This window comes from Ambystoma mexicanum, chromosome 11, assembly GCF_040938575.1.
Source record: "Ambystoma mexicanum isolate Mex_15411 chromosome 11, UKY_AmexF1_1, whole genome shotgun sequence".
NCBI lineage: Eukaryota > Metazoa > Chordata > Amphibia > Caudata > Ambystomatidae > Ambystoma > Ambystoma mexicanum.
The window spans coordinates 672,673,423-672,817,601 of record NC_090934.1 but is presented as its reverse complement, the minus strand read 5'-3'; the positions used below and the strand labels follow the sequence as shown (position 1 = coordinate 672,817,601).

Sequence of the window (144,179 nt, the reverse complement as noted above, 5' to 3'; positions counted from 1 at the left end):
AGCCTATTCTTCATGCATTTCCCTGTGCATTTTCTGGGAAGCTCTGGCCGTCATGATGTTTTCAATGCCAGTACTGCACAGTTTTTTTTTTTTAATAAAACATTTTTTATTGTTTTACTTCTCATCAATACAACAACAACATGTGTGGACTAGCATGTCCTTTCAAAATTCGATCATGAACAGATCAGTTATCAATCACCCATGACATTACCCCGGGTTTTAATGCGGTTAAACCGTATCCCCTTCGCTGCCCTCAGCAGGATCCAGGAGGATCTAAGGTCCATCTTCTTCCCACCTCCGCCATATCTTATCCGCCTTGGCAGGGCAGCCTCTGGCAGTGTATACTCTATGTTCTATGACTGCACAAATGTTCATGTCCGATGCCCATTGCTCCATCGTTGGGGACTCCGGGGCTCCCCATTTTTGCGCTATGTTGCGCTTCATCAGTCCCGCTGCCGTGTTCAAGAGCAGTCTGTCCCATTTGTTAAGTGCAGTCTCGCCCGGGACACCCAGAATGAGAATCTTTGGGTCCAGTGGTATTCGGCACGCCAAGGCATTGCTAAGCGCAGTACAGCATTCATCCCAGAAGGTACGGATTCGGGGGCATGCCCAAAGGATGTGAAAGAAAGTCCCCTCTTCTTCCCCGCATCGGAGACAGTTCGGGTTCGAGGCTCTCTCCCACCTATATAGTATTGTCCTGGGGTAGTAGACCCTGTGGAGGATCTTTAATTGGACCAGCCGAAGCCTGGAAGAGATGGCCACCTCCCTTGGGTGCATTAGCACTTGGATCCAGTCTTCTGGATCTATTACCCCTACATCCACCTCCCATTTGGCTTTAAGGGTCCTGAGTTCAGGCGTAGCAAAGGATGTAATAGCATTATATAGGATAGAGGTGCATTTGGTGGGGATGAAGGCTGGCAGTATATTGCGCTCTATCGGTGTATAGTCCGGGACGTTAGTGCCTACGGGTATGTGGTTTCTTAGGGCATGGGCCATCTGTACATAGTGGTATCGCTCAGCGTCCGGGAGTTGGAATTGTTGCTGGATGACTTCAAACGAGGCTATATCCCCTTCCCCAAGAATATCCCCGACTCTCAGAATCCCGGCCCTTACCCATCGGGGCCATGGATGAAGTTTCTTTATTTCGGGCAGGTTGCGGTTTCTCCACAGGGGTTGTGCGGTAGTTACGTTGTGTTCCCACCCTACGAATCTATGCGCCTGCTTCCAAACAGCAGTAATATGAGTCGTGGTCGTTGGCGGGAGGGGTCTCGGGAGAGTTTGGTATAGCAGTTGCCATGGGTCGGTACCGTGCATGGCCGCAACCTCGGCCTTGATGTGGCGGAGTTCCCCATCTCCGTGGAGCAGGTCGTTGACCACTGCTAACTGTGCAGCCCAATAATAAGTTTGGAGGCGTGGGGCCCCTATCCCACCCTCCCAGATCGATCTTTGGAGCGTGGTCAGCGCTATCCTCGACTGGCCTCCCCCCCATATTAGTTCCCGAAAGAGGGATTCGACCCGTTTAAAGTCAGAGTCTGGGATCTTTAATGGGGCATTCTGTAAGACGTAGAGAAACCTTGGGAGAGTCATCATCTTAAAGAGTGCGGCTCTTCCCATGGGCGTAAGAGGGAGAAGCCTCCAATGGTGGACGTTGTTGACGAAGCGATCAAGGACCGGTTGGAAATTGTGTGTTATGTATTCAGTCAGGTTTGTAGTCACCCAGATCCCTAAATATCGAAAGCCTTGCGGTTCCATCTGGTACGGGCATTCCTGGGGGTCAACCCGCACATTGCCTTTCACCGGGAAGAGGACTGATTTTCCCCAATTAATTTTAAGCCCACTAAATTCTCCAAACCGGGTAAGCATCTGTGTCACCCTGGGGCAGGATCGAGCTGGGTCTCCCAGGTAAATCAGGAGATCGTCTGCATACAGGGAGATGCGGTCCTCATGTCCTTCGGGCCATCTGAACCCTGTCCATGCAGCATTTTGGCGGAGCCAAAGGGCAAGAGGTTCAATCGCCAGGGCAAAGAGAAGGGGAGAAAGGGGGCAACCCTGTCTCGTGCCTTTTCCCAGTGGGAAGGACCGGGACGACCAACCATTCACCCTGACCTCCGCTTGAATATTAGTGTAGAGTAATTTCACCCATCCCAAGAAGCCGTCTCCGAATCCCATACGCCTCATGATCTCCCAGAGGCAGTCCCACCTGACCGAGTCGAAGGCCTTCTCGAAATCTATTGCCAATAGAGCGAGGGGGGTATCAATGACCGGGGCCCGCTCTAGCGCCAGGTGGAGCCGACGTATGTTCATACGGGTTGATTTGTGTGGCATAAAGCCACATTGATCCGGGTGGATCAAGGTGTGGACTACTGACTGCAGTCGGTTGGTGAGGAGCTTGGCAAGAACCTTGGCTTCACTGTTAATTAACGAGATAGGCCGATAAGAGGCGCACAGTTCCGGGGGTTTATCGGGTTTGGGAATGACCACAATGGTGGCTTTACATAGGTCCGGTGGGAGGGTGCCTTGGTTGCGGGCGCCAAGGAGCATCCTGTAGAGGGGGGTTGCTATTTTATTCCCTCCAAGCTTTTGCCAGGTCTCGGCTGGGAATCCATTAGGGCCTGGTGTTTTTCTTGCTTGAAGCTGCGCCAGGGCTTCGGCTATTTCAGATTCAGAGAGATCTGAGTCCAGCTCCTCACGTTGTTGTGCCGTCAGTGCTGGGAGTATTACTTCGTCTAGTAGGGTCGGGTCAAATGGTGTTATCGGGGCTCGGTAGAGTTCCGCATAGAACTGGGCGAAGGCCTCTGCTATTTCAGCATCCGTCTGATACCCGACCCCATTCGGGGCAACAATTTCACAGACATGACGTCTCCCCTCCTCCCTCCTCTCAAGCCAGGCCAGCATCCTGCCCGCCTTGTCCCCCAGATCGTATATCCTCGCTTTGGTGTCCCAATGGGCTTGCTTGGCATTATCCAGCATAATATTTCTGAGGGTTTCCGTGGTTAATTTGAGGGACCTTTGAGTCTGCGGGGTTGGGTCAAGAACATGTGTGTTTTCAGCCCTGATCACCTCAGCCTCCGCCTCCACCATTTTTTTGAGTCTCTCTCTCTTTTTGTTCGCTACCCAGGAGATTATTTCCCCACGCAGCACCGTTTTATAAGCCTCCCACACCACTACTGGGTCATCCACTGCTAGTTCGTTTATATCGAAATATTCATCGGACACCTCCGCGAGGTGGTCCACTAATTCTGGGAATCCAAGGTGGTAGTTATTTAGTCTCCATGTTCTAGGGGGGGTCGTGGCGTGGGTTCGTATTTCTATTATTAAGGGGGAGTGGTCCGAGATTCCACGAGGGAGGAATTCTGCGGACATCGCCCTATGTAGGTCTGTATGCGGGACGAGGAGGTAGTCGAGTCTAGAGAGGGAGCCATGGGCCCCAGAGTGGAACAAATAGCCCCTGCTTTGAGGGTGCAACTCCCTCCACACATCTCGGAGGCCCAGGGCGGACACAAAGCTGGAGAGTTTTGTGGGAGTATCCGGGTTACGCCCTCTAAGGTGGGTACGGTCCATGGTGTTGCACATAACGTCATTAAAGTCTCCCCCTAGGATCCATCGATCCGGGTGGTGTTTCCCTAGGAGAGTGGTAATATCGTCCAATAAGCCTCTGCCCAATCCAGGTGGGGAATATATTGACACAATGGCCAGTGTTTCTCCCCAGAGCGAGCCTAGGATGAGTACGTAGCGACCCCGTGGGTCCAATTCCACGATCTGTGGGGAGAACGGGAGCCTCTTGTGTATAAGGATAAGGGTGCCCCTGGATCCCATTGTGTACCCCGCATGGAATGCGGCCCGATAGTTTGTTCTCTGGAAAAGGGTGCAGTGTGTTCCCGCTAGATGCGTTTCTGATAGAAGGGCCAGGTCGGGAGAGTGTCTATTCAACAATTGCTTAACAAGACGTCTCTTAATCCCAGAGCCCATTCCGTTCACGTTCCAAGCGAGCAGCTTAAGGGACCTGGGTCGGTCAGGCGGTGGTAGATGTGCTTGTAAGTGTGTCATCTGAAATTTCCTGTTGGAGGGCCTGTAGGATGCTTTGGTCGGGAGAGCTGCCTCCCCTTTGTGTGTCTGTCAGGGATAGGGTCCCGATATCTGGTACAGCAGGGTATAATGTGCAAAGGGTTGGGTTTGGGTCGGTGTTTGGACATGCTATAGATCCGAACTAACAAAACAACATAAAAACTTTCCCTTTCTTCCCCCTCCCTATACTCCACCCCAACTTGAAGTACCTGTCGCCCGAACATACCAATACAACACACTAACAAAGGACAGTCAATTCGTTAACTAATAACTATTCCTCAAGTAGTACCGTTATACTTAGTCTTGGGTTGTCTTGTTCCAGCATTGGGGGTTGCGCAGTCCGGGCCGCCAGTTGTACAAGCAGCGGATTCACAGTTAGCTTGTTGTTAACGTAATATACAGCGTGGTGCCGGCTCTTAATGCGTAATTTGTGAGTGGATACCTTATTCTTCTTTTCAGTCATTGCCCCTCTTTGGCTGTGCTTGAGGTTGTTGTTGTGGGCGCTTCGGAGGAGCTCTCTTTTAGTAGTGGTCTGGGTGTCTGAGATACTGTCGATGCTTTTCAAGCCTCAGCATGTTGTGGGATTTCGACCTGTTGTTGCTGTTGCGGATCCAGATCAGGTGGGCGCTCAGGGTGTGGTCTGTTCCGTTCTCCTCTCCTTCTTCCCTCAGCGCTCCAGTCGCCGTCTATGTGCCTTTCAGCCCAGCTCCACGCCTCCCTAGGATCAGTGAAATGCACCGATGCGTTCTTGTGGAATATTTTGAGTTGGGCGGGGAATATTAGCCCATACTTAACTCCCATTGCTTGCAAGCGTTTCTTGAGGGGATCAAATGATTGGCGCGCTTTCTGTACTTCTCTGGTGAAGTCAGGGAAGAAAGCAATTCTTGATCCGTTGTACGTAACATTTCCTTTGGACCTCGCCAACTGCAGTACTGTGTCTCTGTCTCTATAATTTAGGAACCGTGCGATGACTGTACGTGGCAGTGCACCTGGCGTGATCTTGCCGGTCGGGATGCGGTGGGCTCGCTCAATGGAAAAGAATTTGGAGAAGGACTGTGCATCGTATATGTCCGCGAGCCATCCCTCAAGGAATAGCTCCATGCAATCTCCTTCTGCCTTTTCTGGGAGACCCAGTATACGGACGTTGTTGCGTCTTGATCTGCCCTCACTATCATCTGCTCTTGATTCCAGGAGCTTTATGCGTGCCAACATGCCGGACATCTGGCGGTTCACTCCGCGGAGACTATCCTCGGTTTCGGAGATTCGCGTCTCCGCCTCCCCAGTGCGTGAGGTCAGCTTCTGGAGGTCGTGTCGTAGCAAGGATACATCCGCACCAATACTGTCCATCTTTTTCTCCATGGAGGTTCTAGAGCTGGTAATGGCACTCATGATGTCTTTGAGGGAGATATTCTCCTCCATACAGTCTGTGTCGTGTTGTAGTGGCCTCTCTGGGGAACGAGACAGTGGTGTAGTTGCGTACTGTTCAATCCTGCTTTGTGTGGAGGTCTTCCTGGGTTTAGCTTTCCCCATTTCAGGCACCTGGAGGGCAAAGCCTGCTGGAGGCAGAGAAGCAAGGGATATTGAGAGGGGGGAGATTTCGAGTGTGGTGACTCCGCACTTTCAGGGCTGTGGGCGTGCTGGTCGACGGGAGCTGTGTCAGTTAACACTTTAGTGTGTCAGTGTCACTTTGCAGGAGGAGTGTCTACAGGCCGTGGGGGAAGAGCACACAGTTGGATCCCAGCTGGACGTGGGTCCGATTTTCCGCGCCTGTATGGGTGCCCCACCCAGTACAGCACATGTTGATTTGCAAATGTGCGGTTTTAGATCATTGGCAGTGGGGGTAATTGCATCAGAGGTTCATCCTGCCTGCTAATCTGTTTTCTTTCCCCTCCACTTAGGAAATTTGTACAGGGCAGTTGCTGCCTGAGGGCACACCAGAGCGTCTTTGTTCTCCCCTCCCAATGCAGTAGCCGGGTCTGACCAACTACACTTTAGGTCAGTGTGGGTAGTAGGCCAGTTGGACGGCGGAAGCTCACAGCCTTCCACAGTATGGTGCCCACAATTTACGTTCGGCCGCTGGGTCCCTCCTTCCCACATGACCCGGATCCTCCGCGAGTGTCTCTGAAGGATGTTAAGGGCCCAAGCAGGTCCCGGAGTCAGGATCCGCTTGCCCACGCCATCCCGCTTCACAACTGGGGACGGGGGGTCACACGCAGGAGGAGTGTCTACAGGCCGTGTCCCCTCCACTTAGGAAATTTGTACAGGGCAGTTGCTGCCTGAGGGCACACCAGAGCGTCTTTGTTCTCCCTTCCCAATGCAGTAGCCGGGTCTGACCAACTGCACTTTAGGTCAGTGTGAGTAGTAGGCCAGTCGGACGGCGGAAGCTCACAGCCTTCCACAGTATGGTGCCCACAATTTACGTTCGGCCGCTGGGTCCCTCCTTCCCCTCTCCTTACCGGTTCCTTGTGGTGGGTGCCAACGTGCGCACAACGTGACACGGAGCCTCCGCGAGTGTCTCTGAAGGATGTTAAGGGCCCAAGCAGGTCCGGGAGTCAGGATCTGCTCGCCCGCGCCATCCCGCTTCACAACTGGGGACGGGGGGTCACACGCAGCGGGATCTCTGCGGGTCCGGGAGAGCGGAGTGTCCGTGTTTATGGAGCGCTGCGTATCATACGCTCCTCCAGGCGTACCATCCAGCCGGGCGTCGCGTCCTCGCCCAGAAAGGTTTCGGTCCTGCGCCTCACCCCCAAAGCCTGCAACAGCTAGGATGCAGGTCGCACCTCAGTGGTCGGAGCGTCTGATATGGATGATTAGCACCAAGGATCACCCGTAGCAAGGATCTCTCTGCCTCTGCCCTCACACCGGCCGGGCCTGCGCCTTCAGAGCCGTCCCCTCTGCTCCGGGCCGGCGTGTCCTGTGCTCAGGCGCCGCTCGTCCGGGGCTCCGTCTCCGTCTCTCGCAACGCCCAAGTTTCAGGCGGGACGGCTCTCTCCTCCTCACCGGGCCCCGGGGGTCGATTCTTCCTCCGACGCCGGACCGGGTAGGTCGCAGTCCCGTGGTTCCCACGCACGGCCGCGGGGCCGATCCAAACAGCCGACAGTAGCCGGCAGGCCAGCCTCGGGGTTCCTCAGCAGTGCAGTTTTGGCTGTACGCAGCAACGGGGGAGGAGGGGGTTACGCAGTCCCTTCTCCGATGGGCCGCGACGATTCCTATCACTCTTCGCGCCCGGCGGCCATTTTGATGTAGATTTGGCGCCAGGCACAGACAGCTACACTCGGCAATATCTTTCGTTCCTTTCTCCAATTCCACTTCTCATCTCCACCCCGTGCGGCCACCGGCGTCCGCCACTGGGAAAGCTGCTTTTCTTTTCAATCCGGTGCGATTATTGCAGGATTTGTCCAGGATTTAGCTGGCGGCCACGGAGCACCGAGGAATCACGTCCTCATCGTGTGCCTGTTGGCCACGCCCCCAGTACTGCACAGTTTTTGAGGTAGGGCTCGGATGCATGGGTAAGAACATCCCACAAGCCCCCCTCTTGCGATGGCCATTCTGTTTCACTGATGGGACTCGCAAGACCTGGGATGTTTCCTCATCTTCTTCCAATAGATGGCACAGTTCAGCATCTTTTCCTCCATCCGGTACTGTTCTCCTCGCCGGTCCGGATGGGAATATTGGGCGGTACCCTGGGCCCCTTGCGTCTCTGCTCCCGGTCTCTGGATCGTCCTCCTTGGCCCGTCTCCAGGTTTTCTTTCTCCTAGGACGACAAAGGAAGAGCGGCAATACCTATTCATAGACATTTTTCCCCCACCATTGATATAGTGGGGTGGCATATAAATTTATAGGCAAAACATATGAACATGCACATTTCTTTTTGCATTCAAAAACGAAAACACCCACATTGAGAAACTCAGAATTTGATAGGCGATATGTAGGATATTTTAAGTTAGAACTGAATTAATCTGAGACAGTACCCTCTAGGATTCCAGCGGATTCCTCCAGTTGTTGCAGAGTGTGCCTGGGATGGCAACACTTCAACTGGTTAATGTGGACCCACTTGTCTTCCCCCTCTGCCAAACCGCCTTTGGGGATGCAGATCTTGTAGGCCACAGGGGAGATTTTGTCTATAATCTCAAAGGGTCCCTTCCATGTAGGCAAAAATGTTCGCTGTTTTGCCTGGTTTCTTTGGAAATTGTATAGATAGACCCAGTCCCCCACCTGATATTCCTTCCTGGAAGTTTTCAGGTCATAGTGGGTCTTCATACTCTCAGCTGATCTTTCTAGATTCCGCTGAGCATAGGCAAAAGCATGTTGAAGGTGTTTCCTTAAATACTCCACATACTCATGAGTTGTGGAGGCATTTATCAGTGTCTGCTCTTGGGTCCTGTAGAGCAAATGCTGAGGAAGCACCATCTTGCGTCCAGTCATCAACTCAAATGGTGACATTTTGGTTGCAGATGAAGGGGTAGATCTGATGGCCATTAGGACCAGAGGTAATCGGATATCCCAACTTGGCCCAGAATCTGCCACAAACTTCTTTAATATGTTCACAATGGTTCGGTTACATCTCTCTACTGCCCCAGAAGAAGCTGGCCTGTAAGCAATATGTAACTTCCTTTTGACCCCCAGTATCTCCCACATCTTTGTCATTACTTCACCGGTGAAGTGGCTACTCCTGTCTGACTCAATCCTTTGAGGTAGACCAAAACGGGAAAAGATGTGGTTAATCATCAGGGCAGCTGCGGTTTCTGCCTTGCAATTTGGGGCTGGGAGACATTCCACCCACTTGGTAAACAAGCATGTCACAGTCAACATGTACTTATTCCCCCTAGCAGAGCGAATCACGGGGCCTTCAAAGTCAATTTGTAAATCTGACCATGGCAGTGTCATCCCCCTCTTTTGGAGAGGCGCACGGTGCATGAGGGATGATGGCTGAAATTGTGCACACACAAGACACCCCTTCAAGTATTGGTCGAGGTCCTGCCCCATGTGTGGCCAGTATGCAACCTCTCTTAAGATTTCCAATGTTGTGTGAAACCCCCTATGACCGGCGGTGGCCGCATCATGGGCGTGACTTAACATCAGGCTTCGGAATGAGGTAGGAACCACCCACTGATCGTGGCCAGCTTTGGATTTCCTTACCAGCAAACCGTCTTGGATTCGTAACATTTTTGGACATTTCATCAACACTCTTAGGTCCTCTTTCCCAATATAATCGGTATCCGTCAGGGGAAAGTTCTCAGGGTCCTCAAGGTGTTGGTAAAACTTACCAATAATTGGATCCCCCTTCTGAGCGGTAATCAAATCAGCATCAGGGGTCTCCTTACTCCATTGTGCAATTGAAAGGTCGTTGTGAGCATTTGTCTGGGACCTAGTGATAGCAGTGACCTGGATCTCCCCCAACAGAGACTCAATCTCAATTAGATCCCCTTGGATGGCCCCGGTTTTGGCCAGCTGATCAGCTAAGTCATTTCCAGTTTTGTCTGGTCCCTCTACTTTGGAATGACCCTTGATCTTTTTCCAATAGATGGTCATCTCATTCGAGGTGACCAGATCATCAATGTTTTGGATCAACTTTCCATGTTTCAAGGGTTTGTTGTTAGCACATAACATGCCTCTGGTTTTCCAATTAACCACGTGCTCCACGAACCCGTTCCGTACATAATCCGAATCTGTGATTATGACCAGTTCGTGGAGTTAATGCTGGACAGCAGTGAGGATGGCCTGATGCACAGCCATCAATTCTGCCACCTGACTACTTCGGGGACCAATTTTGTATCCAGCGGAGGGTTCTGGGGACTCATTCACCCATGCATTCCCTACGCCGGCCACCAGTTCTTTCTCCCCGTCGTTGTCAACATGGTAAGAGCATCCATCCACATACACAGTGGGCATTCCCTCACACGTGTCCTCTTCAAAGACTTTGTGTGGGGAATTAAGGTATGCCTCCGTGTTGTCCTTGATTTTTAGACTTTCGTCCTCGAGACAGTTTTCTTTGGCACAATCATGCAAGTCAGCCAGACCTTGCGCGAGGGGACTCTTCTTGTTTTGGCCATATCTGACCTCCACAGGAAAGCCTTGCATTGACAGAATCCAGGAAGTAATTCGGGAATTACTCACATTTCCGGCCCGGATTCTATCACTTTGGAGATATTGCAGAGGCTGGTGTGGAGTCTCCACTATGATGTGTTCCCCATGGATAAACGGGCGATAATTCTTCAATGCCCACACCGTCGCCAGGAGTGCCTTCTCACAATCATTGAATTTTTCCTCCACAGAGGATAAAGTTTTGCTCGCATAGGAGATTACTTTATTGACCTTGTCATGCTTTTGGTATAATACTGCCGTCAAGCACGTATTAGAGAACCCCGTCTCCAGGAAGAACTCCTTGTTTCTGACAGGGTAAGCTAGGCAAGGCGCTTGTGAGAGGCTTCTTTTGAGTTGTTTTACTGCCTCGGCTTGTTCTGGACCCCATTCCCACTTGACCCCCCCCTTCAGGAGATGAATCAGGGGTCTGGTGATCTCTGCGTAGCCCTCAATGAACTTTCTGCTGTAATTAGTCAGTCCAAGGAGGCTCCTTAGTTCCCGCAGAGTTGTGGGGTCTTTCAGTTTCTGAAGTGCTTCCACTTTCTTTTCCTGGGGACAGAGACCCTGAGGAGTAATCTCATGCCCCAAGAAATTAACACGGGTTCTACACCACTGTGCTTTCTGAAAGGAAAGTTTTGCTCCGGCGGCCCTCAACTGGGTCAGAACATAACGGATCTCCGCTATGTGTTCCTCCACAGATGAACTTTTGATGAGGACATCATCTACATAAGCCAGGTTACCCCTTGCACCCAGGTCGGGCATGGCCTTGTGTAGAAAAATGTTGAATTCATTGCCGGAGTTGAGGTATCCGAAGGGAGTCCGGGTCCATGTGTACTGCTGGCCTCCAAAGGTAAAAGCCAGCTTGTATTGGTCCTCCCTGGTGACAGGCACGGTCCAGTATCCATTGGTCAGGTCTATTGCAGTGAATACCTGTGACCCCTGAATCTGGGCCAGCCCTTGGTCAATGTAGGGAAGAGGCCATCGGGAAGTATGGACCCGTTTGTTGAGCTCCCTGAGGTCGGCGCAGAGTCTCCACTGGCCGTTTGGCTTCAATATTCCCAGCACCGGATTATTGAAGGTGCTGTGGACTGGACAGATTATTCCCCGGGACTCAAGGTTCTTAATTATTTCAGTAAGGGACTCCATTGATGCGAGAGGCAAGCGATATTGCTTCACAAACACAGGAGTCATGCCAGGGTCCGTGGGGATTGTTGTTGTGTGGATGTCGGTGCGGCCACAGTCATATGAGTCTACCGCAAAGAGATCTTGGAAATCCAAGAAAACTTGTTTCAACTTTTGCTTTTGTTCCAGAGTCACACAGGCATCAGCTAGGTTGACTCTCTCTTCCACCATCTGCCTGAAGCCTGGAAAGACTTCTGGTTTGGCTATTTCAGCGGCCTCCTCCAGCTGGGTGGAGAAGTCCCTGGTCAGAGTGCTGATTTGGACTGGAGGCTTCAGGTGGGAAAGGCAGCCCTCATGGACCTGGAAAATCACCTCATCCCTCCTGAAGTCACAAGTCACATCTTCCTTACCATAGGGGCAGGAAGTGTACACCAGGAAGTTCCCCCCGTGCCGGGTAAAAATCCTGTCTGGTGTTGTATTGTCATCACTGTCAAAGCAGTCCTTGGGGATTGGCCCTAACAGTTCATTACCTAAATCTATGGAAAAATGTCGGTGATCAACCGCCATTCCAATAATGGTGCCTGCGGCTAGAGTAATACTCTTTAAGTCGCTGTTACCCACCTCTATTGGAATGGTGTCATGTTCTATGTTGACTAATGGAGTTGGGTTTACCCCCAACCCTTGCTGTTGGAGAGAAGCATTTAGATGTATGTAAGCATCAGGGTTTTGCAAATATTGTCCTCTTTTAACTTTCACTTCCAGGGAGAATTGTCGGGTCCTTTCTGGGATGGTGACTTCCTCTTTAATCTGAATTTCAACTGCATAAGGTAGCAATTGAGCTGACCTAAATGCTTTTTCCGGATCATCAAAGCCCATGGGATTATCCGCTAATCGGGACCAAGCTTTGAAGTTTATTAGGTCCAAACTATTGGCAAAGCGATTGAGAATGTCACTGCCTAATTAAAAGGCGGCAGTGACGTCTCGCACGACCCAACAATTATGGACTATGCTCTTGTTGCCAATGGAGATTTTGAGCATACACCTGCTTGGCAGGAGATGTTTGGAATTAGGCGCTTCCAGGTCCATTTCCCATTTGTCTATCAGTTTGAATGTGGGAATGGCTGGATCTTTTGGGAGTTGGCGGAACATGGCTTCGCTGATGAAGCTCTTACCATTGTTCACACACACTCGAGCGAGAACAGAGTCCTTCCCATCATTTAATTGGACAGGGATGAACAACTGCTCTCCAATTTGCTGAATATCAGCCAGGCTCTGAGCTGATTTCACATCTTTCTGGACTATAGGAGTGGGAGTTTCTGATTGTGGATTAGTATAGAATCTCAGAGTGTTTCCTTCCAGCGTGGAGTACCACTTTAGACTGGAAGGAAGGTTGATTTTCAGAAATAGAGAGGACCCTCCATCACCCGTCTGTTGTCCTACTGCTATTACTGTCACGTCTGGAATTTGGCTATTCTGGAAGTGAAATTCTACTTGGTCAGATTTTTGTTCAACCATGTGGCATGTGCCGTTTAAACTAACATGGTTGACACTCTGTTTTAATTTTATTGGTCGGCTAGTCTGGGTCCAGAGGACCTTGTTTACACAATATATTAGGGGTGACAACCTTCTCAGGAGGTCATTCCCTAGTAAACAAGGGGTGCCCTCTGGAGTCACAACTATGACCGGGTGTTTCAACTTGTGTCGCCCAATTTTAATGTCCAAATCTGCCATCCCCTCGACGGGAATTTCCTTCCCGTCAAAGTTCTGGAGTTGTCCAGGAAGTGAGGTGAGAGGAATTTGGTAATTCTCTCCCCTTCCTGCATTCACTTCGTCAAAGGCCCTTCTGGACAGAAGGGTAGCTTGAGATCCCGTGTCCACCAGCGCTGAAATCGTACCCTGCCCCTGTACTTGTACCGGGGCATAATATCTTCCCTCCTTCTCCTCAAGGGGGCACAGATAATGCACATTTTTGGACAACTGGTGGGCTAACTTTCTGGTTTTGGACATTGCAAGAGAAGAAATTTGGGCAGACTTCTGTGGAGAGCCTTGGGAATCTGAAAGAAAAAGTTGGCAACTGGAGATCAGAGCCATTGTGGGTTCCCCTGGGTCCGGTTCCGGGCCGCCCTCCCCTTTTTGGAGGCAGTCACCAGGATGGGTTTGAACCAGGGGATTTTCTTGCTGTTGGTTCTGGGATGAGATGGTGGGCGGCGGTAGCTCAGTCTCCACATCTCCCCAGTCTGGATTTGCATCCCTAGGGACCCATTTTTCTTTGGGAGGAGTTCCCCCCTCTCTTAAGGAGAAGATCCTTTTCCCAGGATCCTCTGAGGATCCCTCTCCCTCAAATTGGAAGATCTGTACCTCCTCCTCAAACTGAGTCTGTTTGGGTCTTTTGTTTCTCCTACCCCCCTCTGCTCCTTAGGAGGCAGACTTTCAGGGGCAAGAGATTTTGTTTCCGGTTCCTGGTTTTCCAGGGGCTGTTTACAAGTGAGGAAGGAAGCTTCCTCCAAGGCTTTATACCCCCCTTCCCTTTGTGCCTCGTCCCTGGGAACCGGTGAGTTATCGGGGTGCTGCCCCCGTCATTGTTCTGGAGCACCAGGTCCAGAGTTGGGTGCGTTCTGCGCCGGCATGCCGATCTGAGGGTTCTGCTGAGCCCTCAGTATGTGACCCAGATCCCGCGCCATGTTTTGAACCTGGCGCTCTAACTGGGAAACCCGCTCAGGCTGATACGGGGCCCTGTTTTCTTCCCTGGGCTGATCCCGGGAAGGGTAGCTATCCCTTCTTTGGTAGTACCCCTGGTTGGGAAGATTTGGGTACCCCTCCACCCTTGGCCTCCCCTCTCCCGGATTCGGTTGTCTGGGCTCAGGGAATTGGGGAAAGAAGGGTGGAGGATTTTGGGGCTGGAAGTTGGGTGGATACCTGGGGAAGAAGTTCTGCCCAGGGTTTGGTGAGTTTCTGCCCGCCTGTGAGAAGTTGGGAGGGAAGTTCTCTGGGTTAGGTGCTTGGCTGGATCCCCCCCTTGGGCTGGAGGAGTCCACACATAACCCAGGATGGGTCTGTTTCCCTTGTAATGGGGGCTTACATAATCAGGAGAGCGAGGGACCCCATTTGTGGGGCTGCCTCCCTGGCTCCCTGTCTGTGACTGGCCCGAGGACCTTCTGGGCCTAGCATTATTAGCTGCAGGTAGGTTTTTAGGCCCCCCCATCTCCAACTCTAAAACGGGGGTGACCTTTACCTCTGCCACCTTGGCAGCAGCAGGGGTGCTGTTAGTTTTGGGGTTTTTGGGCTGGTTTTTGTTTTCCGCCGGTTTCTGCACCTCGTAGATGCGGGTGGCTTGTTCAATGACCCATTCTAAAGATCTTTTCTCATGAAAATCTCTCACGAGCTGGGTCATTATATATTTGGGCAAGGCATGGAAAAACGTATTAATATATTCTCTGCTATCCGTGCGCACCCTTCTTGTGGTCTGTGCAAAAGCACGCTTTAACTCCTGCACAAATTCTTGTGGGGCCTGATCCTCCCCACATTGTAAATTGTAGGCTGCCTTGCGAGCCTCTTGAGGATTTCTATGAGTAGAAAAATGTTTCAAGATGGCCGCCTTATAGGTGGACCATCTTAAATGATTTTGGTCCTCCAGCCCTGCAAAGAAACTGGAGTACTCTGGGGAGAATGTCCACTTTACATATTGGATACAGCTTTGGCTGTCCTTCAAATGAAAAGTCTCCATCATTTGCTCATAGAGCTCCAAGTGTTCCCAAACAGAGTACTTGGCGTTCTTATGATAAGGCGTGATGACACTCCTGATTGCCTTAATCTGTTTCAATGGGTCCTTAATCAAGGCCCTTTTTGCCTTATTGGCCTTTTTGGTTCGGGTAACCCTTGTCCATTCGTCCTCTGACTCAGAGGCACTGCTCCCAGAGGTTCCTGTCTGATCTTCCAGGTTTTCCCGGATTCTGCGAGCCTGGGAATGGCTGGCAGAATGTGGGGACCTGGTCTCCTGTGTCCTGTACCGTTCAGAGGAGTCTTCAGATTCCTCTTTGCTGCCAGGATTTGATGGGTGCCCCCCCCCACTGACCTAACTGGGCAGAGGTTTTCAGGATGCCCTTAATGGGCCTATTCTCTTGGGGTTCCCCACTAAATTGCACTGTGCTTGGGTGCCCATACCCGGATGCCCGCCCCTCCATTCCTGGGTGGTACTGGCCTATGAGCCCCCTGCTTCTGGCTGGATAGTAATCTGCCATCCCTGTGGCCCGGTGCTCATGTGCGCCAGGGGACATGGGGGTGGCAGAGTCCAGGGACTGAGAGAGATAAAGGCCTCTGGTACTAGGGCTCCTGGGGTTATGCTCAGGAGTTTCTCTTTCCCAGCGAACCTCATCTCTATCCGCCCCTGCTCCCTGTTGCAATGCAAGAGCCTGCGCCTTCAGTTCCTCAGTTAAGGCCTTACTAGACTCCATCAGTCTCTCCTGCATCGCTACCTGATGTTGGAGCCTATCATTGTGCTGGCAGAGAGCCTCATTCTCTCTCTGCGTTTCCTGATTGGTCCTGGAGCACTGGGCCAGTCTTTGCTGCAGGAGGGTTACCTCCTGAGCTGTGTCCCTATTGGCCTGCTCCTTTCTCGCCAGAGCATCCTCCACCTTCCTGGTGTGCTCTAACAAGTTATGGTGTTCTTTTTGGAGGTCACCCAGTCCCTGGAGGGCGAGGTGATTTTCTTCCATTTTCCTTTTTAAGTGGCAGACTTCCTGGCCTAAGGTATCCCTTTCCTGACTAAGAGCCTGCATCTGTGCCGCCAGGTCGTCCCTTTGCCTTTGGAAGGCACCCGCTTTCTGGCGCTCCTGGTCAAACTCTGCCTGGGTATCCAGGTCTTTCAAAATCAGTTTATTGCTCTCTGCCTTCTCCCTATCTAGGTGGCTTTGCAGGGTGACTACCTGCTCAGCACATGCCCTATTGAAGTCTAACTGTTGCTCCAGCTTTTTCTGGCTCTGCAGTAGGGAGTCCAAACCTTCTTGGTACTCCTTCTGCAAGGCCAGAAATCTGGTATCCTGGTCAGCCTTTTCCTGTTGCAGGATGTCCATATCCTTCTTTATTTTAATGATGTGCTGTCTACTCTCATTTTCTGACTCCTGGCTCCCCTGCAGCCTCTGCTCAGAAGAGACCAGGTCAGATTGGACCTTCTCTAACGCCATCTGTCGCTTATTCGCCAGATCTTGGCTTTCAGTACATTTATCCTGCATGTCTCCCATATATAGGTACAGGTATGCGGCTATCCTAACCATCTTGTCTTGTTCATCCTTAGCTTTAGGAGCCATGTATAGTTCACTCAGGGCCACATGTAAGGGACCCTGATCTCTCCATGTATCTGACCCTGTTTCCGTGACCTGTTGCGTGATGGCCTGCAACCAGACCATGCGGTCCTGGTGAGTCCACTCACCTCTCACAAATAACTTATGTAAGAAGTGCTCTCTGGCTATTTTCATGTCTACCAAGGTCGTCATTCTGGAATTTGAGTTCCTTCCTGACTTACAGAAGTTTATATTATATTTTTGCAAAACAGACCTTTTCCTTAGAGCGTTCCTTTGAGGAGTGCTTTACAGCGTAACACAGCGTGGTGATCCGACCGGATATGTGTATCTGGTCAGCTGGCACACTGTATTAATCTGCACAAGTGATAGATCTAACCCAAACGTCCCGCTCGAGCCCCCAATTTGTAAGAGTATTCAATTCAACACTACAGCTAAGTCAATGCCTAGTCTGGGATACTGAATGGAAACCCTTATTGATATATCTTTATGTCCAGTTCATGCGTTCTGGATGACTACCCCTATATAACACCCCTCTCTTGGAATCCCCCTGACCCCACTGAGCCAAGAAGTAGTTCTGTTTTGCAAGTTTAAAAGGTTTATTTGATAATTTAAACAATAGATATATATATATCACGCTTTATAATAAATTAATAATTGAATATCACACTTAATCTGAGCAGTAATCAATAATGGATAGTCTGGCACTAGCACACTTGTGAATAGGAACAGAAGAATAAGGTGGTAGAGAATGCTTTATATAAGTTCAGATGGATGTAATGTTGAATGAAAAATGCAATACAGAAAATACTCAATATGATTTCAACAAAACAATGTAATCACTTTTCTCTGGCAATTCACCCCCCTTTTATGCAATGCAAGGAAATGGAAGGGAAGCACATAGTTCTCAGAAATGCAATCAAATGTAATTCAGTTCACCCCAGCAAGCTTAGACTACAGAAGTTTGAAACACAGGCCCCAAAATGCTTTTATTTGTGATAGCAATATATTGGAAAATGTGCTAAAATGATTTTAATTCCCTCTGGAGATTCAGGGTGAGTGGTATCTAGTTAATATTAGTCCAGGCTCACTCTAGCAATGATTCAGGGATGGTTCTTAAGAGGCAAACAAATTTTTAGCAAGGAAAGCAAGAACTGCTGTTTTCACACGTGAAGAAATTTGCAAATCGCAGTAAATTCGCGAGTGCGTTTTTCCCGATTGCGGCAAAAGTGTATGGAATAGGAATGCGGTTCTAGGTTCGTAGAATAGCTGAGATTCTGGGCTTTCAGAGGAAAGTTAAACCAAGTTCCTAGCCCAAACGGTTACGGAGTTATGAACGATTAAATAAAGGTAGTTTTTTAGATTTGAAATTTTAAAGTTCAAAGTGACAAGTGACAGCTAGCAACTAGAAAATGACAGGTGACAGTTTTGCAAATGACAGGTGACAGTTAGCAGGCAGTTCTACTTAGATTAAAATAGCTTGGATTATATTATTTTAACTAAGAGATTGGTTCTGCACAGTTCTGCTATGTACTCACAATATATTTAGAAATAGAATGGGCCTCGCCACGGATCTGGTCAGGTTTTCTTCACTCGCCACAGACGGTCTCTACGCACAGCGTCGGGGTCAGCTCTACTCTGCTGGTCTGGTCTGGGTCTCTGGTTCTGATCAGGTCTGTGGGTCCGGATACAGCTGGTCTCTCTCTGGATACAACACTGCTCTCTGGCAAATGGCAAGAGTTCTTGCAAAGAATTCAAACAGCTCGCCTGGCTGTGATAATGGCAATGATTCGAGGCCTGCTAAAGAGGGATTTAGCTTGTAGTTGACCTCTCTGCTACAAATTCTGAAGTAAAGTCTTGGTCTCTGAAGGTGGATAGATTGAAGTCTCTATGTTGGCTCTCTGGAGGTTGATGGAGGTAAAGTATGGATTTTCCCGGCAGAGCGTCCCGCAGCAGATGGAATAGAATGTCCCTATCTGTCCTGACTGTCTGCTTTTATGTGTTTGAAAATGGGTGGAGAGGCTAGCTTCCTAGGCCCTACCCCTCTCCACTTGTCATTGCCCACTTCCTCCTCTTCCCCTTGATTGGAGGAATGAAATGAAGTGTCATCATGATGAGGTCTGTTTATGGTACAGAGAACCCACCCCTGTCAATTTACACACAATCTATATTTTGACCCAAAAGACATATTTGCACAGGTACACATTTGTTTAAAATTACATGCACCCATCACATATCACAGGAGGTATCCCCTGTTCAAAATCTGCTCTTCCTGGGAGCTTGCATTCAGAAATGGCAACATATTTCACTTTTTGGTCAAGTTACCAATATCAGATTCTTACTCAAATTTACCCAAATGTGTGCAAGGCATGCAGGCATTAATTGATGAAGTATCAGACTTTTCACATGCAGACATTTTAAGTAATACCCTCTTAACTGCTAGTTTGCCCCCAGATCATGCCACCGGTTCTAAAAACCTCTTAAAATGTGGGCAGAAAAATCACAAGAATTATGGTATCATTTAAATCATTATGACAAGTCCGTACTATGAGTTATTCATCTTTTTCTAAAACCATATTCTGGCTACAGGGGTGTGTCTTTTCAGGTCACATGGTACAGAAACCAGTCTTTCCACTTTCTTCAAGCTCAGCCTCTGTCTCCAGTTTCTCCCCCTCCCAGTTTCTGCCAAGAGGAAGCCATTTTTATTACCCCTGCAATAAACCATCTGCTTGGGCCCTGGAAGGCCCTTTGTTCAAGAGGAAGCCATTTTTACAGCCCCCATAATAAAACATTTGCCTGAGTCAGGACAGGGCTTTGTTCAATTTCCTGCAGAGCCCAGGTAATTCAATCAGAGAAGTGTCATATCCCTTTTGGTGGGAGCAGCAAAAAGGCAGCTAGGCCTGGGAACACAGCTGTTGTGCAAGTCTCAACTCCTGTCGGGGGTAGCTGGTGGCAGAATTCAGTTCCTTAAGCCAGCCCCAGCTAATGTCACTTTTAGTTACCCAGTTTTCTGCATTCAAATAAAACTACCAATTTTTACATATGCAGCTAAAATGCTGATTCTAAGTTTAAACTATGACATTTAAACAATTGCAACCTATGTGACACTCAAAAGTAGGTCACTCATTTCTTTTAAACATTTAGATTTTTAGTGTTTTTCAGTCCAAATTTACTTAAACTGTTGAAATCCACAGCTCAGCCAGTCTTGTTATAAACCTTCAAGTCACTTCAGAATATAACTTTAGATTGTACCCACCTCTCAGTAAGTCTTTCTTTGGCCTGCTTTGGGTTCATTTATTCAGTTCTACACAAAAAAAAAAAAGTCTGGTGTTGTTTTAAAACGCCGGCTTTCTGATAGTGGTGAGTACTGGTAATGCAACCATTTTTGGGATTTAAGAAAATGAATTCCCCAAAATTCTAGGTTGCTTTTGGCAATCAGCATTGCCATTCCCAATGGTTTCAGACTACTGTGTGGGTAGTCCAATGGTGGTTTTAGGCAGTGCCCTTCTGTGCCCATAACATCATCAAAAATGAGTGGCAGCCTATTCTTCATGCATTTCCCTGTGCATTTTCTGGGAAGCTCTGGCCGTCATGATGTTTTCAATGCCAGTACTGCACAGTTTTTGAGGAAGGGCTCGGATGCATGGGTAAGAACATCCCACAAAGGGTAAGGGCAATGCTGCACTTGTGCCAAGATGGATAAAAAGGTGGCAAAGGCATTCACCATTCAGCTGCATTAAAAATACTCCTTTGGCATCAGCCATTTGAAGGACAGAAACCCCTAATATCATGAAGAAATCCTCCATGTATGCATGATGATTATCCCATTTTAAAAATAAAATGCTGTACTGTTGAATGAGGCCTGTATACACAACAAACACTTCCATTATTAAACACAGGTCTTACAGGGTGACTTAGGCTCTCCACTGTTGCCATGGCTGATGACACCCATAAGCAGCCCTACAACACAACAGGAGGTGGCATACATTGAGGTACATAAACAGACCAGGGTGTGCCTATAACTCACAGTTCGACTGCTCAAGGCAATATTAAGTTGCCTACACTGGACTGGTGGGGCACGCATGAACAGCCCTGAGAAGGTGGGTAGATGGTAATGGCCTGCGCAATGCTGCACAAGATGTGCATTCAGAGGAATGTCCCTATACCTCCAGAGGATGTCAATGGCCACCCTGACTCAGACTCAGATGATGTGGGTAATCAGAGGTCTCCTCGAGGTTCATGTGAGGATACAAGGAAGGATGCATCATCCGGCATGAGCTAATTTATAACTTGTTTTGGAATACATTTAAATACACCTTCAACTGTAACACTGAATCACTTCTAGAAGATAGATTCAATGGGCCTCATTACAAGTATGGCGGTAAGGCAACAACGGTGCCGGTATCGCAACCGGCACTGTTGCTACTGTACCACCATACTACGAGTTCTGCTTGCGGGTCTCGTTCTGCCCGCCAGGTCCAACCTGACGGGCAGTGCGGCACCCGCGAGCACAATTCATGGATGCACCGGCACCGTTATAAATGGTGCCGGTGTATCCGAGGTCCCCATTCCAATTCAGCCCACTGGGCCGAATGGGGATGAGGAGTCCCTTATTGATGGCACCCGCGAATGGGCAATTACCGGGTCCGCTGACCTCAGCATGACCCGTTAATTGCCCATTTGCGGGTGTTGGTAAAATCACGGCTCCAGCAGAAGCCATGCCTTTGTTACAGGCATGGCTACCGCCAGACCCGTAATGAGGCCCAATGACTACTTTGCTGAATTGCTGTTTTTTTATTGAATGTTAACAGACGCAAGCCCACCCAGGTCCCACATTCCCAACAATCATGTCCAGCCACCGCCCACATCCCCAACAATCATGCCCACCCACCTCCCACATCCAAAACAATCATGCCTGCCCACCCACCTCCCCTAAACAGTTACTGGATCATGCCCCCCTACTTCCTTTGGGTCTTGCCATGTCCATGCATAGCCGGTGGTGTGGAGGGCTGTAGCTGTCGTGAGAACCTCACTCGGGTGCTGGGCAGAGATTTCTTTGTGGGCTTTGCCGGGATGGAGCTGGATGTCTCACCCCACCTGAATGTGCTGCAGAGTGAGTGTGGTGGCCCTCAGCATTGGCTCTTTACTGGAGGATATCTACTCTGCTAACCCTGCACCCTGTGGGCCTCTACTGTGACAGCCACAGTGGCATTCTCATACTCTGCCTCTCAACATCTGAGGCCACTCTCCGTGATGCCCCCTGAATGACATCCCACATGGCCTGAGAATGCCCCAGTTGCTCCTGTGCCATGGCCTCCATGCGCTCCTGCCTCTGATCATCACTGCAATATCAGTTCCAGTGTGTGTTGTTGGACTGGTGATGGTGGTTTATGGGGAATTTCCCCCCCGATTCACGAGGCCTGCCATCTGTAGTGCATCATCACCAGGAGTGAAATCCCTATCCTGGTTATGATGTCACTGCAGAGCCTGCCCAGTGGATAAGGGTGATGATGTGGTGTTGGGAGGAAAGTGGAGGAAAGTCCAGCTGATGAGGGGCACCCCTTGTGATGACAGAATGGTGTGGGATGGTGTCCTGGGATTCCACAGGCACCCTTATTCCAGAGGTTGCTGTTTGCGCAGTGGTGATCAGAGCCTCATGGACACATGTTGCTGTGGTAATGGTCGCTACAGTGGCTGTTGTGGTGGAACCTATTTCAGAGGTGGTGGTGATGGTGGTGGTGGCCACTGTGTCACAGCTGCCGGCATTGGGGATAGCACTGGTGATGGCCGTGTTGACGGCCATGCCTGATGGAGCAGTGGTGGCCTCTGGCACAGTGGTGGCTGATGCAGACTTGCATTTGTGTTTATTCCCACTGCCTGCACTCTGGTCTGTCTCCTTAGAGGTGTGGCCGGAGAATGGCACTGTGATTGATACTGAGGTGCCAGAAGTGCCTTCTGCACAGGTGCTTTCTTGTTCTTCCTGGCTGCGATGGCTACCTGTAATGAGATGGGTGAAATGCTATTACATGCTATGTGCAAAAGTGGTTGGTTGTGCATTCCATTACAGCGTTTTTAGGCTGCCCAATACAGTTCCTGTTAGCAAGGGTGTGGATAATTCACATGGGACCACTGGGACTTTATAGCTTGGTTTCATGCAACTGGTGAATGTGTCTTGACTACCGGCAGGCAGCGGGTGCTGTGGGTTAGTGGCTAGAGGGGGTGATCAGAGCGGTGAGGTTTGGTGCGACATGTCATGTAGTGCGCATTCATTGATAGCTGAGGCATCTACAAAGGCCTTTATAGTAGTTGTTGGTGCATGGGTAGGTGACATACATCCCACATTTGTCTGTGTGGGACATTGCATTTCATGTATGAGGATGCCTCTGTGTGAGTGGGTGATGGGTGATGCTGCATGTCTGTCGACTGGAGAGTGGGTGAGCAATTCAGGATTAATGAGACATCTTTTAAATTACACTAATGGCACTTTATAAAGTGTCCTCTCACTGCACATCAAGTGTTCCATGGTGTGATCTGCCAGGTGTCATGCTCATTGTTTTATACCATTGTGCTTGTATTTATCCCAGACCCATAGCCAACAGGTTGACGAGCAGTGGCAGCCTTGCAATTCTGTAGTGTTCTCATTTTACACAATGCACTCTCATGCACACACCACGGTCAGGTTGGCTGCTATCTCCGCATTTGGCAGACCCTACACCCTGGAGCCTTGCCAGGTGGAGGATGGTGCCAGCTGTCTTCTCCCAGGGGGTCAGGGTCAGTGGATCCCCAGTACCTTCTCCTGTAACAGCTGTTCATCTGCGATGCTGTTCCTAGGAGACTGCGCACCCTGGCCTTCAGGTCATTTCAGCATTTGTTCACCTCATCAATGTCCCTGGATACTGTCCTCACTGTCCCGACCTGTCGTGAACCTATGTCCAGATGGCAGACTTGGGCTGTAGTGTAGTATGGTGATTACTGGCCCCATACAGCTGGTCTGTATGTGCCACAACCTCTTCTGTCAGTATGGTGAGCTCTGTTTCCGTGAATGTGTGCTTCCACAGCCTCATTTCTGGGATTTGCCTCTGGACTTGTCCTACGACATGTTTAGGCTTTTATTTGGCCTTTGATGGCTGCAAGAGGAGCTGATTTTCAATGGATTCAAAGGTTCAAAATGGCCACCTTTTAGCTTTCTGTTTTCACAGTAATTCTTTCAATTTTTGACAGAATTACTGTCTGATAATTCCTCCAAATCCAACTGGCAGTAATGACTCATAATATGGTGGTAATTCCCCTGACTACATTGACAGAAATGTTAATTCCACAAGGAGCAATTACCGCCATATTTCCCATCAAACTCGTAATGAGCACCATTGATTTGTGCAGTTATGTTCCAGTGGGAAATTCTCTGGGGAACATCTCATGTGACTGAAAGAGAGGAAAACAGAAAAGGGGGATAACTGGCAAGCAGCCACAGCCGACTGACTCGGCCAGTGGGCCACAATATTTTAACCGAAGGATGCAAAGTGGTAAGTGCAAAGCCCATGCTCACTGCCCATGCTCCGTGATGCATGGTTATTTACAACTAAAGGGGATATGGGACCTGTCCATAGGCCTGGGCCAATGTCTTTGGTAAGTGAGACACAGCCTTTTATCCTTATTGGTGCAAAGTAGCCAGTGGGCAAAGCTGATGGCCCTGGGCAGTGGTCTATGGTTATATACAACTACAGGTGTGGTAGGATATAGAATAAGAAAACCCCTGAAATACAGTGAAACCACTTTAGTAAAGAGACAGTTCATGTGGAGCAATTCAACTCAACAAAACCCAATAAATTTGGCAGGTTGTAGAAGTGACAACAACACTAACTTGGAGAACCCTTGTTTTTCAAACAGTGAGAGCATACATGATACCACATTTGCCATCACCAATGACCTCAGAAATCACGTCATGGATGACATCAACGGAGGTGGGGGGACTGCCTTTTAAGGTTGTTGACAATTCCAACAGCTTTCGAACGTTATGGATTTTGTTGTGTTGAATTGTTTCACTGTCTCTTAACTAAAACATGTTTCACTATACATATACATAACCCTGACTCTAAAATTACCCAGTTTGCACCTTGCCAGCAGGTACAGTCCTCCTCTATATAGGTCAGCACTATCACTGTGCTCCTTATAAATGTCAATCTTGGGCAAGGCAAGATAATGTTTATGTAATTTAGGAAATTGTCCTGATTGGGCCAACTACCCCTTTTTGGTCCATGCAACTATATATGACTCTCCCATATAAGGCAGCTTTTAAAACGCCATTCTTCTCCTGCTCGGCATTTTGTGAACACCAGTTTCTCACAACACAGTGTCTGGCCACAACCATCAGCCATTTTTTTTCTCTTGTGCTTTGACATGTTATAGTGTCCTGAAAGTTCCTGTCGGGTGCACACCATGGGTAATAATAGTATCTTAGTGTCTATCGCTTTTCCAAATCTATCTAAGAGACTGTTAGCTCCAGGTATTCACTTAGGATATTGACTATGCTACAGTTCCCAACCCTGCTTACTAGTATAGGGTGCTCTCTCAGAGCATGGGCTGCATGGGTTGTCCCACGAATCACCTCCTATGGTCCATGGGACTGGCGACTTCCATGGCACACACCCAGTTTGAAGCCCATGCCACTGTACTTAGAACTCAGGGGACTGCATGTCCCGCCAACCCTCCTCCTCCATATACCTGCACAGGATTTCTGGTTAACAATTCATGAGAAAGACATGGTCGTGAGATTCAAAACTGTAAAACCTGGAAGCATAGTATGAACCACATTGCTCAATGAGTGTTTCTTCCTCATTGCCACATTGGTTCATGTTGTGCTCTGCTTGCTGTTTTTGTCTCAGGCCCTAACCATGGTCCTTTTATTACATTTCCTCTTCCTACTCCTAAGTTTTATCTTGATTTTCTAACATCCTTGGCCAGTTTTTTGGATTGCCTCTATCTACTCGCCCGGATTGCCCTGTTTACCTGAGGCATGACCTTGGCTTGTGTGTAGGATTGATCCTATCAACCCCTCTGGATTCTCTTGTTTTGTTTGGCAATGGACCTTGGCCTGTTTAGGGACTGAATCTGTGTATCCCTCTTGATTTATTGAAATTATTCAGTCTAATTCTTACTTGGTGGCTCTTTCTCCATTGCCATCTTATCCTTTGGTGTTCCCGTTATCTTGTTACTCCTAGAACCCTTTTGTTATTTGTTTACTGCTAATTAGCTCTGGTACCTGACCTGTAGTCTTTCCAACTTGTGCACTTGCCCTCACTCAATGCTTTCCTGCTGGTTGCTGAATGCTTCCTGCATTAGCATGTTATCGTGCTACTGGACTTAATTTTGTCGCCTAGTTGTGTGGATCTAAAGTTGTGTGATCTAAAACCCTACAAACCTAAACGTTCCCATTAGATTGCAAGTGATAGCATACAACTGGCAACTTTTGTAGCTTGATGCAGTATTCTGACATATTCCTTGTACAACTCTAATTATACACAACATGTATCTTGTGGTGATACTCTGCAAACCACAGCATACCACCCAGGCCATACCTCCCTCAGGGAGAAAGGGACCAAGTGGAGCAAGCCCCACTCTCCCAGGGGTCCACCAAAAACACTGAACCCATCCTAAAACCCCTTCTTAGTCCCATTAACTCAGGTGTGTTTTACTTTGCATTCTGGTACCTGCAGTAGCCATTACATTGATGAGGAGTATGATACTGTCTGCCTCAATTTGTTATATGAAAATTTCTATTTAATGCCTTGCCTGTGATATTTCCATATCAATTAGGTATAAAGTGGTTACATCCTTCAGTTTTATGCCAAACCATGTATCACTGATTTTTAATACATTTTAAATGTTTTGTATTACACTCTTGTCAATGGAAAAGTCTTGCCACTATGTCACACTGTGATTACTCTGGTATCTTTGCAATTCAAGCAAGTGTTTTCTGACATTTGGTGTCCTTAGGTCCTGAGATCAAAATCATTCCTCTAGGTGCTTTATTTAGTGTTGTCACAGATGGCCTTAAGATTTAGCAGAATCTCCTGGAGAGTTTAGGGGTTTTGCCCTTCATTCACTCCTTTTATATACTGTGTGTCCCCTGCTTCTAAACTCCCACCCACACCCTGGATTCATTGGCTTCAGTGCTGACCTGTAGAAACTATTAGTCTGGCAGAACACAGGGGAATCTGGACAGGCTTCTGAGTTATGAAAAGCTGCTCACCCTTGTGAATTCCTTTCAAGTGAGTATTTCTGAGAACTACTACATTCCACAAAGGCTAAATCCACTGTGTGCTGACCTGATGAGAATCCAAACTGTTCACATGACCCTACAGCCTGTGTAAATGCAGTGCCAATTTCAAAGGCTGGAATACACTTAAGGTGTCACCTTTGACATCAAGTTAGGCAGTAAACATGAAAATGTGTCCAGCCTAATGGAAACTCAAACAAAAGCCCCTGTCTGTCAGCAGACCCAGGTTAATTATTAACTAAGAGGCCTAGCATCAGGGTTTCACAATCCAAAGAAATTAAGCTTAAAGATGCTCAAAAATATAATGGGCCATTGAATTGATATGATATGGCATTTATAACGCGCCTATACACAAGTGTTTCAAGGTGCAACGAGGCAAGGGAGGGGGAACAGAGGGAAGACAGACAACGATCCTACTAGGCCAGGTGTCATTCAGATCGTGCAAGTGCATGGGAAGGGGAAGGAGAAGTGCGGGAGGCTGGGGGAGAGGACAGTGCGGTACATGGGATAAGAAAATAAATAACAATAGGTAAAAGTACGGCCAGCAGGTGGCAAGTGCAAGGGTAAGTGCAGACGTCGGGTGTCAAGTGCTGGTAGTGGGACTGTAGGGTTACAGAAAACATTCCCCCAGAGCGGGGTTTGCCGGGAAGGCAGAGCAGGAGTGCGACTGGCGGGGGAGGGGACCTGAGCCCGAGGTCAGAGGGTGGCCAGGTAACCAGTGTAGTTTCAGTGTCAGCAAGGGAGAGGAGGAAAAAAGCAGACACAAAGAGAAAGGTTTTGAGGTGCTTCCAGAACCGAAGATGATTCTCCTCAAGTTTCAGGGAGGCTATTCCAGAGGTAGGCCCCAGCCGAGGAAAGAGATCTACCACCAACTCGTTGCTTGGAGAAGCAACTGATCCTGAGGGAGTTTGAGGCAGATGAGAGGAGAGCTCGATAAGGAAGGTATTTAGGAAAAGAGAGTTGAAGGTATTGAGGCCTCAGGCCCCAGGAGGCCTTGTGGATGATACAGAGGGTATTGAACTTAATCCTCGCAGCCACTCGGAGCCAGTGCAGAGATTTCAGTCCTGGAGAGATACGATCCCTCGGCTTGAGGCCAAGGACAAGTCTCGAAGTCCTGTTCTGAATAAATTGCAGAGGGGGGAGAGTAGAAGCGAGCAGATTTAGAAAGAGGCTGTTGCAATAGTCCAGCCTAGTAAGGAACAGAGCTCTGGAGACAGTGAGCTACTGGGGGGAGGAGAGGAAAGGAAGAATACCTCTGAGGAGGTGCTGCTGGTAGTGTGACTTCTTAGAGATGTCCGAGATGTGAGGAGAGAAGGAGAGTGTAGAGTCGAAGATGACTCCAAGGTTTTTAGCCTTGCAGGTGGGAACATGAAGAGGGCCAGGAGAGGCTGGCCAGAGAGCTACAGGAAAGGAGGGAGCGGGTGTGCCGATGAGGAGAATCTCAGTCTTACTAGCATTAAGGCAGAGGTCATTGGCGGCACACCACTCCTGGATAGCAGACAGACTATTAACATTACTCGTGCATCGTAAACTATTGTTTTGTTTAGAACCACAGCCATATCACTTATAATCAAATGGAAAAATGTGCTACAACCATGAGGATTTCCTCTATTTTTTTAATCAATGTTTTGTAATTAATTTGTTAAATTATGAATATTAACATCCATGCCACAATTTCATACCATAAAGCCAAATGTTGGCCGGGATCCCACAAATCCACAGTGCATCAAAGTAACATGTTTCTATCATGAAATATGGAATAAAAACAATTTTGCATTCAAAGTCTTGAGAGCAGATTAGTACCCCCACCTTTTTCTTTTCACATGTATAGAAATTATGATCACGCTGTGGAGATTGGGGAGTGTATTCTATTGGGGTGTTTGACTATTAGGCAATCCAATGGAACATTTGACCAATCAAAAAGTGTGACACAATCAGTAACAAAGCATTAGAATAATTAAATGTTTTAAAGAAAAGTACACAGGGAATTGGAATCTCACTCTGGAATCAAAATCTGCACAGAAGAGATACCACCTGTTCCAAATGGATGAGTGCTGATTTCAGCTTTTACCTGGAATACTGGGCCCTACCCATGAGTAGACTCCTAGCTGGAGCAGACTTGGCTTTACAAGAGGGAGGAGCAATTGACTGGGATTGCTGTGAAAACTCATGCAGCCCCATTCTGACTCAGCGCCTTAAAGAATATTTCAAAGTGAGTAAAGTGATTTCCCCAAATTCCCTGCTAAATCCCAGGAGTTGGAAGTATTGGTGAGGTGATTTGCACTAGGGGGCATTCATTCTAAATAATATTTTAGAATTTGTCTTTGAAATGCAACAGTGCTTTCTCACTGTATTTTAGGCCAATTTAGATTTGACTATAGAAATATAGCATTTTTTTTACGCAGACATCAGAGGAGCTGAGCAATTATTATGGACATAATGATAATAGGATATTAAAGTGAGCTAGTATCAGTTATAGCCTGCTTTAAATAAGAACACAACTACTTTCTCTCTGTCATTGCTGTGTGTACTGAGAAAAACTGGTAACACTTCCCAGCGCTGACGGTGCAACATTTTTATAAATGATACGTAAAATAAACTGAATCCTGCGGTATTCACAGGTATAGTATAGTGTAACATTTTGGGCTGTGAATCAGTTGCCACGTTTCACTACCTAAATCCGGAATTGCTTGATAGTTTTTGACCTGTCACAGCCAGAGATATTTAAAAAGTGAATGGGGAGCTGAAAGGAAGTTTAGCCATCCGAATTCCACTTCCGTGGACAAATATACCAATATATATATATATATATATATATATACACACATCCTCTTGACGTTGAGCAGAAGGGGAAGGGGTCTGCACCCGTGAGCCCCAATTTTCAAAGTGAGGTGGGAACAGTACTCATCCTTTTATTAGTAAATCAAATAAATATGTTCCTACATTAGGTGATAGAGCCAAGATCCTGTGTGTTCTAAATTGATAGCATTGTTTTTATGACCCAAACCTACAGAATTAGATGAGACACATTATAGTCTAAATTCAAATTGCATGAACATGCTAGAATCCACAAAACCACGAGCAGACAGAGTGGGGAATTGATGTAAATATGTATACATACATTTAATTTGTCTTTGCAACTTTACTCTAGTGGCAATACTCATTTTGACATTGGAGAAAAGAAAAGTTCAATCTGCTTTTGACCAACATAAAGTTACTTTGTACAAATAATAATTGAAGAGAGCTTTAACATACTGACCGATAAGCAGCATGGTTGATTTAGAATTGAGAGTGCTGCTTAGAGTTGGCCTTGCATTAATTAGGATTAGAAATGTTAGAAATATATTCACTTGACATTATGGTGATTGAATGGGTGTGCCACCTCCCTGTGAGATTGTCACAGGCAGGCCAATTCTAATTGTGTAAACACTTCATCCTAGTTTACCACATTGTGGGGTGTTAGAGAATTTCTTGTGAAATACTGTGTCTGCACCACAGTGCAATAACATGGAATTAGAATTAGTGCAAGAGTTTAGTAGACTTAGATTACATAGGCCAGGCAAGTGATAACAGGGCTGTAGGTACATGAGCATAGCAGGGTTTGTGCAATTCAAGTAAAAATGTAATGTGAACAGAAAAAGGGAAGGGAAAAGACAGCCCTTCAAATGAAACAATGATGTGGCTTATTGGATTGGGGGTTTATGGTCTGCTCGAGGTAAACCTTGAGAAGTACAAACTGTTTCAGTTCCAAGAGAGATCTTAATTGTTCGAATATTTAGAACTGAAGGGAAACAAGGGGAAATGTATTGAAGAATTCCACAGACAGTGAGAGGGTGTTGTCAATTGAAATTCCTTTCAAATGTCAGCATAGACTGATGAAAACATGGAAAGCTACCAAATATTTCCATGTGATGTGGAATTAAGTGACATCATATAGAAGGGGTTGGACTAAGGTTGGACTAAGGCAAAGATTAATGCACAGATGGGGCGGATAGAGGGTAGAGAAAAAAGGTAATGGATAGAGAGGAGAGATGAGTTTGAGGTGGAGAGGGAGAAGGGTTTTGGGCCATCTGACTGCTGTATCTTGAAATTCAAAGGCTGGCTCTTGGGGAATGGATTTTGGTGACTGTCTGGAAACAAATAATAAAATGATGGTTTGATGCCTATCCTGAGCAGAGCACATTTTGAAAAGGCCCGTACTGGGGAGGATGAATCCAGTGGGGAATAACCAAGGTGGAGAGAAAGCTATCCCAGACAAGTTCAAGGAGAAGAAATCACAGGGAGACAAAGAACCATTTCCAAAGGTAAGGCGTAGCAATATAAAGTGCCTCGGATAGCTGATTGGCAAAGCGTCAGATTGGACATCAAACGGCGTTTCCGCTGTCCTTCTGGTACCAAGTGCTGATGATAGTCTCATCCAAATTTAATTTGAAGATTTTTCTTCTAATACAGAGGTTTCAAAATATAACTAGTCATCCGATAAGAGGTGGAGGTGTCGGTGAAGAGATTAAGGACACAGAGCTTTGAGAGCAGAATTTATTTTTCATTTTTTTCTCTAATTTAGCACATTAATTCATGAGCGCAGTAACCATAATAGGTTGTTCACATTGGAATTTATTTTTTATTTTTTAAACCTTTATTTATTACTGGCAACAGGTACAAGACAGTAGGGGGACATTCTGCATTGCAAGGACTGGCACAATAGGTTTAGCTGTCTGCATATACAAGTCAGCACAGGGAGCACACATGCAACGCTTGATCAAACATTATAAAACATTAAGACATATCAGGTAGGTTTAGGCAGGTCAGGGTCACAAAGATAAGAGCAGGAAGCTGCCCAGGCATCTCGGGGTCTGTATTGGAGGGGAAGAGAGGAAACATACAGATCTTCACATTCTTGGGCCCAAGTCAGCGTTGCCAGCCATTCTTTTGAGCTGGGGTGGGGGGTGGGTTTCTGTCCTTCCACTTCAGTAGAATAGATCTCTTTGCAATCATGCACGCCATATATACAAATGCGCAGTGTATTTTGCTAGTGATGGTTGGCCAAATGCCAAACGGAGTGCCTAAGGGTTCTCGATCAAGAGGGCTGGATAGTACCTGTGAGATTGTGCTCAAGATCGGGCTCCAATATTCCACCAATCCCGAGCACGACCAAAATATATGTAGGCGGTCTGCGGGAGAGTGCTGGCATCTTGGGCAGGACTAGGGTTGTGTATGAGCCATCTTAGCCATTCTGGAAGTGGTCTAATATAATCTGCTCACGCGTTTGAACTGCATACATTTAAATCAAAAATTCAGTGAGACTTTCTGGGCGTGAATACACATGCAAGTCCATTGTTCATCCAAAATCTTGATATCTAGTTCAGGGGATGAAGCCTGACGTGCTCAGGTTGTATGGGGGGGGATAATGTCTATTAGCATTTTGTATAATGTGGAAAGAATATGCTTACAATCCCCCGAGTTTGCAATATAGGCTAGCGAGGGAGTTTCAGGGGGTTCCACCGGGTAAGAGGGCGATCTAGCAGATACAACAGCCCGCAACCTATAATATTGAAGGAGTTTCAACCCTGAGTTCCCATGGTCCAGTTTCCAGGTGGCAGGTGTGATGAATAGGCGCTCTGGGAAGAGGTCTGCCAGGGCTTTGTAACTGAGGCTGATTGGATCATCTTATCCCATGTGGGTTTTATGTCAGGGAACTTCCACAGGGGGAGCCAGCGATAGTAAAGTTTCTCTGTACCCACGTGGGCCAACAGTAAGTGCCATGATCTTAGTGTGGATGCGACCGGATCATAGAAACAATTGTCGCTATATTGCTGATTAAGAATCAGAGACATTAGGTCAGAGTCGGTTGCGGCCAGTGCTACCAATTTAATATGTGGGGGAGGGGTTGACACAGGGTACCAGACAGGGATGTCATTTAGGGGTCACCATGGGTCACAACTGTGACACCTGTGTTCTCCCCTACTACCCCTCAAAAGAAAAAAAAAGTATTTAAAAAAAAAAAAATGTAATGCAAGCTCCTGGGCTGTGTCCAGTGCCATGTGAAAACTTTAGCATCCATGAAACCATCGTCTTGTGCAGAAAACAAGCTCTCCCCCGAGATAATTCTCGAACACCCGGACATCTTTGCCCCACTATTCACTAAAATTGTAAACTCATCTTTCCGTGATAAAATGGTTCCGGAAAACATAAAAAAAAGTCACCGTTACTCCGCTTGTAAAAAAAAACAATTTAGACCAACGTGACCCTAACAACCTGAGGCCAATCACGAATTGCAACGTCACATTTAAAGTCATGGATAAGATAGCAACGGCACAACTCCAGGAATACGTAGAAAAACATGAGATTCTACATACACAACAATATGGGTTTAGAGCTGTACATAGTACAGAGACAGCAATGCTAGACTTACAAACGAAAATGTTGGAAATCATGAACAAGGGCAAAACTGGCCTAACAGTGCTTCTAGATCTAAGTGCTGCCTTCGACTTGTTAGATTACCAGCTACTACAACAAGCACTCGCCAAAATTGCAAATTGCTCCAAGGAAGCAATAAGCTGGCTATCCTCCTTCCTCGAAAATAGAATCTCTCGAGTCCACTGGGGAGACAAATTCTCCTCCGAACACAATCTCTTATGTGGGGTTCCACAAGGAGCTAGCTTGTCACCCCTGCTCTTTAACTTATACATATGCTTCCTGTGTGAGATATTAGAACAACTCCGAGTGTTTTTTACCAACTATGCTGATGACACCCAGCTGGCCCTGGAACTGAGCGGGGACTACGCAAAAGATAGTATGACATTGAACATCCTCTACAAGAACATTGAACAGTGGATGAACAACAATTGGATGTGTCTTAACAGCAATGAAACTAAGCTAATGGCCTTCGGATCGACTCAGGTGCGTGCCAAACTCTCCGCCAACTATCAGACATTTCAAATCAACAAATCCCATATCGAAGTAGTGGGTAAGGTCAAAACACTCGGTATTACCCTGGAAGCATCTCTTAATGCAGATGCTCAAGCCATGTATGTTAGTCAAAATTGTAATTACTACATTAGACTTCTTAAAGCAATCAGACCCCTACCTAGTGAAGAGAATTGAGCCATTAATGATAGAGCCACCATTTTATCGCGTCTAGATTATGGAAAGGCACTCCTTGCAGGTGCTAGCAAGCAAAACATGCACAATTTCCAACTGATCCAAAATAATGCGATCAGGGTAATTCAACAAAAATCAAGGAAAGATCATATTGGTGAAGCCAGACGTGACTGCCACTGGTTGAAAATGGTGGACCGCGTACAATTCAAGTCCTCATGCCTAACACATAAGTGTCTATATGGCAAAGCACCCGCATATCTAAAGGCTAACCTCACACCATACAATCCCACCAGGACATTAAGATCAGAAGCTAAGGGCTTGATAGCAACACTGAAACATAAAAAAGAACTCGGACTGGGGAGAGACTTCCCAAATCGCGCAGCAGCTAGCTGGAACAAACTACTGCCCTGAAACAAACCTCTACTCCTTTCGCAAAAAACTTAAAACTATGCTCTTTAAATAAGCACTGGTAATATTCCTGACCACCGCTTGTCCCCAATCCCTCTGCAATTGTCACATCCTGTTGCTTGCTTCGTCATTTTTCATCTGTCTTTGTCTCTACATATGCGCCCCGATGCTTGCGAGCGGTCGGCGCTATACAAATAAATAAATAAAATAAATAAATGTGGCTCTTTGCTTCTGGAGTGGCTGGCTTTCTTGTTCAGGCCTCTTAAAAAATGAACAGGCGTTCCACAAGTATAACACTTTCAGAAGTGACCCTAAATAAGAAAGAATAGGAATACTAAATAATGTGTCTTTCTGCAATTATATAAATAATTGCTAGACTCATTAAAGGTTTATTTCATGCACACTTCAGGGCATAAGTCACTGATTTAGTCTGTTCTTAAACACCTCAACTCAGCCTTTCATCCTTCTGAGGTCGATAAATGAGTACCAACACAGGTTGGGTGATATCGTATGTATATTTTTTCTATATAATGCGCAAGCGCTATATAATAACACATCATTATCATTTGGCAATGGACGTCTGCTTGCATTCACAGTAATTTGGGAATATGGGCCTATACACACTGATCTTAATGATACATATGGCAAACCATTCTTGTATGAAATGTGTATCATATTATAGTGATTTCATAACCATATTTTTCGTAGTATACTTAGGAACAATGCTATCTGATGTCACTTCCTGTTTTGTCAAAGGGTGAAAGGTCATGTTCCATCGCTTCCCGCAATATCACCTTGGGGTGGGGTCAAATGACATCACTTCCTGTGATGTCATCAGAGGCCAAGGGGCATGTGATGTCACTTCCGCTAACCCTGGCATTTCGGTGAAATGACGTCCCTGATACCAGAACGTGGCAAATTGAGCTTGAGCAGCTATCCGGTAGAGTTCTAGATTAGGGGCAGTAAATCCACCCTTGTCATATGGGTATGTAATTTCCACCCAATTCCTGCAGACCGCCCCGAATGCCACAGAAACTGTGCAAATAAACTGTGTATCTTGGTGAAAAATTGCTTACCCGGGCCAAACTGGGACGCTGGTGAAGGTGTATAGCAGCTTGGAGAGTATTATCATCTTGGTCAGTGAGAGTTTAGCGGCTGGTGAGAGGGGAAGGGCTTTCCATTTGTATATCTTGGATTCCGCAATGTGATGAGTGCAGTGTAGTTGCGTTGTAACACGGAAGAGTATGAGTGGAAGATTACCAACCCCAAATAGTTGATGTAGTCTGGTGACCATCGCAACAAGGAGATGCTGCAGCAATCAGCCATGGCATCAGTAAGGGGGTATATTTCAGATTTTGAGAAGTTAATCGTGAATCTCGAGAGACGCTGTATGTGTATGATATCTTCCAGGATTGGGGGCAAGTTAGCTATAGGATTTCGGATATACAATATCATGTCAACAGCATAGAGGGAGACTATCTTGGGGGGAATCGCAAAGCCGAATCCTGCGGTGACCGTGATGTATCCTAATATGTTCCACCATGGGATCGATGGCTAGAGCCAACAGAATGGGAGAGAAGTGGCAGCCATGTCCAGTTCCCCTTTCCAGTTCGAATGGGTTGGACATGTAAGCATTAACAAGGACCCTGGCCATTGGTTGTGTGTATAGGAGTTTAATATAGTTTATCATATTGAGGCCATATCCCATCATTTCCAGCGTTACAAATAGGTAATCCCAGGCCACCATGTTGAATGCCCTTTGGGCGACTATCGTTATTTCTACTGCTTGTGTTGTGCAGGGGGGTCAATTCTGGCCATTATATTGATTAGCCTCCTGATGTTTAAAGCAGTGGACCTTCTGGGGTTGAAGCCCGCTTCGTCGGAGTGGTCCAGTTGTGGCATTAATGGGAAAAGGCATTTGGTTAGCACTTTTGCATACATTTTAGTATCGCAGTGACTGAGGGACAGGGCACTGTATGATCCGCAGTCATTGCTGGGCTTGTCAGGTTTCAACATTACAGTGATTAGACATTCTATCAGGGACTCTGGAAGAATCTGGAGTTGTAGGGATTCTTCCAAGACCAAAAGGAGAATGGGGGCAAGGGCCGTGGGGTACTCTTGATGGAATTTGGCAGTAAGGCCGTCCGGGCCTCAGGCCTTGCCCTTAGGGAGGGCCGAGATGACCACAACAATCTCCTCGAGGGAGATCGGTAGTTTGAGGTCCCGTCTGACCTGAGCATTAGGAGTGGGTAGTGGGGTATTCAGAAGAAAGGTCTGAATGGCTTGGGTATTGCTAGGTCTTTGAGCGGTATGTAGGGTATGGTAAAATGTACACTTCAACCACCTCGACATCTGACTATTTGTTATTCCCATGCAGGTCAAGAATGCAATCCACGTGATCACTGGAGTGTTCATATCAAACCACTCTTGCCAGTGTCTTCCCCTCACCCTTTCCATATTTCCTAGCCCCCGCTGGGCGAGCAAAGTATTGGGTTTCTCTTACAGCAAGGGCCTCAAACCTCTCAAGTTCGGAGCGGATTTGCACGAGTAGAGTGGGGTTGGACATTCTGGAGTGCTCCTGTTCGAGATCTTTGAGTTTTCTCTCAGAATTCTCGAGCTCCCTCCTGATACATTTAAGTACCCCGCCTCCCTCGATATCGCCATACCTCTGATGTAGACTTTGAATGCTTGCTATCTGGTGCTGTGGGAGGTATCGTCTGGTGTATTAGTCTTGAGGAATGTGTCGATATCGGATTTGATGTCCGCTTTGAAAACCAAATCCTGCAATGCTGAGGATTTAAACCTCCAGGCGTAACCTGGCGGGAGTGTTTTGAACTTCAAAGTGAATGGGATCAGGGAATGACCGGGGTCCTATATACACACCCAAAACCTTCCTTCACAATGAGTGAGAGATGAGGAAGAGATCAATTTGGGATGACCTATCATGTACCGTGGAATAAAAGGTGTATTCTCTCGTTTTTGGATGTGTGGTGCGCCAGGCATCCTTCAGTTCAAGTGTTTGTATGATAGATAATAATTGGCGAGACGTTCGCGATTGGGGGCAGTGGCATTGTTGGTCCTGTCAAGCGTAAGGTCTGGAATAAGATTGATGTCACAGCCCCATATCAAAGGGAGGCCTAAGTGTAACGCTTACCTGGTATCCACGGGGACGCCACTCAGCCTGTTTGGACCTCCTACGACCTCCAACCCTTCCCTGGAATCTGTTTGACTGGAGAGTGGGCCTGAAACACAGGATTGCCAGCGTTTAACTCTATTGTCTCTGCTTGCTTGACCCCCTTTTCCCTGGGGATCAAACCTTCTCCCTTGTCCACTCCTCACCTTGCTTTCTTGTGTAGCGCGCTGTCCGACCTGCCCTTCGGTGCAGGGGTGCGTCGACTGATGCAGGCTCTATGCTGCCTATTTGCTTCACTGGCGCGGCCCAACGGACTGAGCTTGCTGTAACTTCAGCCCGACCGGTAAGTTGAATTATTCTTATGAACTGTCCTTTTGACTCTTGTCCCTTTTATAACATGTCTCTCCTCCCTAAGGTGTTGGAGAGGGTCGGAGATGGCGTCATGCTGCTGAGGGGAGCCAAGCACTAACGGTGAGTGAGAGTGCGATGCGCGATGCTTCCCGCTATTCCTTATATTGACCAATGTTTGTCTCTGTGTCCCTTTCATGTGCTGCAATATTCCAGCGTTGCTGCCGGCTGAGAGGATAAGGTATGGTGAGTAACCATGATGTGCAGCACCTCCTTCTGCTTTCCGTGCTAACCTAGAATGTCTTTTCCCCTTGCAGGTCGATGGGATGTTCCGGAGCTGAAGTTACCCGAGCGGCTTAAGTTCAGGTAAGCCTTTGACTCTTCTTCCAGTTTTAGAGTAAGCTAAGATATGAAGAATGCTTACTAATGTCTTTTCTTCCGTTCGTTTATCTTCCCCTAGGATGCGGCGTGCCGAGATGGAGATGACACCGCCGTAGCTGCCCACAGGACCGGAGGAGCAATGGATGGAAGCTGGATGCTCTTCAAGGTAAGTATAATATTAATGCTGTTCTTGTTCTTGCAGGAGCGTGGGATGCGGAGGAAAGGCAAAGGCCTTCAGGAGACCGATCCGAGCACTGTGAGTGTCACGCTGCAGGTGCAGAGAAATGCAAAGCGTGTTTCTCGGCCTGGGCATGGTTTAAATAGCTTTTAGGTATCCCAGGTATCCCTGGGTTGAACCACACCCAAAAGGCTAGACCACTTACTCAGTTCAAGGAACTGGGTTATGTGGGGGCATCCATCTTGCCCACAATACATTACAAGTCCAATGCCAAGTGATTCTTAGAGCTATGTGTGAGCCTGGCATCACAGGCGCCAGGTCTGGCTCCAAGTGGGTCTCTGGTAGGATGGAGAGGCCCTTAGGGGCCATATAGGGGATCGTGGCCTGGCTCCAGCCTGATGTCTCAGGGGCCTGGGGGCAGGAATCATGACACTAAGTATGGGGCTAGTATGTTGTTAAGGTGAATAAAGAACTCTGGTGAATCTGTGTTGGGACAGTAAGTATTTATCTGCATGAGTTCAACGCCTTCTAAGACCCTGTGCATAATGAGGAATCTACCATCTGGGTCTACGTGGGTAAGTTTCATAACGATTTTCAGGGTTTTGTGAATTAGCACCATGACGCCTTTGGATTGAGTAGAAAATGAAGTGAAGAACCTGTTACCTCCCCATAAGGTAGCTATGTTGTGGCAAAAGTTGTCTTTGGCGTGCGTTTCTTGTAGGAATACTCTGCTGGCTTGGTGTCTGTGTTCATAGGAAAATATTTTGTTGGACTTGGTGTAGTTCTTGTGGCACCTAACGTTCCATCTAAATATTTTCATCTGTTGTGACATTGTTCCCTTCCAGCAATCATGGCAGTCCCTGACAGTGCTTGTGATAGCAGTGCCAAGAGAGTAGATGTTCCTTATGTCTATGAGCTCCGTCGCCAGCTTTTTAGTAATTTCCACCCATTGTATTGGTGGGTAGGCACAACAAGCGCACTGGTTAAGACTCACGCAACAGGCATATTGGGTAAGTCTGGGGTTGTGGTGCCTTCCCCCCTCCCTCACTGCCTCCCCCAACCCAGCAGTGTGGTACCCTCCCTTCCCCATTCCCCCAACTATTCCTCTCAGCCAACAGGACATACGGGGTAAGACTAACATAGTTTCAATAAGTAACTGCTATTGGGAGCGCCATTGGCGCACAGTGAGGATCAGTCAAAAGGACATATGGCCAGTTTGCAGCAAGGCTTCTGGTGGTGAACTTAAGGTATGTTTCAAGCAACACATAACATTAAAAGAGAGATGGGTAATGGTATCATATTGAGGCGATCAGTGGGGTGATTAGTCTTCTTCTGGTTGCTCCTCTAAGGGACCGGGTAACGGAATTTGCTCCTCAATAAACTTTACCGCCTCGCTGGGCACTGTGAAGAAGTACAACCTGCCCCGGAACTGCAGTTTAAGGCGGGCCGGGAATAGCATTTCATACTGAACATTCTGTTCCCGCAGCATTTTTTTGACTCCAATAAATTGGCGCCATTCTAGCTGCACTGGTATAGAAAAAGTCGGGGAATATACGGAGGATTTGGGATCCAAGTTTTAATTCTTTCTTCTCTCAATCTAGGCGTAGAAAAGCATCTCTGTCCCGGTAGCTTAAGATTTTTGCGATAATGGTTCTCGGGTAGTCACCTGGCTTCAGTTTGGGTGATAGGGCGCAGTGTGCTTGCTCGACCACACAGAACGGAGAGAGGGCAGGTTGGTCTAGTAAGTGCTTGAGGAGGTTCTTGACAGCCAGTTCCATATTGCCGGTTAGGGCATTTTCCGGGATCCCCACTATACCGACATTATTCCGGCAGGATCGTGATTCAAGGTCATCACACTTGCCTTTCACCTGTTTCATGTCTCTTGAGAGTGTGGCCACCATATCCTGAAGTGCACAGATGTTATATACATTGGTGTCAATCCTTTCTTCTGCTTCGGTTATCCGGATTCCTTCTTGTGCCAACTGGGACTGTATTGAGGCAACGCTGGCGTTGTCGTCTAATTTTTCGTGCACGGCAGCAAAGCCTTTTGCCAAGGCCTTCCTCATGCTTGTGCGGTCTGGGGCGGTGCGGGCGGTGGAGATATAACAGATGGGTCTGAAGCTGACTGTTGTGGATGGTTCAGGTCTTCTCAGAGTGTTGCCTTGATAAACTTGTCCATTGCACCTGTTCTCTTACCCCCTCCGGCTCGTTGGTCATGGCTGGCTCCCGCAAGGGTGAAGAGTGCTGGCGGTATAGGATGGCAGCGGTGGGAGCTGGGGCAACTGCTGGGGCCTTGAAAGGTTCATAGCTCAGCTGGAGTTAAGGAGCAGATTCTGGTGGCGGGCGTGGGCTCACTCCTTGGGGGGATAATGAATAAAGTATATGCCTCAGGCCAGAGGTGATGCACTGTATATGCAGATTTCAGAGGTTCCCATCATTTGAGCGATTTGCACAGTGGGGAAGGGCCAGCAAAAGTGCTTGGCAGGGCTCTTCACTTCAACTGGAATGCGGCTAGCATGGCGATTGGGTCCAGGTGCCTATGGGCAGGGTGACCTGAGACTATGTCGCACCACAGGCAAGTATGAGGGATCCGGCCCACTAGGGGTGACATGGGTGCACCTCGTTAATGGGCTGTGAGGTGGTTTTTTGGGGCGGTCTGGTTCCAGTTGATCCGGGGGAGAGAGGATCCCCGAGCAGGGAGGGTCTCCTGTGGGGTAGTGGGAAAGGCGACCGGGCTTCTTATGATAAGGGCGCCCTTTTATTGCCAAGTCACTGATGCGTTTAGCTTGCCTCCCACTGCTTGAGCAAATATAGATCACGTAGCTCCGGGTAGGGGATCGCCTGACTTAGTGCCTGGTGGGGAATGACAGTTCCAACTGGTACAGAGGTGTACCGAGGGTCTGATGGGGTGCAGCAAGGGAAGGAGGGGGAAAGGTGGAGTGTCTCATCTTCTGTGTTTCTGTAATATGGAGAGTCCAGGTTCCACCTGCCATTGGAAGCTGTAAGTGGTTGTTGTCACTGTGTCATATTGCACCGAGGGTTGTGCAGTGTGGCGAGATGCAGGAAGTGGCATTGCAGCTTGTGGTCGTGAGTGCGGGCAGGCCGATGGGTGAAATGAGGATGCACCCATAGTGCAATCATGTATTTGGCTGAGAGCGGGTGCGGTCCACGTCCTGTGGTTCAACCCCACCCCTCCGCTTGAGGTGGATGCAGGGTTTACGCTTGCAGAGACTGGGGGAGTCGAGTTGGCCCAGTCAGAGCCCCATTCAAGGATTGTTTGGCCGCGTGAGGCAGCAGGCAGGCCACCGGAGTAGCAGCGAGGCCGGGATACAATGGTGCTGCAGGGAAGGTCTGCTGTTAGGCGGTAGAGGGGGGCCCAGGCGTGTGGCATCAGTAGGGAAGCATCTGTAGTGTTGTCGGGGCATTCAGCTCCGTACCCAAGGTCTGTCACCCTCCAGGACCAGCCGACTCTAGGAGCATAGGATCAGAGGGTGCAGGGGCCTCAACTCGCACCTCGGCAAGATGCACACAATGGTGGATGGCAGGGTGGGCAGGATGGGTGACGTGGGGATAATCCAGCGCAATGACCCGGCCGCAGGTCAGTAAGCCCGGTGTCTTCCGTTCCTCCGGATCACTCAGCGGTCCTGCAACGTCCCTAAAGGGGAAGGGTGGTAAGGAGCGGGTGCCCACTGCGAGTGCACCACTCTTTTCCTAGGGCCAGGCACTCCTGTTAGGGACAGGGTGTTCTTCCTCTAGGGATAGTCAGGACATTGTCTTTCAATTGTTTCACAATAACCAGATGACATTTTTGTGCATATCAAAAATGTTCCTCCCAAAGAACCGTTTTGTTGTGATATAAGAAATTGAACTGTCCATTCATTGAATATGGTTAGAAGCTGGCAGCTCATTGTATTCAGCTGGGACGCTAATGGAAGATTATTAATTGCAGAAATTGAATTTAAGGAACTTTTTGGTGATATCCTTTAGGTTGTACCTTCGCGACCAAAATTTCTCTCAGATCTATTTATATTTTACATTTTAATTCGGTTATTTCTCCTTGGGTGTGTCGGATAGGTGTGTGCAGCAACGGAGACCTTGAGTTCCTCCACTCCGTTCGTAAAAAGGGGAAATATTACATGTGTGCTTACACCTTTTCTGCGCCAATAGTTTGTTTCCTCCTATTACAACATTTTCACTTCTCAGTTTGGGTAAATAAAGCGCTGACGCTTGAAGCGAGAGTTATACTTTTTTCAGGTGGGACTCAACCCCATTAATTAAGAAACACTGCAATGAAGCAGATTACCTTGGACCGCAACAACAAGGAAAAGCCTGTATTTGAAAAAGGCAGAGTTTAATGCTGCAACACGCGTCATCCAAAAGGGCAAAACCACAAATAAATATCTTATGCACAACCTGGATTGGAATCTTTATTTACCCAAACTGAGAAGTGAAAATGTTGTAATAGGAGGAAACAAACTATTGGTGCAAAAAAAGGTGTAAGCACACACGTAATATTTCCTATTAATTACAGAAAGCACACTATGCCCTCTAGAAAAGACACCAGTACTACATAGTGGAGAACATTTATTAGGGCAGAGGATCAGAGGATTACGAAGGTAACAAAACACACCATCAACACACGTTGTAGATATCTGAGGGTTATGGAGCAAACCAAAAGGGGTTGGAGACATTTAGCACAATTTACCATTTAAAGAATTCAATCATAGATTGAAAAGGATATGATCTCATTGTAGCTACTTTCCTATTTGACCGAAAGTAAAATGGTTGAAATGTTGTTACCACATTTATTTCCACAAATATGTAGATGGGCTTAGGGCAAGTATATAGTAAGGAGGAGTGGGAGTAGTGGAGGGAGGGCCGAGGGATCTTCCTCTGCATTTTGCGCTAAATAAATTGGTGAAAATAAAATTCAACCTTTTTACTTTTGTCAAAAAAATGCATTGATCTAACATAGAACCTCATTGAAACATGTATGGGTGGATGGTTTTATGCTTAAACCTAAAGCTTTCAAGTATAATTATTGGTTTGCGAGATGCGAAAGAAAAACATTTATCAGAAATAATTTATCACCAGTTACAGGTCAATTAAGAAACACTCGAGATCAGTAGCTGAATGTTTTATAGTTTAGTCCTATGCATGGCCTCAGATTCTGATCCTAAAAATCGGAAAGGATATTGGATGTAGAGCTTGTTAGGAAATTAAATGAGAAGGGTGTTGAAAAAATGCTTATAGTAACTATGAATCCTCAGCTGACCAATTGCAAATATGCATTCAAGAAAGGATACCTCTCCACAGCTATTGGACCCCTGTGAGCATGTTCAGGTTAGGCTTGGCAGAGAGGGCATGCTGCAAAAAAAGAGGCAGCTGTCACTCCTCTACTGTGGGAATGCGGCAGGGCCAAACATATCGGGATATCCTTGGGCTTTACTACCATCATACCCCTGAAAGACCTACTACTTCTTAAATTGAGACAATGTACAGTTTGTACTCAGACCCGTCAGTCTTGCCAAATGACTCATTCTGAGGACATGGACAAGTATGACTACTCTAGTCATGGAAGACTGGAGTACAGAGATGAGTGTCATGGCCTTCAACACAAAAGTACTGCTTAAAACAAGATTACGTTGGATCCACACTTGAAAGTGAACATATGCATATGTGTTGATGGTGGATAACTTTCTACCTTTACCCTATACCTTGATACTTGGATGTGTTATCTAAATTTGCAGTGCACACTCATGAACCTACCACATCTTCCCTGTTCAGTCGATTGGCTGTCTCCTCTGTACAGTGGCACAGTGCAAACCTATTTATTGGCCTTGTGCAACGTGATCCAAATATGATAAATTAATTCAATGTTTAACAAAAGCAAAATATTGTAATTCTAGTATTTGTACTCTCCCACAATCAATTAAAAAATACTTAATAAAATATTGAATGGTTTCAATATCATTTTATTTTGTGGTAATAAAGTATTAAATTAAGCGTCAGAGGAATTGGTCGAGTTCATGCTGGTATCACAATTAGGGGTTTAATCCTTAAAACCGAGCTCAGAAACAAACATTCTTGGACAAAATAAATCTTGTAATACTCTAAAGGTTTTTTTTTAAAATGTTGCCACACATTTTTACAAATTTGCCCAGTAAAGAATTGAAACGACGCTTGTACATTTTTCACAGGTAAGTATTTTTATTAGGCTCGTTTCCTTTTCTTCTTTTTTGTGGCATTGTGCATCTCTTCACCCCGCCAACTTATTAAATAACAATCACAAATAATAACACATTTCTTTCTCATATTCGCGGTATCCTAATGGATGTATCCACATAAAATACTGCAACTAAATAGTTCATACCCCCCCCCCCCATCAATCTCTGCCTGCCAGCAACCGAATTCCGAATTTCAATGGGGGAACTTGATAGTGGCATTAGCGTTTTGAAATTCCAGCTGGACTTGGTCAAGATTGCAGGTAGCGGTATGAGCCACCATTACTGCACACTGATTGCAGAGTGTGACATGCTAGTTCACAAAATGTGTACGTGATTATATATCAAGAAACTATTTCTAAAAGTAAATAACAGGAAGTATGGTATTATGTTGCGCCATTGAACATTTGTTAGTCTCTGTTGTTCTTACATCACACTAGTATGGACCATCATCCAAACTCATTACCGACTGCTGTGAGATCATAAAAATAAAAACAAGTTTTACTACTATCTATATGCTTAGTCAGTGGCATGTTACTCTTACTTGCCCAAGGGTACCCTGTGCATCAATAGCGGGAAGACATGACCTTCCTATATGGTCCCAATAAGGGGCCAATGAGATGGTTGCTCATCTCTGACAAGCAAAAGGGATATGATTGAGTGGCGAAGCAACAAAAAGAACAGCCAAGGATGAAAATGGCAAGTCCCGGTTTTAGGTTGGAAGAGCTGAGAGGAGCCAATGTGGGAACGTGGCTTTCGACCCTTTACTGTCATACAGTACCCCTTGGTTTTCCAAGTGAAAGGCGAACAGTTGCACAGATGTTGGGAATCCTTGGGGATGGTGGTGGGGGCAACATAGAACATATAATATTTCAGGTTATATCACTTTTCAAGTGCTGCATTTTTCCCTAACCTGTGGGTTCCAGGAACAAATGGCTAAGTGCAGCGTAACTCTCAAATTATTTCTGATAGCTATGTATTTTTGCCTAATGCTGGATGAAACCTGGGAATGGCTGTTAACATTGGAATTGTCGGTTTATTAATTCTGCACAATGATTCTGTCTTTTCAGGCTACACATGCAAATATCAGCAGTGAACGTCCAGGATTGTGTCAAACAAACACTTCCCTGTGGTTGCTCGCATATTGACACCAGGCGACACTGGTCCCAATGGGTCTCGGAGCCCCGAAGGCAACAGAAGACAAACCAGCACTTGCACTGCAGTGTCTGAGCCGGACAGAGTTGATAAGGGATTGAGATGCATACAAAGCATATCTTTTTGGAAAGCTTCACCATCAACTGTCTTCAATCCAATGGATCCTAGTATGTCATTGACTTATTTTGTTGTCTTTGACACATGTTGGTGTCCTCATTAAAATGTTCCTATTAAGTATAACTGTATATGAAGCATCACCATAGTGGCATCACACTCATGAAGAGAGGTCTTCACATGTTTTAATTCTATTCCTCAATGCTCTCTTGGTATTCATTTGCTGGCTGGGGAGGCTTCAGCAGGCCTGAAAACAGCTCTTTTCTTGGTAACTGACCATTGTTGGCCACATGCTTCCCATGCTCCGCTAATTGCTTTCTATGCCTGCACCTCTATATGAATATTAGGTTTTGGTCTGTAATTATACGTTATTGCCCATGCCAGTGGACAATTCAGCCTCTTATGTGCCTTCAAGTCAGACCTATGGGCTCGAGCGAAGTGAGGATATGTGAGGAGGTCTGAGAGTCACACGAGAGGCTGTATTGTCCACTTGCATGGGCAATAACACTAATAGCATGTTAAAGGCGATGGCAACCTAGGTGTGCCCCCTTGTCCCTGTTTCCCCCCTGGCTCCATCTCCAATCCATGGAAATTAACAATAGGGCTCAGCTTCCTTGGGTAGGGGGAAGTGAGTCTATTTGTCATGTCCATGGCATGGATGTGGAGTCCGGAAGGGAGCCAGGGAGAAGGCTTATTTATCTGAGCTTTGGTTGAAGAAAGAACCGGCTTGCGAGGCGCTAGCACCAAAAGGCAAGTTTGGGAAGGGGGCTGGGGAGCAGTGAGTACGGAGTGCCAGAGCAAATGCTGGAATCCTAACCAGCATCATGATACATGGCTACACCAGCAACTATTTCTCAGAAGTCTTGGATCATGATTCTCTGTCAGGTCCAATGTTCCGACCTGGGTGCTAGTATGAAGTATGGCTTTGTGGTTAAAAAGAGCCATGGATATTGGAAGAAGAGTCTAATAGCAATTTCAGAGATTCAATTTTAATTATTTAAAAACAGCGTCAGCAAGGTTACACTCACTGACCATGTCTTCTACTTCGCTGGTGTGGTGGAGAAAATTCAGCGAGAGTTAATGATATAAACTGGGGAATTAATCTAATGTTCACATTTTCACTAAATGTCCTCTTTCTTTAAATCAATTTTTGTGCACTTAAATATGTGAAATATTTACTACATTCCATGTGTTTTAACTGCGTTCTCATATCTAAAATACACAATGCATATGAGTTCCGGTGTTCAACCAGTGTTAATCCTTGGATTATGCATATGCATTGCAGTCCTATGCAAGCTATATATTTAGCAAATAAATACAAACATTTGTTTTCTTTGTTGAGTCAGTGATCCCTCCAGGATTTCTAATGAACCCAGAGTAGACTTGCACTCATCCATTTTCACACTGTTAGACAGATTACAAACTTTTTTGGGATGTAAGCAAAGGAGATTATCTGTCGAATTCTCTTCTCTTGTTCCCGCATAAATGTGCCAGATTGACAAAGGGCAACTGATTTTTTATTCTTAATGAAAAATGAAATACCAAACATTTTTAACGAACCTAAAATAATTTGGGAGGGGTCTCCCCAAACCCCCGGTTTTCTTAGGTTTATAACACCACCCCAAACCCCTCCCCACCCGTTTTAATCCCTTAACCCAATCCCATATATATATATTTTAAGAAAACATTTGTTGTTTTTCAGTATTTTAGGTTCGTTTAAAAAGTTACTCATTGTTTTAAATTTGTTAACATCACTTGATACCTATTTTTCACATTATGGATGAACACATTTAGTTCACTACTTGCACCTATGCAAATCTAGTATTTTCATGCCTTTAAATGTGCATCCCATATTCACAAATGGGTTTAGCGTGTACAAATCTTGAGTTTGCCATTCATTTTCTTGGGTCTGTATGCAAGAGTGGGGTGCGTAAACAACCAAATCATCACATTTGATCCTTCAGTGTATTTTTTTCACTCGGGATACCAGTAATAAGACAATCTGCTAGCCCACATGCATTTCTCCCCCTTTGACAAGGTTAGAAAGGTGCGTGTCCTTGTTGAACGGGAGCGAGGAATAATACATTGGTGTTTATTAGTTGCGCCCACGACTCATATATTTAAGTGGGCCCTGGAGAACATATTTTGTTTGAGCTCATGGCCCTCAGGAAAGGAGCCGGTCGCCGTTGTGAAAATTGGGACCTGTGCCTCCCCTGCTATTTTCTTAAGTGCCTGCTTCCTCTCACTACTCTTGTTTTGCAACATGATAGCACTTGCAGAATGAGGGTCGTCAGATGTCCTACCAAATATTGGAAGCGGAACTTGTGATGGAGCCCACCGTATCCAGATGTTGACTGTTCAAAGGTGATTAAATATATATGCTAGTAAATTACACAATAAGTACAATGAAAAATGAGGAAGAAATATTTTACATTTGTCCTCAAATAGTCTTGAGGATACTGGAAGGTATCTCAAAGCTAAGATTGAGGGCAAAGGCACATTTGTTCCAGAATAAAGCCATGAACGCGAACGGCCGTCGACTATGGTAGTGGATAACATTAGTAGGTTTTTCCATGTGGACCTTGATTAGTGTCGTGAATCGCAAAAGGATCAATTTTCTAGAGGCAACACAATACAGAAATGCAAACATGAAAAGGACCTCACTCGCTTCGTATTCTACATTATGACTCGTGCTTCCCTCTCTAATGATCACTTACTGAGCTTTGTTACTTTATCCTGAGTTGTAAGGCTTTCTGGAATCAGATGTTTCGCCATGAAATTGCATATTTTCAGCTTCGTAAATGAAAGAAGTTATTCACATTTGCAAACATTGATATCTACATATTTTTGTACGATGAAGCAAATCAAGTATGTCCGGTGTTTGTCCTTCACTGCTTTTGACCAAAAGTGCAATAGTTGGGTCCTAGGCCTCTGACTGTGCAGTCAGTGTGGTCTGTATCGCACACGCCGCAATGACAATCTGTTGCCACTGGGTATGAGTGGAGAGATTCAGCAATGCCAGCACTGCAACCTGGTATCTTGACTTTTTTGTATACAATCTCCTTGGCGGTGCATGAGCTTTGCAAATAGGGCACTAGTGGGTTTTTGATGATTGGTTCCTAAAATAAAGAAAGAATGGTTCATATTAGCATTAAAGTGAAACAGAAGATCGTTCTAAATTGAAAGCACATTTGATTTTGATTTTTTAAAAAGAAAGTATGGATTGCCAATTTCATACATGCATTCCAATAATGCATTGAGTTTAACGTTTCATGAGCAACACATATTTTGGAAGCAGAACACGCATTCTGATGATGGCTAGATCGATTACTTTCTGAAGCCTAACACTCAGATTCAGACAGACTTAAGTCTAGTTTGCCTTAAATAATACATATTTGTGTTACTTGTATCTAGTAAGCTATAAAACTCAGACCGTACTTGCAGTTGTATATTGAAATCCAACTTGCCAACATGTAATTCAAAGCCACTTAACGAAGTAACATTATGTAATCATTTTTCAACAATGAGATTCATGGAAAAATGTGCATTGATCCTGCAAAGCCTGTGCACCTAAAACGACTGTGCGCATCCCTGCACGCATAAGATTTTCTGCGCGCTCTGCGTATTAATGGAATTGTTCCCGCAAAGTAACCCTATGCACAAGTCGTGGCCGGAACGCCCACGACACGCCCCCACGTATAGCAATTCCAGCCGCGTATACAGACCTTTGCGCACTCCTTGACCGTGAAGTAATGCACCCCAGCAATACTGCATTTGAACCCCTACAACCAAGACAGCACCTCGGTGACACTGCATAGTGTCCCTCGTAACTATTCCAAGCACCCCCTCAACATGCGTACCATGTATCATAAAGGTAGTCATTTCCCAGTAAGTTTGCGTGCAATCCCCCGTAAATTGTGTCTGCATCCCGCTACACTGCTTATGCTCACTCCTAACTTTCGATCGGTCCCCGACTACGTGCACCCACCTCTAAATCCAAGTTCCGATATTACCTTTGCGCAGTGATTCCTATGCGCATTGGTATTTATGCCAGCCATTGGGTGGCGGTTGGCTCGCAAGTGTTGCTTGGTGATTTCCCAGACATGAGTTTGCACAGACACACCCAAGAATACGCTTGGTTCAGCACTGTTGTGGGCCTGAGATTGACTCGCCTGGGCTGTCCCTCGATACGCCCACAATTTGCCTTGTTCTTCCTCTTTCTGCATGTTCCTCCCACTACTTTGAGCTCTGCGTAGCTCTGCGTAGGCCCATCCCACCCTCTCTGTGGAGTGTCACGCAATGCGCTCGACTGTGCGCAGGTGTGCGCAGGACCTAAGAGAAGGCCGTGCAGTTTATGGATATTCCCGCAAAATTGACTCCATGAATCGACGATGGGGAGTTTTGCACACAATGAATGGCCCGCAAGTCCAGATTTACCCCGCAAAGTATTTCATGAAGTGGGCCCTAAATGACATACAGCGCAGGAGAGACTGGACTGAAACACTTGGTGCAAGACAGACCTGACTGATTCCCTTAAATGTAAGTCCAGTCCTCCTGATCTTGCTGAACATGAACAATTGTCTGCGTAATCTCTTAACAGATGTGGAAAAAAGACAATTTTGTATCTTGCAGAAAAAAGAGAAAATGGGAAAAACAAAAGCAAATTATTCATTTTAGAAAAACTTGTTAGTGCATCTAGAGTCATGGTAGATTTTTAGATACTTCTTACAATAGCCCTGCTCTGCTACTTCTCGCATATTTGCAGGACATCAATAACCTTTCAACATTTGTATTCAATATGTGATGGGGTATTTAGAAATATTTGTATGCAAGTACAGCCAATTTGAATTAAGAGAAAGAACATTGATTTGACATATTTTGAAACCCTATGGCAGCTAATAAAATGGAATATACAATTGGTTCCTCAAGAATGATCCTCACACCCACAAAACTACCTTGAAACATACAAAAGATGGTTGTTTGAAGGGGTTAGACACTCCTGCTCTTCAGCCCTGATATGATTGTCCCTTCTGGATTGTGGTGGAAACTCCACTGTACCTCTCACCTTGGAGCCGTGACGTTTGGCTATATTTTTGAAGGGTGGATATCTGGAGGACTGGCTGAACATTGCATTGTCATATGTGATGTAACTTTTGATGTCATCAGTGTGCTTAGTTGAAGTGGCATAGCTTCCAACACCTGCTGAATTTCGGGGGCTTTGTGGCATTAAATTGGCACCTTAAAGTCACTTCAAGTACATTTCTTTTCACTGAATTTCAAGGGTTACATGGCATCCGATTGTTTTACCTTAACAGTGCTTCACCTAAAGTGTTTTCACTGAATTACAAGGGTGTTTATGCTATTCCTTCCACCAAATGTAAATGTGCCTTTTTCTGATAATACAACAGGTGTCATATCATTCATTGGTTGTCAATATCTGTTCTTCAGCTACATATAATTGAGTTATCAAGTATTTAATCTTTTCTGTGTCCACTAGATAAGAATGGATTACTAATGGTGTGTTGTGACGAGGAGGAGTGAGGTGGGGTTAGTGGAGGACTGTGAAAAGCAAGACTGAAGTGGAGTAGTTGGGGACTGTAATGAGGAATAGTGAGGTGGGGGTAGTGGCTGACTTTGACAAGGAGGAGTGACGTGGTGGTAGTGGGGGACTGTGAGGATAGAACAGAGGCTAGCACAGGGGTAACACGCTGGTCCTGGAAGCAGACCACGCAGAGCAACATAGGTTTGAATTGTGGATCCGGGCTTAGAAACCGAATTCAGGTACGGTATTAGGCGTGTCATAAAAAACAATTAAATAAATGAAGGAGGAAGACTGAGGTGGTGGCAGTGAGGCACTGTGACGAGGAAGAGTGAGGTGTTGGGAGTGGGGCACAGTGAAGAGGAAGAGTGATGTGTAGAGGGGGACTGTGACAAGAAATTGTAAGTTAGTGGTAGTGGGGTACTGTGATAAGGAAGAGTGAAATGGTGGAAATGGGTGACTGTGCAGAGGATGAGTGAGGTGGTGGGAGTGGGGCAGCTTGATGAGGAAGAGTGAGTTGGTGGTAGTGGGGAACTGTGACGAGGAAGATTGACATTGTGGGAGTGGGATACTGTTATGAGGAAGAGTGAGGTGTTGGTAGCAGGGTACTTTGAGGAGGAAGAGTGATGTGATGGTAGTGGGAGGCTGTTCAGAGAAAGAGTGAGTTGGTGGTAGTGAGGTACTGTGATGAGGAATAGTAAAGTGTTGGTAGTGGGTTACTGTGGTGTGGAAGAGTGGCGTGGTGGTAGTGGGGGCTGTGAAATGGAAGATTGGGTCGGTGTAAGTGGGATATTGCGATGGAAAGAGTGATGTGGTGGTAGTGCGGGACTATAACGAGGAAGAGTGATGTGGTTGTAGTGGTGGGCTATAAAATGGTGTGTTGGTGGTAGTGGGGTATTGTAATGCAGAAGAGTGATGTGGTGGTAGTGGGAGGCTGTTCAGAGAAAGTGTGAGGTACTGCGATGAGGAATAGTAAAGTGTTGGCAGTGGGGTACTGTGGTGTGGAAGAGTGACGTGGTGGTAGTGGGGCTGTGAAACGGAAGATTGGGTTGGTGTAATTGGGATACTGTGATGGAAAGAGTGATGTGGTGGTAGTGGGGGACTGTAATGAGGAAGAGTGATGTGGTTGTAGTGGTGGGCTATGAAAAAGAATGGGGGGTTGGTGGTAGTGGGGCACTGTGACTAGGAACAGTGGGTTGGTGGTAGTGGGGTACTGACGAGAAAGAGTGACATGGTGGTAGTGGGGGACTGTGACAAGGATGAGTGTGGTGGTGGTAGAGGGGGACTGTGACAAGAAATTGTAAGTTAGTGGTAGTGGGGTACTGTGATAAGGAAGAGTGAAATGGTGGAAATGGGTGACTGTGCAGAGGATGAGTGAGGTGGTGGGAGTGGGGCAGCTTGATGAGGAAGAGTGAGTTGGTGGTAGTGAGGAACTGTGACGAGGAAGATTGACATTGTGGGAGTGGGATACTGTTATGAGGAAGAGTGAGGTGTTGGTAGCAGGGTACTTTGAGGAGGAAGAGTGATGTGATGGTAGTGGGAGGCTGTTCAGAGAAAGAGTGAGTTGGTGGTAGTGAGGTACTGTGATGAGGAATAGTAAAGTGTTGGTAGTGGGTTACTGTGGTGTGGAAGAGTGGCGTGGTGGTAGTGGGGGCTGTGAAATGGAAGATTGGGTCGGTGTAAGTGGGATATTGCGATGGAAAGAGTGATGTGGTGGTAGTGCGGGACTATAACGAGGAAGAGTGATGTGGTTGTAGTGGTGGGCTATAAAATGGTGTGTTGGTGGTAGTAGGGTATTGTAATGCAGAAGAGTGATGTGGTGGTAGTGGGAGGCTGTTCAGAGAAAGTGTGAGGTACTGCGATGAGGAATAGTAAAGTGTTGGTAGTGGGGTACTGTGGTGTGGAAGAGTGACGTGGTGGTAGTGGGGCTGTGAAACGGAAGATTGGGTTGGTGTAATTGGGATACTGTGATGGAAAGAGTGATGTGGTGGTAGTGGGGGACTGTAATGAGGAAGAGTGATGTGGTTGTAGTGGTGGGCTATGAAAAAGAATGGGGGGTTGGTGGTAGTGGGGCACTGTGACTAGGAACAGTGGGTTGGTGGTAGTGGGGTACTGACGAGAAAGAGTGACATGGTGGTAGTGGGGGACTGTGACAAGGATGAGTGTGGTGGTGGTAGAGGGGGACTGTGACAAGAAATTGTAAGTTAGTGGTAGTGGGGTACTGTGATAAGGAAGAGTGAAATGGTGGAAATGGGTGACTGTGCAGAGGATGAGTGAGGTGGTGGGAGTGGGGCAGCTTGATGAGGAAGAGTGAGTTGGTGGTAGTGGGGAACTGTGACGAGGAAGATTCACATTGTGGGAGTGGGATACTGTTATGAGGAAGAGTGAGGTGTTGGTAGCAGGGTACTTTGAGGAGGAAGAGTGATGTGATGGTAGTGGGAGGCTGTTCAGAGAAAGAGTGAGTTGGTGGTAGTGAGGTACTGTGATGAGGAATAGTAAAGTGTTGGTAGTGGGTTACTGTGGTGTGGAAGAGTGGCGTGGTGGTAGTGGGGGCTGTGAAATGGAAGATTGGGTCGGTGTAAGTGGGATATTGCGATGGAAAGAGTGATGTGGTGGTAGTGCGGGACTATAACGAGGAAGAGTGATGTGGTTGTAGTGGTGGGCTATAAAATGGTGTGTTGGTGGTAGTGGGGTATTGTAATGCAGAAGAGTGATGTGGTGGTAGTGGGAGGCTGTTCAGAGAAAGTGTGAGGTACTGCGATGAGGAATAGTAAAGTGTTGGTAGTGGGGTACTGTGGTGTGGAAGAGTGACGTGGTGGTAGTGGGGCTGTGAAACGGAAGATTGGGTTGGTGTAATTGGGATACTGTGATGGAAAGAGTGATGTGGTGGTAGTGGGGGACTGTAATGAGGAAGAGTGATGTGGTTGTAGTGGTGGGCTATGAAAAAGAATGGGGGGTTGGTGGTAGTGGGGCACTGTGACTAGGAACAGTGGGTTGGTGGTAGTGGGGTACTGACGAGAAAGAGTGACATGGTGGTAGTGGGGGACTGTGACAAGGATGAGTGTGGTGGTGGTAGAGGGGGACTGTGACAAGAAATTGTAAGTTAGTGGTAGTGGGGTACTGTGATAAGGAAGAGTGAAATGGTGGAAATGGGTGACTGTGCAGAGGATGAGTGAGGTGGTGGGAGTGGGGCAGCTTAATGAGGAAGAGTGAGTTGGTGGTAGTGGGGAACTGTGACGAGGAAGATTGACATTGTGGGAGTGGGATACTGTTATGAGGAAGAGTGAGGTGTTGGTAGCAGGGTACTTTGAGGAGGAAGAGTGATGTGATGGTAGTGGGAGGCTGTTCAGAGAAAGAGTGAGTTGGTGGTAGTGAGGTACTGTGATGAGGAATAGTAAAGTGTTGGTAGTGGGTTACTGTGGTGTGGAAGAGTGGCGTGGTGGTAGTCGGGGCTGTGAAATGGAAGATTGGGTCGGTGTAAGTGGGATATTGCGATGGAAAGAGTGATGTGGTGGTAGTGCGGGACTATAACGAGGAAGAGTGATGTGGTTGTAGTGGTGGGCTATAAAATGGTGTGTTGGTGGTAGTGGGGTATTGTAATGCAGAAGAGTGATGTGGTGGTAGTGGGAGGCTGTTCAGAGAAAGTGTGAGGTACTGCGATGAGGAATAGTAAAGTGTTGGCAGTGGGGTACTGTGGTGTGGAAGAGTGACGTGGTGGTAGTGGGGCTGTGAAACGGAAGATTGGGTTGGTGTAATTGGGATACTGTGATGGAAAGAGTGATGTGGTGGTAGTGGGGGACTGTAATGAGGAAGAGTGATGTGGTTGTAGTGGTGGGCTATGAAAAAGAATGGGGGGTTGGTGGTAGTGGGGCACTGTGACTAGGAACAGTGGGTTGGTGGTAGTGGGGTACTGACGAGAAAGAGTGACATGGTGGTAGTGGGGGACTGTGACAAGGAAGAATAAGGTGGGGGACGGTGCTGTGGAAGAGCGATGTGGGCATAAAGGTAAGATTGCCATTGTGTATTGGGATGAGGAAGAGGGATGGGGGGTTTAGAGGTAAGATTACTATTCAGTACTGGGATGAGGAAGAAGGAAGTGGGAGTATAGAGGTAAGATCACTTTTTAGTTCCGGGAAGAGGAAGAGGGATGTAGAGGTTCAGGTAGGATTACTAATTAGGTACTGTGATGAAGAAGTGGGAGATGCGATAATGAAGATATCTTCCCTGCTGACGTCAAGAGTGAACAGATATATTCACTGTTCAGTTAAGTGAAAAGCCTGTCTAATCAAAACACAGGATATAGTAAATAATCATTAGCTTCACCCGTCTTTCATTGTGCACTTTTTTCAATGAAATTAATGAGTTAAGTGTTTTCAGTACATTTAATGTCACCCTAATAGCCTCCTCCCACCCATTTTAAGTTAATTTAGGAAGCAATCCCTGTCATTTTATTGTATATATTAAATACACGGATTCATTCCTACATTAACTTAAAATGCTTCACTTCCCCTATCAATCACAGTGATTGCCACATCTCAATATATTAAATACATTTGGAAACACAAACCAACACTATTCCCAAGCCCCCTCTTTCCTAGCCTGCCCACATGCTCTGTAGCTTCAAAACTACCCTACTCATACCCCTTACATCATTTTAGGTCAGTTTCCTAAAACAAATCTAGATTCAAATTCTGATTTCCATAATGGCGGATTTTCAGAACTGAGGAACCTGCGCACCCCAATGAATCATGGGAGATATAATTACATTTTTGGCTACAGGAGCACCCTGCACTAGGGTAAATTTAAAAAAATAATATACGGGACAGATTTACACCAAATCAACAAAGGATTTCCTTTGAACGCTCGTCCCCGATTTGTTTTTTATTTGGCACAAATCCGTCCAATGATTTGGGCTTTGCATTTCAGCACACATTTTTATATTTTACCTATGGGAAAATGAATGCACAAGTGAAAAACACAACCTTTTGTTGACCCTTTGTATCGGTTGAACCATAACATGGATTTGCATGAAATTTTCCAGTTCTAGTTCTTGGGCGATCAGGGCCCAAAATTACGATTGTAAAATGGCGTTCTGATCCGTCCTATAGCTCAACAATTATTAGCCATTGAATTTTTCGCATTTCCTATGAATGATAGGTTTCATCTTAACTCTAGGGTCACAAGTGTCACCCTATAGTGCGTGCTTCAGTATTATTCCAAAAATGTAGTATTTACTCAGATTACACAAAAAATGACAGTTTAAATTCTTCACAGTTATTCATCTGCATTATAAATGTTTTATAGTCCAGTCTAGCTGATTTCAAATTAGATTAATTTATAAGACTTTTCGATCTAAATACTGTACATTATATCCTATTTCACTGGCTCACATTCCTTTTAAAACCATGAGTTTCTTGGGGAATTCCTAGTTTTGTCTTGTTTACTGGTCGTGAAATTGTTCCCATTATCACTCAAATGGGAATATTGTGTTATTATTGTTCGTAGATGCAATTTTACATAATTTACATATTTCAGCTACATGTATGAAAGCTTCGGGCCTCATTACGAGTTTGGTAGTATCTGGGTGGTAAATCCAGGATGCTATTAAACTCTTTGTAATGAACCCACAAGTGATCACAAGAAATTGACCAGAACATAGGAGAACCAATCTTAGAGAATCACACAAAGGACAAACCCTAATTAGAAAAGGACCCTTACTTCATTCGCAAGTAGGAGTCATGGTAAGTGGCTGATGATTACAAAAGACCAAATGTGTATGGTGCCCACTCACACCATCTACACGGAAGCAAGCAAGCCTTTCAGCACTCGATTCCTTCGGGCAGGCTGACATTGAAAGGAGTTTTGTCTTTTCTGATGATTTCATTTCCATTTTGCAGCTCCGGCTAATGGAGCAACAGTCCAGCAAGCCTGGGGGGCAATGTCCCCCTCACTTCCATTCTCAGTCTACCCTGAGGACTGCAGGTCCTCTCTAACGATTGAGGTGCAGCATCTAACAGATATGAGTCAATGTATGGCCTTATTAATAGAACCTCCACTCAGTCATGGGTGATTTCTTTGTGAGAGGCCACACATATAACATAGATTAACAACTTTTTAGGGTGCTCTTTTAAATAGCCCTGCAAACTTGCTGCTCCCTGCTTGACCAATGTAAATCCCTGTACAGAATGCTCTGTTTTGAACTTAATCCAAGGTCCAAGAATGCATCATCATAAAATGTAAACCTCACAGCAAACTCACTATATACTGATTACTTTCAGTCCTATTCATCAGAGAGAAATGCAGTCTTACATTTGGGTGTGATATATCAGATGGGATATATTGTATTAGTGAGTGCCTCATCAATTCGGGTCTAAATGCATAGTTGGGCGGTTGCTCACTTCCAAAACAAGCATCCCCATGCATTTCTCTTGCTTCATACTTGCTCTAGTTGTGTTTAAAGTCAGGGATATCATACCAGGATACAAAAACGTATATCTCGAGTGCTAAATATTGGTGCCAAAAACAGTCCTGGAAATTAAATCATTTAAATATCCTGATATTGTTGCAATTGCCCACCTCCATGGGTCCAGAATATGTGGATCACTTTTGTTTGAGCACAGACCAGAAGACAATGCAACACATCAGATTTTCCAGTGTTCTCAGCAGAGACATTGCACATATTTACAGTAATGCCAAGAGGATAACATTTGACCTTATATCTTTGTATCTAATGATACAAGCGCCACATATTGAAGTTAGGAGCCCGTCTGGGGGTCTCTCAACAGAATCTTTTCTTGTTGAAGTAACATACATTTTTTTTATTTTTTATTAAATGCATATTGGCTTTATGCAAAACCTTTAGCACTACATAACATCAACAAATACATGGTGAGAGACAAATTAAAACACATTAAGAAACACATAAAATCTAGAAGTAGAATTTCATCATGGATCAATTACAAGAAGATGAATTGCAATGAATTGAATAATAAAATTACTAATTAAAACGTGTGCTTCCTTCCATATGTAATACTGTGAAAAGCCATTTCTAAAAAAGACCTTCTACCGATGGTCCTCATTACAAGTGTGCCAGTCCGGAAACAACGGTGCCGGTCAGTTTACTAGCACTGTTGTTTCCGGACCGGCACTCTATGGGTTTGACTGCCGGAGCCGCTGTGCCCGACAGGGTTGACCCTGTCGGGCACAACGGCAATGGTAGGCAAGCCGTCACGGGCAACAGTGCCGGTGCTTCCGTGGACTTACAAATTGCTGGCGCTTGACTTCCTGGACCGCCAGGGTTGTAATCCCCCGGTGTTACCGGGAAGTCAGGCACCGGTAATTCATTCCGAGTCCGGTGGCAACCCACCGGTAGCACCGGCAGGGTTAACTTCGGACTCGGAATGAGGCCATTGTTTCCTAGGATCAGCATAATGTATATGGATGACGGAAGTGCTGTCAATCCTCCATATTTCACGTGGGTCAACCCCTGTGCTATTATAAGACTGCGGGTTTGAATGTGTTTGCTCTTTAATACCAAGGAAAGACTTAACATTGCCCACCAACAGCCCCTTCTAATTCATGTTTAGCCTCACTACTTGATGTAAACTTATCTTTAACAGATTTCTTTTCAATATGATGGGGAATTGTGATGAGAACTGGTTTGGTGTTGGGGTGCAGAGGTTTTACATGTTGAAAAATGGTTCTTCAGATTATTAGGTGATCGCAATTAAAGATTAAAAGCTTCCTGGACTGGGGGGCGTTCACGTCTAGAACATTAATTCCAGTCATTCCTTCTGCAACAGTCCATTTTTGGACTTATTTCTTTTTACTTCCTGCCCAATTAAAGGGCTCTCACTTTTTCAAGGTTGCGTAGGGTTATATTCATATTGGGAAAATCTCTAGTCCGCAACATCATTACAGAGCCATAGAATCAATTTCAGAACATAAGGGGTCAATTATTGCCTTTTATTCTGAATATTACCCTAAGATCAAGCACCCATTGCCCATTTAATATTGCTATCACATATTAATATATGCTAATATTGTGTTAAATGTTCATATAGAGGTGACATTGGCAGGTTGGACTTTCCCAGATAGACAATCCAAAGTTCTGAATTGGTTAGGATTCATGTAGCAGCACACCTGACCTATAAGACGTTCTGAAAGGTGACATTATTATTTGGCACACAAAGTCACTAACGTACTTCTGAAAAAAGGATTATTCATATCTTCTGCTATTGAAGTGATAACATTTTGGCATCTTATCAACACTTTATAGCTTTATACTGAACATAGATGTTTCAGGAAACACAACACGGTATCATTAGCATCTATGTCAGTTTTTGATCATTCAGAATATTAAAACAGCATTAATTCCCAGACTGATTTGTGATAGTAGTAACTCGGACCAAAAATCCGCAATCCGCACTTTATGTTCCCACTCTCCTTATGACTCCATCTCCTCTTCGCTTTCCTCACTTGGCTGGCTTTCCTTTCATTCTTAACTTAAATTCAACTTCCTCTGTCTAGTCTTTAAATCTCTTCATGATCTTGCCCCTCCCTACCTTTCCTTCCTCCTCTCTTTCTACTCTCCCCCACACCCCCTCCGTTCTACTGACCTCTTCCTACTCTCTGTCCCACCCCCTCCTTGCACCCCTTCTCGCTTCCGATCCTTTCTGCTCTTTGCCCCACTTCACTGGAACTTTTTACCTCTCGCTATCCGCTCCATCTCCTCATACTCTTCTTTCCGCTCCTCCTTAAAATCCCACCTTCTTCATTCTCCCTCCTGACAGTCTTTCACTACTTCCTCCCCTGTTTCTCCCCTTCCCCAGTCTCAACCTAATGATCTCGGCAAATTGTTCTGCATACTGTCCTTGTTTATTTGATTCATGAATTGTATTTTATTGCTTCAAATGTACTCTTGTTGTTTCATGTAAAGCGCTTTGGTGTAAAGCGCTATATAAAATTTTATAATCACAAATAAAACATTTTTTTGTTGTATATTTTCAAGGGCAATGGTAAAGACCCAGATTAGAAGCCCATCTGATGCCCCCTCTTTGAAATCTTTTTGAGCTGAATAGGCTGACTATCCATTTTCATAGCAGTATGACAAGTCCCTTTTTTTATTGGGCAAAGTCTCTTGCCATTCCTCGTTTTCTAATTTGACTAGCATCTCTCTAATATTCAATGACATATGGCATTATAGTCTGGGCTTGACATTCAATGTGGAAATCCATATGTAGTGAGCACTTGTCCTATTTACAAAGTGCTTTGGGCATGGCTAAATATTTTGTCCAGCGCACGTGTCTGCTGGGCATCGCCGTCCCTGACCCTGACACAGTAACACTCCAACAGTGTCTAATGAGCACTGTCATAGGCCATGCCCAGTATGCTCTCTTTGTATGTTCACTGTACTGAAGTCCTAAACCAAAGCCATGCCCCAGTTGTAGTGTCGGTTGGATATGGCAGTAAGCAAATTCCAACTGGCATCGTGGATTCATGTACTGTGCAATGGGTATGCTCAATGGCCATTCCCAGTGGCCACTGTTTGTACTTGAATATACATGGGGCATGGTCAAAAACCAACATAAACACCACTTTCCTCATACCAGGACAAGCCTCCCCTAAATCATCAGGAAAATATTCTTTACCTCCGAAGGCCTTTACCCAATATACCATCACAGATGTAATTATTATTTTTAAAAGACCCCTTCAGGCCTTGAGCAGCGCAATGAATGTGGACCCTAGAAGGGTCGATGTTGAAAAGGGGCATGGCTTACCAGCCCTTTTAGGCCCTCCCATGTCCTACCCCTGCCACCCTGGAGCCAGGTAAGTGATTGGACAGGGTCAGTCTCCAATTGTGGGCAAGGGTGGGGTATTTAGGAAGGCACATGTGAGTTGTGCAGTGTGGGTTAGTTGGGTGTGAACAGGGAGGCAGTGGAGGACGTGCAAGAGACCAGGGGAGGCGAGAGCGATTGGGGTGCGGAAGCTACTGTTAAGGAGGATGTCTGTGGAGTGTTTGTGTGTGAGAGGGGAAGAGTGTGAATATTAGAGGTAGAGTGGGAGTAGTGGTGGAGTGGGGTCGCGGTAGCGGGGGGAGGTTGTGGCAGTAGTTGGAAGTAAGTAGGTACTTGGAGTAGCGAGTGAAGAAGGTAAGAGGTAGGATGATAGCCAGTCATAGAAGGGGTCGATAAGGCTCGATATCCCTGAGTGTCTCTGAGGGTCTGACCAGGGGCTAGCGAGAGGGGTGAGCAGGGTGAAATATCCCAGGGAATTCAGAGAGAGAAAGACACCAGAAGGGTAGGGGTAGTAGCAGAGTGGAGATAGTAGAAGAGGGAGAACGAGACTGGGCTAGTTACAGTGAGTGAGAGTGCAGGAGTAGCTATTGGTATACAGAAAATCAGAGCTGGTAACCAGAGGAACAGTGAGAGGAAGGAGGGAAAAGATTAACACAGGGAGAGGAATAGCAGGCGGTACAAGCGGTAGTAAGAATAGGCATAGGAAAGGAAGTAAGATCGAATGGTGGAGGTGAAAAGGCGGAGTGAGTGGTTGGATGGACAGTGACATAGTGGGAGGAGAACAACTTAAGAGGCCGGTATAGCGAAGGGTCTGGTATGAGAAGGTGTGAAAAGAGTGTGTGTGATGCGGGGTGAAAGAAGGCACCATTCCCCAAGACTACTAAGTGGGGATAGGAGAGGGAAAGTTAGCAAATCCCTAGGGAGTCAGCTACTCAACGATTTTGGGAAAAAACCATTAGCACAGAAAGCGAAAGACAGATAGGGGTTACCGTTCCCAGTGCTGCTAACATCCCTGATAGGGACGTCTGGGTAAGGGAGGCAGGGAAAAGACCAGGGTAGACCTGAGTGAGAGGTGTCGGGTATATTTTATGAGACGTAAGGACACGGGACCACCTAATGTTATTCTTTTACTGGGATCGTAAACTGCCAACAAAAACCGGGCTTAGTGTTATGCTAGATGTTCTTTGCTCTACCTTATCTGCATTGCATTGGTGGTTCAACTTAATGATTCAGAATAGACTTACCAGGCCATCTGAAAAAATGATGTAATTACAGCATGGGGAAACTTTCTACAATTACCCTTACCTTGTCTGGGGATCATGGAGAGAAAACTCAGATTTTGACAGTCCTACCAAGCATTGCAAAACAAAATATCACCAATAAACAGCCATGCTCATTCTTAGTTGTCTAATAAGATACTTTATATTGTCTGCAGATTAGAATACTGCACATCGAAATGCACCTAGCATGCAATTGTTATACGATAGAAAGTGAGATGAAAACAGCAAAGTAATGATTTTCCCTTGCCTCACACACCACAAGTCCCTCTGTCTGCCTAGCGAGAACACTGTGGCTCTCCCCTATTCTAATCTTGGCTGAACACACATTTTTATATCTGAACCTTGAGATACCCACTGCTTTTGGCAGCTTATTTCTTTTTGCAGACTGCTAACTTAGCACGGGAAAATGCAGGAACATGAAATAGCTTCCCTGACGCCTATTTTACCCTTTTAGAATGGTCAGTGTAATGTTTGGCAGTCGCTCCCACACGCCACTCACTTAGTACTGGATGCTCACCTAAAAATGTTTGAAGAGTTTGCAAAACCATCAAAGGACAGCCGCTGTGTGCCCGGGTCACAGCTCAGCTCTCTCGCCCTCAGCGCACTCTCTTTCTTGTTGTGTAGGAAAGGCCTTAGTCACGGCAAGCTTGGTCTTTGACCCCCTCTTTCTTCCTTTATCGCAGCAGGCAAAGTAGAACCCCTCCTTTCTCTGATTGCACCTTTTTAACCATTCCCAAGCTCCTCATTTCAAGGTATATCTCCCTACAGAAGGCATATAATTTCCCTGCCACTCACAGTGATGTCACATGCCAATCAGACACCTCCCCTGGAATCCAAGCCTTTTGGAAAGTTCCAGGAAACCACCATGCATTTGGCTCCTAGCATCAAATACCCCAAGCCCTGCTAGACCCAGACACCATTGACACGAGAGATATGACTTTCCCATCTACAATGAATTTTAATAAACATCCTCGTACTATATATCAGAGTTAGTATGGTTCTTTGTGGTGGGCCACCCCCTCACAAGCACACACCACATTACAGAGGATTGCTGCAGGGATACTGTTTATCCCTTTTTCAGTTTTGTTTGACCATATTTGTATGCCTTTCTTATGTGGCTAGGACACGCTGATGGCAGTGAACTGAGATGTATGTATTCTTTCCGTTGTACTCCCATGCACCATTTTATTTACAGCTTAATGCCATTTTAAGTACGATACTCAAGCCAGCCGCTCCATGTGGTTTAAGACTTCTTTTTGGGACTTTTAACCATCTCCCTGCCCTCTGAGAGCAGACACAAGCATATAAAGACATACAGTGTTGTGCCTTCTGGCCTGCACTCCAGGCCAGAGTGCTTTGTGTATTTGACCTGCAGGAAATGGAGGCCTAATAAACATTTCAGCCATGGGATGACTGTTTCTGGGCAGATGTGGGGTTTGTGGCTCTCCAGGACTGGGCAGCCCTTACCTATATGAAATGTGCAGCTTCTTGCCTTTGGTAGGCTGGGGCAATCCCCAGCTCGAAGTTTGGATAAGAAGCTGAGCCCTGCAGATGTTCTGAAGGTCACTCCCTGGAGATAATACTCCAAAGAAGAGGAAGGGGGGCCTTCGGTAAAGACCCAGAAGACTGCTGTTATGAACAATTAGCATTGCTCAACATAAATCCCTGTTGCCCTTCCTGCACCCAGCGAAGTCCTTGATGGTCCTTCCTCCCCTGGACTGCTGGGAACAGTCAGTCCTGTGCCCTGAACCTGAAGCTTGCCATCAGTGGACTTCAGACACGTCCCAAGACCATACCTTGGGCTGCCGATCTGGTAGCAAGGCCTCTCTGCTGCAATTGTCACCAACCGGAGCTGAAGTTTGGGTATCTGCAGGTCCTCAACTTGTGACCTAAGATCATTGCAGCTGCTGTTAATGCTCTCCTGCTTGAGTAGGGGTCTTCCTGGAGCCTTTCCTTTTCTGCCTCCTGGAAACGAGCGTGCTGACCCCTGAATGGGGTTCCTTCACTGCTGCACTTTGTGTGCCATGTCCTGGGGGGTCTCTCTTCATTGCGGGATTCATCATGGCGGCTGTTCTGAGGTGTGTGGACTGTCCGGTTTCAGATGTGTCTCGGCCATACCACGGCTAGAGATTTGGACCGCTGTGCAGCCAGACCCAAACCCGACACCAACGTCAGTCGCTGCACACATGACCCCTTGACCTCCATTGATGTAACAGTAGGTATAAGTGTCCCCGAACTTCTGAGTAACCCAGTTGTGGTGTAAGTGTATTTTCCGCTATTTTGTGCCCTCGTCCTGCCATAGGATTTAAAAGGGAGAAAAGTCCCCTCCCTTAACACTTCTCTTACCTGGCTATTATTGGTGGAGTCCTACACTATGATGCCCCCCAAGGTTAGTCCTAAGTGTGGTGGGATTAAAAGTGTATGCATCCATTTCTTACTTTACCTGTTATTCCAAACAATTTCAAAAGGTGTTTTGAGATTACATTTCTTATTGACCTGTTGCTTTGCCAAAGTGTGTGAAGGATCTCTTTCAGGTACTTACATGTTACTTTACTTTGTTGAGACACTGGACCTGCTAACCTGATAGAGAAGGAGAGCTAAATTAGGGTTAGGTCCCTATGTCATAATTATAAGGCATGGTGTATGATATATGTTTTACTTCACTGTTCTTTTCACGTTATTTGCTACAGTATAAGTGCCTGGCCTATCCAGCTTCAGGACTGTGAGAGCTGTCCCAGAATCAGATCTCGGAACCTCTGTGTAGCCAGACCCAACCCCAACACCATTTCAGCCTCTGCAATTGCGACCCCTGGACCTGCATTGATGGGACCAATAGCAGAAGTAAGTGTCCCCAAGGCTACTAAGTACCCTAGGGGTGGTCACTAGGAAAATCAGGGTAAGAGGCCAAGTGTACATACCTCTTTTGGGTCCCCTTACCTGCCTTAGGGATTGAATGGGTGCAAGGTTCACTCCTTAAATACTTCTGTTACCTTATTGGTGGAGTTTTAATTTAGGATCGACTTGGGAGGATAGCTCAGTGGCAATGTGCTCACCTTGGAAACAAGACGACACAGAGCAATACAGGTTCGATCCCCGGGTCCGCGCTTTGAAACCTCTAGGTATTATGCACGTTATAAATAACCTATCATATCATACCCACCAAGGGTAGCCCCTAGTGTGGTGGGATTGAGACTGTATACATACTTTTCTTACTTTACCTGTTTTTTCAAAAGGTGCTTTTAAACTACATTTCTTACTAACCTGTTGGATTTCACCAAAGCATGCGCAGGGCAACATTTGAGATTTCAGAAATGTACCTGCTACTTGACTTGGTTGCGACTCTGGTCCTGATTTACTGACATGGGAGGGCTGCTAAAGTTAGTATCCGGTTTTATAATCATAAGGTAGGATGTATGATGTATGTTTAATTCACTGTTCTTTTCACTTGCTGTAGTTTCGTTGTTTTACTTGATTGAATGGCTTCCACTATGTTTAATTGGAACGTGTAGGTAATATCACTTTGAGATTAACAGCTGGGTATATTTATATATATGTGTATATAAGTGTGTTCAGTTGTATATGATGTTCTTGAGTTTTAACTGCTTAATGTGAGGAGGGCTGTTGGGGTATAAACCAGGCGAGGAAGACTGAATGGGCACAAGAACGATCACAAGAGGGTACTGTATTTTCATTTTTGGTGGGAATGGGAGGAAGCCTTTCCTTTTTTTGAAAGGCAGAGGGTAGTTGGGTGGTAGGACTTAGAGCCATGTGGAATGGTGCCATTTGCAGAACACTTGCATTTCCATAGTACTTGAGTATGCTCCCCGCTCTTGCATTATACAGGAGCAGGCAATCCTGTGCTGAGGGTGGGAGAGGGAAGATGGTTTTGAAAGGTCAGGGGTACATCCCAGATCATTTGAAGTCTCTTTGGTGACATTGTTCCTCTTACTGTTTGAAGGGAAGGGTGTGTTTTGTTTTTGGGGTTTAAACATGTGGCTCTTCATAATCATATGCAAGGTCGAAAAGCTAACCGCTGTGTTTTTGATTTCTGACTACGAATCACCCAATCAGTCATGAGCTTCTACTGTTCGCAATATTTTTTTTAAATGTGATTCTGAAGCATTCAGCGTACAAGTGGCGCACGCGGCTGGCGCACAGTGTGCGCGTGCGAATCCCTGCGCCAGCCGCGTGTGCCAAAACCCATTTCCGCGCACAGCGTATTCATGGATTCCAGCCACCAAAACCAGCCGTGGCGCACAGTGGCGCAGCGACCTTACAGCAGCGCCAGTTACGCCCCCAAGAACGCCTTCCGCGCAGGGAAAAGCCATCAAAATCCCCAATCCAGCGCAAAGGGCTGTGCTAACCCTGTACCAGCACGGCAAGCGGGCTATGTGTATTTCAGGGGTTCACGTGAAGTTCCTCACGCGATCGGACCTGGGGGAGCGGGCTACGTGTATTTCAGGGGTTCGCGTGAAGTTTCTCACGCGATCGGGCCTGGGGGAGCGGGCTACGTGTATTTCAGGGGTTCGCGTGAACTTTCTCACGCGATCGGGCCTGGGGGAGCGGGCTACGTGTATTTCAGGGGTTCGTGTGAAGTTTCTCACGCGATCGGGCCTGGGGGAGCGGGCTACGTGTATTTCAGGGGTTCGCGTGAACTTTTTCACGCGATCGGGCCTGGGGGAGCGGGCTACGTGTATTTCAGGGGTTCGCGTGAACTTTTTCACGCGATCGGGCCTGGGGGAGCGGGCTAAGTGTATTTCAGGGGTTCGCGTGAACTTTCTCACGCGATCGGGCCTGGGGGAGCGGGCTACGTGTATTTCAGGGGTTCGCGTGAAGTTTCTCACGCGATCGGGCCTGGGGGAGCGTGCTACGTGTATTTCAGGGGTTCGCGTGAACTTTTTCACGCGATCGGGCCTGGGGGAGCGGGCTAAGTGTATTTCAGGGGTTCGCGTGAACTTTCTCACGCGATCGGGCCTGGGGGAGCGGGCTACGTGTATTTCAGGGGTTCGCGTGAAGTTTCTCACGCGATCGGGCCTGGGGGAGCGGGCTACGTGTATTTCAGGGGTTCGCGTGAAGTTTCTCACTCGATCGGGCCTGGGGGAGCGTGCTACGTGTATTTCAGGGGTTCGCGTGAACTTTTTCACGCGATCGGGCCTGGGGGAGCAGGCTACGTGTATTTCAGGGGTTCGCGTGAACTTTCTCACGCGATCGGGCCTGGGGGAGCGGGCTACGTGTATTTCAGGGGTGCGTGAGAAGTTCCACACGCGATTGGCCTGGCCGCGTGTATTTCAGGGTTGCGTGGGAAGTTCCACACGCGATTGTCCTAGGCGCGTGTATTTCAGGGGTGCGCGGGAAGTTCCACACGCGATTGTCCTGGGCGCGTGTATTTCAGGGGTGCGCGGGAAGTTCCACACGCGATTGGGCTGCGTGCGGGTATTAGGGGTGCGCGCAAAGTTTCACACGCGATTGGGCTGCGTGCGGGTATTACAGGGGTGCGCACGAAGTTTTACACGCGATTTCAGCAGGGTACCTGTATTTCAGGGGTGCCGGGGAGTCCTACATGTGATTTGCCAGTGTGGGTCCTCCCAGGTGTTCCCTGTACACCCTCCACGGCCCCTGCAGGCAGCCCACACCACAGGGGACTACCCTGCATCCCTGGTCATGTCCCGCAGGCAGCCCACCCAACATGGGCATGCCCCCCAGCAAAGGTACATGTCTCCTTGCACCAATGATCACCAACTCATGTCCCCTTGCTCCCCCACCCCCAGCATTGCGGGGCACCTGCCAGCAGGCCCCCACCCATGTCCAACTCATGTCTCCCACCACCCCCACCCCCCAGCACTGTGGGGCACCTGCCAGCAGGCCCCCACCCATGTCCAACTCATGTCCCCCACCACCCCCACTCCCCAGCACTGTGGGGCACCTGCCAGCAGGCCCCCACCCATGTCCCATCCATGCCCCCCTGCACCTGGGTCCCAACAATCCCCAATCATGTCCGTAATGGCCATCCTCCCCTGCCAAAAGGCCCAACCAACTATCACATCCACCCACATATCAAAGGCAATTACATGTTACACACCCAATGTAAATAATGCAAATGAACACATGTCTGTCACACACAATGGCTGCAAGTGAATGTTAAAACACCCAACATGACATGCATGAAAGTAATGAGATGATACGACACATTGAAGGATGAAAATAAAAATGTATTGAAAATCAACAAGAATGGAAATGAAATTAGAAAAACCACAAAGCAAAAGAACAAAAAGAAGATGAATGTCCATGAAAAAAATCCAAAAAATCCAAAAATCCATAGAAGAACTATATACAAGACAATCCCGGGTCCATGAGCCCAACCAAATGAAACCTAACTATGTCAACTAACTAAAAACTGAACTATATACAAAAAAGTGGCGCATTGTCCAATCGCAACCAAATAAAAAAAATAATAATTTAAAGGAAACCTACCACTAACTATATAACTATATACAATGGCAGCGGGCAAGTCCTGCGGCTCACTCTGTGATGTTGCCGGCCAGGGCATCATCGAACTCCATGTCGATGTCCTGGAGGCGGGACTCTGTCCTGGCCCCGAGGTCTCGCAGGGATAACCCCATGTTCACCTCAAACTCCCTGCGAGCTTCCTCGAGGCACTCAGCCCGCCTCAACGCCCGACGCATGGAGAACTCCGCCCTGACCATGGTGAGCCGCTCCTCTTCCGCCCTCTGCCGCTCCGCACCTATCCGCTGGACCAACTGCTCCCACACGAAAGACACTACCATCCCAGGGTTCTCCTGCCCTCCGGCCGATGCCTGCCCCTCTGATCTTGATGGCCCCGAGCCATGATGCCTCCCACGTCGAGCCTGCCGCTGCCTCCGACGCCACTGCCTCTGCCAGCACAACGGCATCCAGGATGATGGAAACCACCGACGCCGTCGTGCACGTGCCCTGCCCGATGATGCCGTCACATCCTCCATCTGCTGGGGTCCAGTTGCTGTGTTGTCCACCCATGCTGGACCTCTGACTCCCGACTGTGGCAGTGATGGGATCCCCACCGAGCTGGCTGCATTGGTCAGGGCAGGCCCACAGGGGGCCCTGGTGGCATCTGGGCCGGAAGACGGCAAGGAGAACGACTGGCGTATAGTCTCCACAGAGGAGGAGAGGGCCGCCAGATTGGCCGACACATGCAGGAAACCCCCGAACATGGCCGATCCCAATTGGGCCACGTCGGCACGCTGCTCTTCGTGATGACGTGCGTGCTCCTCCTGGGAAGCATGCACGGCATCACGAATCACAGCCGTGCGCATCGCGACCCCAATCAGGACCTTCTCCACACGACCAGGGGTCCCCTCGTCCGCAGGTGGAGGGGAGTCAGATGACATGGACATCCCCTCTACCTGCGGACGGGCCTGGGACGGGGCATCCCTGCTGGTGCAAGGTGGTGCACCCACAGGTTCAGGGACAGCGACATGCACAGGCCCCTCCACGGTGACCTGTGCTGTCTCCTGCCCCTGGACTGCACCACTTGCACCAGCAGGGATGCCCCCACCAGGCCCCATGTGCGCCTCAGTGGCGGCCTCCTCCTCCTCTGTGGAAACCACCAACCTGGATGGCTCCTCGCCGTCTACCGCCGTAGCAGGCCCCTGTGGGGGCTCACCCACCCCTTCCGCTGCAGCCGTGGGGGCATCCCCGCCGCCTTGCTCCACAGCGCCGTCTCCGCCCTCTCCTTCACTAGCCGCTGCGTAGAGGGAGACATAGAACACAAGCATCAGGGTACTGTACAATGGTCCCTTAGACAGGAAGCAATAGCAGATGAGTGCCACTGTCAAAGTACACTTCCATCATGTCACACCACAACACATGTGTCAGTCCAGGCAAAACACACACAGTGACAGTCATGGTGCGTGCCATGGACATTTCAATGCATGTCAAATGGACTCTCGAATCATACAATGTAATGGGACTCACATGCATCATGGGTCATGCCTATCACATGCACACACTTCACCTCAGTCACATCCATCTGGCCCCGTACACCCCAATCACAGTGCATACAAGGATGACTAGGCTGCATCAGTGAATCTGTACATTGTCACAGACATGTGTCATGCATCCATGGCACTCACAAGTCACAGACACGCAGGTCAGGCACACAGACATGGATAACACATATGTATCTGGCATCAGCACCCATCCCTCGCCCCCACCCATGTCCAGGAACAGAGACTGCCATGCTCTCATGTGTGCAATCTGCACAGGGCTCCCCATGTCGCATTCAAACACATGCAACAACCGTGCGGTTCACACATTACAGGTCGCACATGCATTCCCATGATGTCCCTGCACACATACATGTGTACATGGCCTATGTCACACATGCAGGCAAGTATCAGACAACCAGCACACTGCAACATGCCCTGTCTCACACAGCAATGCTTGGCCACTTACCGCTCTACTCCAGACGGGTCTCCCTCTCAAGGACCTGGGCGTGGAGCGCTGGGTGTGCGCGTTCCAGGACCCTCAACTGGATGGAACTCATGCGGCCCCGGCCCCCCTCCACGAGGCGCCGGGCCTTCATGAGGGTCCTGGACCTCAAGTCCTCCCAGTGCTTCTTGACCTTCTGGATGGTGCGGGTTGCCACCCCCTCCGCGTTGATTGCAACCACACAGTCGGCCCAGATCCTATCCCGTCCTTCCCTGTTGGCGCGGGACGATCCGAAGAGGGCATCATACTGCCCCAGGACTTGCTCCACCAGGACACCAACTTCGGTGGCAGTGAAGCTGGTGCCCCTCTGCTCCTCTGGCCGGGGGTTGCCACTGGGGTCAGATGTGGATGTGCCCGACATGGCAACCCCAGGGGCAGGAGTGGGTGGGCAACTGGGTCCTGGGGCTGGGCTGTGGAGCGATGTTATTCGAGTCGGGAGTCTTCTGTACCAGCAGGGGTGGACACAGCAACTGGACCCCTGCAGATGGCTGATGTGCAGGCACCAAATGGCAGGGCACGGTGGCAGCAGGCAGGCAGGCAGGCAGGCAGGCAGTAGCAGATGGCACGTGGGAGGCTGCTCGGGGCAGTGATTCGGCCTTCTGGGCAGGAGCGTGGTCTTCCGTGTGTTTTCGCATGGCCAGCTTGATACGGAGTGATTTGGCACGTGAAAAATCTGCACGTCAGCGTGTAATTCGAGGAAAGGCCCTTAGCGCGTAAGCGCGTCAGCACGCGTACGCGATTTCATTGGACCAAAGGCCCTTACAGCGTAAGCGCGTCTGTGACGTTTTGCGCACGGGCGTTGCCCTGGCAGGGCTTGGAGATCCCGTGTGCCTTTATGTTCTGTACGTGCTTTTCGTGCGGTGCGTGTGTTTTCCATCCGTTGGGGTTCACACGCTATTACTTCACAGCGGGTGTTGGCTACGCGTTCTACTACACGCAAGGCAGACGGTGAGTGGTACCCCGCTCCCCCAGGCCCAATCGCGTGAGAAAGTTCACGCGAACCCCTGAAATACACGTAGCACGCTCCCCCAGGCCCGATCGCGTGAGAAAGTTCACGTGAACCCCTGAAATACACGTAGCCCGCTCCCACAGGCCCGATCGCGTGAGAAACTTCACGCGAACCCCTGAAATACACGTAGCCCGCTCCCCCAGGCCCAATCTCGTGAGAAACTTCACGCGAACCCCTGAAATACACGTAGCCCGCTCCCCCAGGCCCGATCGCGTGAGAAAATTCACGCGAACCCCTGAAATACACGTAGCCCGCTCCCCCAGGCCCGATCGTGTGAGAAAGTTCACGCGAACCCCTGAAATACACGTAGCCCGCTCCCCCAGGCCCGATCGCGTGTGTAACTTCCCGCGCAACCCCGAAATACACGTGCCCCGCTCGCACAGGCACTATTGCTGTATGTTGCCACTTTTGTAATGCGCAGGGACGCTACCGCCTGCCTTCGTGTGGCGGACGTGTTTGGGCTTGTGCGTGTCTTTCGCTGTGCGTGGCTTTGCCCTATTCGATTCCATGAATACGTGTGGTTCGGGTGCGTGTGGGCGTTCCCTCTGCTTCCCTGCAGTACATCCCCAGTTACGCCCTTGTTTTCGCGAGTTGTTCCCCATTCCGCGCGTTACGCCCCGTGTTCCGCCCACTTTCTAGTGTATGCGCAGAGGTTGTGCGCTTTCACTGTGCGCGTCGCGCACGTCTTTCGGGATGTTGCAGTGACGTGTGCGCCATGCACGGGTTTGGCGCACATCCCGAGGAAGACACGCGCAGGGACTTCCAGAATCGCGCGCGTGCGCCTCTTTTTTTCCGCTTGCGCCTGCTTGCGCCTGCTTGCGCGTAGATTTTCGGCGCACGTTTGTTCCATGAATCGGCCCCAAAATAACAAAACAACTGAGGAGTAAGTAGAAAGTACCAAATACTTAAGTACACATTATCTAACAGTGGTGTGAAGAAATCGGGTTCTCATTGTCTAGGCAAATATATTATTTATTCAACATCAATACAAATGTAATATAACATTAAGCAACAGTGGGATTACAATAAAGTATATATTAGTGCTGCCACCATAAATACATACAACATACAGCAATACAAATTTCGAATGAATGAACAATATAACAAACCTATTGTAAAAGGTACATACATATCAAAACAAAACCCAGATACATTGATGTGTGGCACATATGACATTACCATATGTATAAAAACCTATGTTTATTATGGATAAGTGGGGATTAGAACCGATGAAGTGTTATTATCCGTGTGCTAAATGCTCAGTTTGTGCACTCACCAAAAATAGAGTTGAAGTTGATATAAGTCTTACTTACCAATGCCTTCAGCAAAACCTTTCAAATTGTGAGACCACTAATGTTATCTTTTGGTTCAGTGCCTGTGCGGTTTATGGAACTTTGGTAAAACTGGACATAAAGTTAAAATCTGCATGGTTGAACAGCAAAACTGCATCAAACATTCAGTCATTGCAGCCCCATTAGTGCAACATTGTGCAGAAACACAAATAGAGTTATATCTATGGGCTCAATGACACCATTGAATGGAATAAGGTGGTTAATCTATATGTAACATATCAATTCATGGGGTCACCTAATATTGACTGGTATATGATGATCCAGTCACAGTTCGTTTATGACCATTGGGGCTTTTTCAATACTGCAGTTGGAGAAAAAATATTGTTAGCCAGCGAATTATCATGTTTTACCCTGAGTCTCATTTCCTGATTACTTCTTCACTTTAGTGCAGCATGATATCAAAACTGCATCAGAGATGCTGTCACCTAATGAGCTGATGTCATTGCATATATGTGTTTGACGCACGTATGTCACTACGCTATTTCATGTACTATTAAATGTTTTGGTGAACGTACATTCCACATTGAATTTGGTACTAGGCGAGTGTTAGGTGAGTGTTAGAAACAACTATTTTCATACTTTTTAATTTCATCTTTTGCACGTTTCACTTTTCCCTCTATCAAATTTTGCAGCGATTAAGAGATACAAAACCATGTTTTGTTTTAGTTTTTCTGTCCGCCTCTCAAAAAGTGATTGGTTTTAGGAAGAACTTAATTTCTGCACAACAATTAAGGATTGATTCGAGAAGCAGTGACGATTCTTTTTGTACAAATTATATGGACCCAAATAATTGGAAAATCCCTTTATACAAGCTGCTAGGAATAGCTTTATAAAACCAGATAATCTTGTTTCGAACACACCAAAGTTAGTTCCCACTCACAAGAGATATGACATTTGCAATAGATGGCAATGTGATTAACCTAATTAATGTATATGCAATGTGTGAAACACCTAATGTGTGACTGCGTTTAGTAAAACAAATACATTCTTAAGTAATCCTTTGATAATGACATACAAAAAAACATGTCGATTCTCAAGACTACTGTTTAATATAATCTCTGTAAAGTTTAGAGTATTCACTTATGCCGTAAACAGTTGTAAAGTCTGTTTTGCGTGCATAATGCAACAACGCGTGAATTTGTGATAACAATGGACCGTGCAGATGGCACTATTGTGCTAGGGGACGTGCATTTAATTTGTGTATACCTACAATGTTTTTGGAAATAGAAGATGTGTGTGTACGTTTTCGAAATTGTGTTGTGTGGCTCTAAACTAGATTTTATGTTGACTTATGTATTTTAATGCCCAGTACAATCAGAGGAAAGTCCCATCCTCTTTATGTTAAACACAGGAACTTTGATGCGTAATGTAAACGCTCTGAGAAGTGTAAAATCGATCCCAGGCAAAAAACAGGGGGAAATTAACTAGTGCAGTACAGATCAAATCAAATCAAATCAAGCTTAATACTTGGACTGAAATTACGATGCACGTTGTGTGCTTTTGTAAATAACAGGCAAAAGAATTGTGAAAGTGTGTTCTTTATTTACACTTTGTATGATGTTGCATTATTGCAGCCAGTTTGTATTCAGAAGGTTGTATGTACTACATTTTAAATAAACGAGTTTGATGGTAAATCAGCAGTAAATCTGCCGGTTTACTGCCATACTCATATATGATATGATAGGTTATTTATAACGCGCTTAATACCCAGAGGTTTCTAAGCGCAGAACCGAGGATCGAACCTGTGTTGCTCGTGTCATCTTGTTTCCAAAGCGAGCGCGTTGTCCCTGAGCTATCCTCCCGAGACAGTGAATATACTGTTATCGCTGCTCGATCCTGTGGCATTACCACAGAGTTGGGAGTGGTGGTAAATCGGTGTAAATTCCAATTTGTCAGGGCTCATTACGAGTTTGTCTGTAAGTGGTAAATGTGGCAATAACGGAATTACTGCTAGTTTTACCACAACGACGAATTACAGACTGCCCGCTAATTCCACTGTCAAAATTACCGCTGATGGAATCACCACTGGTGGAATTAGCACTGAAATCCGGAGGAATTAGTTCTGGGGCTCCTTTCACTGGCCGAACTACTGCCAGAACCAGAAATGTTATTTCAACCAGATTGCAAGTTTAAAAACGTCTGAATTACCACTGAAAAAAAATCGGCAGTAATTCAGCCAATAACACAGTGAAGTTACCTCCACTGGAAAGGTAGAGGTGAATGCACACAAGTGATGGAAATCAAGTGACGGGTGCACCCAATCTAATCTGGAGGAGTATATAAGGCCTAAACCTTCCCCAAACACACATCCAAGAGAAATGCAGCCACATGCAGATGCTGATTATGGTATCCACAACCTCCTACTATTCATGCAGCTACAGCAGCATGCAAGACCCCAGCAGGGAAGGAGACAGGCACCACAAAGGCACATGAGAGTGTGCAGCGGAGGGAACCCATACCACGTCTCCGTCCCTCCCCTTTGACACTAACGGACAACCACTCAGTGACACTATATCACTTGGATTATCCCACCATCACAGACCTGCTCACCCTGATCAAGGCTGATCTCCAGAGCGCCATCTCAATCAGAACTGCCTTCCGACCGACCCCGGTAAAGCTTGTGTCCATCGTACACTTGGGACACTGTATGGGATGTCCAAGCCAACTTTCACAAATATGCTGGAACATGTCCTGGATGTGCTTATGAGGCAAGGCCTATCATCAGCACATCTCCATGCCCACCACCTAGGCGCAGTTGCACGCAGAAAAGGCATGTTTCTACGATATTGCCCGGTTCCCAACACCATAGTGGCAGTAGATTGCACACATGTGGCATTAGTGCCCCCCAACCCCCAGGCAATGAAGCAGGCATACTGGAACAGGAAACAGTTCGATTCTATGAATGCCCAATGACATGCTGACCTCACAATCAGCCACTGCTGTGCCCAATACCCTGGTGACACATATTATGCCATGATACTGAGTAACAGCACGGTACCAGCATACATGGAAACACACAGCGTACCTGGCTTGGGTGTAAGCAGTAGTAGTCAATCTGATAAAGACATAGCACTGTGACACACATGGAGAACGGAATGTGAAGTATTGTGAGCAAACTTCAAGTCCCATAACGCATCTCCAAGAAAGCAATGAATAGGCGATGAGCCATGACTGACTTACCCCAGAACACATACTGACCTCAGGTGATTCCACAGGACATCCTGGAATGCAAGGCATCAGAACATAATCAGTGACACCAAGCAAGGCACCTGTTAAAGCAATTCCATGCCAATGCATGATTATGGGACTGTACATGGCCTACCACCATCTCCATAGTGTCAACTGCATGGCTGATGTCAGCGCATAGACACACACTTGATAAATGATGTTGTGTACACTGTGAATGACTGAAAGTGCACTCTGTTGGCCAATGCCTCTCCACCACAATTGATACAAGGCGCGTCATCCAAATGCACAGATGAGCGCACATATTTCAACGGCACAATAAGTTCATATACATGTACCTCGACACACAAACGGCCATGTCTAACACTATACATTCAATTTCTTGTAGGCTCTCCGCAGTTACCCTGGCTGATGACGCCTCCGAGGGACACTGATACACCACAGGAGGCTGCCTATAATGAGGCCCACGGGAGGACCAGGATATGCATTGAGCACCCCTTTGAACTGCTGAAGGCAAGATTAAGGTACTTCCACCACACAAGTTGGTGCTCTCATGTTCAGCTCTGAGAAAGTGGGTAAAACCGTAGTCATATGTGCAGTTTTGCACAACATGTGCATACAAACGAACATACAAATACCTCTAGCTGAGGACCATTCTGCCCCTGGATCGGATGAGGAAGACGTTTCAGGTGAATACAGGGCATCTCAGTATATATACGTGGAGAGGTGAGGGAAGGATGAATGGTCCCCCAGGACCGCATGGACAATTATTTTTGACTTCGCACATATGCACCTCTGACGTCACTCGTGATTTACTGAATGTACACGCATCACCATTATAGATTAAACACTGCACAAATTGTGTAGATTCAGCAGTGATTTATTTTCACATTAACAAACCCTGATCCCCAACTCCATCACCCACCCCACACCCTCATGCTGTCCCATGTGCTTTACCACGAGCGCTTCCTCTTCTTCCCTTTTTGCGTGGACAGGGGAGCATGAGACATGCAGTGCGGGGAGCGCCTGGGTGGCGTGCTGGCCACTGATCTCTCGGTACGGGTGGCTGACAAGGAACTAACTGGTTCACTGTCCCGGAGGTGTTGCAAAGTGACATTTATGCCCCGGGCCATGGTCTCATGCGAGGCCATGATTTGTTCAGCAAGCTCACTCACCGACTGCCTGATGAGGGTGTTACTTGCATTTGAGTGCACTGTATTCCGGCACAGCCGGTCAATGAATGTGGCCACCCACCTGGAGGCCACCTGAATCATGTTGCGCATGGCCTATGAATGGCACAAATGTTCATGTGTGATGGCACGCATTTCAGCCTGCGGTTTCTCAATCCTGTCCAGCCACTCCCAAGTGGCTTGAAATGTGGGGCCCTGCACTGGCTCAGGAGATGGTTGTGACCCATACCTTAATTTCTGGATGCCTTGACTGCCTGATCTGCATGGTCATCCATGTCCTCTGGGTGCTCGAAGTGGAGGCATGGCGAGGTGACACAGGGAGGACTGCATGGTTGTGAGGCTGCACAGGGAGAGGAGTCCGGTGAGAAATGTCTCACAGGTGAACATGCAAGACTGGAGTCAGGTGTGGCAGACTCAGATTGCACAGTGACATCAGGTGCAGTGGTCTGGGCACATGTCTGGATGTTGTCAGAACTTGGGTTGTTGTCTTTTACTACTCCGTCCCCAGCAGTGGTAAGGGGGTGCCCCTGTAGCAGGTGGAGCAGCAGCCTCCGTAATGGCTGTGGTATGCTGTTGAATTGTGGCTGGTGTGCTAGAGGCCATGGAGGTGGATGGTACTGTTCTATTTGATTTGGTTGTTTTTGTTGCAATCCCCCTCTTGGCTGAGGCATGGCCTTTGTAGTGTGTACTGGCATGCCCAAACTACTAGCATCCTCAGAGGGTTCCTGAGTGTCTTATGTGCCTGTTGGGAGACATGAAAGTGTGCGTAAATACCTTGATGGAAATGTGTTAGGTTTGTTGTCATGTAGTGCCATGTGTACTATGAGGTCACAGGGTTCTATGCTTCCAGGGGGGCATTCTTCATGTGACTGACAGTAAGGCAGTTTACAGCATTGATTGATGTGCGTGAATATGTCAGTGTGGGGTCGTGCCTTGCTAGGATCATGCAGTCATTTGCATCACTGCCATACAAGGTCACGTGTGCGCATGTTGGGCAGGATGGACGTTGCTTGCTTATCTTGTAGTACTGTCAGCTGGGCCGTGCCCTGCTAGTTGTGATGGAGTCATGACGACAGGCATTGTCTCCATGTTGGCCTTGCCGCTACTGTTCAGTTGCATGGGTTTTTAGTTTGAGACACACATCGAGTGGTGTTCTTTGCTTGACATGTGCTACATGTTTGCTGTGGTGTCTGTGCATGAGTGACTGGTGTGCAGGCAAGGGGTGGTTGTGATGTGTAATGCAGATGTGTGACAGTTCATGTTACTTGCAGTTCGATGGTGGTTGTTTTGTATGTTGTGCCCTCAACATCCTACTTGGTTTGAATTTAAGGGGGATTACGGCTTCAATGACTCATGATGTAATGGTCTGTAGTGTCACATGGATGGGCCATGCATTGTCGGGGTTACTATTGCCTGGATGCAAGGCAGTTTGTGTACAATTACATGCTATTAGGATTGTTCTGCAATGGGCTCATCATTCACTTATGTACTCACCAGGTTCTCCCTGGCTGCTGGCTCCGACCTCTGACAAACCCTCACCCTCCAGGCTTAGCATGTGGCGGATGCTGCTGACCATCTCTTCCCACGGGGTCAGTTGTAGGGGGTCTACTGTTCCTCCACCTGTGGCAGCCGTCTCTCCGCAGTGGTTGGCAATACGGGTGCAGACTTGTGCCTTGGGGTCGTTCCATCTTTTTTTCATGTCATCAATGACCCGTGGAATATGGCCTACATCCACCACCTTGGACCTTATGTCTGCCCAGATGGCATTCTTCCGGTGCTGGGTGCTTTTGCATTGTTATGACCGATAGAGTGCCTCTGAATTTGCCATCACCTGCTCCGACAGGACTGTTAGATCCAGATCATTGAATTTGGGTTTCTGCACCGGCATATCAGGTACCTTTGACTTGCCTTTCCCTGCATACCTGATCGGGCTTGCCTCTGGGGATCGATGGCACTCAGACAGGTTGATTTTCAATGGATTGTGTTTTTAAAGATAGCCGATGCAGTACTTCCATTTTCTGCAATGATGTATTTCTGCCGGCAGTAATTCCGCTGGCGGATTTAGCACGGATTGACCCGGTGGTAATGGTACTTCTGCATAGTTTTTGCCAATGGTGGGTGCGCACTCCTGCCAAGTTGTAATACAGCCGCCTTATTACCGCCAAACTCGTAATGAGGCCCTTTGGCCCCCTTTCAGTCAATTGGACCGCATAGGGATTTTTGGCGGATTTACCACAAGCAGTAATACCTCATGGCAAATCCACTGATTCTTGGAAGAAACATTGAGGATTCACCTCCAGCATTTTGCTGGAGGTTAATCCTCCACTTTACCACCAAACTCAGAATTTGGCAGAACAGTAAAAGTGCTAGTAATTCTATTACTGCCAAAAAGGTGGTAGTAACAGAATTACCACCACTTTTTTACAGCACCGCCAAACTTGTAATGTGGCCCATTGCCAGTATATGTATTTTGAAGCATTGCAGGTTCATAACGGTATTAAGATATAGTCAGATTTCAATTATGTTATAAAAGTGCACGCAAATTATTTTACAATAAAAGTAAAATAGTACACACAAGTTTAGCGTGTGTACTGTATTTTCCACATCTGCATGTGCTGAGCTCTTCTTCTCCTACAATCTGCAATAATAGGGGCCACATTACAGAAACGTTGCACATGTAACTTTGCACTGTATAAGCACTGGGGCAAAGTTTGCCTTAGGGCAAGCATCTATTCTTTTAATGCATTTTTGCACCAGGGCAAAGTTGGCACTAGTGCTTATACAGAACGGTATTTGCCCTGGTGGAAAAAAAGGCATCGAAAGAATAGGATTAAGCCCTAGGGCACACTTTGCCCAGTACCAATACTGTACAAAGTTGCACTTGCACCAGTGGAACATTTCTGTAATCTGGTCCTAGGTGTTAATATTGCCAAATGGAATGCCATTCAATGATCTGATCTCAGGTCAGGAGGATGAAGGGCTGAGTCCTCACCAGCAACCAAATCACTGTCACCCATTGTTATAGTAGGCATTTAACACCCAGAGCTGCATTAAAGAAAACAAACAGGTTGCATCTTGGTACTCTGCCTCAAAAGGTCCCTCATTTTCGGAAAACTAATAATGCTTGGTACTGTGTCAGTGAGACCACTCCAAGGAATGCAATGTAAGTTACCATCTATCACACTTCTTAACCTCTGATAAAAGGGGCACTCTTTTTCTGATTCACTTTTTCTGGAATAGTCCAAAATGACTGGCCTACTAAAATGAACCAAGACAAGGGGCTAGGACAAACTGAGTGCATGAAAATGTGTACAGGCTCAGAGCAGCGATTGCACTGACAAAGGAAGCATAACGCTGGAGACTATCAGGGTAATTCCTAGAATTTCGCAGAAAAGTGTCGCAAGCGGCTGGCGCAGAGTGTCCGCGTGCGATTGTCTGCGCCAGGCACGTGCGCTAAAACCGATTTCCGCGCACAGCGTATTCATGGATTTTAGGCTCCCAAACCAGCCGTGGCGCAGAGTATCGCAGCGACCCTGCAGCAGCGCCAGTAACGCCCCCAAGAACGCCCTCGCGCAAGGAAAAGCCATCAAAATCGCTAAATCATCGCAAAGGGCAGCGCTAACCCTGGACCAGTCTACAGGGCTGCCAAACAAGGAACGCAAAGCGGGTAACGTGCATATCAGGGGTACGCGTGAAGTTATACACGCGATTAGCCAGGGTACGTGTATTACAGGGGTACGCGTGAAGTTTTACACGCGATTAGCCAGGGCACGTGTATCACAGGGGTACGCAGGAATTATCACACGCGATTTGGCTGGGTACGTGTATTACAGGGGTGCGCGGGAATTATCACACGCGATTTGGCTGGGTACGTGTATTACAGGGGTGCGCGGGAATTATCACACGCGATTTGGCTGGGTATGTGTATTCCAGGGGTGCGCGGGAATTATCACACGCGATTTGGCTGGGTACGTGTATTACAGGGGTACACGGGAAGTTCTACATGCGATTCGGCTGGGTACGTGTATTACAGGGGTGCACGGGAATTCTCACATGCGATTTGGCCAGGTACGTGTATTACAGGGGTGCGCAGGAATTATCACATGCGATTTGGCTTGGTACGTGTATTACAGGGGTGCGTGGGAAGTTCTACACGCGATTGGCCAGGGTACGTGTATTACAGGGGTACGTGGGAATTATCACACGCGATTTGGCTGGGTACGTGTATTACAGGGGTACACGGGAAGTTCTACACGCGATTCGGCTGGGTATGTGTATTACAGGGGTGCGCGGGAATTCTCACATGCGATTTGGCCAGGTACGTGTATTACAGGGGTGTGCGGGAATTATCACACGCAATTAGGCTGGGTGGGTCCTCACAGGTGTTCCCTGTACACCCTCCACGGCCCCTGCAGGCAGCCCACAAAACAGGGGACTACCCTGCACACCTGCTCATGTCCCCCTGCACCCCCACCCCCCAGCAGTGCAGGGGCAGCCTCCACCAGGCCCCCACCCATGTCTCCCACCACCCCCACCCCCCAGCAGTGCAGGGGCACCCTCCACCAGGCCCCCACTCATGTCCCCTATCACCCCCACCCCCCCGCCACCAGGGGCACCCTCCACCAGGCCCCCATCCATGTCTCCCACCACCCCCACCCCCCAGCAGTGCAGGGGCAGCCTCCACCAGGCCCCCACTCATGTCCCCTATCACCCCCACCCCCCCGCCACCAGGGGCACCCTCCACCAGGCCCCCACTCATGTCTCCCACCACCCCCACCCCCCAGCAGTGCAGGGGCAGCCTCCACCAGGCCCCCACTCATGTCTCCCACCACCCCCACCCCCCAGCATCCAGGGGCACCCTCCACCAGGCCCCCACCCATGTCTCCCACCACCCTCAACCCCCAGCAGTGCAGGGGCAGCCTCCACCAGGCCCCCACTCATGTACCCTATCACCCCCACCCCCCCGCCACCAGGGGCACCCTTCACAAGGCCCCCATCCATGTCTCCCACCACCCCCACCCCCCAGCCACCAGGGGCACCCTCCACCAGGCCCCCATCCATGTCTCCCACCACCCCCACCCCCCAGCAGTGCAGGGGCACCCTCCACCAGGCCCCCACCCATGTCCCCTATCACCCCCAGCCCCCAGCCACCAGGGGCACCCTCCACCAGGCCCCCATCCATGTCTCCCACCACCCCCACCCCCCAGCAGTGCAGGGGCACCCTCCACCAGGCACCCACCCATGTCTCCCACCACCCCCACCCCCCAGCAGTGCAGGGGCAGCCTCCACCAGGCCCCCACTCATGTCCCCTATCACCCCCACCCCCCCGCCACCAGGGGCACCTTCCACCAGGCCCCCACTCATGTCTCCCACCACCCCCACCCCCCAGCAGTGCAGGGGCACCCTCCACCAGGCACCCACCCATGTCTCCCACCACCCCCACCCCCCAGCATCCAGGGGCACCCTCCACCAGGCCCCCATCCATGTCTCCCACCACCCCCACCCCCCAGCCACCAGGGGCACCCTCCACCAGGCCCCCATCCATGTCTCCCACCACCCCCACCCCCCAGCAGTGCAGGGGCACCCTCCACCAGGCCCCCATCTATGTCTCCCACCACCCCCACCCCCCAGCAGTGCAGGGGCACCCTCCACCAGGCACCCACCCATGTCTCCCACCACCCCCACCCCCCAGCAGTGCAGGGGCAGCCTCCACCAGGCCCCCACTCATGTCCCCTATCACCCCCACCCCCCCGCCACCAGGGGCACCCTCCACCAGGCCCCCACTCATGTCTCCCACCACCCCCACCCCCCAGCAGTGCAGGGGCAGCCTCCACCAGGCCCCCACTCATGTCCCCTATCACCCCCACCCCCCCGCCACCAGGGGCACCCTTCACAAGGCCCCCATCCATGTCTCCCACCACCCCCACCCCCCAGCCACCAGGGGCACCCTCCACCAGGCCCCCATCCATGTCTCCCACCACCCCCACCCCCCAGCAGTGCAGGGGCACCCTCCACCAGGCCCCCACCCATGTCCCCTATCACCCCCACCCCCCAGCCACCAGGGGCACCCTCCACCAGGCCCCCATCCATGTCTCCCACCACCCCCACCCCCCAGCAGTGCAGGGGCACCCTCCACCAGGCACCCACCCATGTCTCCCACCACCCCCACCCCCCAGCAGTGCAGGGGCAGCCTCCACCAGGCCCCCACCCATGACTCCCACCACCCCCACCCCCCAGCAGTGCAGGGGCAGCCTCCACCAGGCCCCCACTCATGTCTCCCACCCCCCCACCCCCCCCGCAGTGCAGGGGCACCCTCCACCAGGCCCCCACCCATGACTCCCACCACCCCCACCCCCCAGCAGTGCAGGGGCACCCTCCACCAGGCCCCCACCCATGTCCCCTATCACCCCCACCCCCCAGCCACCAGGGGCACCCTCCACCAGGCCCCCATCCATGTCTCCCACCACCCCCACCCCCCAGCAGTGCAGGGGCACCCTCCACCAGGCACCCACCCATGTCTCCCACCACCCCCACCCCCTAGCAGTGCAGGGGCCGCCTCCACCAGGCCCCCACCCATGACTCCCACCACCCCCACCCCCCAGCAGTGCAGGGGCATCCTCCACCAGGCCCCCACTCATGTCTCCCACCCCCCCACTCCCCAGCCACCAGGGGCACCCTCCACCAGGCCCCCACCCATGTCTCCCACCACCCCCACCCCCCAGCAGTGCAGGGGCAGCCTCCACCAGGCCCCCACCCATGTCTCCTACCACCCCCACCCCCCACCGCTGTGGGGCACCTGCCAGCAGGCCCCCACCCATGTCCAACCCATGTCTCCCACCACCCCCACCCCCCAGCCACCAGGGGCATCCTCCACCAGGACACCAACTTCCCTGGCACTGAAGCTGGTGCCCCTCTGCCTCCTTGGCCGGGGGTTGCCACTGGTGCCAGATGTTGTAGTGCCCGACATGGCAACCCCAGAGGCAGGAGTGGGTGGGCAACTGGGTCCTGGGGCTGGGCTGTGGGGCGACGGAAAAGCAGTCGGGAGCCTTTGGTTCCAGCAGGGGTGGTCACAGCAACAGCACCCCTGGCTGATGTGCAGGCAGCAAATGGCAGGGCACGTGGGCAGCAGGCAGTCAGGCAGCAGCAGATGGCAGGTGGGAGCGTGCTCAGGGCTCTGGGGGGCAGTAATTTGGCCTCCTGGGCAGGAGCGTGGTCTTTCGTGTGTGAATGCGTGGACAGCTTGATACGTAGTGAGTGATTTTGCACGTGAAAATCCCACACGTCTGCTTGTAAATCGATGAAAGGCCCTTAGCGCGTAAACGTGTATGCGCGTCTATGAAGTCACGTGCACGCGTAGGAAAAAGTTGCGTGACACGTCCGAGTGTCAAAGCGTGTAATTGGTGCAAATGGACCTACACGCAGAAGTGTCAAAGCGTGTAATTGGTGCAAATGGACCTATACGCAGAAGTGTCAAAGCATGTAATTGGTGCAAATGGACATACACGCAGAAGTGACAAAGCGTGTAATTGGTGCAAATGGACCTACACGCAGAAGTGACAAAGCGTGTAATTGGTGGGAATGGGCCTAGCACGTACACGCCGCGTAAGTGACGCTGTACGTGTGGGCCTGCATATAAGGTACGTGTAGAACACCAATTCCTTGTACTGCTTTTCGTGGAGAGCGAGTGGGTGAATTCTGTACTTCTTGTCGTTTCACACGCGATTTACTTCACGGCGTTTCAAGTTCGTACTCCCTGTTACCTCTGACAGCTTTTTCTATATTTTTCTCTTGTACTGGTTTACCTGGGCCTGTTCCCTCAAACAGTGTTCCCTTCTACTGTTGTCCTGTCTCCTCAGACAGCGTACATATCTTCTTTTGGCGGGGGTGTTGCCAACCAAACGCGCTCATTTTTCACGCTCTTTTACCTGGCAGACGGTGAGTCACGCACGTATCTAACATCTGTGCTTGCCCCGTGTGTAGCCTACCCCTTCAGAGGTCATTCTAGGCTGCGTGTGACACGCATACGTTCATTCTTGTGTTACTGGGTGCCACAGCGTAGTGCAGGTTTTTCTTTCTGCACACGTGGTCTAGGAGGGGTTGCGTGCACGTCATCTCCCTTTTTTGGGCCTCCTGTGCGTTGCGTGACCCGTCATCTTTCCCCAGGGGTTACATTCAGCCTTGCTAGAGCACTAGGGTACAATTACCATCTGGTACCCAACCCCTTTGACCCCCAATTGCCCAGGACAATAGTCTACATCCACTCCCATACGCACATTAACATCAGTGCCATGGCTGGGAGGCGAGGATTCCGTAAGGGTGGCAAAGGTGGAAGAGCCACAAGTGGTGGCCGTGGTGGATCCGGTAGGGGACGTGGTCGTAACTTGCAGGGTGAGCCTGTCCCCCCATGTGTGGAGGACCAGTCACGGGCACCCATAATCCCCCACCCCCCTCCCCCCCTCCCGTTGAGGCTGATGTGGCTGACACCATCCATGCTCAGCCCTTGTTGGACCAGCCCATTGTGGCACCAGACCTGGCTGACTCCATGGCTGACTTCCAGGTCAGCAGGGCTACGACACGTGCGCTGGTGCACGTTGATGCCATCATGCCACGTGGATCTGGGGCAGCAAGGTCATCTGCTGCACCAAGGAGGCAGGGCGGAGAGGCTGCAGGGGCAGCTGCGGCTCCATCCACCCCAGCCCTCACACACCCAGCCAGGACAGTGTCGGTCCTAGTCCATGCTGCTGACATTCCCCCTGACACCATCACACTAGAGCCAATGCCTGCACCAACTCCCATGCTGAGTGTGCAATCCCACACTCCTGATACAGAGTCCACCAGGGCTCCTGCCCCTAGTGTCCAGAGCGGCGCAGGACACTCAGGATCACCACCACCTTCCAAGCGGAAGAGGAAGAGTGCTCGTCCGGCACAGGCTGATGCCCCAGACACGGCTACACAGTCCGGCCCGTCCAGGAAGCCCAGCTTCACGGATGACGAACTGAATGCACTTGTCGAGTATGTGTCCGGACATGACAACGAGATGGTCATTGTTGCAGGATCCAAGACCACACCTGCACAACGCCAGGCACACTGGCAGACCGTTGCGGACATCGTAAGTGCCCTTGGAATCGTGAGGCGCACAGCCAATGATTGCTATAAGCACTGGAATGACCTAAAGCGCAGGGCAAAGAGTAAGCTGGCCTCAAGTCATGCCGCAACTCTAGTGACTGGAGGTGGGTCTCCAGTAGTAGACATGGAACTCACTCCACATGAGTCAGTCGCTGGGACCTACGTCACGGAGGAACAGATCCAAGGCGTGGGAGATCTGGCTGATTACGAGGCATTGTCCGGTGAGTGCACATGCATGTGTGTGTCATCCATGTGCATGGTGTGTGTGTGAGGGCTTCTGTTTGTGTGCCAGGTGAGAGTGTGTGCGCCTGAGTCGTATGGGTCAGCCATGTGCTTCATGCAATACTTCCTGCGCAGCTGCATTTGGCCATAGCAGTATCCCTTCTGCCAACAGTAGACATCTAGCCCAACTGCACGCCAGTTGCCCTTGAAGTGTCACCTTGCCACAACATAGTTGCTTATTTTTCACTGTTCATTCAGTCAGATTGTTTGCATTCCCCCACTTTTACTAGCCATGTCGCTGTCCACTAGTCACATGTCTGACATGGCTATGGTAAAGTGGAGTGACTTTGTTACCTGGATATCATTTGTACACACATGTCCCTGTGCAATTGGACCATTTCAGACTGGCAGCTCCAGGTGAAAAATCTGACCTGTTAGAATTAGAAAAGCAATTACATGCGGGAACTGGACTGAATGAATAGGTGCTGCCCTCCTCTCCATCTTCACTCAATAGCAATGGTACATGCCATCTGTGTGATGGCATGTGTGTTTCACCTGGCAATCACAGGCCAATGTGTGATGCCACTGCCAGGCAGCATGCAGAAAATGTGTTCATCTTCCATCTTGGTGTCATCAGTGTGTGCCATTTGCCTGCACTTCATACGCAGTGAGGGTGCATGCATGGGAGGGTTTTAGTCATGTGGGACATGTGTCAATCAAGTACTGGTTCTCTTGCTTCTCAGCCCTCATTGTGTGCCATGGTGCTAATGCCTGTTTCCATTTCTTTGTTTTTATGTCTTTGCAGGGGAAGACGCACCTGATACTGCTGGGGTTGTGGAGATGGTGCAGACCCAGGAGGGGTCCGAGGGCCGACCAACCACCAGTGAGGGACGTGGTGTGGTGGTGGGGGAGAACCCACAAGTGCTGCAGGTCGTGCTCTCAAGGGGTGTCTCTGGCTGCACCTCCCCCGAGCTGTACTCAGGTGTTGATTCGGATGAGACCTACGTGCCGTCGCAAGTGAGTGTTCCAGGGAGGGATTCTGTTCTGTCTCACCCACCTGCACCAGGGTCAGAACCCTCCATGGGGATGTCAGTGTTGGCAGCTACGCCTTTGGTGGTTACGGATGCAGGGTCACACTCCGCGACATCTGATCCTGTTCCTGGGCCAGCAGATCAGAGGGGGAATGCAGTCCTGCAGCCTCAGGCAGTGCCGGCACAGCAAGGCGCAGTTCGCCTTGCCCCAGACAGGTGTGGTGCCCGCCGACGTGGTGGCCGTACGCCACCTGGCAATACCGCATGGGAGCAATCCATTTATGGTATGGCAACCCAACAGGCTGCATCATCCGAGATGATGGCTCAGGCCATGGATAGGGTGGCCACTTCCATTGTCCCCCCAGAAAGGCTGATGGAGCGACTAGAGCAGGCAACCGACTCCATCTGCCAGTCACACAGGGAGGACATGTTGGGGTCCAACAGGGACAGGCGGGCGGCACTGGCGACTCTGCAGGAGGCCATCTCCATTGAGTCCCAGGGCCACAGGGAAGCCCTGAGGCAGGAGCTCCTTCACCTCAGGACGACTCTTGTTGAGCTTGAGGCTTCAACACACCAAAGGACAGAACAGCAGCTGGAGCGTCTCACCTGTACGCTCTCAGCTGAGATGCAGGCAACGAGGGCGGAGGTCCGGGCATCCCGTGAGTTGTTGCATGGGGACCTCAGCACACTCATCCTCCAGAACCAGACCTACCACACCCGCATGCTTGCAGCCATGGAGGAGCAGACTAGGGCCTTGCGTGGGCTGCCTCCCATAGTGCAACCACCTCCGGATGCAGCTGCACAGGGTGATAATAGCGACAGCAGTGATACTCCCACAACAGGGTAGCCGTGTGGGCCATGAGCCCATGGAGGTGTTTTATTTTCCCAGGATCCACGCAGGTGGGTTCTGGTGTGCATCCTGTCCTCGGACCTCCTGGATGGCCTCCCCAACCCCATCGGGCCCATCAATGGCCATTTTTGATTGTTTCTTATTTTTATTTTTATTTATTTTATTCCCTATTTTTTTGGGACGATTTGTTGGCTTCCGTGGTTCCTGTGGGCATACGCTGCATTGTGGCTGGGCACATGCAGGCTTGTAATGTATTTGGTTCAGATGCTTGGGTTTGAGTCACACACACCCCTCCTGCTTCCCGTTTCCATGGGCTTGCAAAGGGTGTGCCCAAGTGACAGTGAATTACACAGTGACGTTGGACTCCCATGAGCTGTGTGGGCAGTCTGTAGTCAATACTGTGTATACATTCCTAGTGCATATTGCTGTTGTGTTGTACACTGCATGTTGCATTGATGTGTAACTCATCTTCTGTGTCTACCTCCCAATTTGCAGGTCCCTTCCTCATGTCTAAACAAGGGCCTCTAGTCTGGAGATGGGGTCCATGTTGGCAGCAGTGCACCTACAACTCTACATAGCGCCAACACTGCACAGTTGGTAGTGGTGGGAGTGCAGGCATTTCCAGGTGGTGAGACTACTAATATGTAACATTTGTGATGTCATGTTAATGGTAGTACGTGCTCAAGTATGTTGTTGGTCCGGCATTGCTGTGAGCATTTCAGGTGTTGCAGGTTTCTAATAGGGACACTGTACATAGTGACACTAGTGTCATGTTGTGGGGATTACTTTGTTTACCTGCAAATAGCATGACATGGCACGGTGTGTCGTGTGGCGGTGCTGGGGTTGGGTTGGCTGACATGGCACTGTCCTCCTGTTGCATTTTGCAAGTGGGTATTCTTTTTAGCTGCTTGAATGTGTAACTCCACAAAACTGCATTGGTGGTGTCTGTGTGGGTAGGGATGCACACATTGTGACACTTCCAGGTGAACAATCTCAGGCTGATATGGTATTCACGGTTCATTCTCCAGACATTCAGGATCAGTGTCAGGTTGAGTCATCATTGATTGTCAGATGGAATGTGCCAGGGCAGTGTGCACTCCACAGGGGTGTGATTTCTATGTGAAGTAATTAGCCACTAGCTGTGTACGGGCTGCCTCCCCACGTGCCCTTTCCCCTCCCATGCGCAGCGGCTGTGCATGTGGTTGGGGATGTGGGGCCACCACCATGTCCACGGCCAGGCCCCGGCGTGTTGCAACGTTGTGCAGGACACATGCTGCCACTATGATCCTGCACACTACTGGGGGAGCGTATAACAGCTGGCCGCCAGAACGGTCAAGGGAGCGAAAGCGTGACTTTAGCACTCCGAATGTGCGCTCCACTATGCCCCGGGTCGTAATGTGGGCTGTGTTATATCTTACCTCGGGTGGCGTGGTGGGGTTCCGAATTGGCGTCATCATGTGGGGGCTGAGAGGGTAGGCACTGTCCCCTGTGGAGGTGGTGATTGGTATCATTGGTGGGGTTGTGACCTTGCTCAGTATCCAACATGCATGCATGTGCAGTGGCATACATACTCACCAAGCAGCCATGTATCGCCATGCCGCCCAGCTTCTAGGTCCCGGTTTAGGGTGGACATTCGGTAAATGAAGCTGTCGTGGGTGGACCCCGGATAGTTGGCATATACTGAGGTGATGATTCCCTTGGCATTACATGCTACCTGCACGTTGATGGAATGCCAGTGCTTGCGGTTCCTATAGATGTGCTCAGATGCCCTGGGGGGACGTAGAGCCACATGGGTGCAGTCGATGGCACCTAGCACTTTGGGGAATCGTGCCACACCGTAAAAATCCAGGGCGGCAGCATGCCTTTCTGCAGGTGTTCTGGGCAGGTATATGTGCCTGCGGACTGATGGGCGTGCAGTGATGATGTTCAAGACCTGGTGTAGGCAGCGTGACTGGGTGGCCTGTGACACCCCACCCACTATGGCACTTGTCCGCTGAAATGATCCAGTGGCTAAGAAGTGCAGTACATTGAGGACCTTCTCCAGGGGGCTGAGTGCTTGGGAGCACAGGGTGGGTGATGTGAGGTCATCCTCCCACTCACTCACCAGGTCCAGTATTATGTGTGGTGGAAACCTGTACCTCCCATACACCTGGTCATCAGGCATCCCGAAAAGGCTGGTTCTGGGTGTGAATATTCTGGCCCTGACTATCCTCCTCCTCCTCCTTTGGTAGCCCACTGCCACTGCTGCTAGGAACGGTATGTTCATCCTGGCGTCTGAGCTTGTTATTGTCAAAGTGCGCAAATTTATGCTTTGCGCGTGTTCTAGGCGAGCGTGTGACCCGCGCACCCCTGGAATCCAGTTCCCAGTCCAATAGCGTGTGGAAATTCCCACGCACCACGGGATACAGGTGCGCTGACGTACTTGCGTGTGTAAGTGCCCGCGCACCCATGAAATACACGTACATAGGCCAATCGCGTGTACGCGCACTTTTGTCCAATTACACGCTGACGTGCAGTATTTCCACGTGTGCTCCGTCATCACGTGCTGAGTGGGGAACACCCGTGCGGGTCATGTCACAGACGCGCTTACGCGCTGAGGGACACTGGTCCAATAGAATCGCGTATGCGTGCTGACGCGCTTACGCGCTAAGGGCCTTTCCTCGGATTTCACGCTGACGTGCAGGATTTTCACATGCCAAATCACTCCGTATCAAGCTGGCCACGCGAAAACACACGGAAGACCACGCTCCTGCCCAGAAGGCCGAGTTACTGCCCCCCAGTGCCCAGAGCAGCCTCCCACGTGCCATCTGCTGCTGCCTGCCTGCCTGCCTGCTGCCACCGTGCCCTGCCATTTGGTGCCTGCACATCAGCCATCTGCAGGGGTCCAGTTGCTGTGTCCACCCCTGCTGGAACTGAAGACTCCCGACTGGGATAACATCGCTACACAGCCCAGCCCCAGGACCCAGTTGCCCACCCACACCTGCCTCTGGGGTTGCCATGTCGGGCACTTCCACATCTGGCACCAGTGGCAACCCCAGGCCAGAGGGGCAGAGGGGCACCAGCTTCACTGCCACCGAAGTTGGTGTCCTGGTGGAGCATGTCCTGGGGCAGTATGATGCCCTCTTTGGATCGTCCCGCGCCAGCAAGGAAGGACGGGAGAGGATCTGGGCCGACTGTGTGGTTGCCATCAACGCGGAGGGGGTGGCAACCCGCAACGTCCTGAAGATCAAGAAGCGCTGGGAGGACTTGAGGTCCAGGACCCTTGTGAAGGCCCGGCGCCTCGTGGAGGGGGGCCGGGGCCGCATGAGTTCCATCCAGATGAGGGTCCTGGAACGCGTACGCCCAGCGCTCCACGCCCAGATCCTTGAGAGGGAGGCCCGTCTGGAGTTGAGCGGTAAGTGTCCAAGCATTACTGTGTGAGACAGGGCATGTTGCGGTGTGCTGGTTCTATGATACTTGCCTGTATGTGTGCCATAGGCCATGTATGCATGTATGTGTGCAGGGACATCATAGTAATGCATGTGCGACCAGTGATGTGTGACCCACATGGTTGTTGCATGTGTTCAAATGCCGCATGGGGAGCCCTATGCAGATTTTGAACATGAGAGCATGCCAGTCTCTGTACCTGGACATGGGTGGGGGTGAGGGATGGGTGCTGATGCCAGGTACATATATGGTAGCCATGTCTGTGTGCCTGACCTGCGTGTCTGTGACTTGTGCATGCCATGGATGCATGACACATGTGTGTGACAATGCACAGATTCAGTGAAGCAGCCAAATTACCCTTGTATCCGCTGTGTTTGGTGTGTTTGGGGCCAGATGGATGTGACTGAGGTGAAGTGTGTGCATGTGATCGGCATGAGCCATGATGCATGTGAGTTCCATATCATTGAATGTTTCAAGAGTCCATTGGACATGCATGGAAATGTCCATGGCATGCACCATGCCTGTTACTGTGTGTGTTTTGCCTGGACTGACCCATGTGTTGTGGAGGGACATAATGGAAGTGTACTTTGACAGTGGTGCTCATCTGCTATTGCTTCCTGTCTAGGGGACCATTGTACAGTACCCTGATGCTTGTGTTCTTTGTCTCCCTCTACGCAGAGGCTAGTGAAGAAGAGGGCGGAGACGGCACTGTGGAGCAAGGCGGCGGGGATGCCCCCACGGCTGCAGCGGAAGGGGTGGGTGAGCCCCCACAGGGGCCTGCTACGGTGGGAGACGGTGAGGAGCCATCCAGGTTGGTGGTTTGCACAGAGGAGGAGGAGGCCGCCACTGGGGCACACATGGGGCCTGGTGGGGGCATCCCTGCTGGTGCAAGTGGTGCAGTCCAGGGCCAGGGGCAGGAGGCAGCACAGGTCACCGTGGAGGGGCCTGTGCATGTCGCTGTCCCTGACCCTGTGAGTGCACCACCATGCACCAGCAGGGATGCCCCGTCCCAGGCCCGTCCGCAGGTAGATGGGATGTCCATGTCACCTGACTCCCCTCCACCTGCGGACGTGGGAACCCCTGGCCATGCGGAGAAGGTTCTGATTGGGGTCGCGATGCACACGGCTGTGATTCGTGATGCCGTGCATGCTTCCCGGGAGGAGCACGCACGTCATCACGAAGTGCACCGTGCCGACGTGGCCCAATTGGGATCGGCCATGTTCGGGGGTTTGCTGCATGTGTTGGCCAATCTGGCGGCCCTCTCCTCCTCTGTGCAGGCTATACACCAGTCGTTCTCCTTGCCGTCTTCCGGCCCAGATGACACCAGGGCCCCCTGTGGACCTGCCCCGACCAATGCAGCCAGCTCGGTGGGGATCCCATCCCTGCCACAGTTGGGAGTCGGAGGTCCAGCAGGGGTGGACAACACAGCAACTGGACCCCAGCAGATGGAAGATGTGACAGCATCATCGGGCAGGGCACGTGCACGACGGCGTCGGTGGTTTCCATCAGCCTGGATGCCGTCGTGCTGGCAGAGGCAGTGGCGTCGGAGGCAGCAGCAGGCTCGACGTGGGAGGCATCATGGCTCGGGGCCATCAAGATCAGAGGGGCAGGCATCGGCCAGAGGGCAGGGCAACCCTGGGATGGTGGTGTCTTCCGTGTGGGAGCAGTTGGTCCAGCGGATAGGTGCGGAGCGGCAGCGGGCGGAAGAGGAGCGGCTCACCATGGTCAGGGCTGAGTTCTCCATGCGTCGGGCGTTGAGGCGGGCTGAGTGCCTCGAGGAAGCTCGCAGGGAGTTTGAGCTGAACATGGGGTTATCCCTGCGAGACCTCGGGGCCAGGACAGAGTCCCGCCTCCAGGACATCGACATGGAGTTCGATGATGCCCTGGCCAGCAACATCACCGAGTGAGCCGCAGGACTTGCCCGCTGCCTTTGTATATAGTTATTTAGTTAGTTAGTGCTAGGTTTCCTTTCTTTATTTTTATTTTTTTGGACCGCTCGGACAATGGCCACTTTTTTGTATATATTCTTTTCATTAGGTAGTAGTAGGTTTCATTTATGGTGTTGGGCTCATGGACCCTGGAATATTCGTGTATATAGTTTGCTTTTTGAAGAAGCATTTTTTTTATTGATTATTGTGTTCACCATGAGGAAATGGTTTTTCATTATTTTCCTTCCACATGACATTGCTTTGGACGACATTTGTTTTTGGATTACTTTGTTTTTTTTATTTTTACATTTGTTCTCGGACATGGACCATTTATTTAGTTATCCCCATTGTTGTATGTTTGATTTGTTTACTTATTTTTCATCTTTAATACATGTTTTTTTAACTTTCACTTGTGGTATTTTCTCATTGGTTCCATACATGTCATGATATGGGTTTTGACATTCACTTGCACCCGTTGTGTATGTGTGTGTGACGGACATGTGTTCATTTACAGACTTGCCATTGGGGTTGTATCATGTAATTGCATTCACTATGTGGGTGGATGCAATCCTTGCCTGGGTGTTTGTGCTGGGTATGCTGCCCATTACTGCCATGATTAAGTATCGTCAGGACCTGGGGGCAGGGGGACATGTGTGGGTGCCTGGTGGAGGCTGCCCCTGCACTGCTGGGGGGTGGGGGTGGTGGGAGACATGAGTGGGGGCCTGGTGGAGGCTGCCCCTGCACTGCTGGGGGGTGGGGGTGGTGGGAGACATGGGTGGGGGCCTTGTGAAGGGTGCCCCTGGTGGCTGGGGGGTGGGGGTGGTGGGAGACATGGGTGGGGGCCTGGTGGAGGGTGCCCCTGGATGGTGGGGGGTGAGGGTGGTGGGAGACATGAGTGGGGGCCTGGTGGAGGCTGCCCCTGCACTGCTGGGGGGTGGGGGTGGTGGGAGACATGGGTGGGGGCCTGGTGGAGGGTGCCCCTGGATGGTGGGGGGTGGGGGTGGTGGGAGACATGAGTGGAGGCCTGGTGGAGGCTGCCCCTGCACTGCTGGGGGGTGGGGGTGGTGGGAGACATGGGTGGGGGCCTGGTGGAGGGTGCCCCTGGATGGTGGGGGGTGGGGGTGGTGGGAGACATGAGTGGGGGCCTGGTGGAGGCTGCCCCTGCACTGCTGGGGGGTGGGGGTGGTGGGAGACATGGGTGGGGGCCTGGTGGAGGGTGCCCCTGGATGGTGGGGGGTGGGGGTGGTGGGAGACATGAGTGGGGGCCTGGTGGAGGCTGCCCCTGCACTGCTGGGGGGTGGGGGTGGTGGGAGACATGGGTGGGGGCCTGGTGGAGGGTGCCCCTGGATGGTGGGGGGTGGGGGTGGTGTGAGACATGAGTGGGGGCCAGGTGGAGGCTGCCCCTGCACTGCTGGGGGGTGGGGGTGGTGGGAGACATGGGTGGGGGCCTTGTGAAGGGTGCCCGTGGTGGCTGGGGGGTGGGGGTGGTGGGAGACATGGGTGGGGGCCTGGTGGAGGGTGCCCCTGGTGGCTGGGGGGTGGGGGTGGTGGGAGACATGGATGGGGGCCTTGTGAAGGGTGCCCCTGGTGGCTGGGGGGTGGGGGTGGTGGGAGACATGGGTGGGGGCCTGGTGGAGGCTGCCCCTGCACTGCTGGGGGGTGGGGGTGGTGGGAGACATGGATGGGGGCCTTGTGAAGGGTGCCCCTGGTGGCTGGGGGGTGGGGGTGGTGGGAGACATGGGTGGGGGCCTGGTGGAGGATGCCCCTGCACTGCTGGGGCGTGGGGGTGGTGGGTGACATGGGTGGGGGCCTGGTGGAGGGTGCCCCTGGTGGCTGGGGGGTGGGGGTGGTGGGAGACATGGATGGGGGCCTTGTGAAGGGTGCCCCTGGTGGCTGGGGGGTGGGGGTGGTGGGAGACATGGGTGGGGGCCTGGTGGAGGATGCCCCTGCACTGCTGGGGGGTGGGGGTGGTGGGAGACATGGGTGGGGGCCTGGTGGAGGGTGCCCCTTGATGGTGGGGGGTGGGGGTGGTGGGAGACATGAGTGGGGGCCTGGTGGAGGCTGCCCCTGCACTGCTGGGGGGTGGGGGTGGTGGGAGACATGGGTGGGGGCCTGGTGGAGGGTGCCCCTGGATGGTGGGGGGTGGGGGTGGTGGGAGACATGAGTGGGGGCCTGGTGGAGGCTGCCCCTGCACTGCTGGGGGGTGGGGGTGGTGGGAGACATGGGTGGGGGCCTTGTGAAGGGTGCCCCTGGTGGCTGGGGGGTGGGGGTGGTGGGAGACATGGGTGGGGGCCTGGTGGAGGGTGCCCCTGGTGGCTGGGGGGTGGGGGTGGTGGGAGACATGGATGGGGGCCTTGTGAAGGGTGCCCCTGGTGGATGGGGGTGGGGGTGGTGGGAGACATGGGTGGGGGCCTGGTGGAGGATGCCCCTGCACTGCTGGGGGGTGGGGGTGGTGGGAGACATGGGTGGGGGCCTGGTGGAGGGTGCCCCTGGATGGTGGGGGGTGAGGGTGGTGGGAGACATGAGTGGGGGCCTGGTGGAGGCTGCCCCTGCACTGCTGGGGGGTGGGGGTGGTGGGAGACATGGGTGGGGGCCTTGTGAAGGGTGCCCCTGGTGGCTGGGGGGTGGGGGTGGTGGGAGACATGGGTGGGGGCCTGGTGGAGGTTGCCCCTGGTGGCTGGGGGGTGGGGGTGGTGGGAGACATGGGTGGGGGCCTGGTGGAGGGTGCCCCTGGTGGCTGGGGGGTGGGGGTGGTGGGAGACATGGGTGGGGGCCTGGTGGAGGATGCCCCTGCACTGCTGGGGTTGGGGGTGGTGGGTGACATGGGTGGGGGCCTGGTGGAGGGTGCCCCTGGTGGCTGGGGGGTGGGGGTGGTGGGAGACATGGATGGGGGCCTTGTGAAGGGTGCCCCTGGTGGCTGGAGGGTGGGGGTGGTGGGAGACATGGGTGGGGGCCTGGTGGAGGATGCCCCTGCACTGCTGGGGGGTGGGGGTGGTGGGTGACATGGGTGGGGGCCTGGTGGAGGGTGCCCCTGGTGGCTGGGGGGTGGGGGTGGTGGGAGACATGGATGGGGGCCTTGTGAAGGGTGCCCCTGGTGGCTGGGGGGTGGGGGCCTGGTGGAGGATGCCCCTGCACTGCTGGGGGGTGGGGGTGGTGGGTGACATGGGTGGGGGCCTGGTGGAGGGTGCCCCTGGTGGCTGGGGGGTGGGGGTGGTGGGAGACATGGATGGGGCCTTGTGAAGGGTGCCCCTGGTGGCTGGGGGGTGGGGGTGGTGGGAGACATGGGTGGGGGCCTGGTGGAGGATGCCCCTGCACTGCTGGGGGGTGGGGGTGGTGGGAGACATGGGTGGGGGCCTGGTGGAGGGTGCCCCTGGATGGTGGGGGGTGGGGGTGGTGGGAGACATGAGTGGGGGCCTGGTGGAGGCTGCCCCTGCACTGCTGGGGGGTGGTGGGAGACATGGGTGGGGGCCTGGTGGAGGGTGCCCCTGGATGGTGGGGGGTGGGGGTGGTGGGAGACATGAGTGGGGGCCTGGTGGAGGCTGCCCCTGCACTGCTGGGGGGTGGGGGTGGTGGGAGACATGGGTGGGGGCCTGGTGGAGGGTGCCCCTGGATGGTGGGGGGTGGGGGTGGTGGGAGACATAAGTGGGGGCCTGGTGGAGGCTGCCCCTGCACTGCTGGGGGGTGGGGGTGGTGGGAGACATGGGTGGGGGCCTTGTGAAGGGTGCCCCTGGTGGCTGGGGGGTGGGGGTGGTGGGAGACATGGGTGGGGGCCTGGTGGAGGGTGCCCCTGGTGGCTGGGGGGTGGGGGTGGTGGGAGACATGGATGGGGGCCTTGTGAAGGGTGCCCCTGGTGGCTGGGGGGTGGGGGTGGTGGGAGACATGGGTGGGGGCCTGGTGGAGGCTGCCCCTGCACTGCTGGGGGTTGGGGGTGGTGGGAGACATGGATGGGGGCCTTGTGAAGGGTGCCCCTGGTGGCTGGGGGGTGGGGGTGGTGGGAGACATGGGTGGGGGCCTGGTGGAGGATGCCCCTGCACTGCTGGGGGGTGGGGGTGGTGGGAGACATGGGTGGGGGCCTGGTGGAGGATGCCCCTGCACTGCTGGGGGGTGGGGGTGGTGGGAGACATGGGTGGGGGCCTGGTGGAGGGTGCCCCTGGATGGTGGGGGGTGGGGGTGGTGGGAGACATGAGTGGGGGCCTGGTGGAGGCTGCCCCTGCACTGCTGGGGGGTGGGGGTGGTGGGAGACATGGGTGGGGGCCTGGTGGAGGGTGCCCCTGGATGGTGGAGGGTGGGGGTGGTGGGAGACATGAGTGGAGGCCTGGTGGAGGCTGCCCCTGCACTGCTGGGGGGTGGGGGTGGTGGGAGACATGGGTGGGGGCCTTGTGAAGGGTGCCCCTGGTGGCTGGGGGGTGGGGGTGGTGGGAGACATGGGTGGGGGCCTGGTGGAGGGTGCCCCTGGTGGCTGGGGGGTGGGGGTGGTGGGAGACATGGATGGGGGCCTTGTGAAGGGTGCCCCTGCACTGCTGGGGGGTGGGGGTGGTGGGAGACATGGGTGGGGGCCTGGTGGAGGGTGCCCCTGGATGGTGGAGGGTGGGGGTGGTGGGAGACATGAGTGGGGGCCTGGTGGAGGCTGCCCCTGCACTGCTGGGGGGTGGGGGTGGTGGGAGACATGGGTGGGGGCCTTGTGAAGGGTGCCCCTGGTGGCTGGGGGGTGGGGGTGGTGGGAGACATGGGTGGGGGCCTGGTGGAGGGTGCCCCTGGTGGCTGGGGGGTGGGGGTGGTGGGAGACATGGGTGGGGGCCTGGTGGAGGATGCCCCTGCACTGCTGGGGGGTGGGGGTGGTGGGTGACATGGGTGGGGGCCTGGTGGAGGGTGCCCCTGGATGGTGGGGGGTGGGGGTGGTGGGAGACATGAGTGGGGGCCTGGTGGAGGCTACCCCTGCACTGCTGGGGGGTGGGGGTGGTGGGAGACATGGGTGGGGGCCTGGTGGAGGGTGCCCCTGGATGGTGGAGGGTGGGGGTGGTGGGAGACATGAGTGGGGGCCTGGTGGAGGCTGCCCCTGCACTGCTGGGGGGTGGGGGTGGTGGGAGACATGGGTGGGGGCCTTGTGAAGGGTGCCCCTGGTGGCTGGGGGGTGGGGGTGGGGGTGGTGGGAGACATGGGTGGGGGCCTGGTGGAGGGTGCCCCTGGTGGCTGGGGGGTGGGGGTGGTGGGAGACATGGATGGGGGCCTTGTGAAGGGTGCCCCTGGTTTCTGGGGGGTGGGGGTGGTGGGAGACATGGGTGGGGGCCTGGTGGAGGATGCTCCTGCACTGCTGGGGGGTGGGGGTGGTGGGAGATATGAGTGGGGGCCTGGTGGAGGGTGCCCCTGGATGGTGGGGGTGGGGGTGGTGGGAGACATGAGTGGGGGCCTGGTGGAGGCTGCCCCTGCACTGCTGGGGGGTGGGGGTGGTGGGAGACATGGGTGGGGGCCTTGTGAAGGGTGCCCCTGGTGGCTGGGGGGTGGGGGTGGTGGGAGACATGGGTGGGGGCCTGGTGGAGGGTGCCCCTGGTGGCTGGGGGGTGGGGGTGGTGGGAGACATGGGTGGGGGCCTGATGGAGGGTGCCCCTGGTGGCTGGGGGGTGGGGTGGTGGGAGACATGAGTGGGGGCCTGGTGGAGGCTGCCCCTGCACTGCTGGGGGGTGGGGGTGGTGGGTGACATGGGTGGGGGCCTGGTGGAGGGTGCCCCTGGTGGCTGGGGGGTGGGGGTGGTGGGAGACATGGATGGGGGCCTTGTGAAGGGTGCCCCTGGTGGCTGGGGGGTGGGGGTGGTAGGAGACATGGGTGGGGGCCTGGTGGAGGATGCCCCTGCACTGCTGGGGGGTGGGGGTGGTGGGTGACATGGGTGGTGGCCTGGTGGAGGGTGCCCCTGGTGGCTGGGGGGTGGGGGTGGTGGGAGACATGGATGGGGGCCTTGTGAAGGGTGCCCCTGGTGGCTGGGGGGTGGGGGTGGTGGGAGACATGGGTGGGGGCCTGGTGGAGGATGCCCCTGCACTGCTGGGGGGTGGGGGTGGTGGGTGACATGGGTGGGGGCCTGGTGGAGGGTGCCCCTGGTGGCTGGGGGGTGGGGGTGGTGGGAGACATGGATGGGGGCCTTGTGAAGGGTGCCCCTGGTGGCTGGGGGGTGGGGGTGGTGGGAGACATGGGTGGGGGCCTGGTGGAGGATGCCCCTGCACTGCTGGGGGGTGGGGGTGGTGGGTGACATGGGTGGGGGCCTGGTGGAGGGTGCCCCTGGTGGCTGGGGGGTGGGGGTGGTGGGAGACATGGATGGGGGCCTTGTGAAGGGTGCCCCTGGTGGCTGGGGGGTGGGGGTGGTGGGAGACATGGGTGGGGGCCGGTGGAGGATGCCCCTGCACTGCTGGGGGGTGGGGGTGGTGGGAGACATGGGTGGGGGCCTGGTGGAGGGTGCCCCTGGATGGTGGGGGGTGGGGGTGGTGGGAGACATGAGTGGGGGCCTGGTGGAGGCTGCCCCTGCACTGCTGGGGGGTGGGGGTGGTGGGAGACATGGCTGGGGGCCTGGTGGAGGGTGCCCCTGGATGGTGGGGGGTGGGGGTGGTGGGAGACATGAGTGGGGGCCTGGTGGAGGCTGCCCCTGCACTGCTGGCGGTGGGGGTGGTGGGAGACATGGGTGGGGGCCTGGTGGAGGGTGCCCCTGGATGGTGGGGGGTGGGGTGGTGGGAGACATGAGTGGGGGCCTGGTGGAGGCTGCCCCTGCACTGCTGGGGGGTGGGGGTGGTGGGAGACATGGGTGGGGGCCTTGTGAAGGGTGCCCCTGGTGGCTGGGGGGTGGGGGTGGTGGGAGACATGGGTGGGGGCCTGGTGGAGGGTGCCCCTGGTGGCTGGGGGGTGGGGGTGGTGGGAGACATGGATGGGGGCCTTGTGAAGGGTGCCCCTGGTGGCTGGGGGGTGGGGGTGGTGGGAGACATGGGTGGGGGCCTGGTGGAGGCTGCCCCTGCACTGCTGGGGGGTGGGGGTGGTGGGAGACATGGATGGGGGCCTTGTGAAGGGTGCCCCTGGTGGCTGGGGGGTGGGGGTGGTGGGAGACATGGGTGGGGGCCTGGTGGAGGATGCCCCTGCACTGCTGGGGGGTGGTGGTGGTGGGTGACATGGGTGGGGGCCTGGTGGAGGGTGCCCCTGGTGGCTGGGGGGTGGGGGTGGTGGGAGACATGGATGGGGGCCTTGTGAAGGGTGCCCCTGGTGGCTGGGGGGTGGGGGTGGTGGGAGACATGGGTGGGGGCCTGGTGGAGGATGCCCCTGCACTGCTGGGGGGTGGGGGTGGTGGGAGACATGGGTGGGGGCCTGGTGGAGGGTGCCCCTGGATGGTGGGGGTTGGGGGTGGTGGGAGACATGAGTGGGGGCCTGGTGGAGGCTGCCCCTGCACTGCTGGGGGGTGGGGGTGGTGGGAGACATGGGTGGGGGCCTGGTGGAGGGTGCCCCTGGATGGTGGGGGGTGGGGGTGGTGGGAGACATGAGTGGGGGCCTGGTGGAGGCTGCCCCTGCACTGCTGGGGGGTGGGGGTGGTGGGAGACATGGGTGGGGGCCTGGTGGAGGGTGCCCCTGGATGGTGGGGGGTGAGGGTGGTGGGAGACATGAGTGGGGGCCTGGTGGAGGCTGCCCCTGCACTGCTGGGGGGTGGGGGTGGTGGGAGACATGGGTGCGGGCCTTGTGAAGGGTGCCCCTGGTGGCTGGGGGGTGGGGGTGGTGGGAGACATGGGTGGGGGCCTGGTGGAGGGTGCCCCTGGTGGCTGGGGGGTGGGGGTGGTGGGAGACATGGATGGGGGCCTTGTGAAGGGTGCCCCTGGTGGCTGGGGGGTGGGGGTGGTGGGAGACATGGGTGGGGGCCTGGTGGAGGATGCCCCTGCACTGCTGGTGGGTGGGGGTGGTGGGAGATATGAGTGGGGGCCTGGTGGAGGGTGCCCCTGGATGGTGGGGGGTGGGGGTGGGGGTGGTGGGAGACATGAGCAGGTGTGCAGGGTAGTCCCCTGTTTTGTGGGCTGCCTGCAGGGGCCGTCGAGGGTGTACAGGGAACACCTGTGAGGACCCACCCAGCATAATCGCGTGTGTAACTTCCCACGCACCCCTGTAATACACGTACCAAGCCAAATCGCGTGTGATAATTCCCGCGCACCCCTGAAATACACGCGCCCAGGCTATTCGCGTGTGGAACTTCCCGCGCACCCCTGAATTACACGCGGCCAGGCTATTCGCGTGTGGAACTTCCCGCGCACCCCTGAAATACACGCGGCCAGGCTATTCGCGTGTGGAACTTCCCGCGCACCCTGAAATACACGCGCCCAGACTATTCGCGTGTGGAACTTCCCGCGCACCCCTGAAATACACGCGCCCAGGCTATTCGCGTGTGGAACTTCCCGCGCACCCCTGAAATACACGTACCCTGCTGTAATCGCGTGTGGGACTTCCCGCGCACCCCTGAAATACACCTACCCTGATGGAATCGCATGTGTAACTTCCCACGCACCCCTGTAATACACGTACCAAGCCAAATCGCGTGTGATAATTCCCGCGCACCCTTGAAATACACGCGCCCAGGCTATTCGCGTGTGGAAATTCCCGCGCACCCCTGAAATACACGTACCCTGCTGAAATCGCGTGTTAAACTTCCCGCGCACCCCTGAAATACACGCGCCCAGGCTATTCGCGTGTGGAACTTCCCGCGCACCCCTGAAATACACGCGCCCATGCTATTCGCGTGTGGAACTTCCCGCGCACCCCTGAAATACACGCGCCCAGGCTATTCGCGTGTGGAACTTCCCGCGCACCCCTGAAATACACGTACCCTGCTGAATTCGCGTTTTAAACTTCCCGCGCACCCCTGAAATACACGCGCCCAGACTATTCGCGTGTGGAACTTCCCGCGCACCCCTGAAATACACGCGCCCAGGCTATTCGCGTGTGGAACTTCCCGCGCACCCCTGAAATACACGTACCCTGCTGTAATCGCATGTGGGACTTCCCGCGCACCCCTGAAATACACCTACCCTGCTGAAATCGCGTGTTAAACTTCCCGCGCACTCCTGAAATACACGCGCCCAGGCTATTCGCGTGTGGAACTTCCCGCGCACCCCTGAAATACACGCGCCCAGGCTATTCGCGTGTGGAACTTCCCGCGCACCCCTGAAATACACGTACCCTGCTGTAATCGCGTGTGGGACTTCCCGCGCACCCCTGAAATACACCTACCCTGATGGAATCGCGTGTGGAACTTCCCGCGCACCCATGAAATACACCTACCCTGATGGAATCGCGTGTGGAACTTCCCGCGCACCCCTGAAATCCACGTACCCGGCCAAATCGCGTGTGAGACTTCCCGCGCACCCCTGAAATACACGTACCCTGCTGTAATCGCGTGTGGGACTTCCCGCGCACCCCTGAAATACACCTACCCTGATAGAATCGCGTGTGGAACTTCCCGCGCACCCCTGAAATCCACGTACCCGGCCAAATCGCGTGTGAGACTTCCCGCGCACCCCGGTATACACGCACATATATTTTTTGTCAGCGTGTCCGTGTTTGTGGGTACCCCTTTGCACGTCATTTGTCCTGGAGGGCCACAGTATTGGACATTCATCATGGCAGTATATGGGTGCTATTTGTTGGCGCACCTTTTGGCGCACATTTCTTACAGCCGCAGAGACGCTACCGCCTGCTTTCTTGTGGCGGCCGTGTTTGTGCCTGTGCGCTGGTTTGAGCGTGCGCTTTTTTGCCCTATTCTATTCCATGAATACGTGTTGTAGGCGAGCGTGTGGGCGTTCCGCGCACTTGTGCCCTGTACTTCCCCCGTGACGCCCACGTTTTTGCAAGTTGTTCCCCATTCCGAGTGTTACGCCCGTGTTCCGCCTACTTTTGTTGCGTGCGCCTCGCTATGTGCGAATTTCGCTGTGGCCTGTGCGATTTTCGCTGTGACTTGGCGCACGCTGTTAGATGGCCTGTGCGCCAACGTGCGCGGCACACTTTTTATCGCACATCCGCTGGTTTTCTCGCGCACGGACTTCCATGAATCGACGTGCGCTGCTTTTCGTGCGATTTTCGCACTTGCACTGCGATTTTCGCTATTCCACTGCGATTCGCACGTTTTTGTCCACTTGCGCCGCGCTAATTATTCCATGAATCGGCCTGTATGTTGCTGCTGTGATGGGAGAGGCTAGGGAAATGGGCAGATGTGATGGCACAGCATTCTTTGTTTGGCTCAAAGGATGCCTCAGCAGCCCTTGACAGGCATCACCCGCATAGGGGATTCTACTAACGGAGCACTCCACTTCTTTGTGCAATGGTTTGGGCCACTAAAATCAGCAGATTTATTTTAAACAATATCTTTTTTTTATCTGATTACATGTTGGATGGCATATGTTCTCAAAGCTCTCTAAAGTGGTAAGAGGGACATATTGGCATATAAGTAAGCAAGCAACAGTCCATTGGATTAATGCACCACCTGCTTGGATAATTGTGCGCGCTACATACCTACGGCCTGAAATCTGACGGGGCAAATCACTGAGCCTGCTGATGCCTACAGTATATACGTAATGTAATGTAAAGTTGTTTTATATGGCGCCCTTTTGCCATGTTTGTTGGCTTTGCTGCTCGTCACTAAGAAAAGTATGAAGGGTGCTTGTTAGTGGATTAGTGGGGGACGTAGATGCAAAGATTGTGGTGTTGAAGAGTGCAGGTTGGAAGTACCCGAGACCTGATTGCTATTCTGTGAGAGAGTGTGATCGGGCAAGTGCTTGATAAATCATATCAATTGAGTAATGGCTAGTTCCAATGTGGCAATGTGTGGGTGCGTTGTGTGTGTAGTGTAAGATGTTAGGAGATATTAGCAGTTAGTCTGTTAGTCAGGATGAAGAGGGTACTAGGCAAATGGGACTATAAGTGGTGGGGTAAATAAATATTGGGTACTGTTGGTTAGCGAGGTAATAGGTGCCATCTGGGAAAATGATTAGGACAGGTACAGACAATCCTGAAATGACCTATAGCAAATCATAGCAAGGCATAGCTACACATTGAAGAGGCCTTACAAGGCAAAACAATCTGGTGTACACCAAGCACTCCTATGACTGGCCTCTTTCAGATATCTTTCATTTCACTTCCTCACATTGTATATTGCAGCCATCCATTAATCTAGGACGAGGATTGAAACCGTGGAAACACCTATGTGTTTAGGTGTCTACAAAGAGGAGATGACCATATATGGCAGCAAGTTCCAGAGAGATTTGTTGCAGCATCTGAAAAGGAAAAGCCATGCCTCCAGTCCGCAATTGTGGAATACTTTGTTTTAACACTTGCACAGATTTGAAATGTTTAATAGCGATAGTATATTGAGGGGACTTATTAACGAGAAATGGAGTAGCACCATTGTAAGAATTTGCAGCACCAAAAAAACCACATTGGGCCTCATTACAAGGTTGCCGGTCCAGTAACAACGGTACCGGTAAGCTTGCTGGTACTGTTGTTACTGGCCCGGCAATCTACGAGGTCTGCTCACGGGTGCCTGTCAGCAGGTCTGACCTGCCAGGCGGAATGGCACCCGCAAGCAGACCTTCACAGTAGCACCGGCACCGTTATTAATGGTGCCGGTGCTACCGGCCACCCCATTGAGTCCTATGGGACTCGAATGGGAGTAATTTTTACTGGCACCTGGCAAAGGGGAATTACCGGGTCCGCCGGGGCTGGAATGCCCCGGTACATCCCCATTGCTAGGTGCCGGTAAAAAAATGACTCCGGCAGCAGCCGTGCTGGTATTTACCGGCACAGCTACCGCCTCAGTCATAATGAGGCCCATTGTAATGTAGGTGAACATTTACCTAGTCCATTCTGATTACAAAGGTGTCAGTATCTAGTATTCAATGGGGAGAACATTTAATGAAGTTAGTACCTGTATATGTGATGGCAATACTGGGTGTCTGATCGCATTACTTGTTATGTGATGTGCAATATATTGTGTGCACCCATTGATGCATGCAACGTTGATGCAGTGTCTCTTAAAACTTGATTTTCCCATGAACACCTCTGATAGTCTGCATGTTCCTAGCCCCGTGACACACACTCACTGCCACCACTCAGTCGCATGCCTTTATGCACGCTCAGCCACCCATCAAGGACACACCCATATGAAAAGAGCACTATCCCACAACTACTACACCTTGTACTTCAAATCTCAATGCAAGTGTAATATGCCCGACACCGGCTACCAACAAATGCTTAGCAGATATACCTCACACTAGCAACTCCACTCAACTTGTTGGAAGGGAACATTTCTCTGCAAATATCAACACTCCGAACTATACAGCCTCACACTATGTTCTCACAAATATAGCTATGCCTCTACCAATCACGCAAGTTATTAGTTGCTACAACCCGATATCTAGCCCTAGGGCAGACACCCACACCCCCATGTCTGACCCAAGAAACATCCTGGTCCTGAAACATACCCTGCCAAATACAAACTCCCATCCTGCATCAATCCAAAACAGCCCACTCACCCTACTGACCAATTTGCCTACCACCACCTCTTACCAGCTCACCCATTCAGACCCTGCCCCCAGTACCCAAGTGGCACAGCCCTACCTGACCTGGGACCTTATCAATGCACAATCTGTATTTGCCCATGCCCTCGAAATCATTGATCTCATCACCTCCAACAATTTGGATGCTTTAACCATCACAGAAACCTGGCTTCACCAAGCCTCTGGCCCTGAATTATCATTAGCCAATTCCAGTAGCTTCACTTTCTAGCAGAACTACCTGCTCTCCTCCAGATGAGGGGGGGGTTGCCTTTGTGACCAAAGATTCCTTTCCCATTAGACATATCGAAACCTCCCTCGATGACAATGTAGACATTCTCTCCATTAAGCTGTCCTTCACAACTACCTGTGCTATCTCCATCTACCTTGTGTACCGCCCTCCTGGTCCAATACTACATTTTGAAGAAAACCTCCTCCACATCCTGGCTGATAATATAAAAACCTCATCCAAAATTATCCTTATGCGAGACTTCAACTTGGGCCCCTCAATGACCCAGAAAACCCTTCTGTCGACTCGCTTGCAAACTCCCTTGAAACCCTAGGATTCTGGCTCCACGTCAATAACCTTACCCACACCAAGGGCTGCACATTAAATTGGATAGTTGACCTTAATTGTCAGGTTTCCATCATAGCTAACACCCTGTGTCCATGGTCCGACCACCACATCATCAATTTTTCCATACCCCACCAGAAGAAACCCCAGCTCCATACCCCACCACTACCACAGCTCACGTAAACTTACATTTCCAGCCCTGGCTGGATCCACCCAACCTCAAGCCTCCATTCTCTAATGAACCCAACAAACTAGCTGGAATATGTGCCACTACATTATCACCAGCAGTCAACACTATCGCCCCTTTAGCTCCACGCAAAGCCAAACCTGTCAGACGCTCAAATTCATAGTTCACCCCTGACCTCCTGGAACTACGCAATACGAAACGACAAGCAGAACTAGCATGGCTAAACAAGCTATTAGACACTCTTACAGAGGAATACACTAAGTCATCCAAATCTTACAAGACTGCAATTATCACAATTATCGCAGCAAATTCCTCCTGTTTCAACTCTAAAATCTCCAATTCAAAATCAGACTTCAGATAAATCTTCACCATCTTCAGAGAACTCGAGACACCTTCCTTCCCACCCTTTACCTTCACCAAGGACAAACTCTAGTGCACAAACATCCAAAATGGCCTGCTCAACAAAATTAATACTCTTAACACAAAAAGCCTTTGCAATCAAGGACTCCACAAAACACCTACTCCTACTTCAACATTCACCACCACATCTGACTGCACAAAATTCAAAATCCCTCAGTTTCACTTTAATCCAATTACAGAGTCAGAAGCCTTATCCATTATTAAAAGTCTAAAACCCTCCAGGTGAAAAGGAGATATCTGCCCTGCCTCCTGCATCAAGGACTGCGCAGAAACGCTATCACCTTTCATCACCGCCATTATAAATGCATCCTTCTGGACAGGCATAGTGCCAGCCAACCTTAAGGAAGCATAGGTACGTCCCCTATTGAAAAAAACTTTTTTAGACGGTTTGGGTCAATTTGACCTAAAACATTTCACCTAATCACATTTGATCAAATTTATTTGACATTTTTGTCAGTCTAAAATGGAGGGGGAGGCCCCCTAAAATTCCCCCACTTCCCCTCAACCTAATCTATAACCTTACCCACCCCATTTATATATTTAATAAAATGTGACCAAAAAAAAGGTCAAAAAATTGCAATCAAATGTTTTAGGGTCAATTGTTCTTAAGTCAATTATGCTAATAACCCTTATACCCCAAAACTCTTACCAACCATAGGCCCATTACTACAGTGCCCTTCTTACTGAAAATAATAGATTGTGTAGCCTATCTGCAAGTCCAGCACTTCCTCGAAACCAACCACATCCTTGGAATGCGACAATTTGGCTTCTGCACTGGGCACGCACAGCACAGAATCTGCCCTGCTGGACCTAAAAAACTGTTGGATGAGATCAGAGACAAGGGGAGGCCAGCACATCTCCTTCTCCTGGATCTATCTGCAGCCTTCCACTTAGTCGATCATAAGATCCTGTGTCATCTTTTCACTACCTCTGCTAACTTCTCCCCTAAGGCTATCTCCTGAATAGCCTCCTTTCTGGAAGGAAGAAACTGAGGGTTCCAGTGCCTCACCATCTCCATCCCATGTGGGGTACCTCAAGGCTCCTGCATATCTACCACATTATACATCTTTATCAAACCCCTAGTAGACATTGTGGACTCCATTGGCGTTACCTACACCAACTATGATGATGACACCCACATTCTCCTCCCACTCACAGGAAACTAAGTGGTCCACTCCAAGACCCTCAATGACACGCCACAATTCAGACATGGATGGTAGCAAATCGCCTATGCCTCAATGGGGATAAAACAGAAATCCTGCAGGTCGGACCCACAGCAGTACTAAAAAACCTCAATGAGCAATACTCAACCTTCCATGCGGACAACATCCTAATCCATGTCTCGTCATCTGTAAAGACCCTAGGAGTCTACCTTGATGACACCCTCTCGATGACTTGCCAAGTGAGGGCTATCGCCTCCTATGCAGCCTATCCCACCAAACTTCTAAATGCCTCATGACCCTTCCTAGCAACAGACAGCTGCCTAACTATTTGGCTCAAGGCTAGACTACTGTAATTTCCTCTTCGCAGGCACCTCCGCCAGAGACCTACAGCAACTTTCGGTTATTCAAAATAAAGCCCTTCAAGCAGCCCTTAACATTCCTAAAAAAGAACACATCTCGGCAGCAAGAAGAGCATCTCACTGGATACCCATCAGAGATTGCATCAGATTTAAAACCCTATCACTCATAAGTGTCTCCCTAAAACAGGCCGCCCTTACCTTTGCCAGAAAATCTCCAAAAAACATTACACCAGACCTACCAGAACACCCTATGCCCACCGCCTCCTCCTACCCAAAGTCAGACGAGCTAAAGCTGATGGCTCAAGCTTCCCCTACATCGCAGTCAAGCACTGGAACTCTCTCCCTCCTACCTTAAGAGCGTAACAGTCATACTGGGTATTCCAAAGAGCCTTCAAGACCCAGCTTTTTGACAAGTTGTTCTCCCTCTCATTAGGCACAGCCTGCATGCTAAACCACTTGAATGTAATTACCTTGTATCTTCTCCTTATGTACAAATTCCTCACTTAATTGAAAAAAAAACTTGGATCTGTAACAGCGCCTCGATGCCCCAGGGTTGTTTGTGGGCTTTATAGGTGAAATAAATAAATAAATATGTACTGGACAAACATGACGCATTGTGGCACAACCTGATCAAATAGTGGCAACAGCTGTCAAATGGTGCGAGTACCAGGGTGTATGCAAGCACCATGCAAATACCTAGCCACTGAATAGACAAACCGCAAAACCCTTGGCTTTGCCGATACTTGTTTCTTCCAGACATGTCGCTCTATGTCTTGCCAAATCCTCACCTGTGTGTTGCAATAACCAGAGCACCAAGTAGCATTTACTTCGAAGCAGAGCCCACACTCCTCTTTCTCCAGCACTATGGTGATGTTGGATAAGCTGCACATGCTGCAGCACACGACACTGCAGCAGAGAAGCAGCGCACCGTGGATAATCATGTTCATGCTGGTGGCGAGAAGAAAAGCACAATTAATGATCCCGCTGCCATCCTGGATGCGCAAGAATTTGCTTTCATAGATTATTTGAAAATGATCAGGGGTCAAATTGCCATAAATGCAACCAGGGCTGACATATTTGCACCAGTGTGGAGGAAGCTGTGCAACAACATTTGAACCGACTGATCAGTGCAACATCTTTCACCAGTCAGTTTTTGAAAATGTTGGTGCCTAATTGACCACCCTTAGAGTAATATATGTTTAGTTTAGTTTAGTTTCTTTATTTGTACCGCGCGCCGAACCCTGGGGTAACCTGGCGCCGGAGACTTAGAGACAGTTACAACATGGCATAAATATACAATACAGACTGCGATATAACAACAATAGGTGTAGTAGACCGGGTTACAAGATGGTCGACAGAGACATGCGGAGAAGAAGTACATTAAGCTGAGTTCTTGTTGGAAAGCCATGTTTTTGTTTTGGCTCTAAAAGTCCAAAAGGAGGGTTCTGCTCTATGTAATCTGGCTCCAGCATTGCTGAATGATTTGCAATCCTAAATAGGAGGGCCTTGACATATCTGTTACCAAGCAATACACTCAGGGGTAATTGCTATTATGCATGTGGACTTGCAGATTGCCTGTGCACAGTTAATGGAATGTTAACTGGTGGAAAGGCAGCAGGGATGAGGTTGCAGGGTGTCTGGCAGAATGACAAGGTCATTGCCAGCACGGTGAACAGACAGGCTTTTTTTTTAGTAAAAATAAAATGCTCCTAGAACTACAGATTAACATTTCAAAAACAGGTGAAACGGTCGTTTGATTGGACACCGTTGAACAGCACAGTGTACACTGAAGTCAACCCAGAAGCCACATACAAAGTTAAAGGCATTTTTTAAATGTCCGAAACAGTCACATCAAATATACTGGGAAGCAAAAAGGTAAGAGTAAAGGAACAGTCTCACGTTGAAGTTCAGAAAAGTGGAATCTTTGCTGTTACCTTAACATCTACACTATGTTACGATTCGGTTCGTCGTAAACGCGCTATTCAAATACCTCAATCAATCAATCATTCAGTCAAAGAGTCACTTGGGTCCTGTGTAGGCAGCGACATATGCACACGTAAAGAAGGTGACCGTCTTTACCAATCGGCAAGTTTCTTGTTGACCTTCACGTCTAGGGATCTATTTCCCTTGCAAAACAATCCTATGGATTTCGAAGTCACAAACAAAATAAATCTTCTGCTCTCTACCTCAAAAGCGAAATTGTAATTTACTCCTGAAACGTTACCCTTTCAGGGATTGAAATCTCACAAGGAGTACATAATGGATGCTAGAGTATGTATTAGAGACACTTTTTATCGGTGCTGTGTAAATTTGCACTGTGACAAAAATTGCCCTCTTGCAAATAAGTATCTCTTCAAAGCCTTTTTATCGCAGTGCAAATTGATGTGGTGCAACAACAAAAAAACGTTCGGACGGGACTGTGCCCTATTGCAATAAATGTCACTGCGTCTTCTAGAAACGACCCCAGGAAATACAAAATTTGCTCAGCTTCAGGAGAAATCCCCGTGACGGCACTAGATAATAATTCTGCCATCTTACAGTACCTGGATTTGGACGCCGTTGCCGCTTGCAGAGGTAGTGTGGACTGTATCGCATGAGGAACTCAGCTTTTATACCGAGTCGCTTGAGTTGTAAACTGCACCTGGGGGATTTGCAGGGCATTAGCTTGATTCCCACAGCAGCTTTCCTCTGCTTGGAGAGGTTTCATGACTGGCTAGACAGTGGGATTAAACCTTGTAAAAAAGGATCTTGACATTTAATAGAATGGATATTTGATCTCTTCTGTTTCTGCTGTGAATGTATAACTCAGTTTAATTCGATTTTAAGCACTTTTTGACCCTATCCAAAGGCAAGACTGCGGTCATATAACGATACTGTAAAACACGTGGTTTTGCCACGCATACAGGCCACTCAGTGGAAGATTCCACGAATGCCATGGTCAGAGTGGGGTCGCCACACAGGCCCTGGATCTTAAACCTTACATGGATAAAAGATCTTACATTTTATGGAATTTAAAAGGGGGAAGCGAGGGTTTACAGAGGCCTTGTACTCAAACGCTGCCAATCCTGCAACAGTGCCAAAATGAAGCTGCTTTTAAAGAAGTCAATTAATTTTTAAAATAGAAGCGAGTGTGGGTTTACCTGGAAATTGAGCCAGCGCGATCAATGCATTCTAAGGTATATGCTTCATAACAATCTCATTCATGTGTTACTTTAGTTCATTCAGTGTAACATCCCAAAACATGTCCCCCCAAGGCGCGAGAGAAATACAGAGAGAATATGAAATCAGATTAGATAGAACATCAACACTCGGGCCCCCATCCCCATCAAGCGGGATGCAAGCAATGCTGATCAGCGAGGGGTGGACTGAACGCGCAGGTTTGAATTACCCAGCTGCCTGCTCATGATACTGCGTTATCTCTGAGTATGTGGATGGACTGAATACCAATGGCAATTCCACAAACTGTGCATATAGGCCAAGAAAATCTGTTCACGTGTAGAACATTCTCGGAGAGGGCATGTTCAACCACTTCAAATATTGGGGAAAGTGCAAAGTCATGATGAAAGGTGTCCAGTAAAATACCCTCACCTGAAAACAGGTGCCCATCGGTGTCACAACAATACAAATGGTAGAAAAGGCACGAAAGCTCTTGTCACCTAACACCAGTGTGGAAACGGGAAAATACGACATTCTCCTGAGGCAAATGCATATTTCACTTTGCAGGCGTCCTCAGTGTCGCAGGTTTGCCGGTCCGCATCCATGTGGCCACCATATCACCAAAGTATAGGGAACATGATTACCAGAACTGGAGGATGCGCCATACTAATAACACACAGACGATGCATACATGTGCCTTAGTCATGTCTGTCCATAGTTTCCTTACTCAACTCACATATAATGGTCATGGGATAGCTTAGCATCTCAAGAATCAAGGCGAACTTAGTGTTACACAGGTCCTCGCTCCTATGTGAGCGACATGCATCTCAAACCAGTACTCATGTATGCATTTGCACCACATGGCCATATGCATGTGACTAGATGCACCTGGATATACCTGTCATTATGAACACATCAGACAAGGCTACATAATACTCTTGAACACTAGTAGGTTACATTGCACAATAACCGAATTACCTGCAGCTACCCCACCATGTGGGCAACACGAGAACCCTGTCTTCTCATGGGTGGCACCTCGTGTCTAGTGGCACACATGGAGATGATGATGCAGACAAACAAGCAACCACTTTGGAAATGACTGAGAAGGACATATTATCACATGTACCATGGCAACGCATGCTCCAATAGTGACATATAGTTACTGCATGACTGACGAGGACATATTATCACATGTACCATGGCAACACATGCTCCAATAGTGACATGTAGTTACTGCATGACTGACGAGGACATATTATCGCATGTACCATGGCAACACATGCTCCAATAGTGACATGTAGTTACTGCATGACTGACGAGGACATATTATCGCAGGTACCATGGCAACACATGCTCCAATAGTGACATATAGTTACTGCATTGCACAGGGGTCTTTTAATGGTCAGAGACAACTTGTCTGATGATTCTAATGCAGACGACATTTTAGGGCTTCAGCATTAGTCCAACACCATGCACCTAAAGACACACAACATAGGATCACCACACCATTGAGAGCCTCTGACTCAATTCTCGCACATTAACAAAAAACAAGCTGCAGAGCTATATTTTTCCACCACCCCCATCACCCTGCATCAGCATTTTCTTACTGAAATGTGTCTTACTGATGTCCCTGGACCAGATATGCTTGTGACTCCAGCAGGACATTTGGGACACACATCACAGGGTTTAATACCTTCCTTTTCAACAGATAGATTTGGTTAAATGCTAATGGAATTAAGGGGAACATCAATAGAACAAGATGATCAACTTGCCTTTACTATATAGAAAGTGAATAGGGGAGTCATGGTAAAAAGAACATTTAGTAGCCATTAGTCATGGGTGCTTTGCCATGCTTTTTCATCACAAGCCCGGGGCCCATGTTGTGATATTATCTTGTCTGTCATTCTACGGGCCCCCTGTATGAGTGATGGCATGTTGAGGAGTGTTTGAGTGACAGCTCAGGAGAATGTTGTTGTGTGACTGTGTATGAAAGTCCAATGGTTGACGGTTGGGCCTGAGCTGGGATGCCGGTGGTGTGTGCTCCCTTCCCTCGGTCCTGTCCTAATGTACATATCAACTAAGAGTAACAGGTTCATGTATATATGTACATATGCGAATAACGAAGATTACCTGGCAACCTTATGTGTCTACAGCTGGTCTGTGACCCACGCAATCACCTTGCACAAACAACTTTATTATAACATACTGGTGACTAGTTGGCCGGTGAAAAGAAGAAAAGGGCATTTCAAGAGTAACTGGAGTCTGGACAGGCGGAGTGGACCGTGTATCGACCAAGTAAGGATATTTTAGAGCTGTGTGAGGGGGAGCATCAGCTGAAGGGCACCGACGGCCCCCAATGAATAACATTGAATGCAATTGAAGGTTTAGCACAAGTACTGTGGTGGGTGAAGTATACTTTTGCTTTGCAATATCAACAGTAACGTCTTTGGGCCGTTGTTTCGGGGTCCTGAGTTAAATGTTCTTTGTTATGGCGACGTTGTGTTGTGTCATCTTAGCTTGCCATTTTAAAAATATTCCCTCACTATGCTCGTTTAGTATTCATGCTGTTTTTAAAAAAAGGGAGAAAAGTTCCTGAAGTTAATGCCATGAACAATGTTAATGTTTTCAGGCTTGTGGAACAAGGTTCCACAAATCAACCCCCCCCCACCCTCCGGGTTTGCATTGGGGTCTGTTTTCTCTTTTTGTGTGGACATGTAAATGTTGCCGCAGCCTCGTGGTGTAGTTATTGTAGACACGTAAAAGGGGAAAATTATTTTTTTCATCTGCTCTCCCCTCAGATAGTATTAAAAAAAGAAATGGAAAAGGGGGCTGGGTTATTGGGAAAATGACCTCTGTGTGGGTACGCTTTTGTGTTCACCCATTTACATGATGATGATTAGTTTTCAATGTCAGGTTGTGTGAGTGTCGCCTGGGTAGTGGCCTCAATGTCTAGCATGGGACTGGTCATGGACTCATCCTACAAAGTGTTTCATTATTTATTTCTAACTGCTTGCAAGTTTCTTCATTGACTAGAGATTGTCAGATTGTTCATAGTTGTTGCAAAATTGTTTATTTCTCATATTGTTTTCTTCTTATCATGTATGGTACTGCCAGGTTCACCTCTTTTTGTGTGTTCCTGTGTGAGTATGGTGTGTTCTGTATTTAGCGGATGGTTTCTTTAGCATGGTGCGTGTGGTGTTGGTTCTATTGAATTTTGGGTGGAAGGTGGTTGACTACATGCCCCATCTGTGATGTTGTACATTGTCTGTGTGCGACACCACCTGGTTGTTTGCTATGTTGTTTGCTGAATGGTCTGGATGTATGGTGAGTGCTTGTGTGTGTACCATCCGGTTGGTCAGCTGCATGATGAGTGGTTGGGTTGATTTTATGGTCTGCGTGTGTGGGTGGAAGTGTGCTGTTACGTATGCCACTGTGTGTCACCCTTGCTATAGTGTGACCGCACATTTCCTGAATGTTAGAAGAATGTACTGGGTGCATGAGTATGGTTGAGGTACCATTGTTTGTCAACCCATTCTGTTCTTGTCTGCTTTCCAGTTCCCTTGAGCAGTATGCAGTGCATGTGGATTGAGTGTGTGCCAGGGTGTGGTAGACCATGTGCCTGGGGATGGCAGTCCCAGATGAATAGAAGCTGTGTGATGTTGGTTGCTTTTGAGTGTTCCTGTTTGATTGCGTTTTCGATTGTACGGAGGAGGATGTTATGATGTTGTCTTGTCTATCTTTCCACTGGCCTCCTGTATGAGTGATGGCATGTTGGGGAGTGTCTGATTGACAGCTCAGGAGAATGTTGTGGTGTGACTGTGTATGAAAGTGTAATAACCTTATGATAATAAGCACTTGAAAGCAAATTATCTCTCGGCAATTGTAAATGACACCTACCTTCGCGGTGGTCAGCCCTCTCGGGATAGAAGCAGGAGGGAATTACCTGAAAACCCCTCTCAACCCCAGCCAAAAAGGCTAGGTTGGAGTGGCGTCTCCAGGGGAAACCCCGAAGGGAAGAAAACCCGTGATGTGCTGCTGGGGAGCGTGGATTCCTGCAGCGGCTGGTGGAGGATCACACTATTTTTAATGAGGTCTGGAATCTTGTCAGGAAGGATTCTGAGTGAAACAGAGTAGAGGTTCAGGTAAGTAAGGATACGGAATCCCAAATCAGTTGGATGGTAGAAGATTTAGAAAAGAAGTTTACCCTGACAGTCCTATTCTCTTCTAGGCTTCTATATTTCAATCTGATGGGAAAGGCAGACAAGGTGCCCAATGGAGTTAGCCCCAGGGAGGAATGGTAAAGAGCAGAATAAGGGTCTTGAACTTGAAGGAACAGAAGGCTGAATAGGAGGTGTAAGGCTGAGTCCGGTAGGAGCAGCTGCGAATACTGGGAGGTGTCTTCCTGTTGATCCGCAGGGCAAAGAAAGTAATCGAGATTTGGTGCGCAGCGCGACTCTGGAGAGAGAAGCAACGCGTAGGACCGAAGTTCCAGCTGCCGGATATTCCATTCCAGAAGTCGGGGGCGGAGCTAACTGCGCGGTCCGGGGAGCGAGAACAACTAGTGCGCTGCTCACAGTCTCGGGCTCCTCCATGTTGAGAGTCCCGATTCCGAGCCGAAAAGTGGGTATTGGTACCCGGAAACGGGAAGCAGCGGGATCCAACAGGACAGCTGTAGCAGTATGCCCCCTCTTAAAGTCCCTACCCCCTGGTTTACCGGGGTGTCTCTTGTGAAATTGTCTGATTAGTCGTGGAGCATGGATACTGAATTCAGATTCCCAAGTACGATCAGACGGTGTGTAACCCTTCCAATCCACTAAGTACTGTAATTTACCACTGTGAATACGTGAATCACATAACTCCGAGACTTCGTACTCTGCATTGGTATGGAGCATAACTGGAGGTGGACGAGAAGAAACCACAGGATGAAAAACACTTCGAATGTCTGGTTTCAGCTGAGAAACATGGAAGACCAGATGTATCCGTGCCCATGTCGTAGGTAGTTTCAGCTTGAAAGCTGCTGATCCTATCGCCAAAATCACCCGAAAAGGACCCATGAATCTAGGAGAAAATTTGGAAGGCCTAAGATGTCTAGGCAGAAATCGGGACGATAACCAGGCCAGATCTCCAGGTTGTATTACAGGAGCTTTAGATCGGAGACGATCGTCCATCTTCTTTGTTCTTTCCTGAGCAGTCCTAAGTGCCTGAGAGGCTGCGTGTTGACCCCAATGTATCCTTTCCAGGAGGGACTTCACGTCAGGACATTTGTCATCCATAGCCCTTTTGTCTGGGAATGAGGCGGGGTGAAACCCATAGTAACAAAAGAAGGGAGAGGTCTTAATCGCTGAATGGTACGCATTGTTGTAAGCGTATTCTGCGATTGGTAACAAGCCTAGCCAATTGTCTTGTGCTGCTGAGATGTAACTCCGAAGGTATCCTTCTAGGGTCTGGTTTAGTCTCTCGGTCTGACCATTGGTTTGCGGGTGAAAACCGGAACTCAAAGCCCGGGTGATACCCAAAATTAGACAGACCTGCTTCCAATATCTTGACGTGTATTGGGAACCTTTATCAGAGATTATAGTCTCTGGTAGGCCATGGAGAGAAAAAATTCGGGAAATGAAAGTTCGAGCCATTTGAGCCGCCGAAGGGAGACCGGCGAATGGGAGAAAATGAGCCAGTTTGGTGAATGAATCAATAACTACCATAATAGTTGAGCATTCTTCGGAAATAGGAAGCTCCACAATAAAGTCTGTTGAAATAATCTGCCAAGGCCGTGTAGGTATAGGCATTCTTACCAGAGTTCCGAAGGGTGAATGTCTAGGGCTCTTATTTTGCAGACAGACTGCGCAAGACTTGACGTATGTGAAAATGTCATTCCGCATTAAAGGCCACCAAAAGTATCGGGAGATCAATTTACGGATATTAACATTACCTCTATGTCCTGCGGATTTAGAGTCGTGGCACATACTTAGAACTTCCTTCTGTAGGGACTTGGTGGGTACATAGACCTGTTTACCACGGAAATAGCAACCGTCCTTTTTTGACAAAAGGCTCAACTCCTTCCTGGTCAGCCTCCTCAGAACGGAGGGCACAGAGCTTAGTTCCAGGCGTTTGACAAAATCCATAGATTTGTATTTCTTTTCAACGTTCAGGATGCAGCGGGGAAAAATCGGTTCAGGTTTGACTGGAAATTGATGAGTGATCTCTTTACGTGATAAGGCATCCGCTTGTAAATTACATCTTCCAGGTATGAACGAGAATATGATCCTGAAAGGGGAGAAGAAATGAGCCCATCTGGCCTGTCGGCTGTTACATGTCTGGGCGTATTGGAGAATCCTTAAGTTTTGATGGTCAGTACAGACCTCTACTGGATACTGTGCTCCCAATAAGTGTCTCCACTCCTCAAAAGCCCTCTTGATCGCCAATAGCTCCTTCTCGAGAACGGTATAGTTCAATTCTGCCGGAGTGAGAGTTTTGGACAAATATGCAATGGGGCGTTCTAATCCTTGATCATCCTCTTGTAGAAGAACAGCACCCAAGGCATACTGGGAGGCATCCGTTTCGAGAATGAAACAACGTGATTGATCTGGAGTCATAAGTATGGGTGCTGACGTGAACCTCTTCTTTAAGGTGTCGAAAGCTTTTTGCGTTTCCTCGTTCCAGACATAAGGAACTCCTTTTTTCAAAAGGTTAGTTAAAGGCTGAGAAAGGGCCGAGAAGTTGGGGATAAACCGATGATAAAAATTAGAGAATCCAACGAAACGTTGAATTTCCTTGATTGATCGAGGGTTAGCCCAGTTCTGAACTGCCATAACCTTGTCTGGATCCATTGCGATACCTTGTGCCGAAAGAATATAACCCACGTAGGTCACCTGGGGCTGATGAAAGAAGCATTTCTCCAGATTGCAGAATAAATGATTGTTTTGAAGTCTGTATAATACCTCTCTGACATGGAATTGATGTTCAGAGATGTCCTTTGAAAAGATCAGGATATCATCCAGGTAGACGATGACAGTGTGTAACAGTAAATCCGAAAATGAATGGTCCATAAAACGCTGGAAAACGGCCGGGGCATTGGACAATCCAAATGGCATAACTTGGTATTGAAAATAGCCAAACGGTGTCCGGAAAGGCGTTTTCCATTCCTCTCCCTTTCTGATCCTGATAAGATGGTAAGCACCCTTTAAATCCAGCTTTGTATAAATGAGGGCTCCCTTGACGGCCTCTAAGATATCTGTAATTAAAGGCATTGGATATCTGTCTGGGATGGTGATCTTGTTCAATCCCCTGAAATCTATACAGGGTCGAAGTTCAGAAGGATTCTTCTTGGGCACGAAGAATAGTGAAGCTGCCGCTGGAGATGTAGATTCGGTAATAAGTCTGTTTCGTAAGTTGAGATCTAGGTATTCCCTAAGAGCAACCTTCTCGGATGAAGAAAGTATGTACATCCTTCCGAAGGGTAAAGGCTGGTCTGGAATTAGATCGATTACACAATCATCTCTGCGATGAAGGGGAAGTAGAGAGTAATCCGAGGAGGAAAAAACCTCAGCAAATTCTTGATACTCAGAAGGAAGACCAATGCAGACCCGATAATTGTGACTTGTCTGTTCTCCTCTTGCCTTGGATGACATATCATGCTAGTTTTACCTAGACAATTATTGAGGCAAAACTCAGATCCCAAGAAGAGTGAACCTGCTGCCCAATTAATATAGGGATTATGCCTTCGTAACCAAGGCAGGCCTAGGATAACAGGGTAATGGGCAGTTCGTATTACATCCATGGTAATGACTTCTTCGTGTGTAGCAATTGACATTGCTAACGGACAGGTTTGATTAACAATTGGCCCAGAGGTTAGAGGGCTACCATCTACACTCTCAACGGGAATAGCTTCACCTTTCCAGAGCAAAGGTAGATGATGTTGTCTAGCCCAAACTTCATCAATAATATTTCCGGCAGCGCCACTGTCCACAAGTGCCGGAATCTTGGTCATCTTCTGGTTACCAAATGTGAAAGTGATATGTAGGACCAACATTAGAGTGTGAGGATGCTGATTTCCTTGTTGACACTGGCATATTCAAAGAGGAACCTAAAGACACTTTAGAATCCCGGACCGCGGTTCCTCCTACGACCGGGAGTTGGCTTTCCCGACCGTCTGGGGGGAGTGATGGGGCACTCCTGGACCGTGTGGGTATTTGAGCCACAATACATACACAATCCCTGAGTTCTTCTACGTGATCTTTCCTCAGGGGCTAAAGGCCCTCGGTTAGCTGTCCCCAATTGCATAGGTTCCTCATTAGAGCTTCCTCTTTGTGTGGCGGGAGCAGTAGAAAATGTACGAGTAGTGAGCTTCCCTTTGCACCTTTCACTGCTCCTTTCCTTTATCCTAAAGTCAACCTGCATGACTAAAGCGATAAATTCTGTCAATGACGTGGGGCGTGGAACCCTAGATACTTCATCTTTGAGATCCTCAGACAAGCCTCTCCAGAAAAGAGTAACCTGGGCATCATCTGACCAAGTAGATTCGCTGGCAATCTGTTTGAATCTAGTGATATAGGTTAAGATGTCTTGATTGCCTTGTCTAAGATCTAGCAATTGTTCCTGGGCCGCTATTCGAATCTCCTGTCTGCCGAACATAGATCTAATGCTATTGCAGAAGGCAGGATGGGAATCTAATATGGCGTTATTGGTTGTGACCAAAGGAGTTGCCCAAGCTAGAGCAGGTCCCACCATCTGCGAAATCATATAGCCTACTCTGTCACGATCAGCGTGAAAGAAGGCTGCCTTAAAAGCAAATTGTACTGCACAGGCATCTAAAAATTCTTTTATCTTATGAGGATTGCCATTGAACTGACCCCCTGGTAGAGGCCCAGGAGGAACTTCTGAACAATGCTAGCTGTTGCCTGTTGGGAAGCCAACTGGGCAGTCTGTTGCTGAGACTGTTGTTAAGCCTGTCGAAGATTAGCATTCTCTTGCTTCAGATTTTCCACCTTTGAGGTAAGAGATTGCACAGCAGCTATAAGTTGCTGAATCTGTTGATCCATCACAGAGGTAGTCCTTCACAAATGCCAGAGATAAGAGACATTCTCTAGGTCAACTGGGTGTTGCTTACTGTAATAACCTTATAATAATAAGCACTTGAAAGCAAATTATCTCTCGGCAATTGTAAATGACACCTACCTTCGCGGTGGTCAGCCCTCTCGGGATAGAAGCAGGAGGGAATTACCTGAAAACCCCTCTCAACCCCAGCCAAAAAGGCTAGGTTGGAGTGGAGTCTCCAGGGGAAACCCCGAAGGGAAAAAACCCTTTGATGTGCTGCTGGGGAGCGTGGATTCCCGCAGCGGCTGGTGGATGATCACGCTATTTTGAATGAGGTCTGGAATCTTGTCAGGAAGGATTCTGAGTGAAACAGAGTAGAAGTTCAGGTAAGTAAGGATACGGAATCCCAAATCAGTTGGATGGTAGAAGATTTAGAAAAGAAGCTTAACCTGACAGGCCTATTCTCTTCTAGGCTTCTGTATTTCAATCTGATGGGAAATGCAGACAAGGTGCCCAACGGAGTTAGCCCCAGGGAGGAATGGTAAAGAGCAGAATAAGGGGCTTGAACTTGAAGGAACAGAAGGCTGAATAGGAGGTCTAAGGCTGAGTCCGGTAGGAGCAGCTGCGAATACTGGGAGGTGTCTTCCTGTTGATCCGCAGGGCAAAGAAAGTAATCGAGATTTGGTGCGCAGCGCGACTCTGAAGAGAGAAGCAACGCGTAGGACCGAAGTTCCAGCTTCCGGATATTCCATTCCGGAAGTCGGGGGCGGAGCTAACCGCGCGGTCCGGGGAGCGAGAACAACTAGTGCGCTGCTCACAGTGTCGGGCTCCTCCATGTTGAGAGTCCCGATTCCGAGCCGAAAAGTGGGTATTGGTACCCGGAAACGGGAAGCAGCGGGATCCAACAGGACAGCTGTAACAGAAAGTCCAAGGGTGTGGATGCCGGTGGTGTGTGCTCATTTCCCTCTGTCTTGTCCTAAATTACATGTCAACTAAGAGTAACAGGTTCATGTATATATGTACATATGTGAATAAAGAAGATTACCTGGCAGCCTTATGTGTCTAAAGCACAAAAGACTTCATTATAATAGCCCCTTACACATTCTATGAAACCCTTCAGTCCTCAGGGCTATCTCCCTGAGGCTAGTGGTTGGTTAAACCGATGCCAATGGGTCAAGCTAAAAAAACAGAAAGGGAAGCTACAGATCACGCTGGCAGGATGGAGAATTAACAAAACAAGGCCTAGTCTTATAGCACCTACTGTGGATGTCAATGTCTCGTTCCCTAATCTAAACACAATTCCATTCAGGGTCTTGCTATCCTTCTTTGGCCATTTTGCTTTTACTCACAATCGTACGGTATTTAAAGTGCCCCAGCATGATTCTTCCTGGGCTCTTTCATTTTGGCTACTGGGCTCAGACGTTTTAACGCTCTGTGAGTGGGTTGCCGTCATAGGCCCCCTGGGTGTAGATGGTACACACACCTACTAGCCAGCTCTTGTGATTCCTTATGTCCTTAAGGAATACCCAAACTAATTATGAACAGAGATAAGCTCAGATTTTCAGTGTTTCAGTACTTGAGCCCACAACAGGCTTAGGTTCTTTCTTTCTCAGGCTTTCTGGCAAATTCTAGGCTCTGGGCTATAGCCCCAGTAGGCAGTAGTGTATCTACTGTGGGGGTAGGGGGCATCTTGCCCCCCCTCCCGACGGGGCTCCACAGACCTAAGAACTGGGACATCGTACAGCGGACTGGGGCATTTTTCCCAACTGCTGCCTCATGTGGAGGGCCCAGGGAGAAAGTATTCTCTGCCATCCTGGGCGGCAGTTTTCACACTTCTTTTTTATAGTAGGACCCTGCTAATCTGAACAGTCTAAGTTAATGGTTGCAGGTGCAGCATCCCATTTCAAGCCTTTGTTGATGGTCAGGGCCCCCATAAGCAGGAGAAAATGTAAATGTCAACAGCCACCTTTACCAAACTGTCTCAATTACTGCTGTAAAACTTTTCTAACTGTTTATGTAATTAGCAGGGCCTTTCATAGGCATGAGTGTTTTTGTCAAATTGCAAAGTGATGGGACATTTCCAAACAGAAGAGACCCTCCTCCCATCGAGTCACGTACCAGGTATGTCTGCTGCCAGGATAATTAAAGTAATACTTAAAGTATATACAGTTTAAGGAGATAGCACGTTTTCCAATGTCATGTCTGAAATACATTCTACACCTGTGGGTCGTCCCCTTACTTTTAGTTATTGGACACACAAAACAGCTAGGTTGCAGTAAAGGAGTGCCCCCACAAGTTAAAAGAAAGGAAAATGAAATGCTACATTTGGACTGCACTGAATCGCATATTTTGCAATTGTATACTAACGCCAAAGCACTTTTTGTCTGCAATTTAGCACGTGTTCAGCATCGTTTGTTATTCACTGTTGTAATGTCGTTTTAAAAATGTAAGAACAAGGGGGGGGGGGCGCTAGAGAGACCGCACAAGATGGCCGCCGGCTAACAAAGCTCCTGCCAGTGCTGGTACGGAGCAACAGATTTAACCACGAAAAGATTTCTTGATCGCTTCTAAAATGGAGAAGTAAACAAATGCATTCTTCAGGATCCGAAGGAGCTCATGCCTACAAAAATGAGAGCGGTAGAACATGAGAAGCGACCAGCTGCAGCACCTCCAATGATACGTAGCAGAAGCCCACCATAGCAGTTAGGTGGACTGTGGGTCCTGCGCTGCCGGGACACTTTGGCACACAGTTGGCGGAACAGCCAAGTGAGGGGGCCAGAGACCTGCCTCCGCATACCCAGACTCGCAGGGCGTTTACTAGACCCCCACCACTAATGCAGAGGGTGGTCCGCGAGGAAGGAACATCCGCCCGCAACAGAGACACAGACGGCTGCCACCACGCTTTGAAGTGGATTCCGCTGCCCGTGGCCCCACTGGAGCCACGGACTGACGAATAGCACCAACGGACGAGGACCCGGTCCAGTGAGGCATGGCGCTGCAACTGGACCTAGCGGCTTGAAAGTAAGAGGGGAGGAGGGGTGGTGCCCCGGGAGTGGGCGGGGAGAGGCGTTCACACCCAGCAGCACCCGTGAGGCCCTGTGCCAATAAACGCAGCACTACCTGCGCTCTGTAGGGCCTGCTCCCTTGCTCCCCCCCAATCAACACCCACCCTGACTCAAGGCTGCAGGGTGCACGGCACCGATGTCGCTACGCGCTGCAGCGCCCCCAACACAAGAGTCCCCTCAGGCGGTTTGTGACCAAGGTGGTGCCCCGGAGAGAGGAAAAGAGACTGTATCCAACTCGATTAGGGGCGGTAAATCGTACAAGTACTCCGCCGGAGGCCTCAGTTACGAAAAGAAAGCACGCAAACCTGCACAACTTCGGGAAAGAGAGCACCGGCCAAGCCTAGCAAAGACAGCACGATACAGTCACGCAGGGGGAAACTAACTCAGATTAACGACAGGGGGCTGGCATCCAGTACATCCCTCAGCACGCACAGGTACAGAGCCTCAGCCTGGGACGGCACATTAGCAGACTAAGGCCCACACTGCCCTGACCTCCAGAGAGCACCTGCAAATGCCAGCAGCCGCCCCACAGGCCCAACAGCGGGGCCCCCGTACTGCACCTTCTCTCTCACACAACAAAATAGATCTGAAGGCAACAGAAGTAGGGAATCAAGCCGGCCCAGAGACTGTTAATATATCGCACAAAGGAGGCACCGGAATACAGACATGCTGGGCAGCGCTATCAGGTCTTTCTGCGGACAGCGCAACCCCCTCAATATCTGGGGGGCCGCCATCCACTTAGCATCTGACAGATTACACCATCGACAGACCCGCGATACAACAGAGCTGCTGCCGCACTTCAGCCCCAACCCACAGCCGCACCAATCAGCCCACGGGGCGTCCAGGGCTCAAGACAGGGGGAGCAATGACAGCGCATCAAGCAGTTTAACAGCCCATGGGCCGGGGTTAACTAGTGCGTATCTACAATGAGCACCCCCAAACAGGGAGAGAGACATAAGGACAGACCCAGAGCCTAGGTGCCCCCTTACCATCCACCGACCAGCACGCAGTAAAAGCCAAGGACAACAGACCGACAGGGCATGCACCAAGGAGGTCAGGCCCCAAAGCTGGAAGAACTACCTAGACATACCGTTCTCACCCTTCCACGGATGTCCAACATGGAACAAGATGGAGATGGATGTCCAAGCACAAATCCAGACTATATTGGCAGAAATGTGGATCATAGGTCAATGGACTCAAAAAATAACACAGTTTTAGACATTAAAAGGGACCTACAAGATGTCCAAACCCATCTGGCCCCTCAGGCAGAGAGAACCATTGTTAACGAGCAAAGCATCAGCACAGTGGAAGATAACCTGATGATGATGGCAGCTGACCTAGACGGGGCCATCAGGGAGGTGCAGTCCCTGGGCGATAAAATCGATGACCAGGAAAACCGCTCCCGCCTCAACAATCTCAGCGTGGTAGGTCTTCCGGAGAATGTGGTGGGGGAAAACCTAGAGACATACATGTATTGCTTCCTGCGCAACGCCCTGAAGTTCAAAAATGTGTGCGAACTCATAACAGAGAGGGTACACTGGGCGTCGATCCCACAACCACTTCTCACTGAACGCCTGAGGATCATAACAATGCGCCACCTCAATTTTCAACATAAGATGTCCATTCTAAAAGCATACAAAATGGCAAGCCCCATCCGAGTGGAAGCGGCGGACATACGAATATACAGGTCTCCAGGTGTCTCAAGGGCTTCAACACGAGCTTTGAAGCACTTAAGGCTACTGAACACAGACATTATTTGAAATTCCCAGCAATATGGTGCATTCAGCTTGACAAACTGTGGAACACCTTCGACGAACCGGAATCAGCATGGCGCTTCCTCCGACAGCGCGACCTGGTCACCATGGACTACGTCAAGCCAGCATAGGAGGCCCAACGCCCTGATGCCCACCCCTCCTCCAGCCAAGAAAGCAATCAGCCAAGCGGAATGTGGCAGAAAAATGGTAGAGGCCCGAAAGGCTGGGGGCCTAATCGAAGATAACAAAAAGCTGCCATAGTGGGCCAGGGCACACTCTCAATTAGAAAGTTCTCCACTGGATCCCTCCTGGGGGCCAAACAGATCTAATCCTCCGGATCCATGCAGTAGACGCAAGGAACTCACCTCCAAAAGACAAGTGACCTAATGTGAAAGGGATGCAGCAGCAACAGCTCCTGGCCAACCGAGGCAGTAGCGCGCCTCGACAGGAATACTTGGCTGGGAATAGCACCTAGGGTCAGGTGTGGCAGGAGGGGAAGGGGGCCACTCAGAACACTGGCCTTACCAGACCTCCCGCTTGGGCACACGTGCCACCTGTTGGGAACGGCCGCTGTTTAGGCCGACCCAACATTATCGTTTTATCAGTTGTTTAAGGGCCATAAGGGGCTCATGTTGGAACCCAGTTAGGGTGAAAGCTCCAGGAAGAAGTCACTTGCTACGCTCCTATATCAAACACCCTCACACATATGCATGGATCTGTCAGCATAAGATCACATTACCCCGCGTATGGCCACTCCACAAACCCACAAGATGGCTCAGGTCACCTTAGTGTCAATCAACATCCAGGGGTTAGGGCATCCCATTAAACGAAGAAGAATGCTAAACAATATGCGAGACCTACAGGGGGACATAATCTTTCTCCAGGAAACCCACTTAGGTGAAGCAGAATCGAAAAGAAACTGCAGCGGGGCTGGGTGGGCACAGCAATCCACTCGCCACACCATGGGAAAAGAGGGGTTTCCATCCTTATTAATAAGCGGGTCCCTTTTCAGGCTACCCATATATGCACAGACACTGAAGGCAGATATGTACTGACCCAAGGCCTGCTGCACCAACACCCCATCACGCTACTCAATGTGTACGCCCCCACCACGGACACCCATCCTCCTTTACACACACATTCGCCGCATGCGCACAATACTTGGGCAATTTCATGCTAATAGGGGGTGGCCTCAACCTGGCCCTCAACCCCAGCTTAATAGCCAGGGAACTAACACAGGGGGCCCACCAACCCTCAAAAAGAGGGCCACCCTCCAATCACAAATGGCAGACTTATGCTTAATCGACATTTGGAGACACACGGCCACATTCAAGATTAGACACACTACTCGCAACCACATGACAGCTAATCTCGCCTAGACTACTGGCTCAACCTGGCCAACACACTCCACATGGGCACGGAATGCACAATCCTCCCGATGACTCTCTCAGATCACGGCCGCTCCTCCTGCGGGTCACTCTCCCAGACACAATACGGAGACCCCCCCGTGGTGCCTTAATCTGCGCATGCTACAGTATCCCGACCTCATAGAACATCTTGCTGCAGAGTGTTCTGGGACCTCAACCTGGTACAGGGATATAAAGCCCATGCATGCTGGGACGCCTTTAAAGCCTACATCCGGGAACAATGCATATAGCGCTGGGCGCACAAGTGCAAATTGTGGGGGGAAGAAGAAGCTCGACTGACTGCTATTCTCAAAAAGATGGAAACGGATCATAAAAAAGCCAAAAACAAACAATTGTGCATGGAACTAAACAAATTGCGGGCAAAAATCACACAGATAACCACAGACAGAGCTCAGAAGTCATACACCAGCTGGTCGCAATCATATTATTTAGAGAGCGACAAGCTGATGAGGCTGATGGCCATGTCTCTAAAACAGAGACAAGTAACGCAAACCACAGTCGAAATACAGGATTGGGCGGGCAACCGACTGGAAGACGATCGCATCAACGCCCGCTTCCCTGAGTTTTATGAAGAGCTATACACAGCGCCAGCCGACTGCACAGCCCCGGGCATTAAGTCCTTCTTGGACTCCATAGAGATCCCAAAGATCCCACCCGACCACATAGCCGCCTTTGACGCCCGCCTCACAGCGACAGAGATTGCAAGTGCCATTGCTGCACTCTCCGCAGGAAAAGCAGCTGGCCCGGATGGTCTCCCCATAGACCTATACAAAGAGCTGTGAGAAGAGCTGGCATCCAAGCTGGAGGCGGTTTATAACGAGGCAATCTCCCATGGCAGTCTCCCGCAATCTATACTCGCTGCTAACATAATTTTATTCCATAAGACGGGGAGGGGTCCAGAAATATGTGGTTCATATAGGCCCATCTCTCTGATAAATGCAGACGCAAAAATCCTGGCAAAGTGCCTGGCTCGCCAAATTGAAAATAGCCTCCCATTCATAAACCATAAAGACCAAACTGGTTTTATACGCAACAGACACTCGAGCGACAACATCAGGCACCTGCTACACCTGATCGCAGGGGAAAGAGACCCAGAAGATATGTTACTGGCAGTAGACGTGGAAAAAGCATTCAACAAGGTGCAGTGGGAATTCATAATGGCGGGATACAAAATCATTTGGAGTAAGTCCGAGGTCATGCCACTGCGTCAAGATATCCTATGGGACCCAGGGGGCGTAGCCCCATTCCTCCTACAAATGCACCGAATCAAATATCTAGGGATAAACATAAGCACCTCACTAGCAGACCTCGGAGATCTTAACTACCTACAGAAAATAAGGGCATTTGCCAAGATCTGTGCAGATGGGACATCTTCCCCCTATCCTTGACGTGCGGATAAACACTTTAAAAAGGAATTTGTTCCCCAAACTAATCTACATCACGATGATGATCCCAGTCAGTCCAACACCTAGGTCGATGAAAGAACTCGACAAGGTGATCACAAGGTTTATCTGGAAAGGGAAGAAGGCGAGAACCCACCTATATGTACTGCTGGCGGGCAAGGCGAAAAGGAACCTGGCGGCACCACCCCTCAAAGCCTACTATCAGGCAGCCCAGGTATACTGGATGAAGAGGTGGGTAGACACAACCGATGACTCTAGCTGGCGGGCCATGGGAGTAGCTCTCATGAGACTGCTGTGCCCGATCAAAACCATGGCCGTACCCCCAAAAGAGCTTTTCCACACATTAAAAAGCACCCCATAATTGGACCCACACTCTCCCAATGGCACAAACTGAGAGCGATGCAAGGGGTCCCAACTCAGTATGCGCCACCATGGTCCAGCCTGCGCGTAATACTGTCCTACGGCCATAAGCAGAAAATCCACCAGAGACAAGACCATGAATGGGCCAGCAGGGCCATCTTAAGCACTTTTGGGGCACGGGGCACAGACACCTTTGGGGCCCCATCCCTGAACCCAAGAATTTAAGGGTGCAGAGTACCTGGTTGCGCCCCAACATCGCAGTCACAGCACGTAGGTTGATATGTTGCCTCGCAGAGATCAAAATAGGCAAGGGTACCCTTTCAGTCTTCTTACCCTCTTCATGCTTGCTGTAATCAGAATAAACAAGTAGCATTTCAAGGCCAACATTAGCAGTCCATCATGAGGGTACTTATGGTCTATCATAAATACAGTACACTTTTCATCAATAGCTACCACGGGAAAGGTATACCTGTCATAGTATAAATGCGGGACAAATCATATGAAAAATGTGCACATAATCTAGAATAGACAGACGACTCAGATAAGCTGCCTCACAGAATGCAAAAGTGCCCAGGCATGGCTACAGGAGACGCATTGGATGCAAGGAGTAAGCTACACATACCATATAGTAGATAGTGGATGGAGATTAGAAGCTGCCAAAGAGGTGTTCTTATCCAAGCATAGATTATAAGAGGGGCATGGTTTTCAAGCAGAATTACCATTATATAGCAAAGAAACAAGTGAATTTGGTGTGCAGCATATCAATGCCTACTATTTTATAGAGGAAGCATCACTATAACCAGTGAAACCATGAGAATGAAATAACTCTAAATGCCTACAATTTTGAAAACATCAGAGGCTGCCAATATTGATAGGTTAGGCAATACAAGATTGAATGGGATGCCTAGGATCACACATTGGTTAAGATATGAAGCTGTGATTTTTACCCACTCTGCAATTTCTGCACTTCACCACTTTCTTTTTTTAGCACTTACAATGAACTAAAATAATCCCATTGTATAGAACTGACTTGGAAAGTAGACAAATTGTATAACCCAACATGTCAACTTTGAAAAACAAAATGATATAGAAGTGTATTATGCAAAATGGTAATGATTGTTGCTTCATTGTCTTCATTGACATTATCTTAAAATACCTTTTCTGGATTTCTCTTTTCTATTTTAAAGCTTTGAATTCACCCAAAACACAGGCTTGTGAAATTGTTATTCATACATGAGCAGAAACACTGTTGCATTGTACAAAAAAAGCCAACTGTTTTTATGTCAAAGAAGCAGACTTTAAAATATGCTTGCCAGAAGCCTTCAATGGCTGGTCCTCTCTCTTCTGTCTAGAAGCTCTTCCACACAAGTCAGTGATATAAATGATTTGTCCAGGATCACTGTAACGTCTGCTGGCACAGCCAGGATACAAGCACGAACAATTTGGTTCCACATTTTTTAATATGGATAGCATATCACCTCTCGAAACTAACACTTTATGTTCATCATTTGGGGTGGTTGCCTAGGTTTTACAAAACCCCATCTGAACAAATCAATTTCTAGACCTTCACCATATTGATGCTTTGTTTGCTTTTACAGCAACCACTATGTGGTGGAGGTACATTGCTAATAATGGCACCTGTTGTGCTAAAAAACAAACTACATATACACAGATGTTATCAGATTCAGATATAGGAAATGCTGAGTTGACCTTGCTGGGATTTGTTACTGTAATATTGCATATGAACACAGACCTCTGCGATGAGTGCTTAACACACTGAGCTATATTCTATTGGAGCACTCAAATTTATCAATAAGCATTTGAACTTTGGCTATTGCACATGATCAATATAATCACAATGGAAAGGTGAGAATGGTACACAAATTGTGTCTTAGCGAACACACAAACTCTGAATATCACAGTGACGACAAAGCATTACATGATTAATGGATCAAAGCAGAATTTTCTTTTCAACAACAGTCAGGTAATAGGATTGGGGTCTCAGCAGCAAGCATTTAAATATCCTGAAATGTGCTATTTAAGTTGGATAAACAATGTGAACTGATTTATTGAGAGTAGGCAGACTTGTGGGGCCCTCTCCAAGGTAGGGGCCTGGGGCAAGTGCCCCTTTTGCCCTCCCATAAAGACGTCTCTGTGGGCCAGCATACGGCTGATGGACATAAGTGATGAGGGGAAGCTACAGACTTTTCAAGTTGCACGCACAAAACTGGGTCTCGCACACCGGGACTGGCTCACGTATCTCATGCTACAAACAGCGATCCACTCTCGCACGACGACAGACTCCCAACTCCTCACCCCAGCTCCCTGTGAGAAAGAGATGGAGCAACACCTACAATCCTTTCCACGCCCTTGCACCTTTTACCAAATGGCAATTCCCAGTAATTTATACAGGAACCACTCTATTGCACTGAGCTGCTCCGAGGACCTAGGGACCCAAACTGGGATTCCCGACATTCTGGAATATTACACGCCTATACCACTATCAACCTCGAACCTCAAAACTAGAGAAATCCAATATAAAATCCTGCAGAGACTGTATCACACCCCTGCCTCACTACACAAAATGGGTATAGCCGAGACTGACAAATGTTGGAGGGGGTGCGGCACCAGAGGCACCATGGGACACACACTGTGGCACTGCCCTGGGATTACCCCCTACGGGGGGAAAGTCCCCAAGCAGATATGAGACATAAATGGAGCCAATGTCGCACTCACACCTGAGATCATGCTACTGGGGGCGGATTCAGAAGACTGGCACAAGGAGTCCCTCAACCACAGACTCATAGGCCTTATACTGTTCACGGGCCAGGAAGCTCCTGGTCATCCATTGGAAAGTCAAAGCCCCACATTCCCCATCCGCCCCAGCTGCACTCTTATCAAAAACCTGCAGAATGGAAAGGGAGGCGGTAAGGCGACAGCAAACACATAACCCCACCAGAACAGACCAATTTCCCGAATTAACTGATCCATTCATATAGTAGGATGGAGGGTGCTGTGGGGAGACAACCTGCCTACCAGAACTGCTAACAACCCTGGCAAGGTTTACGCGGGGTAGGGGACAGGGGCTAATGGCACAACATGCACTACCTGACATCGGCCCTGAAATCTACGGAGCCACTTCACCACTGTTGGGGGAGGAGGATTTGTAAGTGACTTCAATCCAGCACTTAAACTAAGTCAATGCCTAGTATGGGATGCCCAATGGAAGCCCTTATTTATATATATTTTATGTCAAAGTTCTTTAAATCTGGATGATGAACCCTTATATATAACGCCCCTCTCTTCGAATCTCCCCAACCTCACTGAGCCAAGAAGTAGGTTTGTTTTGCAAATTAAAAGGTTTATTTGAAGAATTGAACAATATATTTATATCACACTTTTATGAATAGAATAATATCTGAATAGCACACTTATGAATATGAACAGTGATCAGTAAGGGTAATATTACAATATCAACAATCTCTTTAATCACTTAGGAGTAGGAATAGGAAGGATAAGGTAGCAGAGAATACTTTGTATGATTCAAGGAAATGCAACACAGAAATAAACTTGATATGATTTCAATCAAAAGATAATAGGATCACTTTTTCCCCTGTTATTACTCACTGCCCCCACTATGCAATATGAAGAGATGGAAATGAGGGCACACAGGTTTCAGGAATACAATCAACGATGCAGTTCAATCCCAGTTCCCCCAGCAAGCTTAGAGAGAACAGGTATGATTTAAAACAGGCAAAAATACTTTTGAATGTGATTGTCAATGAAAAGGAAAAATGCTAAAATGACTTTAATTCGCTAAATGAGATTCAGGATAAGTGATAGTTACTTTAGATTGGTTCAGGTCAACACTAGCAATGATTCATGAATGATTATCAGATTGAAAACGAAATTCAGCAGTTGAAAACAAGAAACAGCTATTCTGAAATGTGGTGAAATTTAACCAAAATGCAATTCGCTGCAATTCTTCCGCGTGCGTGAAAAGTTTTGCGGAAAAACTATAAGGAATTGGAATGTCGTTTTAGGTCCGTTAAAAAGCTTAGGATCTTAGCTTCAAAATCACAGTTAAATTGCGGTTCCAAAGTTACAGAGGTTTTTGTGAAGGTAGATTTTTCAGAAATAAAGTCAAGATTTCAAAATGAAAGATGCGCTATTGAAGATTTGAAACAAAGATTTCTTAACACTAAAGAGTCTATGGAGCCGCAAACTACACGACAGCCCAGCCACCTATCCTGAGGTGCCTCCGGATGGTTTCTGTTTGAACGAGACGATTGCCTTTCTCCAGAAAATATATATTAGCGCCAAGATGATTATTATTACAATTATCAAGAATTATGTGGAGGAGAGGAGAATTTAGGATAGACAAAAGAGGTTCTGTAATGCAGTTCTGGACAGGTTGAGATGGATGGAATAGAATTACTTTAAACTAAGAGATTGATTCTGTACAGTTCTAAACTGGATACTCACTCCTATGGCTTTGGAATGGAGTGGGCTCCGTCAAAGATCTGGTCAAGGGTATGGCTGGGATTCTCTCTCACCACCGGACAGGTCTCCGGCACTCTGGTCCCAGCACGGCACTGCAGTCTGTGTGGCCTCTTGGACTGGATCTGACGGGTTCTGGGTTTCAGCTCTGCTCTGCAGGTCTGGATCTTGGTTCTAGCACCGGGTTCTTAGCTAGAAGCAGAACAACTCAGCCAGGCTGTTGGATTTTGGTTAGGCCCCGTGGAAGTTTAGGGGTTAGAATCAGGTTGCAAAAGATTCTGAAGGCCTGCTGAAAAGGGTTCAGCTTTTGGGATTGGGCCTTTCTGCTTCAAGTTCTAGAGTCTGGATTCTAAGTTCTGGTCTGTGTCTGGAGCCTGGATCTTCCTGCAGGGTGCCTCGCCAAGAAATCAGTTGAGTAGTGGAAAAGTGTGTGTGCCTTGCCTGTCCTCTGCAGTCCCTATTTATGTATTTCCAAAGTGGGTGGGGAGGCTGATTCTACAATGCCCAACCCTCTAAGGATCTGAAAGGTTAGAGGATTCCCTGTCCCCTGATTGGAGAAAGGATCAGCGTGTCATCCTGTGTCATCTTTATGGCTTAGGGGAAAACACTCCCCTTTGCCTCTGTACAGAGTATTTTATTTTTCATAAAACACATATTTACAATATACACAACTTGTTAATACTACATAAATCACATGACAGATTAACTAAGGTACCTTTCTGTTCAACTCTCATCTTCCTAAGAGCTTTGGTTCAGAAATGACCACTTTTTGCGCTTTTGGTGGGTTTCTCAATATTATTTCTGCACCAATTGTTAGACATGCATGCACCCCCCATCTGGGCACATTTCTTTAATTTTTTATGTTCATAGCATAAACACAGTGGCTTCAATATGAATAATTCCGGGGTTTGGTCTCAGAACATCGCACGAAGTCCAGCTTAGTCTTAAACTGTGAGCGAATTCTTCATTTTAACAATCTCAAAGTTCCAAATTTTTGCCAGTTCAGTGCAATTTGTTATAAGCATTTTTCTAAAACATATATTTGCTGTGCCTTCTGAATCCACACAATGGTTTGTCTCCGCCTCCAAGGTCTGGGCTGACTCAGAGGTCACATGTCCTTCTTCCTGCTAGCAGTTTGTTGTCAGTCACACCCAAATTAGCATTTTCTATTCAGCCCAAGGATTCCTTTGTCTGCACTGAGAGCAACAGGCCAGGGTGCGACTCCCAGTTCCTTTTGACACCAGCCTGTCAATCTCTTAGCCAAGGGCAGGGGGAAGTCTCCTTTGTCCAGGGAGAAGGTGTGGAATTCGTTTGAACACAGTGTGGGAAACTTTTAACTCTGAAACCCAATGTCTAAAAATTATCTTTTCTTATAATATAATTCTCATTTTTAACACATACATCAAACAATTTCTTACTTCAAGCCTATTCAGAATATAGTTTTAAATTGTATCCATCTCTTAGGCTTCTTATAGCAAGTCTTTCTTCAGCATAGTTTGGGCTCAATGTACAACTTTACACACAATGGTTTTAAAACGTTGGCTTCTGGTAGAGGTGAGTAACAGTATTACACCCATTTTTGACAGGTTTCTTCCAGCAAGAAATCCTCAAAAGTGGACTTTGTTCAGATATAGATACACTTTTGTGGACCTTATATTTATGTACAGTCTTGCGGGAGAATGATGTGGACCACCCAACAAGGAGGATGGATCTTTTTGGGTGGTTTGTGAGCCATGATTTGTGCAAATTTGACACCAAATAAAAATGGATTTTTGAAACCAGCTCAGTTTCTTTGGCAATTATTTTGCTCTGTGAGCAGCCAAATGATGGGTTTTGGTAATGGTCTCCTGTGTTACCACTGACATAGGCACAAGTAGATGGTGGCCTATTTTTCAGGTTTTCACTGCACACTTTTTGGTGATTTCTGGCGAGCAGCATGCTTTCCGGCGGCCATTATGATGTTTCTGCTGCCAGCATTGCACAGTGATGTTGCAGGGCTTGGATTAGTGGGTTAAGACATCCCACAGGGTGGGTAGGGCGGTAAATTGGGAAAGGGGGAAGGGGATGTTGGCAATGTTGTACTTACTTAATTTTATGTCATGGCGGTGCAGGTTTACGTGTGCAAACATATTGTGCGCTAATCGCACACCCCTGTAATGTACTTTGTTAAAAATGACAATAAAAAGATGTTTAAAAAAAAAAGTAAGAACAATGTTAAAATGTGTTTTAAGTGTGACAATGTGGTAAAAGATAGTGTGAAATAACTACCATCTCTGGCTTTTGGACGCATAACTGATAAAACAGGTATGTTTAAAACATTTGCATGTGTCTTTTTAGGAATGTGTTTGTGTACATATGTGACATGATGCAGGACTGGGGTCAGGGTGGGCATATTTTATGATAGATTGCAGGATTTGATTTTGGGCACTAGCAGCATGAAAGGTGGGCAGCGCGAGCACCTAATGGAGACTTGCAGCATGAAAATGTGATGTGCAGTGGAAATGCTGGCATGTATTGTACATACCAGGCTCATTACTTTCTTCGGACAAGGCATGAAAGGGGGAGAGACCTGGTTTGGAGATAACTTACTTGAACATGGGGGAATGCTGGTATGTATTGAGGTGAGAGGCCCCCTGATGTTATTTTGGGGAAAGACTGTGAGGAATTCAACCATCCGCACGAGGAGAGTGTGCTCGCCTGGGCTTTTTGATTTTTTGATAAATAAAAAAGAATGATGGGAGATTAGCCTCCAAAATGTGTGCAGCTATTCCACACCCATTGTATCTGCTCACCGCAAGATACGCATAGTCACGTGTACTCCGGGAAGACACAGCCTACAGGAGCCGTCTTCCCCTAGCATATTCAGCTAGAATGTGACAGCCACGGGTACATCAAAGCATCTCAAGAAGGGGGAAGGCACACCTTCCTCCAGCCATGGGCATTCTAATTTAAATATCAAAGGCTCCATGGATCTGCTTTTCCTTTGTCTAATCCGGCTGGTGGCAGTGCATACTAATGAGAGATAATTGAGGCAAGCCTGTTGAGGGGGGTTGGATTCTGACAGACAACAGAAAAGGCCTGGCTAACACCCCTTTGGTATGCAATGTGTTATCTTGAAGCTAGTTCCCAACCCTCTGTATGAAAGGCAGTGAAATGCATATCTGGGTCCACTATTTACCGTAGGCACACCCCTGCAGAGTGGACCCCTTTCAGAGGGGAGAAGTATGTGATTGAGGGGAGACAAGAAGTCTGTTCTCGTCACACACTTCAAGGGAGACCTCTGCTTTAATCAAAAGTTATAGAGGGCTCAGATAACCAGAGAGACACTTTGATCTACAACAGACAGGAAGATGGGTGGGACGTAGGTGTATGTTGTCACCCCTCACCTTTTCATGTTGCAGAGCACTGTGGCCCTGACCACATGCATAACAGAAGATTGTTGGTGGGGACCCCAGATTGGTTAATTAAGGTAGGATTAGCCTGCAGCAATCACTGGGGCCCATTTGGCTTTAAGAGTGGGCTGAACCTCTCACTTAGCAGATCATCCGACGACTTTGAAAGGAGTGAGAAGAGGGACTCATTTGGACCCAGGCTGAAGGCACAGTCCACCTTACATCTTCTGCCAGTGAAGGAAGACCAGATGTTCCAAAAGGGATGCAAGACCCCTCCCCAAAACAACTCTCAGGGAACAGAGGGAGATACTGGACTTAGAGGACCCGTCCAGCAGCTCCAGAACCGTTACCCAGCCAGCACACAGCGTGCCCTGCTAGATTCTGCCAGCATGCTTACTAGGTGGGAAGTGCCAGAGAGTCTCTGGACAAAGGACAAGGCTGTTATCTGCAATCACTCTCCTGAGCTTTGGGACATCCGCTTTGAAAGGACGATATGAGCCCTGCGAAGAAGCTAGGCAGAGTGCCACACAAGCATCATCCAGCATCCATCTTTTAAGGACATTTTTTAGACAGTCGAGGCCTTGAACTGCATCCGGCTGCACCGGTGACTGCTGTCACGCTGCAGTCACGAGAGCCGTCGGAGCCGCCTCGACCCCCATTCCAGATACGCCAATCAACCAGCACAGAGACAACCATTCTTGGCACTGAGCCGCCGTGCCGGACAGCCTGCAGATGTCCGTCCAGCCTCACTTGCCGAACTGCCTGCCACCTGGTACCCGTAGCTGTCTCCAACCACTAACTCTGTCTCAAGGGCTGCAAAGTGCTCTGGAACCACCTTGAAGCTGTCGAACATCAATAACTTCTTCAGCACTAGGTACATTGTGGTTCTGCCCCCCTGGTCCTTCTCCAAAGGCCCCTTTAAGCAGCTACGATCCTTTTCCCCCTTGGTGCTGGAACCGAAAAACCTTTAACAGTAAGTTTAGCAACTACCTTCCTGTCAGTATCCAGAGTGCATCCCTTTCCTTCGTGAAACTGTCTGTCCTCTGTGTTCCTTTACAGGGTGGTCGTATTTGATATGTGCTAGAACTGTCGATTGTAGTAATAATAAAGTAGATATTTTTATACAACCTGGACTGGATGGTCTCTTTTATGATTGGTAATGATTGTATTTTCGCTGTGCTGCAACTAACCAACGATCCACAACCTTGCAGAGATAAGCCTGTCCACGTTACCAAAATTGGACAAGGAGGCCTTATAATTCACTTGTATTCCAATCTGTTCAGATCCCTTCTGGTGTACTAGAGGTGTGGGGTTGATTGATGGTTTAGAAACTGATATTCATCCCTGGACCACTGATGCCGCGGAAGTTGATTTGTCACCCCTGACAGCATCATCACACGTTACAATTACAATTTGTTTTTCTGATCATGCCACTTAGATGACTTGGCAATGTGTAGCTTCATGTTTAATTTCACCTCTTATCCTTTGGAGTGTACCAGGTGTCCCCTGCCATGTAATTTCTTCATTGTTAACCATTTTTTCAGAACCTTTTGCTGTGCAATGCACAATTTCAATCTATTACTTGAAAATATTTGTGCACAGCAAAACACTGGCCCAAACCTTACTGGTTTAGTTCACGTGTGCTCACTCAGTTGAATTCAGGGAAACCGTTGATGCCCCTGAATTTGACAAATTCACCAGTTGCAACTGCTCTAGATGTAGTGGTTTTGTTGGAGTGGGTATGAAAGCCCATTAAGCTGGGCAGTAAGGTCTTGCTACCTTCTTTGACCACATATTAGGAGAACGTAATTTCCCAGATTAAAAAACAGGTATTTTCCCGTAATCCCCCCCACCCCCTCACTCCAGCCATGCCAGATACTCCGCTGCCAGTAGGCTCACAATACATACTCCTCTCAATGGTCACTGGTTCAGACCAAAATCTGGCTGATAGCCCCCAGCAGGCTATTTGCAAAAGGATCCCCTCACTTTCTGGCATCAGCGAAAATAAGGTGCCACAGTGCTCAGCAACCTCTTGCTTCCTCCTCCTTGCATTCTCTCTTTAAGGATACCATATTTCTGGAGAACCATCTTACATCAGTGCTTGTTAGTGTCTGCCTCCTTTCTAACTGCCTGAGAGATTCTAAATTCCCCAAGAATACCTACCCTTAGGTCCTGGGCGCAAGGCTGGTCAGCATTACTTAGATTCTCCGCCCCACCATGTGTTTCCCCTCTTTCCATCATTATTTGTATGTGGTGTATATTCACATCATTGCTGAGGTCCAGCATGGGTCAAATACCTTGTCCTATGGACTTTCGTCCACTCAGAATGGTGAACAGCCACGTTTTAGCTCACTGCACCCTTCACAAAGGAGAAATATCCATTAGCATATCAGTCTGGTGCCACTCATAAAGGCAGTCCAGCACCGAAATGCAAGAAAACCATCAGCAACCTCAGACACGTACTTTAGCCTTGTTGGGCCGCCTCAGTGAGGTGAAGATGAGCCTCCCTAAGGCACATTGAGCAAGGGGTGCATGGCTGTATTGCCCTTGGTTACTGAGGATGAAACAGCAGGTTTTACAAATAAAACGAGAATGCGTGAGCCCCTCAACTGAGAATGAACCTAGGTCAAATACCCTGTTCTTTGAAATGTCTTCCCCTCAGGAGGGTCTACAACCACATTTTAGCTCACTGTATCCTTCCCAAAGAGGAAATATCAATTTGCATATCAGTCTATTTCCACCCATAAGGGCAGTCCAGCACCGAAATGTTAGGCAATTCTTCTCTGCACAAGAGTACCATCAGCAACCCTAGACATGTGCTTTAGCCATCTTGGTCCTCCTCAGTGATTTGAGCTTTCCTAAGGCACAGTGAGCAAGGACTCCACGTCTGGGTTACCCCTGGTTACTTAGGGCGAAACTGCAAGTTTTACAAATAAAACAAGAGTGTGGGAGCCCCTGTACTGAGAATGAACATGGATAAAATACCTGGTTCTATAGAATCTCTTCCACTCAGGTGTCAGGAATCGAGGGTGGAAGCTGTGGGATCGATGGACGCTCTAGTCCTCACCCAAGATGGCTGCCTTCACTATAAATTTAGGCCCCGCCTCCAGCTTGGCGCGTTGTATCTGTGTATTGCTTACACGTCTACCAGCGCTCCGAGTAGCTCGTTACTTATTTCCGAGTATTCCTCCTAGCTCTCGTTTTCGGCGTGAGCTTGTTATTTTCTCCTGTGTCCTTCTACCCTTTCTGTCCGCTCTGTGTTCTAGTTTTATGTAGTTTTCTCGTAACCTACTATCTGTGTTCAGCCTTTCTCGCTCGCAATCCTTTCGCGTTCCGCTTCTGACTTACCTTCTGTTTACTTTTCTCCACTTACGAATCCCTTCGCACTCAGCTCCTCGCTCTGCCTTTCTGAATCCTCTTTTCTCCGCTCGCGATCCCTTTCGCGTTCCGCTTCTGACTTACCTTCTGTTTACTTTTCTCCACTTACGAATCCCTTCGCACTCAGCTCCTCGCTCTGCCTTTCTGAATCCTTTTTCTCCGCTCGCGATCCCTTTCGAGTTCCGCTTCTGACTTACCTTCTGTTTACTTTTCTCCACTTGCGAATCCCTTCGCACTCAGCTCCTCACTCTGCCTTTCTGAATCCTTTTTCTCCGCTTGCGATCCCTTTCGCGTTCCGCTGCTGACTTACCTTCTGTTTACTTTTCTCCACTTGCGAATCCCTTCGCACTCAGCTCTTCGCTCTGCCTTCCGGTACATTAAACTGCTTGCGGCCTCTATCTGCTTCGGTGTCCGAAGCATCCGACACTCCCGGCATTCTGAAGTGTCCTGACTTTGAAGAAAGCTCTCACCTTTCAATCCATCATAACTGAACCTTCTTCATCTCCGCCTGGGAGAACCTGCCTTATACCTGGCCTGGAACCACTCCTCACCTAGCCTGCAGATCTTCGTTTAAGGGTTTTTTCTGCCGTTCCGGCTTTTTCCCTTGGGCACCGAGGCTGGCCCACTGGGAGCCCCCCACGGCAGGTATCCACTTCTGCCACGGTGGCCTCCGGAGGGGCCAGACCTTACTTGCACGATAAGAAGGTTAGATCACCTAAGGATCTTATCTCTAACAAGAAGAAGGAACGACCCCGGATCCGGACTACGGTAAAGGACTCAATATCAGAAGTTTCAGGTGAGGAGAAGGGGGAGGTGGAGCCGAAGTCTGACAGCATACAACGCCCAACTACAAACATGGCATCTTTGGAACAATACCAGGAACTCGTAGCAGCTATACAGAACCTGACAGCTGAAGTACAATCCCTAAGGGCTGAAAACATAGTCCTTCGCCAACAAGTAGTGTTACGTCGAGATGACCACGGAGACCTACCCACGATGCCTCTCTCATTCGGCAAGTATGATGGTCATCCAGGAGGTCTCAAGGATTTCCTGGACGCCTGTAAAGTATACTTCACATTCAGGCCTCATGCATATGAGTCTAGCCGTGCCAAGGTCGGATTCATAATTGCCAATCTCTCTGGGAATGCCTTATCATGGGCAACTCCACTGGTCTCCAATGATGATCCTTCCCTAAATGTCTACGATCAGTTTGTGACAGCCTTTAAGGATAGATTCGATAGACCTGAAGTTCTATACTCTTCATTAGAAGCCATTCTTGATGTCCGTCAAGGAAATACAGACGTGCAAACATACATCTCACGCTTCCTCAGACTGGCTGCAAAGGCGGACTGGCCGGACTCGGCTCAACAGACGATCTTCAGAAGAGGACTTCAGGATGAGATCAAGGATGAGCTAGCGAGGATAGCCAGACCACAGTCATTTCGTGACTTGATGACCTTGTCCCTCCAGATCGAGTTTAGGCTGCATGAACGCAGACAAGAAAGGAGACGTCCACGGGGAACCTCACAGACGATAGGCCTGCCCTCCCAGACTCCCATCCAGAGACCGATATCATCCTCCGAAGAGTCAATGCAGATAGGAGCCGCTCGTGGACCTCTGACTCCTGAAGAAAGGAGACGGCGCCGAGAGGAGGGATTGTGCATGTATTGTAGATCCTCAAAACACCTGCTGAGAAACTGTCCAGAAGTTCCTTCTAGGAAGAAGGAAAACTTCCACCCCCGGGCTGTTGCAAGGGAAGTCTCGGGGGACCTGCCAGTTACCCTTGCAACCACTCAAGAACCCTGGCAGAGGGCGAAGACAGTAGTTTAATGGTTTTCAAGGTCCATGTAAAGTTATCTGAAGCGACATCAGTGGAGGTATTGGCAATGTTGGATTGTGGTGCCGCGGGTAACTTCATGGACATTAATTGGGCTAAGGAGAACCTAGTCGCTACCAGACCCAAGCCCAGACCCATACCTGTTTAGGGAGTGGATGGTGTTCCTCTTTCTTCGGGTCCTATCCTGTGGGAGTCGATTCCATTGCAGATTAGAGTAGACAATCACCAAGAACTCCTAGTATTTGACCAGATACGTGCAGCTCATTTTCCTTTAGTTCTGGGAATACCTTGGCTGAGGAGACATAATCCTCTTATAGATTGGGCTGCCAACAAGGTGTGCTTCGACTCCCAATTCTGCAAATCAAACTGTCTGAATACCACTGCGGCCATGGTGGTGACTGGAGAAGGTTCCAAGGCTCCAGGCTCCTTAATTGTAGCAACAGTTCCACCCCAATACCATGAATACACCGAAGTCTTTCTGGATACTCTACCTAAGCAGCTACCCCCACATCGGGCAGAGGACTGCTCAATCGACCTAGTGCCTGATTCTATCGTTCCTTTCGGAAGGATGTATCCCCTGTCCCTTCCGGAACGAAGGGCCCTCAGAGAATATCTGGACGCTAATCTACAGAACGGGCTTATTCAGGAATCTAAGTCATCCTGCGGTGCATCATTGTTTTTTATCCCCAAGAGGGATTCGGAGGAGTTGCGACCATGCATAGACTTCAGAGGACTTAATAAGATCACTATAAGGGATAGGTACCCCATGCCCCTTATACGAGACATCCTGGAGGCGGTTCAAGGGGCTAGGTATTTCACCAAGCTAGATCTAAGAGGGGCCTATCACCTTCTTAGGGTCAAGGAGGGGGACGAATGGAAGACCGCCTTTCGCACTCCGTTCGGCTTGTACGAGTATAGAGTCATGCCGTTCGGTCTTGTCAATGCTCCGGCAGTTTTCCAGAGGTATATGGACAAGGTGTTTGCTGACATGTTATATCTATCCGTGGTGGTATACCTAGATGATATCCTTGTCTACTCCAAATCTCTTGATGAACACCGAGCACAGGTCAAGAAGGTGTTGAGAAGACTCCTTATCCATAAGTTGTTGGTCAAGCCAGAAAAATGTCAGTTTGAAGCCACTGCTGTGTCCTACCTTGGGTTCATCCTTTCTCATGAAGGGATCGAAATGGACCCAAGAAAGGTTAAGGCCATTCACGATTGGAAGGAACCCGGAAACATAAAGGAGCTACAGAGTTTTCTGGGTTTAGCCAATTTTTATCGGCGTTTCATCCCCAACTTCTCACAAACTGT

At 49.2% G+C, this 144,179-nt stretch overlaps 1 protein-coding gene across 1 annotated transcript; it reads right to left on the bottom strand.

Annotated features, from left to right (window-relative positions):
* Positions 1 to 44,054: 44,054 nt before the first annotated feature.
* FSHB (follicle stimulating hormone subunit beta) lies at positions 44,055 to 112,143 on the bottom strand. Its single transcript, XM_069623528.1, has 3 exons — positions 112,107 to 112,143; positions 110,352 to 110,511; positions 44,055 to 49,002 (listed from the first exon to the last, which is right to left on the bottom strand). Exons 2-3 carry the CDS (start codon positions 110,508 to 110,510, stop codon positions 48,772 to 48,774), a joined length of 390 nt encoding a protein of 129 aa, XP_069479629.1. The 5' UTR covers position 110,511; positions 112,107 to 112,143; the 3' UTR covers positions 44,055 to 48,771.
* Between the last annotated feature and the right edge of the window lie 32,036 nt (positions 112,144 to 144,179).

What these genes read in the sequence shown, in the direction of transcription:
- FSHB (XM_069623528.1), bottom strand. Translation starts at nt 110,510, where the DNA reads ATGAACATGATTATCCACGGTGCGCTGCTTCTCTGCTGCAGTGTCGTG. An exon ending in CTGGTTATTGCAACACACAG is followed by an intron (nt 49,003 to 110,351) that starts GTGAGGATTTGG and finishes TCTTTATTTTAG; the next exon opens with GAACCAATCATCAAAAACCC.